Source organism: Heloderma suspectum, chromosome 5 (genome assembly GCF_057233095.1).
Source record: "Heloderma suspectum isolate Gila_16-S chromosome 5, 16-S_ref, whole genome shotgun sequence".
In the NCBI taxonomy this organism is placed as follows: domain Eukaryota; kingdom Metazoa; phylum Chordata; class Lepidosauria; order Squamata; family Helodermatidae; genus Heloderma; species Heloderma suspectum.
The window spans coordinates 171,671,231-171,815,409 of record NC_139462.1 but is presented as its reverse complement, the minus strand read 5'-3'; the positions used below and the strand labels follow the sequence as shown (position 1 = coordinate 171,815,409).

General features: G+C 43.3%; 3 protein-coding genes across 8 annotated transcripts; 2 read left to right on the top strand and 1 right to left on the bottom strand.

Moving 5' to 3' along the window:
* The first annotated feature begins 40,673 nt into the window (after positions 1 to 40,673).
* UBE2E1 (ubiquitin conjugating enzyme E2 E1) lies at positions 40,674 to 109,383 on the top strand. The gene is made up of 6 exons (XM_084858334.1): positions 40,674 to 40,746; positions 42,134 to 42,312; positions 43,710 to 43,760; positions 92,059 to 92,191; positions 105,348 to 105,495; positions 107,659 to 109,383. The coding sequence occupies exons 2-6, from the start codon at positions 42,161 to 42,163 to the stop codon at positions 107,754 to 107,756; spliced, it is 582 nt and encodes a 193-aa protein (XP_084714460.1). The 5' UTR covers positions 40,674 to 40,746; positions 42,134 to 42,160; the 3' UTR covers positions 107,757 to 109,383.
* A 3,036-nt stretch (positions 109,384 to 112,419) lies between these two features.
* On the bottom strand, positions 112,420 to 128,124 carry NKIRAS1 (NFKB inhibitor interacting Ras like 1). 3 transcript variants are annotated; one of them, XM_084858337.1, is made up of 4 exons: positions 127,631 to 128,124; positions 126,317 to 126,445; positions 123,034 to 123,275; positions 112,420 to 112,880 (listed from the first exon to the last, which is right to left on the bottom strand). In XM_084858337.1, exons 2-4 carry the CDS (start codon positions 126,408 to 126,410, stop codon positions 112,641 to 112,643), a joined length of 576 nt encoding a protein of 191 aa, XP_084714463.1. In that variant the 5' UTR covers positions 126,411 to 126,445; positions 127,631 to 128,124; the 3' UTR covers positions 112,420 to 112,640. The 3 variants fall into 3 exon arrangements, with proteins under 3 accessions (XP_084714463.1, XP_084714461.1, XP_084714462.1); XM_084858335.1 differs by having other exon boundaries at positions 112,421 to 112,880; positions 127,543 to 128,124; XM_084858336.1 differs by having other exon boundaries at positions 112,423 to 112,880; positions 127,972 to 128,124.
* On the top strand, positions 128,115 to 132,311 carry RPL15 (ribosomal protein L15). Of its 4 annotated transcripts, none has more exons than XM_084858330.1 (4): positions 128,115 to 128,175; positions 129,743 to 129,924; positions 130,598 to 130,734; positions 131,954 to 132,311. In XM_084858330.1, exons 2-4 carry the CDS (start codon positions 129,753 to 129,755, stop codon positions 132,257 to 132,259), a joined length of 615 nt encoding a protein of 204 aa, XP_084714456.1. In that variant the 5' UTR covers positions 128,115 to 128,175; positions 129,743 to 129,752; the 3' UTR covers positions 132,260 to 132,311. The 4 variants fall into 4 exon arrangements, with proteins under 4 accessions (XP_084714456.1, XP_084714458.1, XP_084714457.1 ...); XM_084858332.1 differs by having other exon boundaries at positions 129,740 to 129,924; XM_084858331.1 differs by having other exon boundaries at positions 128,115 to 128,319.
* The last annotated feature ends 11,868 nt before the right edge of the window (positions 132,312 to 144,179 follow it).

The window sequence follows — 144,179 nt, the reverse complement described above, 5'->3', positions numbered from 1 at the left end:
CGCTCTTCCCCCTTATTCTGGCTTCCCAACGACCCTGTAAGGAGGGCTAGGGGAAGAGATAGTGGCTGGCTGGCTTCCCAGTTGTACGGATGTTTTCACAGGCATGAGTGCAAGTCCATTCAATGGCTGTATGCACATACATGCCAACCCTGTGCAGATGTCTGCCCCACCTTATTCCATGCCATCCTTGATAGTTGCCACTCAGAAGACATGGTGTGAATCAAAGGAGTGCCTCCCTCCCTCCCTCCCTTCCTGGCATGTGCTCAAAGGAGCAGGGGTGGGGGGAGTCTTATTTTCATCTCTTATCTTGTGCTGTATTGTTTCCTTGCAGTCCCCAGGAAAGCTATGTCTTACTTCTGAGTAGACATAAGATCGGGCTGTAAGTCTGCACCCCTTGGCACATTTACTTGGAAGTAAGCCCCACTGAACTTAATGGGGTGCTCTGAATCAACAGAGGATGCTGATTCTGAGCTTGGTGGGGTGGGGGATCAGATCTGTCTCCCTTTGTTGCAGGGAGGCATTTTACACTCTTCTCCCTCCAATGGAGAAATGTGCTCAGGCATTTAAATGGCAGACACGTGGTTTGAATCGAGGAAAATCCTTTCTTTGCAAGACTTGAGTAGAGGCAGGAGTCACCGTCCAACCATGCACCCTCCCCTCCTTTCAAGGAAGGGAGAGAGCGCAGTTGGCGGGTGATTCCTGCCCTCACGCCTGTCAAATCTGCTCGGTCTCCTTCCATGCCAGGAACCTTCCCACCTGTTCTTCCTCCTTGCCAAGAGGATTCCCACTCAGGACCTCCTAAGCACAACATGCTGTGCAGCCCATCCTCAATCCCTTCGTCATCCTGACCATGCCCCCAACAACCGGAAAAAAAACACCCAGACACAGCGGTTTCTTCCGCTACTGGACAATTTCACATGGAGGTCATGGTGCTCCTGTTCCGTGTGCTGGAAAAAATTCCAAATTTTTGCATTTGGGGAAAATATGGGATAGGCCTTCATGGATCACTGCCTTGTTGTGGCGAAGGGGCTTGCGTAACTCAGTGAAGCCATAAGCTATGACATGCAGGGCCACCCAAGACGGACAGGTCATGGCAGAGTTCTGAGAAAATGTGGTCCACTGGAGAAGGAAATGGCAACCCACTCCAGTATTCCTGCCAAGAAAACCCCATGGAACGTATCACAAGGCCGGAAGATGAGCCCCTCAAGTCGGAAGGTGTCCAATATACTACTGGGGAAGAGCAGAGGGAATTTCCAAGTAGCGCCAGAAAGAGTGAAGCGGCTGGGCCAAAGCCGAAAGGACACTCAGCTGTGGATGTGTCTGGTGGTGAAAAGAAAATCCGATGCTGTAAAGAACAATATTGTTTAGGCACCTGGAATGTCAGATCAATGAATCAAGGTAAGCTGGAGGGAATCAGCGAATTAAAATGGACAAGCATGGGCGAATTTAATTCAGGTTACCATTATATCTACTACTGTGGGCAAGAATCCCTTAGAAGAAATGGAGTCACACTCATAGTCTATAAAAGGGTGGGAAAAGCAGTACTGGGGTACAATCTCAAAAATGATAGAATGATCTCAGTACGAATCCAAGGTAAACCATTCAACATCACAGTAATTCAAGTCTATGCCCCAACCACTGATGCTGAAGAAGCTGAGGTTGATCGGATCTATGAAGACCTACAACACCTTCTAGAACTAACACCAAAAAAGATGTCCTTTTCATCATAGGGGATTGGAATGCTAAAGTAGGAAGTCAAGAAATCACCGGGATAACAGGCAAGCAAGGCCTTGGTGTACAAATTGAAGCAGGACAAAGGCTAATAGAGTTTTGCCAAGAGAACACGGTGATCATAGCAAACACTCTTTTCCAACAGCACAAGAGGCGACTCTACACATGGACATCACCAGATGGTCAATATCGAAATCAGATTGATTATGTCCTTTGCAGCCAAAGATGGAGAAGCTCTATACAGTCAGTAAAAACCAGACCTGGAGCTGACTGTGGCTCAGATCATGAGCTTCTTGTTGCAAAATTTTGGCTTAAATTGAAGAATGTAGGGAAAACCACTAAACCATTCAGGTAAGACCTAAATCATAACCCTTATGAATATACAGTGGAGGTGAAGAATAGATTTAAGGGATTAGACCTGATAGACAGAGTGCCTGAGGAACTATGGATGGAGGTCCGTAACATTGTTCAGGAGGCAGCAACGAAATCCATCCCCAAGAAAAAGAAATGCAAGAAAGCAAGGGAAGATATATCCAACTGAATGCAGATTTCCAGAGAATAGCAAGGAGAGACAAGAAGGCCTTCTTAAATTAACAATGCAAAGAAATCAAGGAAAAGAATAGAATGGGAAATACTAGAGATCTTTTCAAGAAAATCGGAGATCTCAAGGGAACGTTTTGTGCAAAGACGGGCATGATAAAGGACCAAGAAGGCAGGGACCTAACAGAAGCAGATGAGATTAAGAAGAGGTGGAAAGAATACACAGAAGAACTATACAGGAAAGATCTGAATGTCCCTGATAGCCATAATAGTGCGGTCACTGAACTTGAGCCGGACATCCTAGAGAGTGAATCAAGTGGGCCTTAGGAAGCATTACTAACAACAAAGTAGCAGAGATGACAGTATTCCAGCTGAGCTATTTAAAATCCTAAAAGATGATGCTGTTAAAGTGCTGCATGCAATATGCCAACAAATTTGGAATACTCAACAGTGGCCACAAGACTGGAAAAGGTCAGTTTACATTCCAATTCCAAAGAAGGGCAATGCCAAAGAGTGTTCTAACTACTGTACAATTGCTCTCATTTCACATGTCAGCAAGGTTATGCTCAAAATCCTACAAGCTAGGCTTCAGCAGTATGTGAACCGAGAACTACCGGAAGTACAAGATGGGTTTCGAAGAGGCAGAGGAACTAGAGATCAAATCGCCAACATTCGCTGGATCATGGAGAAAGCAAGAGAATTCCAGAAAAACATCCATTTCTGCTTCATTGACTACGCTAAAGCCTTTGATTGTGTGGATCACAACAAACTGTGACAGATTCTGAAAGAGATGGGAGTACCAGACCATGTTACCTGTGTGCTGAGAAACCTGTACAAGGGTCAAGAAGCAACAGTAAGACCCGGACATGGAACAACCGATTGGTTCAAAATTGGGAAAGGAGTACGACAAGGCTGAATATTGTCACTCTGCTTATTTAACTTCTATGCAGAGTACATCATGAGAAACGCCGGGTAGGATGAATCACAGGTCAGAATTAAGATTGCCGGGAGAATTATCAACAGCCTCAGATATGCAGACGATACCACCCTAATGGCAGAAAGCGAAGAGGATGTAAAGAGCCTCTTGTTGAGGGTGAAAGTGGAGAGTGCAAAAGCTGGTTTGAAACTCAACATCAACAAAACTAAGATCATGGCATCTGGCCCCATCACTTCCTGGCATATAGAAGGAGAAGAAATGGAAGCAGTGACAGATTTTATTTTCTTGGGCTCCAAGATCACCGCAGACAGAGACCATAGCCATGAAATTAAAAGACGCTTGCTCCTTGGGAGGAAAGCTATGGCAAACCTAGACAGCATAGTAAGAAGCAGAGACATCACCTTGCCGACAAAGGTCCGCATAATCAAAGCTATGGTTTTCCCAGTAGTAATGTATGGCTGTGAGAGCTGGACTATAAGGAAGGCTGAGCGCCGAAGAATTGATGCTTTCGAACTGTGGTGCTAGAGAAGACTCTTAAGAGTCCCCTGGACTGCAAGGAGGTCAAATCAGTCAGTCCTAAAGGAAATCAACCCTGACTGCTCATTGGAAGGACAGATCCTGAAGCTGAAGCTCAAATATTTTGGCCATCTAATGCAAAGAGAAAACTCCCTGGAAAAGACCCTGATGCTGGGAAAGATTGAAGGCAAAAGGAGAAGGGGATGGCAGAGGATGAGATGGCTAGATAGCATCACCGATGCAATTAATATGAACTTGAGCACAATCCGGGAGGGAGCGGAGGACAGGAAGGCCTGGTGTGCTATGGTCCATGGGGTCACGAAGAGTCGGACATGACTTAATGACTGAACAAATGGGATAGGCTGGGGAAAATGGCAGGAGATGCCCGGGAGGTTCACGACGTCATCTAAAGAGACTACAAACTTCCATGAGTGAGCCATCTCAATAGCAGGATAAAAGCTCCGTGTGAAGGAGCCCTGTGTGTGAATGTCAAATGGCTCTCTAATAGGGAAAATGCTGCACACTATTAGGGCTACAGCTTGATGAGATTCCACAGCTACAGCAGGAAATCAGCAGTACTGGCTGAAGCCTTTCCCTTTCACCCTTTAACTCAATTAATAGGACACACAAGTGATCAAATACAAATGTGGCCACTGGATTGTGTCCAAAGCAGTTGGACCATGCTAATAATGACAAGACAGAAATAAAGACAGTCTGGAGTAATTAAACATGTGGGAAGCATTTTGTGTTGTTTAGAACTTGTTCTATTTTTTAAAAAATTACACTAGAATGATTTGGACAGCTCTCTCTTCTGTTCCAAAATTACTCTGCTGAGTATTGCTATAGCAGCTTGGCAATCTTTAGAGCATGGCATTCAGCGGAAAAAGAATAAAGAAAAGACTGAAACGAAACAAGAGGTCTCACTATAAGAGGTACTATGTCATTTTTATGCACCTTTTGTCTGTACTTCCCATGGTTTGCAATATTCCACAAAAGAGCTTGGAAATATATTGATTTTCCTTCCTCGCCAGCTTGTTGGGCTTCTACAATGTGCAAATGTGTTTTACTTTCCGTGGCAGAGGAAATGCTCTTAGCGCCTTCTTCATCGTGACGTTTGCAGTTTGTGCAGACTTGTGATGGTAATAGAGCAGGGGTGTGGAACCTCTATCAACCTGAGGGCCGAATTCTATTTTGGAAAAGCTCCTGGGGGGCGCATTCCAGTGGTGGGTGGGGCCAAAGTCAAAAGGGGCAGGGCCAAAAATACAAGCATATATTTGCTTGAAGCTCTTACTGCACGTAACTAAGCCCTGGGAGGGGCATTTCAACCTTTTAGGTTTGGGGGGAAACTGCATAAAAGCTGGAAAACCACCAAATAATCGGAGGTCAGGGGAAAAGGGGTGGGGCCAGGGGGCAGGGGACCTATTTCTGCAACAATGTATTTTCTGCCAACTTTGTGCTTTTGTAGGACTCATTCTCAAGTCTCCTTAAGGCCATGAAATGGACCTGGGTGGGCAGCCCTGCACAGTCTCTTCTCTTGTAGTCTGCTACTTTCCCATTGTCTCAAAAGGCTGCTAGGCATCCCATCTGCTTCTGTTGCTTCCCCCCCCCCTAATTCTAGGAGCTCATAGTGACCAAAAAAAAAGTTTAACAACCTTTTGTATAGGAGATCGCCACCTATTCTGAGAAAGCCAGCATGCTTTCCGATCACAAAAAAGCTCTCAGAAAAAGATCTGATTGCAGAAGTTCCCATACAAGGTCAACACAATGGCGGTTAAAAGAGAACTGAAGAAATAGGTGGGAACCTGCCAGGGACATGCACACTGGGATGGTGGGGGAAGTGTTCCCACTGAAATGCCTCAACTATAGAAGTTTCCCAAATGGAGGCTCCGTGCAGGCACAGAGACCATATGTGTGATGCATAAAGAGCACAAACAAGAATCAACTTTTTTAGGCCATGGGCCATGGGAAAAGTGGCAGAGGACAAATAACCTGCCCCGAAGGCTGAATACAAGGCAGAAGTGGGATCTTAGCCTCAACACACTAAACAACTCCTTTGAACCCACAGTTTTCAGCACCAACCTATTTCACAGCAATCTCAATTGCCAGTAAGAAAATGTGTTGTTGCTAGTTTTTTTTTTAAGTGGGAGGAGTAGAGCACCTTGGTGGGTGGCAAGAAAGGTGTCCAGGGGCACATTGGTGCCTGTGGACACCACATTGCCTACCCTTCAGAGTGTCACAGAGGTGCAGACTTGCTAATTATTATTTAGCCCCACCCCTCCTCACCCCAGCAACCCCAATCCCAATTGTTACTTTAATTAAGAGGGACAGGGGGAGTGCGACCCTGTTGATGCTCCTGGACCTCTCAGCGGCTTTCGATACCATCGACCATGGTATCCTTCTGGATAGGTTGTCTGGATTAGGAGTTGGAGGCACTGCACTACAGTGGTTCCGCTCCTACTTGGATGGCCAATTCCAGAAGGTGGTGCTGGGGGATTATTGCTCTGTGCCATGGCAATTGTGCCATGGGGTTCCACAGGGCTCTATTTTATCCCCCATGCTGTTTAACATCTACATGAAACCGCTGGGGGAGGTTATCCGGAGGTGTGGGCTGAGGTGCCATCAATATGCGGATGACACCCAGCTCTACCTCTGTTTCTCATCAAAACCAGGTGAGGCAGTGGCTGTTCTGAATCAGGGCCTGGGCACGGTAATGGACTGGATGAGGGCCAATAAACTGAAACTCAATCCAGACAAGACGGAGGTACTGTTAGTGGGTGGTTCGTCTGCCCGGCTAGGTGATATTCAACCTGTTCTGGAGGGGGTTGCACTCCCCCTAAAGGATCAGGTTCATAGTTTGGGGGTGCTCTTGGATCCAGAACTGTCACTTGAGGCACAGGTGAACTCAGTGGCACGGAGCACTTTTTATCAGCTTAGGCTGGTATACCAACTACGCCCTTATCTGGACAGAGATAGCCTAGCTACAGTTATCCATGCTCTGATAACTTCTCGTCTGGATTACTGCAATGCGTTATACGTGGGGCTGCCTTTGAAAATGGTCCGGAAACTTCAGCTGGTCCAAAATAGGGCAGCAAGATTGTTAATAGGGACTGGCCTGCGAGCTCATATTACGCCAGTACTTTTCCAGCTGCACTGGCTGCCAGTCCATTTCCGGGCCCGATTCAAAGTGCTGGTGTTAACATTCAAAGCCCTTAACAGCTTGGGGCCAGGTTACCTGAAGGATCGCCTCCTCCCATATGTGCCTGCCCGGACCTTAAGATCATCATCAGCGGCCCTTCTCCGTGAGCCCCTGCCAAAGGAAGTGAGGCGGGTGGCTACTAGGAGGAGGGCTTTTTCTGCTGTGGCACCCCGGCTCTGGAATGAGCTCCCTAGTGAGGTTCGCCTGGCGCCTACATTGTACTCCTTTCGGCGCCAGGTGAAGACCTTTTTATTTTCCCAGGCATTTTAGCTTTCTAAATTTTTATCTTTGCTGTTTTAAATCTGTATTTTAAACTCCTGCACTGCTGCTAGATTTTATTGTGGTGGTATTGTTATATTGTGGTTTTAATATTCTATATATTTTAAATTGTTTTATTGTGTGTTTGGTTTTAATTTTTGTGAACCGCCCAGAGAGCTTCGGCTATTGGGTGGTATAGAAAATAAATAAATAAATAAATAAATAAAATTAATTCTGCCGTTAGAATTCAGTCTGTGGCAAAAAGGCAGAAGTTTCAGCAACCCCCACAGAGGACTGAGGAGTCACACAACATTCTGTGGGAAAGCAACATGCAAGCCTGCAGGCCACAGTGTTGTCCACTCCTCCTTTAGATACTCTGGCCCCAAGCCATTAGGGCTTTAAGGGTCAATACCAGCACGCTGAATTGCTGTTCGTATTAAGATCACATTGAAATGAATGGGACTTGCTTGGGAGAGCTAGTGGGGGTCCTGTGTAATCTTCCATACAGCTAGAAACCTCAGCTGCTCCTTGGCCAATAGTTCACATGTCCAGGTGCCTTTTCCTAGGCCAAATGCCACAGGGAATTTTCAGCCAGTGGCAGAGATGGGACCTGTAAGTCTGCACTGTCGCAACGTCCAAGTGATCCCTAGATAGTTAGCATGAGGAATTGGGCTCCGAAATTTTCTTTGCGCTAAGACAGGGATACCCTCTGTTCATTCTAATTGCAAAATGGCATGGATAGATAGATAGATAGATAGACAGACAGACAGACAGACAGACAGACAGACAGACATAGGGCACACATTCATTATGCACTGAATAATGTGAACACATTACATTTTGGGAATTTTAATGGGTTGTAAACGGTGGAATGAATGAGATACAAAACACTTGGCTTCCATAGAGGTTGCTATACTAATCATACTTAGTGTTTTTCAGAGAGTTCAAAATATTTCACATTATTCCCATATTTCTGCTGGGGTGGCTGAGAGACAGCAGCATGCCCAAGGCCACGGGCTAGTTCCCAGTGGGGTGCATGGCTGCCATTCGTGGAATGGGTACGCAAGACAAACTTTATTGACTTGTCACAGTACCCTGCTTTGAGAAGCTGTCCTGTTTCTGAAAAATCAGGGATCATTTTCCATAATAGGTTAGCTTTTGTGCGGGCTGCTATTTATTAGTATTGGGGCCATTCATACAACATGCTAAACCACACTCTGTGGTTGACTGTGGATTGTTGTTGAATCGTGAGTTGTTTCTTGAACTGTGGTTTAGCATGTTGTCTGAACCCAGGCCATTTTCTGCAGGGTGGCTTGGTAACCATGCAGTGTGGCTTGTTCACCAACCTGAACAACCCAACAACAAACCATGGGTTTTCAAGATGGCTTCTTCAAGAAAAATAAGCCACATTACATGGATAACAAGCCACCCTGTGGAAAATGTCTTGGGTTCAGACAACATACTAATCCATGGTTCAACAAACACCCCACACTCAACCACTGAGTGTGGGTTTGTGTGTTGTGTGAACCCTGTCCATGCCTTGATTAACACATACCAGGAGCCCACAGTTTCTATTATAACCTCAAGGAAAACCAACTTCTAAAGGAAGCCTTGATGATTTGGGAGAATTTCCTAGGCTCTGCTGTCAAGTTGATCACTCCTTAAGCCTTAAGGAGTCCCATTCAAGCTTGTACTTGGATTTTTGGGCAAATTACTTTTCTTTTATTCTCACCAGCTTACCTTCTAAGAAATGCGTGTCTTGGGACCAGCCACACCCCACTGCCAACCATTTTGGGAATGGGCAGCCCCAAAATGGCAGCCATTTTGGGAGAACACTCATGACATTCTCTCAACTTTCTAAAATTGCCCACTGACCCAAGAAAGTCAGGAACCCCTGCCTTAAGGGCAGAAGGGTATTAAATTGGATACCACCTCAAAAAAAGTGCAATAAAAGTAACTCAGCTATTTGATTTATGTTAATTAATCAGTGAATTATCAGTTATTTATTTATTATGTGTTATTACATGTTTATTCCATCTTTTTTCCTCCAAAGAACCTAAGGCAGTTTACATGGGCCTCCACCTCTCCATTTTATCTTCACAGCTACCCTGTAAGGTAGTTTACGCTGAGAGCCAGTGATTGGCCCAAAATCACTCATTGAGCTTCATGACTTAGTGGGAATTAGAACCCAGATCTACTGAGTTCCAGTCTAACCACAAGAATGGTTCAGAGCTGGAGACTCCTCCACCAGCTCTGAAGATCAACTCCCTAAAGATCAACTCCCTGAAGGTTTCTCTTCCTTCAGCTGTCATCTCCAGCAGCCATTCCAGCAGTTTGTATTGTGGGAGATGAGAGGTGGAAGCTGGGCCATTCTACCAGCCCTGCTGAAAAACTTAATTTTTTCCCTCTTCCCTTCCCATTCCTTTTCCCTTGTGTGTTGTGTTTAGATTGTAAGCCTGCGGGCATGGACTGTCTTCTTTTACTGATTATTTGTACGTCACTCCAGGAGCCATTGGGGCTGAGGGATAAAAATACTCTAAATAAATAATAAACATCAGTTCTGGGATCTAAGCTTCAATGGGTGTATTCTAACTTTATTATCCAATAGTTTTTTTCTGGATTTACAGTGGTTCAAACTTTATTGACAACTGAATCCAAGTATTTCCTGGGTGAATGTAGCCAACTGCTACCATATGGCAGCCACTTGTAAGCTCACCACGAAGCACATGCAACCACATTGGAGAAAGTTGTCTGAAATGTCCACCTATGTGCTGAGATTATTTTTACAATGCCCTGCAGCCATCTAGAAAGCTGATAGGGTAAAATTCACCAGACCTTGTGACTGTGCCCTACAGAGGACTGCCAGAACTCCCAGCCCAGTGAATTTATAACTGGTCACCAGAGATTGGATCCAGATTTATGCTGGATCCATTGTGCTTGTGGAAGTGGACTTTCCTGCCCTCTCCTTCCCATGGCAGCCCATCCAGCCCTCTGAAAATGCTACACAGAGTCAGGAGACCAGGACAAATGGGGTGCGCTGGGATGTGGAGGGGAGAAAGAAATCAGGAACCCAACCCCCCATTTGCAGATGAGACAGCAGGAAATCATGGGCAGATGCAAAAACAAACTGGACAAGCTTCCTGCAAAATAGTTTCCAGAGCCAGTGGAGGCTGGTGGCTCTGATTTCGGTGGGGCTATGACTCCATTCTGGGCTTCAATCAGAACCAGTCAGAACTCTAAAGTGTTTAGCTATCCAAGGTGTTAAACCCCATCCCCAAAATGGGTTCAGCACCTTGGATAGCTCCTTTAGAGTTCTGGCTGGTTCTGACCAAAGCCCAGAATGGATTCACAGCCCCACTGAAATCAGAGCCGGCAGCCTCCTCTGTCCAGAGCCGTCTCCTGGCACTGTTCCTGCACTGTTATGCTCAACTATAATGGCTGTTTTTGCTTCTTTACTGCAATCATGGCAGTCACTACCCACAGCCCTGCCTTGCTGCTCAGGCAGTGTGGATATGCTCCCCTTTACGAAAGCACAGCACCCCTGTAACATCCTTATTTGTTCCCAAGCAGCCTTTGAGCTCTTGAGAACTGTGACTATCCCTGTGATTAGAAGGGCAATCCTAGAATAGCTTGGTGGGACAACACAGCTGCCAAGGGTTGACCATCTCCATTCAAGCTGATAGACCAGGGATGGGTGCTCATCGAGTGGTCATTGCAAGGATAACATTCCTGCTGAGCCCCCCACCCCCAGGCCACAACAAGTTCCATTAATTCCCTAACTTTTGCAACCTATGTTGTGATAGTAGAGGACATGTTCAGTAATCTGTCACTGAAAATGCCATCCCATAGGAAAGTAAAGCAGTTTTAGATAGTACACTAGAGCTGTCATGGTCTGAGATGATAATGCTGACTGGCACCACTTGATGATGGAATTGGCCAAGCCATAGCTGTCTTCTAAAGAACTGCATCCTGGAGAAGGAACTCATGCCAAAATGGCAAGAGCATAGCATAGTTTTCATATCGAGGCATCTTTCTTTGTAACTGTTTAGCACACCATTTCTTGCAGTGCACTTCAGAAGTATATCCCACTGAGTTTGACTAAGCTCACTTCTTGGTAAGGCTGCAAGCCAGACCACACTTCCGAGGGAAGCCTTCCCTAACCTGGACTACCACCCCCATCATTCCCAGCCAGCATGGCCCCACTGAACACAATGGGATGTCCTTCTGAAGAGACATGCATAAGATTGAGCCATACATGTGTGTAGGACTGAAGCCTTACAGGCACAAGCGGGAAACAGAATTTGGGTCAGACCACAAATCTGCTCCAGAGGTACCAAAGAACGACAAAGAAAAACAGCATTTGTAGTAGTGTTGAGAGGGGAGCAACTGCACTCCAATCAGAAGAATTTTCAAGGATCCCTTAAGTATTTCATTTTAAAATTTTATTTTTTTACTTGAAAGAGTAAACATTTACAGAAGAGTTATAAAGGAGATGATGATGATAAAGATACAGATACAGATAGTCATGCCCCTGCTGGAGGAATCCTCCTCTGAGGAGAAGCTAGAGCTCCCAGAGACAGACAATGCAAAGGAGCCACCCATGTTAAGAGCTCTGGGGGAGCCTGGGCTCTCAGGGGAGATCACCGCTAGTCCATCCCAGCAGGAGGAGGGAAGTTCCACCTCCGAGGCAGAGGCTGGACAACAACCTACCCAACTCAAGAGGCAGGCCATAAGTTAAAGCTGTAAGTTACTATACACAGTCCAGAAGCAGAGTCAAACAGGAGTCCAAGGGTCAGTAACACAAAAGGTCAATCATAACATAAGGTCCAAAAAGCACAGGAGCTGATGAACAATGTTGGTCCAACATTAGCTAGACTAACACTGAAGGCTTATATAGCCAGAGCTTTCTGAGACCCACCTAGGGCTCAGCTGCAGCGCATTATAGGGCCTCTGGAAAAAGTCCTACTCTGGAGGAGGGCCTTGCTCCTGAAGAGTCCTCCTATGTAATTGAGCACTTCCCATGGCAGTCCCTCCAGTCCCTGAAAATGCTACACAGAGTCAGGAAACCCTGCTGAATGGGGCCAGCTGTGATGTGTGTTGGGGGGAGGGGGCTCCCCCAAAACTGGGAAAAGGAACCTTCCATGAGCAGAGCCCTTCCTCTTGTGGAAGGCAGATCCTGGATCCAACTCCTGGTTATGAAGGAGTTTAAAGAAAGCTCTATAAAGGGGGCGTATCTTTCTCCATAAATGTAACCCATTAGCCTGGATTCTCACATGTCATGCTAAGAGATATTATTAATCATCTTAGTGGTGGCTCTACTTCTGAAATAAAGGGTATCTTGCAACTTGCCCTACTTTGCAGGGTTGGAGGTGCAGATTCCCATTTGTTACAGCACCTTTCAGTAAATTTGTTTGACTACAGGTCGCTTTTAATAAGCTATATCTAAAATGAAATAGTCCATATATCTTAAAATATCATTCAGAGAATGAGGGAGCCATAGACTTTTTTCTAGTTAACTGCTATACAAGCCTTCCATATTTCATATGACAAAAAACAAGTGAACCAAGGGAAAATGAACTTTTGACATGAAAGATAAAGATGTCATGTTAGAAAATATTTGCACTAGATGCATCTGCAATTCATATCGATAAAATGTATTATGCTAGTTTCTTACTAAAGAATACAGCTTTTTCAAAGTAAAATTAGAATTTCAGCATCCTAAGGACTTTTCAGCCAGTAAGTATTTTATATTGTCCCTCGAGATGATCATGGATGTCAGTAGCAGCAGCATATTCTAATCATATCTAATTGAGTCATTAAGAAATTTCACTAAACAGCCTATTATTTTCCCCCTTGGCATTAGTAGTATTAGTAGTATTAGTATTACAATACTAACAAGCCATAGATGAAATGTGACTTCTGAGGACGGAAGACAGACGCATCCGCTGTCATTTCTCATAACCAGTTTTGGGGCTGATTTTCCACATTGGGCGGACTTCTCCATTGCATGAATCTGACCACAACTGTTGCCATAAACAGAAGCTGTCTGTGTATGCAATCCTTAGATTGTGAGCCTTATGGGAAAAGGCTCCTTTGTTTTTATTCTGTTCAGCACCTGTCACACATTGTTATGCACGTCATACATGGAAAAACACCAGTGCCACGCATAACAAATGTACTCTTTCATCTCAGCTCATCCAGGTTGCACTGGCAGCTTCTGTTCATGGTGAACAGCTAAAGGCAAACTTACATGACCTCCAGAAAGCAGCCTGTGTCAGTCAGTTTGTAGCAAAATTAGCAAAGACTCTCGCAGCACCTTAAAGGCTAAAGGAGTTAGGCTGCCCTCCAACACAGCATGCACTGAACAGCAGGGACTATGAACTTAGCCCATTTTAAAAAGCCACATTTCAGCTGTTTGGCAGGGGAGCAGGCAGGACTGAATCCATCCCCCCACCCCTGGGCCCTGCCATTCCTTCTCCCAATCAACTGGTTGGTTGGATTTTAGCTTTTTAAAAAAAATAACGTCATAACTTCCTCTCTTGGAAGGATTTTGTCTCGCCCTCCTTCTTCATGGCATTCCATCACAGTGCAAAACGCCTTCTTTTTCTGGCAGGCGGGGTTCATCTTCCAGCTAGGAATACAAACACGGCACTCAGCCATTTTGACCCAAGTTACACTGGGGCATTATTTTGGCATGAGCTTTCATGGGCTTGGGCCTACAAAATAATTTGTTTTGCCTTTAAGGTGCAATATATCTTGTTTGTAGCAGCAGGTTCAAGTTGTGCCAACTTGCCCCAACTGAAAAGCATGCCTCAAAAGGCCATATTGAGTCCTGATGCCCCAGTCACATGCTCAGCCTTTTCCACTGTGAGGTTTATCTTAAAGTAGAGAAGTAGCAATTCCAAATATTTTAGTGCCTTGAGTAAGGGAAAGGTATTTCTTCCTTGTGCCTCATAGTTGCCTGTACTGTACTGTACTATTGATTAAAGGAGAGGGAATTGTTCTGCTTAAAAAGAAAAAAAAAACTGATTTTGCTTTAACAAAGCATTTGTTAAAGTGTATAGGCTTTTCGTTTTGTTTTTTACCTCTTCAAATCAGAATGTGGTAAGGAGAAATGTTAAAGAAATGTTAGATGTGAAATCATCGATTGCAAACCTACCAATCTATTCTGTATTCTTAATACAGGGGTGGGCAAATTGTGTGCCTTCAGATTTTTTTTGCCTATGATTCCCATCAGCCCTGGCCAGCCTAGCCAATGATGAGGAATTATGAGAGTTGTAGGCCAAAATGTCTAGAGGTCCTACCCCTGCATTAATATGAAACTAAAATATCCTGCATATTAATCAAAAGAAACATTCTTGACACCTTTTTAGTGAAAATAAATGCAAATGGGTAGGCTGCGGTGGCTTAGTGGTTAAGATGCTGAATTGCAGACCGGAAGGTCAGCAGGACAGCAGTTCAACACCCAAGTGCTGCGTGACGGAGTGAGCTCCCATCTTCAGTCCCAGCTTCTGCCAACCTAGCAGTTCGAAAGCAAGAAATTGCAAGTAGATAAATAGGTACCACCTTGGCGGGAAAGGTGACAGCGTTCCGTGCACCTCGGTGTTCAGTCATGCCGGCCACATGACCACGGAAGCGTCTTCGGACAACGCTGGCTCTTCGGCTTAGAAATGGAGATGAGCACCACACCCTAGAGTCGGACATGACTGGTTGGGGACACCGTTACCTTTTTAGACAAAGAAGTGACACTTTTTGTCTGGCAACAGCTATTGCCTAAGTTGTGCTTAATTCATTGGTTTGCTTTTACACTGAGAATTTGTACCTATTGGTGGGGGGGTGTCAGTATTTTGGCAGTGTTTTGAGAAACAGCCACAAGCTTAAGCCACGGAACATACTGTTAAATTTACAAAGAAGCTTTAAAGAGAGATCAGGAAAGTTTGCCAACCTCTCTTAACTATGAAGATATTGTGCTGGTTTTTATGTTGTCTCTGCTGTTTAATCTTCATTCCTTAAGATAAATATATGTCAAATACATAGAAAAGAGGGATAAAATTGCTAATGTATGAAATCTTAATATATTTTAATACATTGAAGTTGGTTAATAATTTACTAAGAATGTCTGTCCTTCATTTCAATTAGTTTTAGGAATGAAGGAAAAAAGGGTTATCAAATGAAAGAATGACCAAAAAACCCTCCAACCTTGATGCCATTCCAAAAATGACTTAGATGAGCAGGAATGTATCTTCACTTTATGTCGTTTTATTTACATTTTTGACATTAAGACCACTGTAAAGAACAATAGGCACAATCTTGCCAAAGTTAAGCCCTCACGGGGAAGGTTTAAGTGAGTGCATAACTCTGCTCTGAAAATCAGTGTGATTTGTTCCAGTGGGGCATGAGTGCTTATGTTTGGCTGTTTTGTGCCCAGTGCTAGCAGACTTTCAATATGATGGTCTTGGTATGCATTTCAAGGTTTTCACACATGTAACTTCCACTGTTACCAGTGCCGTGAACCTTATTATTTTAACTAACGGAGGGAGCGATCCTATAGCCACTCATCAGTGGCTAGACTGCCATAGAATATGTGGTTTTCCAGGAACTGACCTTTCCCTTCTTCTGTGCAACAGCCCCGACCTCTGCACTCGGAAGAGGAGTGCGGTGCGGCCAAAATGGGCATTCCGGGAGGTGTTCAAGGGCGAGGAAAGGGGAAATGCCAGTACGGCACATCCTATGTGTTGTCCGGCAGCCTCCTCCTACGCGCCGCCATCCCATAGCTAGACAGCCAAAATCGGCTATCTAGCCGCAAATGCAGGGCAGGAGAAGCATGGAGGGAAAGATCCCCTCCATGCTTCTCCTGCCCTGCATTGGATAGATGGTCACTTCCAAGTTTGGAGGTGGCCGCCTATCCCCATAGGATTGCGCCCTAACTACCAGTTTGCTGGGACTACAGACGCCTGCCTTATCCATCAACCAGGGGACCAAGGGCCACTGGGAGGCTGCACCCCCTGCCTCCCAGGAATAACATTATGGCAAGGGGGAGGCCAATCTAGTCTAATACATCAGCCAGAGAAAGAACAGCTTCAGGGAGCATGTACTGCCCTTCCCTGCCAGAAAGAACACCTATAAGAACTTTGAAACTAAGAACTGGTGGCTATGTTTTGCTTTTTTCCTCCTCCCTCCTAATCCCTTTTCCTTTTGTGTCATGTCCTTTAGATTTTAAACCTGAGGCCAGGGACTATCTTAATATTAATCTTTGTAATCTTGGTGCCTTTTTTTAGCTGAAGAGCAGAGTAAAAAATGCTGTAAATAAGTAAATGAGGACAGGCATATGAAATGGTAAGCAGTTTCACTTAAAGCCTTAACAAATGTGTGTCAGCAGACCCTATTCTTCCTGCTGGGAAAATTCTTAAACCCCTACCACGTGCTGCCACCGATTTCAGTAACATGCAACCTGGACAGGCATCAGCAGGTGGCACTGTCTTAGGGCTTTCCTGAATGTTGGAGAGAAAAGGGAACCCATTCCACTGTTTAGCGTTAATTCTGTACTCTTAAACAATAATATTTAGTATTTATGTACTAAATATGAAGATGCTTCAAGTCTTCAAAGAGTTTCCTATGCATTAACACAATACATTTTACCATAGCTTCATGAGGGATTGATTGAAAATATTTCTATACTGTCTTCAATTAAGAATTTCCGGGGTGGTTTACAACAGTTCATAAAACATGACAAAACAATAAGAAAACAGTTTACAATTGTAACAGTCAGCACTAAAAACAATTGCAGCAGAAAGAGGGAAAGCATCAGAAGTTAAAAGCCTGGGAAGATTAAAAAAAAGTATTGCCTGGCATCTAAGGGCCAAAGCAGACATTACTTTAAATGTGTGTCTAGCAGCAATGCCTTTTTATTTTAACTCTAGAATAGGTGAAGCCCCAATCCTGATCTTAAAAGCCCCCCCCCCTTTGCTGGGTTCTACTCGGGATCAATCCTGCATCTACTCTAGAGTAAAAAAAGTTTTTTTAAGACATAGCTTATAGATATGTATTTAGGGTGCATGTTTAGACAGAAAAGAGTCCCACAACTCTCAGCATTCCCCAGCCAGCATGGGAACTGTAGGACTTTTTTCTGTCTAAGCATGCATTGGATTGTGCCCTCGAAGTCCTGCCTGTCTTGGCTCCAACTGAGGCAGTAACTGAAACTCTCTGAGGAGAGGGTCAGAAGCAGGACAACATAACCATAAAAGCCCTGTCCCCCATTCCCCCTCCCCCACACACACTCATTTCAGATGAGCTCAGAGAAAGATCCTAGTATGTGGGTAGACTGATGTGGGAGAAAACGTTCACTCAGGTATCCAGCCCCGGGCCATTTAGGATTTAAAGGTAAGCCCCAGCGCTTTGAATTGTGCCAGAAATGGACTGGAAGCCAGTGGAGCGCTTTAAGCACTGGTATTCCCAATCCTAGATCCCAGTTAGTATCCCAGTTGCTGTGTTTTGCAGTTTCCTTCAAAGGCCACCCCGTATACAAAGCATTGCAATAGTCTTAACGGGGAGGCTACCAGAGTACAGACAGTTGTAGCGAGACTCTCTGTCTGTCCAGGAGGGGTCACAGCCTGTGGGATGCATGTGGCCTCACCCTGGCCGCCGGTGCACCACCACCACCCTGGTGTCCCCACACTGCGAAAATTCAGCAACGCAGGAAAAAGAAATCAGCAGCAAACCATGATAGAGCCTGGACTGAGCTTCAGTTTATTGGCCCCTGTCCAGTCTATCACTGCCTCCAAGCCTCCTTCCACCACTTCAAAATACAAAATACAAAAGAGAGTGAGTTTAGTGTCACCAGCCACCCTCCAAAACCTCCAGACTACCTCACTCAGCATTTTCATGTAGATGTTAAAAAGCATAGGGGACAAAATGGAACGTTATGGGGCCTCACTGTGTAGATCAGGGAGGCAGACAGCGGAGGCTGGTGGCTCCAGTTTCGGAGAGTCAGTGATTCCATTCTGGGTTTTAGGTAGAACTCTAAAGGTGCTATCCAAGGTGCTACACCCTATCCCTAACATGGGTTCAATGGCTTGGATAGCACCTTTCAAGTTCTGGCTGGTTCTAACTAAAACCCAAAATGGAACTATTGCCCCTCCAAAACTGGAGCCACCAGCCTCCACTGGGTACGGAACCTCTTTTAACCTGACAGCTGAGTTCCAGTTCAGAGAAGCTCTTGGAGCCACATTCCAGTCATGGGCAGGGCTGAAGGCAAAAAGGGCAGGGCCCAAAATACCAATAACAACAAACCACCAGCATATTCTAGCTTAATGCTCTTACTTCTTACAAAGCAGTTGGAGTGGTATTTCAACCCTTTAGGATGCAGAATAAACTGCACAAAAGTCAGGAAAGCACCAAGTGATTGGTGGTTAAGAGAAAGGGGATAGGGCTTTCTGGGGAACCCCGAGGGCCAGATTTGGTCCCCAAGCCTGGGATTCTGCACCCCTGGTGTAAGTGCTGGGTGATCTAGCAGAAGTCCCACAGCACCACCTTATGGAATCAGCCTTCCGGGGGTACTTCCAGACAAGGCTTTTATTGTGTAACCACCCTGCCTCATTCACCAGTTTTTATAGGGTTCCAGATATTGCTCTCGTCTATTTGTAACCCTCCTGTGGTTTTACACTGCTTCTTCCACCTTTTTCTTTCTTCAGGAACCTGGAAGAGAGAGCAGCCACACAAGGTCTTTTGATAGGTAGCGCGTCATGCCATCCGTCTGGAAGCACCCTAGGTAGGAGCAGAAGCACTGTGACCCTGATGCCCAGTTCAGAGAACCTATCCAGAAGGATGTCATTATTAACAATCCTGAATATTGCTGAGAGATCCAGAAGAAATACCAGGGTCACATTCTCCCTCTCCTCCCAATGCAAGTCATCTATCTGGGTGACCAATGCAGTTCATGCCTGATGCCAAATGAAATGGATCCAGATAACCAGTTTCATCCATGAGCATCTGGAGTGCTCACGGTTGCACCAGCAACTACCACTTGAGCACCTTGGGCATATTAGGGACCAGCCGATAGCTATTGTAGTTCTTCTGGTCCAGGAATGGAGGTAGGTCACTACTACAGAAGGAGCAGCTGAGGCTCTGAGATAGTAGCTTTCATGAGGCTACCTAGCCAGGTGACATCTGAATGAGGGACCTGGCTCACATAGCCAGCGTTGGCCCTGCCAGGCAGCAAGGTGAGGTGACCTGCTTCAAGTGACACCTTGAGGACGTGGGGGTGGGACAGATGAAGGTAGGAACTGGTGTCTGAATGGGACAGCCACTTACATGTCACCAAAAAAGAAAAGAGGATTTTCATCACCAGAAAGGAGGGGAAAAGAAGGCACAATTTTGCATAAGATATGCATATGCTAATTTATATGTATAGAAGCAAATACAGAAATACCTAGTATAATTTACATAGAAATGGAATACATCTTGCCTCAGTGGGGAGACTGTGGCACAGGTGACCTATGTGCTTGCTCAGACTGCTGCCCAGGTGCTAACTGTTGGTGGGCAACTTCAAGGCTCTTTCTGCTCTCCCTTCTTAATATGGCTCTTTATCTTTAAACTGGACTTTGTCTGGACAGGTCTTCAGATAGAGGGCACCTTCAAACAGAGGATAGCCATGTGACAGTCTTTTAAACAGAGGATCATCCTCTGCAAATTAGAACAGATGGCCACCCCATGTCTGAATGTTTCGGCAAGTTTCTTTTTAAGTACAGGCATAGTAGTCAGGTGACACCATTTGGGCTCTGCTTCAGGTAGCAAAATACCTTGGGTTGGCACTGCTCACAGTTCACACCCTTAGCCACTCTCTATACGTCATACCATTCATTTGAATAATCTGGGATGTCACTGATTCATGGTGAGACCTCCTCACTTAAAGTAGATGTATTTTCCAGGAGCGGTGAACCACAGGAAGTTAAAAACCACAGGAAGGGGAGAACCACAGGAAACAGTAAACCATAGGAAGTGATATATCACAGGTTTACTTGGAAGTAAGTCCCACTTTGTCCAGTGAGGCTTACTCCCACTTGAGTGTGGATCAGATAACAGGTTTATTTGGAAATAAGTCTCCGGATTAGGCTGCAGACTGGGGGTTCTTCACTCCTAATCTAGGATATGGCAGTTGCTTCAAAGAATGGGAGAGCATGGCCACCACATATTCACTTATTCCTTCACCCACCCTCTCTTTGAATAATTGTGCTGTGAGAATTTAGCAGGTACAACTGGATTCATTCCTGCAAGATGGCAACGCTTCTCACACATTCTGTCAACATGTCTGGAAACTGATTTTGAAAGGGGAGGGCAGACTGGGATTGCATCCACTATCTCCACTCCCACATGAAAAGTGGCATCTCTTGGAATTCCCCCATTTACACCGTCATTAAAAGTATAAGAGCCTTGTCTTTGGTTGAATCTAGTTACCCTGTCTCTCAATTGCTTGGTCCAGATGTAAAGCAACCATGCTTAACTCTTACACTTGAATGCCTAAACCATAAGGATGGCGACAAACCAGACTCTGAAATGGGTATTTGAAATGGGTATGCAAACCATGTCTGCAGCAGTAATTTATCAGAGGAAGTAAAGTGTACATTGCAGAAGACTTGGGGTAAATGAGTCAAGGTCAGGGCAATTAAGCCAGTACATTGATTCATACATACAAGGGTGCCTCATCTTATTCTAGAATTATGCATATTGAGGAATTTCACCTTCATGCTCAGCTTGGTTGCAGGATTGCTTCTCTAATGTACAACATGATATTTCATTTGAACATGGCTTTGGGGAAAATGAAAGATTATCCATGTTAGTAATCTTGCCTTGTAATACTCTTACCTTTTAAACTGACCTGTTGGCTCCAGCAATCTCCTCTTCCTTATCTTACAGGGTTTTTTAGATAAAACAAATAAAGCATGAGATGCTTGATTTCCACAGCTTGTTTTCCACCTCTCTGACAAGAGTTAAATAAAAAACGATTAAGCAGATACAAGGGAAAGTTGTTGGAATAAATCCTACTTTTCCTGATAAAATTTAAAGATGTTCTAAATCCTATTCTCCCCCCCACCCTCCTTTTCCCCCTCTCTCTATTCTCAGACCAACCTGGAAAGTTTTGCGATAGCACCACAGTTTAGCAGCCAAAATGATTGCTGAAATCGTTTATTCCTAAATTCAAGATTGATTTAGGAAACAGACCCATCCTCAGGCTAGTGAACTTTTGCCCCCTCCTGTCAATTCAGTAAGCCAAGCCTGTATAATCAGCTGGGGATGGGGATGGGTTGGACACTGCTAAGTTGTGTCCAGAGGTAAATGTACTAATGGTGCAAAAAGAAAGGCACAGGGATCAGCCACTTCTTGTCAATGATGCTGCCATTTGAGCCAGAAAGGGATTTTACTTCTCATTGCTGGAGCTGTGAAGAAGGACCATGCTCAGTGGCAGAGCACATGCTTGGCATGCAGAAGTTTCTAGGTTTAATCCCCAGCATCTCCAGGTAGGCCTGAAATATGGGAGAGCCACTCCCAGTCAGCGTCAATAATACTGGGCTAGAGGGGCCGCGGTGGCTTAGTGGTTAAGACGCTGAACTGCAGACCGGAAGGTCGGCAGGTCAGCAGTTCGAGACCCGAGTGCTGCGTGACGGAGTGAGCTCCCGTCTTCAGTCCCAGCTCCTGCCAACCTAGCAGTTCGAAAGCAAGAAATTGCAAGTAGATAAATAGGTACCGCCTCGGCGGGAAAGGTAACAGCGTTCCGTGCATCTCGGTGTTCAGTCATGCCGGCCACGTGACCACGGAAGCGTCTTCGGACAGCGCTGGCTCTTCGGCTTAGAAACGGGGATGAGCACCGCACCCTAGAGTTGGCCACGACTGGCTGGGGACACCTTTACCTTTACCTTTTTAGATGGACCAATGGTCTGACCCAGTATAAGGCAACTTCCTATGTGCCTATGGTTTTTGTTTTTTTTTCTGGTGCATCAGGGACTGCCACAGCTGGACACATGGTGCTGAGTGGCAGGGTTATGTGTCTTGAGAACAGTGCTGGTTCCTCATTTGAAGTATTCTCTGGTGAGGTACTGAGAAATTGACACCTAGATCCAGCCTCCTAGTGCTGCTAGATACTACAGGAAGAATAAGGAAAAGGGCAATCAATCCTAGGCTCCAGGAACTATTTGAGTAGCTGTCCAACAGGCTAAGATGGCATCTTCAACGAATAATGATGACACTGGATATTAAAGTGTTGAATCTACATCTCATATTTGTTGCCAGAACTCCATAACTTTGGGGCCTTGTGCAAGTTGAGCAGCAAATATGGAAACACCCAAGATTCTTGGCCTAAAGCAATAAAAATCAGATAGATTTCAAAATCTAATTCAGAAATATCTCTGTATCTGCAATATAGGCTTAGGGCACAATCCTATGGGGATGGCCATAAGCCTGCGAACCTGGAGAATTACTGCCATCCAATGCAGAGTGGGAGAAGCAGTAGAGGCAGTCTTCACCTCCCCATTCCCCCTGCTCGGAGTTTTAGCTAGATGGGTGTTTTCACCCATATTGGTGAGGCATCAGGGAGGGAACGAGGTTGGAGAAGGCTGGGGATAGCTCATATCCCTGCTTTGCCAGTCCCTTCCCTTCCCTGCCCACAGGAACACCGCCTTTCTCTCTCGGGATGGCTTCGGTGACCAGTCGGGGCTTGAAGCTTGGCAATTTCTCACTGGCTCGGCCCCCTGGATGCCAGTCCATGGATTCCTGTGCTTGCCCAACTCGGCACACACCAAGTTGGGCAAGTGAGCAGCCGCTGTTCCATCACCAAGCTGCCATTTTGTGTAAAAATGGCAGCTTGGCCGATAAATAACCATTTATGAAAATGGCAGCCATAAAGGGTAGAGCTGTGCACCGCTTCAGCCTGAAGCCCGAACTCCGAGTCGAAGTGGAGTGCCTCAGGCCACTTCGAGCCACCTCTGAGTTGAGGCAGAGGGGCATGAAATGGTCCAAAGCATATTAGGTCACTCCAAAGCGCTTTGGTGCACTTCGGAGTGATTCAGAGGCCCAGCCACCATGCTGCCGCCCAGCCCCCAGCTCCTTACCTGGTCGCATGGATGTGCGCCAGCAACCTTCTTGTTCCAGGGAATAGGGGGAGCCATTTTTAAAATGGCTCCCCCCATTCCCCGGAACAAGACAGCTGCCAGCGCGTGACCAGAGGGCCTAGGAGCTGGCAGCGGCTCCCCCAATGGCAGTGATGGCAGCGGCGGCAGCCCGCTCTCATTGCAAGCTGCCACAGCTGGCCTCACTCATGCCTTCATGGGCTCCTTGTACACAAGGCTTGAGCAGAAGCAGGAGTTGGCCTCCAACCAGGCACCCTCCGCTCCTTCCAAGGAAGGGAGAGAGCGCAGTTGGAGGGTGACTCCTGCCCTCATGCCTGTTGGCAGGCTGCGACAGGCAGCGGTTTCCCCAGTGGCACCAGCAGCCATGGCAGTGGCAGCTACCCTGGTGGCAGCGCCCCCCCCCCCCGTAATAAGGGCCCAGGTAAGGAGCTGGGGGCTGGGTGGCATGTTAGGGGGTCTGAAGTGGGATTTGGATGTCCAAATCCCGCTTCAGCTTCATAGGCTGACGTGGGTTGGGGGTCCCTCAAATCAACCCGAGCTGAATCAGGCCTGCCTCAGAAGCCCCGAAGCAGGTTCCGAGTCGGATCGGGGGGTCCATGAGCAGCCCTAATAAAGGGGCTATTTATACACCATTTAAGCCTGTAATGTTGTGTAAATGACCTCTTTACAGCCACCAGTTGCGTAAATGGTTATTTACAGTAAAGGCGGAGCTGCCAGTTTTATGCAAAATGGCAGCTGGGTGAGGGAACAGGCAGCTGCACGCCACTCACCATACATCCGCGCACCACCCAGCAGCTCACCACACGCAGTGAACCAGGTTGGGCGGACAGCGGGAGTCTGGCAAAAGCTGCACATGGCGCAGGATGGGGTGAGTTTGTCCATCCCTATTTCTGTCCTCTCTGAGGTTGCCTTTGCAACCTCAGAGAGGCAGCTGATGCAGTTCTTTCTGTGACAGAGAGGGGAGCTCAGATTCTAGGTCCCAGGTCAGAGCGCTGTCTCTGACCTCGGATCCAGGAATCCGAAGTATCCTATGCCCCCCCGACTCTGTCTAACGGCCATAGGATTGCTCTCTCCATCTCTTTCTTAGTTCATACAGCAACAAAGAACCACAAAACACTCCATAACTAATTTGGGTGGTCATTTCTTAGTTTAAAACCTACCATCTATCCTTCCACAAGTATAATACCATTTGTTTACTTTGCTGATAAGCAAAAATGAAAAGCTTCCAATAATATACAAACTAAAAACTGGGGGAAATTTCATGACAACAAACAATACGTCACGGAGCATCAAAGTTCAAGGTACTAAAACTAGAAGCTGCTTGCAATATGGATCTAAAATGCCTGAAAATAATGTGAATGCAACATCAGAGCCATAGATGAAAGCCAGAGCATAAACAATCCAATACCTGATATGCACTGATAATGCTAGGACAGCTGAAAATGGTGTAATGCCAATTACTCTACGGTTTGCTCCTGCTTAAGGAACCATGGCATTCAGTGTTGACTAAGCAACCTTACAAAGAATTAGTTACAGCAACATTAAGTTGCGAGCAAGGAGTGAAGCTGCGCTGAGTACCTTTACCCCTGATGGCGCCTGTGTCATGTAGGCCCTCCACCTGGCTTCTGGGAGTACAGCACAAACATCTTCAGGGAGGGGCCCTCTGCACATACAGCTCTACGTGCAAAGGCCCCCTTCCTGCACACATTCGCCTGGTATGCATGAACACTAGTGGGACCGGCCACTCGGCACACATGATGTCAAGAGCGGAGGTACTCTGTGCCCTGCTCATGTGTTGCTGTAGCCACTTTTTATTCTGCCTGAATATTGCTTGGTCAACAATGAATACCAAGGATCCTTAAGCACGGGAGAATTGGTGGGTCTTATGCCCTTTGGCCTGGAAACATGGACCCCTAGTTCTAGCTGTATAAGGAGTGGGCTGCCTGTGTTTACTTAACAATGAGGGACTGTCACTTTCTACATGCTCAGAAGCACTCTTTTCTTCCTTATTCATATGATTCAGGATGGAGTCCTGAAACAGGTTTCTCGGCTGAGTCCTCATGTAAACTTGGCTTCAGCAGTGTTGCATCCTGATCACTACCCTGAATGAAAACATGCAACAGAGAAAATAGTGCTAGAAGAAGATGGGCATAAGAAGTTGCCCATCCTATGGTTCACACAACATTCTGAGACACATATTTTTTATATCTTATGGGATATATTTTATGGGATATCCTCACACACACACACACACACACACACAGACACAAAATCAATAAAGGTGACTTGGCATGGAGTGTGCATAGGTATAATCGTTCCCTCTAAGAGTAAACACAAGTGGAGAAGTACCTATGAGTCTGGAAGTAAAACTGGGCCAATGAAAAATAAAGAAGTGCTTTCTACATCCTTGGGAGACTCCCTAGAAGTTTGTAAATTTAAAAGATTTATTTTTTTAATGAGCAGCCTGACAAGCACCGGTAAGTTTCCTGGACTTTCAGGATTTTGATAGCAATTTAGCCTCTAGAGAGAGACAAAGGCCTAGGAAACAGACGTCAGGCAGGCAGGCAGACTCTGCAAGTCTATCGGTCCATGGTTGAGAGCACTTGAGACATGAATGTTGGGGTTGAGAAGAAAAATGGACTGCAAATGGAGAGAGAAAAATAATACAAGGACTTAAAAAAGAGTTGTGCTGAATCAGACCAAAGGCCTACCTAATCCAACCAACATCCTGTTCCCACAGTGGCCAACCAGATGTCTATGGGAAGCCCAAGAAGAGGATACAAGCACAACAGCACCCTCACACTCACGTTCTCTAGCAGCTGATAATGAAAGGTCATTCCGCCTCTGATACTGGAGATAATGGCTTGGATCCACATTGAGTCATACTTAGAGTAGACCCATTGAAATCAATGTGACTTAAGTTGGCCATGACTAACTTAAGTCCCATTGATTTCAAAAGTGCATTCTAAGTATGACTGAATCTGGATTCAACCCAATACGTAGCCATTCACGATCAGAGGCAGAATGGCAGGCCCAAGTCCCTAACAGAGTGAGTACCCTGGAAGGGATGCATAGGGGTGGGGAGATGCCGTGAAATACCCTCCCCCCCGCCCGGTTGCCCACACCCATACACACACAGACTGGAGAGAGGTTCTACAATAAGGGTGAAGAGGGTCTAACTGGCAATCACTCCAGAGTCATATATGTATATTTATCTTTAAGATCTTCAGTGAGTAGCAATATTAACTAAACAATAACTATAAGCATACATAGCAAACAGGACTCCTGTTGGTACCATCTGCTGCTGAGTTTTGCCATTCCTCACTAGCTGAGGGTTGCTCTTTGTCTTTCCCTGATTTCCCTTATCTTTCTCCTCAGCTACTCTTCCATCCTTGGCTTTATCTGTTTCTTTTCCAACCGTCTTTGTCCTCTAGCTCCCCTACATACCCAGCTCCAACAGTCTATTTTTAAAATTCACATCCCACTCTCTTCCCCCTCAGTTCTCTGCCCCTCCCACTTTCCACAGCTTGCATTCCAAAGTAGGGAGGTGCAAATCCACAAAACTGGGAGCTTGCAGAGGATTTCTGATTTCCTCCTTGAAGCTCATTCTGACTGGACTCCTGCCCGAATCAGATTGCGTGCTTTGTTGTGGGGAGGGAGAGAGGGGTTCCGCACAACAATGTGTGCGTATTTGGGGGCACATTTCCCCAAATGTATGCATCAGCTGTGCGCATTTTAGAACTGTATGTATTTTTCTCCCATTGATTTGTGCACATTTTCCAAATGTGTGCATTTTTATTGTGCAAATTACATTGCAAGCTTGAAAATGTATGGACTTCAGACCTCAAATTGTGTTCAGGTGCACAAGGTGAGAATTGGGTACATTCCAGTAAAAAAACAAACTAATACAAAATTCTCACCCATCCCTAATTTCAAAGCCTTTACATACTCCATTTAAAGGCTGAGAATACACTACAACACTTTGTTGCAAGTCCCACTTGCATTCTTATAGAACTCTGGCTTTTCTTCTACATTCTACATTTAAAAAAAGAAGTCTTAATATTTATATAGATCATATATATTAGTTCCTTAAATAACATCTCAAATATATGCTTCTCAGACCAATTTTCTGCCTGAAAGATTATATGGTACATGCCAGGCACCCTGGAATGAAATAAATTCCAGAATCTATTCTGGAACACAAATCTTTGCTTAGAAAATGCTGTACAACTCCCTGTTGATAATTACATTACCAAAAATCTGGTTAACAGCAAGTTTAAAAGAAGCCAATTATGTCTGCTTGAAAATATCCTTGACGGGAAAGAAATATTACCCACATCGAAAAAAAATATTGCCGATAACTCTTCAAGAGCATACATCATTGTCACACCTAGAGCTATAAAGACAAAACTAGTTTTCTGTGTATACCAGATCACTCAGGCAAGTTAAGGCCTGCCTCGATCCATTTCCAGCAGAGAGTAAGTAGAAGTAAAGCAAGAAGGGCATAAATAGGATAAAACTGGAAAATAGTTCAACAGTGCAATGTTATACATGGTAGAGTGACCATGTGTCCCCTTTTACAAAGGACTGTCCTCTATTTTGAAGGTGTCTTCTGTTTGAAAGGCTGTCCAGTCCAAGTCTGGTTTAAAGATAAAGAACCATAAGAAGGGAGAGCAAGGGCCTTTGAAGTTGCCCATCAACAGCTCCTGGACAGCAGACTGAGAAAGGCACACAGGTCACCTGGTCACAGTCTTCCACACCATGCTGAGAGATACTATATTTCTATGAACTTGAGCACACTCCGGCAGACAGCGGAGGACAGGAAGGCCTGGCGTGCTATGGTCCATGGGGTCACGAAGAGTCGGACACGACTTAACGACTGAACAACAACTACTATATTTCTATTTAAATTATAGTAATTTGTATTTATCTGTATATATAAATTAGTATATGCAGTTTTTATGCAAATTGGTGTCCTCTTTTGTGGTGATGCATTTCCTCTTTTTTGTCAATTTCTAAGTGGTCACCTAATGCATGTCTACTCAGAAGTAAGTCCCATTGAGTTCAGGGTACTCCCAGGGTATAGGATTGTAGCCTAAATGGTAAGAAGTACATGGGAAGGATGAGGTAGGAGATGGGGAATAAGCAAGGTAAACCAGTCTCCATGTTTGCCTCAGGCTCTTGTTTCCCAGAATGTATTTAATGCTTCATTGGACAACTGATGGTCAAAGCACAATCCTGCATCTTTATTCTTCCCAGACATTAGGGCTGCTTATTTTCATTTTTCTGAGAGGGCTCCCATGCCATGAATAACTACATGAAAAAGGAGGATGACAGATGTGGTAAATCCATGCCAAGTAAGGCTCCATCAGCTGAATGTCTGTCATGTAGTTGCTAAAGACACAGAAGCCCTACCTGCCAAAATTGGCAACTGTAGCTTCCAAATTGCTCTTAGCTAGTCACCAGGAAGCAGAGGGTCAGCCTCCCTCCCCAGCAAATCCAACTGCTTGGCTCCGTAACCTCAGCCTGCCAAGAACTCATCATTGACCCTGATGCTACCCTATTGGTCCTTACTAGTCTTGCCAGCAGGAATGACCCAAGACATTTTTGCTGCCTGATATGAAAGACAAGCTAACACCCCCACTCCCATTCCATATACAGAGGCCAACCAGTCTGGCAATTGAATCTTTCTTCAATGCTGGTGATGGGACAGTGTCTTCCACCACACCTGAGGGCAGCAGGCCAGCTTAGGGGGTGCAGCACATGTCATGTGGCATCTACCAGCTCTGTCCTCCAACATTTTACTGCCACTCCTGCCCTTAGGCATCTTCTGCCTGAGGCAGCTGATCCATTCTGCCTAATGGTAGGGCCAGCCAAGTAAATGGTTTACTTGGTTGGCAGCTTTTTACCTGGAGAGATCACTAATGTCATAATAGCTCCAGGGCAGCAAAATCCCATAATCTATGAATGGCAACATGAATCCCTTTTTTATGGGTACACACACTTGGAAGGGAGTACCTGTGATGTTTGTATCCAAGACAAAAGAGAGACATTCACCATGTCATTCCTACACCTCAGTCTACCTGCTTAATCTCCATATTATGTGAAGCACCTTTCTGTCTCAATCTGTTCCCCACCTCCTAGCTGAGCAGAGTAGAGCAGAGGAAGCTGCTCCAGCTGGTCTAGGGGCTATACAAGCAAGCAAGCTCCCAGAGAGAGAGAGAGCAATCAGAGAGAGCAAACAGGGAGAGCAAACAGGAGTTGGCCAGGGGAGGTTAAGGGGAAGGCCCCTAACATTAAAAAGAAAACATTTTTTAAAAATTCTTTTTCTTGTAACACAAGAACATACCAGTGGGACTCTGTTGTTAACCTTCAGTGAATAGAGGACAAAGCACAGGCTATTCCAATACAATCAGAGAGCTAGAAACATAAAGGGAATAGAGACTATAGAAGGAAAAGACTCTTCAGTGGTGGTGACCTGCAAGGTCTGTGCGATGTTTTTCTTACCTGAGATTAACATGGCCTACACGTGCAAAAAGTGCAACTTGATCACGCTGTTGGGAGAAAAAGTAAGAGGACTGGAGCAGCGAATGTCGACTCTCTAGGCAATAAGAGAACACGAAGAGTTCTTGGACAGGATGGTGGAACTACAGGAGCAAAGTGAAGAACAGAAGCTAGAAGAGCAACAGCAAGCTGAGGCAGAAGAAGAAAAGGCTGAGGTGAGGAAAAATGAAGTAGAGGATACTCCTTGGGAAAGGGTAACAGTTAGGAGCAGAAGAACTAGAAGCCACTCTACACCAGTGGAAGCATTGGAACTATGGAACCATTTCCAGGTTCTTGAGGATGAGAATGGAGGACAGCCTGCAGAGGAAGAATTACAGGGGAACCTGCATGAAAGCGAGCAAGACTGAAGGTCAGTCAAGCAGAGGCAATGAAACCAAGGCCTACAACAAGAAGAGAATAGTAGTAGTAGTGGGAGACTCCTTGCTGTGTGGGATCAAAACCCAAGTATGTCGCAAAGACCCGTAGACTTGCCAGGTATGCTGTTTCCCGGGAGGATGGATTAGAGATGTGACTGAAGGGTTGCCTACACTCATAAAGCCCTCTGACAAGTATCCCTTTCTTCTCATCCATATGGGAACAAATGATACCGCCAAGTGGAACTACGAAGAAATAATGTCAGACTTTGAAGCTTCGGGAAGGAAACTCAAGGAGTTTGAGGCCCAGATAGTTTTCTCATCCATCCTTCCAGTAGTTAGAAGAGGGATAGAAAGGGAAAGAAAAATACTGCGGGTGAATGACTGGCTATGAAGGTGGTGCCGGCATGAGAGATTTGGATTCTGGGATTCTGGGCTATACTTCCTGGAGGATGGACTGTTGGCAAGGGATGATTTGCACCTCACAAAGGCTGGGAAGAATGTGTTTGGCCACAGCATGAAAAACTTCATCAAACAAAACATCAGGAGGGCTATAAACTGAATCCTACGGGGGAGGGAGACGTAAAGTTGGGGGTAATGATGGATGAAGGCTCATGCACCACAACAGAGAAAACAGCTCTAACAGTGCCCAATAATAGTCTTCAGAAACATGTAGGAAGAAAGCCAGACTATAAAGCACATGGTCTTCGATGTCTATATACTAATGACCAGAGTATGGGAAACAAACAGAATGAACTTGAACTCTTAATACAGGAAGGTAATTATGACTTGATAGGTGTAACTGAAACTTGGTGGGATGACTCCCATGACTGGAATACAGCAATTGAAGGATATAACTTCTTCAAATAGAACAGAAGGAACAGAAAGGGAGGTAGAGTTGCACTATATGTTAAAAATACATATCTCTGTACAGAAATGCAGGAGGATAAGCTTGGTAGCCCCATCGAGAGCATCTGGGTTAAAATAAATGGAGCAAAGAATAAAAGGAACATGGTAGTTGGAGTCTACTACCGGCCACCTAATCAAGGAGAAGACGAGGATGAAACTTTTGAAAAGCAAAGTGCCAGTGTTTCAAGGAAGCATGATGGGGGACTTCAATTTCCCTGCTATTTGTTGGGAGACAAATTCTGCAAAACATGGCCCCTCCAGGAAATTCCTGACTTGTGTTGCTGATAACTTCCTCCTACAGAAAGTAGAGGAAGGAACTAGAGAATCAGCTATCCTTGACTTGATCCTAACCACAGAGATGACTTAGTGGATAAAGTAGCAGTTACAAGAACTCTGGGGGAAAGTGACCATGTTACACTTGAGTTCTTGGTTCTAAAGGAAGCAAAAGCTGAGTGTAGCCAAATGCGTACCCTGGATTTTGTGAAAGCTGATTTTAATAAACTCAGAACAATGATAAGTAAGGTCCCATGGCAAGCGACTCTAATGAGAAAAGGTGCCCAAGATGGGTGGGAGTTTTTTAAAAAGGAAATTCTCAAGGCACAATTACAAATAATTCCAACAAGAAAAAAAGGAGGAAGACAACAGAAGAAGCCAATGTGGCTTCACAAAAAGCATAGGGATGACCTGAAAACAAAAAACAAAAACACATATAGGAAGTGGAAGGAAGGCCAAGCTACAAAGGAAGAGTACAGGCAGGTAGCATAGAATTGCAGGGACGGTGCCAGGAAGGCTAAAGCTGAGAATGAGCCGAGGTTACCGAGGGATGCTAAAAGCAACAAAAAGGCTTTCTTCAGATACGTGCAGAGTAAAAAACAGAGGAAAGAAATGGTGGTTCAACTATTAAATAAGGCTGGCAAAATGATAACAAATGACAAGGAAAAGGCAGAAGTGCTCAGTTCCTACTTTGGCTCAGTCTTCTCCCAAAAGAGGGTCTATGACCCTCCTGGCAAAGGCAAAGTACAGGCTGAAGGGGCAGGATTGCAGCTTGAGATCAATAGACATATGGTCAAGGATCACCTAATTACTTTGAATGAGTTCAAATCTCCAGGGCCAGATGAACTGCATCCTAGAGTAATAAAGGAACTGGCAGAAGAACTCTCAGAACCACTGTCTATTATCTTTGAGAAATCATGGAGGCCGGGTGAAATGCCAGATGATTGGAGGAGGGCTAATGTTGTCCCTATCTTCAAAAAGGGCAAAGAGGAGGAACCTGGGAACTACAGACCAGTCAGTCTGACATCAATCCCAGGGAAAATTCTGGAGCAGATGATAAAGCAATCCATTTGTAAGCACCTTGAAAACAATGCCGTGATTACTCAAAGCCAACATGGATTTGTCAAGAACAAATCCTGCCAGACGAATCTGATCTCATTTTTTTATCAGGTCACCTCCCTTGTGGACTATGGGAATGCTGTGGACATCATATACCTCGACTTCAGCAAAGCTTTCGACAAAGTGCCCCATGATATCCTGATGAGCAAATTAGCTAAGAGTGGGCTAGATGAAACAATGATCCAGTCGATCCACACTTGGCTGCAGAATCGGACTCAAAGGGTGCTTATCAATGGGATCTTCTCAAAACTGGGGAGAGTTAAGGAGCAGAGTACCACAGGGCTCAGTGCTCTACAACATTTTTATTAATGACTTGGATGTAGGGATGGCGGAGAATTCCGCCACGGATCTCAGTGAGGCCGAATGCCAGTGCATTCGGCCCCCTGAGATCCGTGGTGGAATGAAGCCCACCCACCTTACCACCCCGTGAAAGGTGCGCAAAATGGAGCATCTACCTGGTGCCGTTTGCGCTGCTTTGCGAATGGGAGCCGCGTCTGCGGCCGCCATTCGCTTCACGATTTTTCCTGCGATAGGCTACATAAATTAGCGTAGCCATTTTCCTGCGATAGGCTACGTAAATTAGCGTAGCTATGTAAATTAGCCATTTGCGTCCCTGCAGAGGCTGTGATAGGCTATGTAATATTTATGTAGCCTATCACAGCAAAAAAAGGGAACGCAAATGGCAGCTATGGCGGCCGCCATTTGTGTTCCCGAGCAGCTCAGCAGCGGCCGGATGTCACTGCTGGCGGCTCTGCGGAGTCGCCGCGGAGTGGAGCTGGCCAGCGAGGATTTCGGGGGGAGGGATGGAGCACCTCCCCCCCCCACGGATGTCACGAAACAAATCAGGTAAGTGGTTTCGTACATCCCTACTTGGATGAGGAGGTGCAGGGAACGCAGATCAAATTTGCAGATGACACAAAATTGGGCGGGATAGCTAATACTTTGGAAGACAGACACAAAATTCAAAGTGATCTTGATAGACTGGAGCACTGGGCAGCAAACAACAGAATGAATTTAATAGGGAAAAATGCCAAGTTCTGCACCTAGGAAAAAGAAACCAAATGAACAGTTACAAGATGGGGGATATGTGGCTCAACCACACTACAAGCGAGAAAGATCTTGGAACTGTTGTAGATCACAAGCTGAATATTAGCCAGCAATGTGATGTGGCTGCAAAAAAGGCAAATGATATCTTGGGCTGCATTAATAGAAGCATAGCTTCCAAATCCCAGGAAGTACTAGTCCCCCTCTACTCAGCACTGGTTAGGCCTCATCTTGAATACTGTGTCCAATTCTGGGCACCACACTTTAAGAAGGATGCAGACAAACTGGAGGGGGTTCAGAGGAGGGCAATGAAGATGATCAGGGGACTGGAAACAAAGCCCTATGAAAAGAAACTGAAAGAACTGAGCATGTTTAGCCTTGAGAAGAGAAGACTGAGGGGAGCTATGATAGCGCTCTTCAACTACTTGAAAGGTTGTCACAGAGAGGAAGGCCAGGATCTCTTCTTGATCATCCCAGAGTGCAGGACACGGAATAATGGGCTCAAGTTATAGGAAGCCAGATTCCAGCTGAACATCAGGAAAAACTTCCTAACTGTTAGAGCAATACAACAATGGAACCAATTACCTAGGGAGATGGTGGGTTCTCCCACACTGGAGGCGTTCAAAATGAATCTGGACAGCCGTCTGTCAGGGATGCTTTGACTTGGATTCCTGCATTGAGCAGGGGGTTGGACTCGATGGTATTATAGGCCCCTTCCAACCCTACTATTCTATGATTCTATGTTACCAGTTCCCTCAATTCATTTACCCATTATTTTAGATATAGAAATAATAGTAATGTTGCTATAAAGATATTGTGTTCTTGTCAAACTGTGCATTTAGAGATAAGGGGTAATCAGAGCAGCATATAAATTCATTACTGTAGACATACAATGGACTTTTATGCTGTCATTATTATGTTTTCCATCTTATTCATTATCTATCTATGATTAGTTCCTACCATTTGTACTCCAGTTTTTATTATTGTAGTGTACCTAGTTGTTGTTTGCCAGCAATTACTCAAGCATCCTAGTGGAAAGAGCTAATTTGGAACCCAATACTGTGATTGTATACTTCAGAGTGCAGTCCTATACAATCCTATACTTGGAAGAAAGTTCTGCTTTGTTCAGTGAAACTTATTCCTAGTTAAGTGTGAATAGGATTGCACTCTTAAGATTATTTGAAGTGGCTTATTTTATATTAAATAATCATTCTAATGACAAAAGAGTTAAGCTTGATAAAGTTTAATTCAGTGGGATAGTGGTCCCACAATCTTCAGGGGCCATCGTCCAGCTACTCTACCTTCTGAAGTAGGGTGGCAAGATGTTCTACACTCCTCTATTTTGGAGAACTGGGAGAGGACAGTCCTCTATTTGAAGGTGCCCTGTATTTGAAAAGGTGTCCATTCCAAGTCTGGTTTAAAGTAAAGATCAAGGAATAGGGACTCAACCTATGCTGGATTGGGTTACACTCCCCCTTAAGACTCAGGATCACAGTTTGGGTGTATTCCTGGACTCTACCTTGAATCTGGATGCCCAGGTTTTGGCAGCTAAGACTAGTGTGCTAACTGCAGCCATTCCTAGAGATGTCTGATCTGGCCATGGTCACACATGCCTTAGTGACATCCTGTTTGGACTACTGTAACATGCTTTACATGGGGCTGCCTTTGAAAACTGTTTGCAAAGTTCAGCCGATCCAGAATGTTGCAGCCAGACTGCTGACTGGGGCCAGTTACAGGGAGCATGTGATTCCCTTCACTAGCTGCTAGTCTGTTTCTAGGCAGAACTCAGAGTGCTCGTTATGACTTGGGACTAGGCTACCTGAAATCACCTTCTCCCATACCACCCTGCCCAGGTTTTGAGATCTTCAGGAGAGGTCCTTCTTTTGGTACTGCCACCTTCAAAGGCACATGTGGTGGCAACATGAGAGAGGGCCTTCTCGGTGGCTGCTTCTAGGGTGTGGAACTCCCTGCCAAGGCAGGCTAGATTACCTGCCAAGGGGAGGACAGCAGAGAGGGAGTCATTGGTGTCATGTGTACCAATAGTTATGATAACGGTATGATAATGGTATAACTGCTATGTGTAGATTCAGCTGTTATTTTGTTTTCAATTGTTTTTAGTGTATTTGTGTTATTATTGTTTTAACCAAATTGCTTATGTATTTTTAAAAGTTCCTATGAGTGTAAGCTGCCCCGAGTGCCATTTTCTTGATAGAAAGATAGGGTATGAATCCAATATTTAAATAAATAAACCATAAAAAGAGAGAAAGCAGGAGCCTTGAAGTTGCCCATCAACAGTTAGCAACACCTGGACAGCAGAGCAGGTACACAAGTCATGTACTCCAAGAGTTGTTGTTGTTGTTCAGACGTTAAGTTGTGTCCGACTCTTCGTGACCCCATCGACTGTAGCACGCCAGGCCTTCCTGTTCTGTGCTCTCTCCCGGAGCGTGCTCAAGTTAGGGATGTACGAAAGTCACTTACCTTTTGCGGATTATGTTGATGGGGGGGAGGTGTTCCGTCCCTCCCCCCAGAATCCTGGACGGAGGGGGGAGGTGCTCCGTTCCTCCCCCCCGGAATCCTCCACGGCCGGCTGTGCTCCGCGGCAGCTCCGCGGAGCAGCCGGTCAGGCCCAGCCAGGCCAGAGCCGTCCGCAGCTGGATTTCCAGCCGCAGAGGGCTCTGGGGGGGGGGACCGCGTACGCAAATGGTAGACTAAGACGGCGAAAATAAGGGGAACACAAATAGCGTAGTGGACGCTATTTGCGTTCCCCTTATTTTCGCCGTCTTAGTCTACGTAATTATTTACGTAGACTAAGACGGCCCAAAATAAGGAATGCAAATGGTGGCGGCCATAGCCGCCGTCATTTGCATATGCCTTTTTTTTTTAACCCAGACGTTTTAGGCTACGTAAAAACTTGCGTAGCCTATCACGTCTCTGTAAAAAAACAAAAAAACAACTGCAAATGGCAGCGGCGGCAGCCTGTCGGAAGACCAGCTGCGCAGCTGCCGCCGCCGAAGCCTCCACCGCCCGGAAGATCCGCCCCAGGTAAGTCTCGTCCCGGGGGGGATCCGTGGGGGGGCGAGGGGGCAGGCCGTTCCGCCACAGATTTCGGGGGGCCGAATACACTGGCATTCAGCCTCACCGAGATCTGTGGCGGAATTCTCTGCCATCCCTAGCTCAAGTCCATATTCATTGCATCGGTGATGCTATCCAGCCATCTCATCCTCTGCCGTCCCCTTTTCCTTTTGCCTTCAATCTTTCCCAGCATCAGGGTCTTTTCCAGAGAGTTTTCTCTTCGCATTAGGTGGCCAAAATATTTGAGCTTCAGCTTCAGTATCTGTCCTTCCAATGAGCACTCAGGGTTGATTTCCTTTAGGATGGACTGATTTGACCTCCTTGCAGTCCAGGGGACTCGTAAGAGTCTTCTCCAGCACCACAACCTTTTTAGGCCCGCAGACACTTTGACAATTGGAAAAAGTGTCCCAGTCACCACCACAAATTGCCCTGAGGAGGTTTAAAATGTTGGGAATGCCCTCCTCTGGGTTCTCACTTTTCTTGTCCCCTTCTGGATTCTTTTCTCACCTTTTTTCTCCCCTCACAGCTGTTTTATTTTATTCTCCCTCCCCCATTAAAGTCAATGGAGGAATGCAGCAATACAGCAATGGAGCAATTTAACAGAGGTGGGGGAAAGGGTGCCCTGTCAAAAAATGGCTGGAGATGGGGAAGCTCACCAGCCACCAAGGACCAAGACAGTGGGCAGCAGGTTTCCCCCCTCAAGCCATTTTTGACAGAATTCCTCCCCCCCTCACACACACACACACACACATCTATTAAAGCAATATCACTCCATTGATTTTAATAGCCCAAGGGGTCTGGCGTGCACACTCAGGTTTTGAGGGGTGCCAGTGCACTCATGAGCGCTACTAGGGCCCCTGTCCTAGTCCGTATTGTCTATTATGGTGAGATATATAGTATTTCTATTTAAATTATAGTTATTATTTCTAAATATGCACCTATACGTATAAATTTGCATAAGCAAATGTTATGGGAATTGGCATCTTCTTTTTCTTTCTTTTTTTGGAGGATGATGCATTTCCTCTTTTTTGGCAATATATAAATGGCCACCCTACTCTAAATTAGGTGGTGTGGCAACCAGAGTGAGGGCCTTCTCAACTGTGGCGGGCAGGCCACCTTTCAAATGCTCTCTCCAGGAAGACCCACTTGGCACTTCTTAAGTTTTATCAGCACCAAGCAAAGACCTTTTCATTTTTTTTTTTTTACCAGGCCTTTAAAATATTGATAATACTAGTTTTGACTCAATTTCTGTTTTATTGTTCAGCTACTTTAGCTTGTTGGCTTTTATTATTTATTTTATTTCTAAATATTATTTGTGAGCTGCCCTAGGAATAGTAACAACGAAGGGTGTGGTGTACATTTCTAAATAAATAAATATTGTCACTACCCAAAATGGATCCATGGCAGGCCCACTTGTCGGTCTCCATTTTCTGTTTGTGTCTGGTTTGTGTCACCCCTTGGAGGTGAGCCAATTGCAAAGGGATAGACCCAACTGCACTGGGGAGGAAACCTTCTCTCCTCCTTGACGAAATTGGTTTTGGTTCCTGCCTCCTTTTTAACTGGCTTGCATCCTTAGTGGTAAGTTGCTGACAAAGGATCAGGACAGGACAGACCACAGGAAGGGGAGTACCATCTTGCCTCTCTCCCACTAGCACAGCTTAACCTCTATAGCTGCTTCCACTGGAGATTTTTATCGTCCAATCTCCCTGCCTCATGCACAAAATTTCATGGGCGTCCAGGTGACATCACCTTCCACTTGTAACCTTGCCATGTTTTCTTACCACTTCTTCTGTCTTTTTTCTTTTTACAAAAATATCCATTAGAGAGGAAAAGACAGAATATGTAGCTGCACAATGGGTGCCTCTAGAGAAGGCTTTTATAACACCATTGCTCTGCCTCTTTCACAGAATGTTATGGGGGATCCGGATGATGTTGTCTTCCACGTGTAACGTGTAACATTACACGTGTAACGTTCCTGTATTTTCCCACAGCTTCTTCTGGTTTTTTCCTTAGACAATCCATAAAAAAAAGAAGAAGAGTGGTAGTGCCAGGAGCTATCTGTCTGGAAGCACCCTGTCTCTCCTCTTCTTGCTGGCTTGCCTTCACAATAACCTTCCACATATTAGACCATGTTAATAGTGCAATTGCATACATGTCTACTCAGAAGTAAGCCCATTTGAGTTCAGTGGGACTCAAATCCCACTGGAGAATCCCACTCCAAGGAAAGAGAGTGCTTCTTTCTCTTCCCCATGATGAAGCCAAACCTCCTTTGTGCCTGGCTTTCCTCCATGTAAGGCAAGCTGGCCATGCAGGGGGACTTCCAGAGCAACCTAGCTTTTCTGCTTCTTGGCAAGGTGTGCATTTGGGGGCTTGCCTCATCCCAAGAAGTAAGAGGAGACGGCACAGTTAAGACTCCAAAGCACACCCCTATCCAAATGATGGGAACCTCTTCTAGTTGTAATCACAAGTCACTTGCCTTTGCTGTTGTACAGCAGCAGATCAGTTGCAACAGTTTAGAGAAGGGAAGAAAAACAGAGAAGAAACTTTCTGACTCACTGATTGGCTCGTGAGTTACTAATACAATGGGGCGGCAGGGGAATTCCTTCACTCTGCTGCTGAGCTCAGGAATCTTCATGCTAGATCCTAGAATGGGATTGGTGACATCACAGACTTCCCTATTGTAAATTAATGATGTCACCCAGATGGAACAATGGAATCCTGCACTATGGGATGGAAGAGCCCAGAAGCTAAGGACAATAATAATGCAATACTAAAACATGAAAGAGATGGTGCTGAACGTAATAAACATTTTTCTGTCACATGCTTTAACGTTTTTAAAACACCCTCCCTCAATTAAGCTCCTCTGTATCTCCTTATGAAGCAGTGGCTCCAGAACTCAGCTTGCCAACAACCATCTTTCAAGGGTCACTGGCTTCCACCTACTGGATTGTACCCCTCAACTACTGAATGGTGGCTCTGGAGGGTTAGAGGTGGAGAAGAGGAAAAATGGTTACTGATTGCTTTAGGATAAGCAAAACCAGATGGGCGTAGTTTACTGGAGTACTTGCAGAAGTTTACAGGTGTAAACTAAGCAGGCTGAAGAGATTAGTTGATGCTTTTAGGGGTACAGAAGTAGAGAAGCAGCTGCTTGTGCTGCTGTACAGTTTGGACAAGTCAAATCCTTTTGTCCTAAGAGAAGAGAAACAGGTCCTCCTAACAGGGCAGGCCTGTTGCCTTGGCGTTTGGCAGGAGTTAAAGGGCTGCCGAGGCTGTAGCCTCCAGAGCTGGGATAGGCGGCGACTGCAGCTGGAGAAAGCGAGCAAAAGAAAAAAGAGGTGGACACTTTAACCCCCCGAGGCAGTTATCAGTCCTCTCTCTCCTCCCCCTCCCCCTTTTGTGCTTTTAAGACTTGGGCAGGTGAGGAAGAAAAGGACCGCCGCTAGACCGTCTCTTGATGTGAGGGGGACGAAGGGAAAAGCAACCTATCCGACTGTGTCGCCTTCCAAAGAAGTCTCCCTTCAGCCCCACACCAGTAAAAGAATATGCCTCTCATTTATAAAGGTTCATCATCACAACAACTGTGTTGTTGATTTTAATATCCTGCTCTGAACATTGCACTGCCAAGGTGTGGAGAATGTGCAAAGCTTGCTTCAGGAAAACCGACAAACAGCCCCCCCCCCCCCCGTTACCCATCTAAAAATCCTAAGGGCGCAGTTTGCGCGCGCGCGGGGGGGGTATCTTGAGATATGGCTCAGGGAAGCTCCCTTTTGATGGGGCGGTATGTGCCTTCTTAGGTACCGACCCCCACCCCCCTTGAGAAAAAGAATGTATATGTATGTATACGTGTGTGTGCATGTATATATACACACACGCATGTATGTATGTATGTATGTATGCAAATACTATAAATATACATAGCAATGTGTGTGACACCGGCTGGCTGGTTGCCCTCCCCTGCTTGGGGGGGGGGGCAGAGGCAGGCAGGCAGGCAGGCAGGGAAGCCATTGCCTGTTTAATAGTTGCTGTTGCAGCACTTCCGCTTCTCTCCCAGCGAGAGAGACACGAGTGGCCAGGCCCAGCCGCACCGAGGAGGAGCAGCCAGACACAAAGGGAGAGGTATGGGGAGAGGGGCACCCCATCTCCACGGCGAGGCGCAGCTCCCTCTCCCCCCGGCACGGCTTTGGCCCGGGAGGGTGCTGAGGGGAATCGGGAAAGGGCGGCAGGAGGAGGAGAGGAGCGGGGGGGGGGGCTTTGTTGGCTGCCCTGGGAAAGCGAGAGATGGGAGAGCGACCTGGATTGGCAAAGGAGACGGGGGAGGGGGGGCCGGAATCGGGGCGATCCTGTCTGGGGCTGTCAGGTATCGCACCCCCACCGCACATTGCCGCTCCCGCTGGCTGAGCTGGGGAGGCCAGCAGTGGCAGGAGGGTGCCTGGATGTGTAACTCTTCCCCCCTCCCCCCGGGTCCTGCCTGAGAGAGAGGACACGAGAGATGGGGTGGAGGGGGTAGGAATTGCGAGGGGGTGTAGTAAAAGAAGAAGGGGGTCCCTGAGGGTGGAGAAGTAGTGAAGGGGGAAACGAGGAGTGCGGGAGGGTGTCCATTTCTCAAATTGGAGGGAGTCTTTCCCTGTCGCCCCCCCCCCCTTTTAATTTTAGTTGGGAAATTATCGCTATCCCCTACACACAAATGGTTGCCGACAGCTACTGGTTTCTCTCCCCAATACAGATCCCCCCCCCCCCTGCACTCTACTCCTTGCGTTTTCGGGGCAACCTTTCCCCCTCCCCCGAATTAGTAAGTCACTGATTATGCACCTTCTGAAAAGTATTCTCTCTCTCTCTCTCACACACACACACACACACACACACATACTTGCTGTGGTCTCTAATCTCTTTAGGCATCCCCCCCTCCACGACCCCCGTTTCTAGTTAGCCCTTCCTGGTACTGCCTGCTTCTCTCGAGCTACTGCATCTTTTCTTTCCCCATAACCTTGTTGGCACTGATTCTGCTCCTCTTCCACCAATTTTTCCTGCTGTCTAGGCGCTGATCTTCTCTGTGTGTCCTGTGTGTCCTTTTTCTCCATGTAGATGCTCTTGGGACTAGATATTTGGGGGAGAGCGGTTGATTGGTCTCTTGTGTGAAGGATTGGAGGAAGAGATTTTTTAAGGAAATTACTTAGTTTCCCTAATCCTGTTTCCTTTTTATTAATTGTTGTGGCCTGTGTGTGTCCCCCTCCTTCTCCTCTCTCCACATTTCCAGAGATGGAGCTGGCACTAAATGTTACTGAACCAGGGAGCGGGAGAAGCTCCTTCTTTCTCCTCTTTGAATCCATTCTCTGTTTCTCCCTTCAGAGCTTTTGGAGGGAGAGGGAAATGTTTCTGAAGAGGTAGACCCTAGACACACACACACACACACACACACACACACACCCTCCCACGAGAATTAGGTTCTTTGCCCGAGTGTTAACTCTCTGTTTCCCTCCCTGCTCTTGTGGTGTCTCTTCTCCAGGTTTGGGGTACGTAGCGGGGGGTAGCTATGTCGGATGACGATTCGAGGGCTAGCACCAGCTCTTCCTCATCTTCATCCTCCAACCAACAGACCGAGAAAGAGACAAACACACCTAAGAAAAAGGAGAGTAAAGTCAGCATGAGTAAAAACTCCAAGCTCCTCTCTACCAGTGCCAAGAGGTGAGATTATCCTTAAACATGAGGATCTGCCTATACAATTAAGAGGTTGTGATGGCTTTTCTTCACTGATATCTTTGTGCCATTGTTCTTTCTGCAGAATTCACAACTTCTGCACAGAATTCATCCCACATCAGCATTGTCACCCACTCCCCAGATGCATTATTTTTTTTCTTTCAAGAATCGCTTTGTCATAGCTATAGTTCTAACCTTCCCCTTGAATTTACACCAAGAAAGGTTCAGAGCATGTGACTTGGAACCAAGAATATCTCTGCTTAATTCCTGCCTTGCTACTGAATTTACTGTATCATGTACTGCTCAAGTGCGTGGCCTTGAGTAAAGCACTTAATTTCTTCATCTATCAGTAGATGTGGAAGATGACACTTGTCTGTGTACAGGAGTACTGTAAAGATTAATTAAGGTTTGGTAGCTGCTTTAAGTCCACCTGATTAGATGTGAAATATTAATCTTCCATATGGCAAAATGCTACTTTCTATTGTTGCTTGCATTTAGAGTATTTTCCATTTCTTAAATTCACCAGAAGGCAACACTTACTTTCAGATTTTCATGCAAAATCTATCTGTTGCTTCAATAAGAAGAATCATCAGTGTCAATTAAGAGTGAAAATATTTCCATTCTACTAACTTCACATGTATGATACTTCTTGTATATCTGTTGTATGACTGGAATGCAAATCAGTATTTTCAGCAAGTTGTCTGATGCCTCCCATCTTATTCCTATTGATGTTACTGTGACACAGAGGTAGTAAAAGAGGAGGAGCCTTTCATTAGAAATTTATACAGGGGAAGGCAGATCCTGGTATTGGCTGTTAATAACTCTGTGCCCTCTCTTGGGGAAAGAGAAGCAAAGAGAAGGAATACTTTGTACATCTCTGACCATAGCTTCCTTTTACCCCTTAAGTGATAAAAATCAATGGGAATTTTGTTACTGATTTAATTGATGCTTGGATTTCCTCCATTGTGGTTAGTGTGGGGAAATCTGTCCATACTATTTTGCGTTCATTCCTGTGATGGCATTAAGATGATCAGTTAGAATGCATTTTGGTTTAGCAGCCTCTCTGGGAAACTAGTACATCCCATTGGAAGGTATTGATAGAAGTGGCCTCAAAGTTTTGTTCTTTGCTGCTTTTGAGCCAAAAGGTGTCTCTTAGCCTGTGTGTCCTGACAGTGAAGTGAGCATAACTATAGTGTCAGTTACATGATTGTTATGAAGATCACTGAAGTTAAGAAATGTTGACCGGGCTATGTCTTCATTGATTCATGCAACAAACTTATCACTCTCAATAGGTTTTTGTGGCTGTTATGTGTGGAAGTAATACTGCATTCCTACACTGGGACTTTATGACATTACTTACCTTCTCTCTTGATTTCTTGCCATAGGATTCAGAAGGAGTTGGCTGACATCACCTTAGATCCACCTCCCAACTGCAGGTAGGTGTTGATGCATCCACTTTAAGGTTAAAACTGCATGTTGCAATAAACATGTGGCCACCATCACCTTATATCTCCTCCCATGTCCTGCTGGCAATGTTTAGGTAAGAAGATGTGTAACATGATGTCATTGCACTCTGTGTTTCCCTGCTGCATGCAGTCGGGTGCTGCTGGCAGGAGGCAGAGAAATGCAAAGTATAATGATACCACCTCGTGCATCGTCCTTAATTAAATAGCGATATGTGGGAGAAGTTGTAGGATTGCAGTACCCATACAAGTATTGGTACTTATAGATTGGCCTTAGGGGAGATTGGAGACGTTGCTTAGTTGTTGTTTGTTTTCAAATATCATTTTTGGTTCTGAATCATGACACCGAGTATCTTTTGTGAATGGCTTGAATGGCATGAAATAATTCCCTGTGGTCTTTGAAGCTCAGAGGAGACATATTCTGGATGTGAATTGTACCTCAAAAATATTTGCATTAGGGTTTTATTGCATTACAACTGCCTCTGTGTATGTTTCTTTCTGTCACTGGTCAGTTATGAAGGCATATGAAAATGCATCTCCCCGTCACCCCTTGACTTTCTTTGGCTTTTATAAGTCTTGTTCCTGATTGCATCAGTCTTATTATTATCCAGATTTAGGAGAAAAAAAGGAAAGACCTGTTCGTGCCTTTCCAGTTGAAATGTCTCTATGCAGAGCAGTAAGGCATGTTGTAGGAGTGGGATTTGAGCTCATAGCTTAACATATGCACCTTAAGAGCATGCATGTAATCTGGTGAAAACGCACCTCAGGGGATGTCATTGCCTTTTATAAAATGAGTGTTTGAACTGTGTGTTAAAAGATTTAAACACTTTCTGAAAGTCCTGCTAAGCTACTTCTTAGGTTATCACTTAGCTTTTGTAGCCCCTGTGTGTTTAGATATGGGATAGTACAGCATTTTGGCTCTTGGTTTTCCCTGTTAATGAAACAAGAAGGTTAATTTCAGCATAGTCTGTCACCATTTAGGTTGCTTTTTTAAGAGAGCACTTTATATCTCTCTTATTTGTCTCTTCTGCTAATATCAATTTTGAAAACAGTTACTGCTGGTGGTGACGGTTTAAAGGAAATGCTGGTGAAAATATTAATCTTTTAAAACATAAGGTGGACTATGTCTCTTCCACCCACCACGTGTATTCGTTCCTTTTTAACTGCTCCAGCAAGGAAATGGTGTCACTACTAAAGTTTCATTTAAAAATCATTTTATGTGGAGAAACTGGGATGAGAATATATGAGGACAAGGGAGGTCTAGGCTTAATGAAGGGCCACTCTGATTATTTAATAGAATCAGCTAAAGACCTTTTCCCTTCTATTGGCTAATGCTCCCATTGCAAAGGATCAGAAACATGACGAGTGACTGATACCTGGATGAAAGAGGGGAAATGACTGACATGAATGCATTAAGGCTTTAAAGGTTTTCAGCTGATAGTACTTGAGAAAAGAAACGTAAAAATATGCCTGACAAATGGCTTTGTCATGTTACTGAGACTTTATACAGTTTTAATTCATACTGGTTGTGAACATGCTGAATGGGATCTGTACCCAGTGTTGCACTGTTCTTAATTGTTTTTCCTCCTCCGCTGGATCGAAGTCTATGTTCAAATCGTCCTAGTAATCTCGCAACAGTTATCTCTCTCTAAACAGCTCATTTATGAACTTGGTGTCTTTCAGAGCTATGCTAGCAAATTACCTTGTCAGAATATAATGACTGTAGATGTGGTTTCTTATTTCACTAGTGCAATCCACTGGGAGTCATAAACTTCAAGACACATACGAAGATGTTTGCTTTGCTTAAGCCTTTTGAGGGGTAAAATCGCTGTACGCCACAAGCACTTTTAAACTATCCAGTGATCAGAGGAATCTTGTACTTCAGATTGTATAAGTGAACAGAAGTTTAGAAGTTTTTTAGTTTTCTTCGCTCTATGAATACTGTTGAACTTGAAAGCAATACGCTTGTCTTGATTTGTGCTCATAATTGTGGGAAGAAAGGGGATGAATATAAATGGTTTGCTGTTTCTGATAGGAATAGTTTTAGAGTAATTGCGATGTCAGCACTTTTATATTTATTGGTTCTGGAATGCAGAAGGGCATAAAACGTTCTTCTCATTGCAAAGTAGTACAGAGTATGTTTCTCACACTAAGAGCATTTAAAGTCTTTTTTGTGCAATTTTCTACATGTGTGGATGTGTTGATGTGGAAAAGAGCCGTTTTTCAGTAAAATTTATATTCTAGGCAGCGCATATGTTGTACTAAAATTACAGACACAGCAAATGACATAACTGATCACATCATTTGTGAAAGTAGCCTATGTACTGCCATTTCGTAAGATATTCAGGGGGGGATCAAGCTGTTCAGCTGATGCCATGGGAAGGGCCACAACATTAAAACAGCAGTGGATTACTTATGTCCCATAGGTTGCACCTGGCCTACCAGGGCTATTCCTCTCCCCCACTGCCCACCTGCAGAGCTTTGTGCTGCTCTCCTTCAGAGTTAGGAAAGGCTTTAGCAGCTACATGTAGGCATGAGGCATACACTTCCTTTGGATTTTGTAAATTTTCCACGGTCTTCATTGTAGTGGGTGGCAAAGATTCTAGTGCTTTGTCCAGTGGTTCTCAGAGTGTGGGACCAGCATTACTAGGGAAGCACAAGAGCGAACAGAAGCTATTCCAGAATGTCTTTTTAAAGACAGAATGAAGTGCTGTTTCACACTATCCCAGTTGGTATAGGAGAAGGGTTTGTGTGCCCTGAATATTATTGGTAATGGATGCCAGTGGATTTATTTTTTGCATGCTTTTTGCTTCTGTAAGGGCTCTCCCAACAGACACCTTTAAAGCATTCTGTTGGCCCATATGGTCCCACTCCTACTCTTTCGGTTTGATCTGTTTGCCTCCAGGCCAAGGGTGAGCACTGCCAGTGAACCGTCTGCCTGTGTTTTGTATTAGTTGTGCTTGGGAAACCTTGGATTGTTGCTTTTATTACTCCAGGAGACATGGAGAATGCCTTTTTGTCACTCACACATGTGAATATGATTAATGTGGGAAACAGTCATTTTTAATTTGAATTATAATCTTTAGAAATTCTACTAATATTCTAGATGAAATGCATCACCATATTCCTGCATACAAACATAGTCCTAAAAACCACCATATAAGTTGCTGTCTACCAGAGCAATAGCGTATCCAGAATATCCTTCTGAGAAGCAAGTGCAGCCTCTCACCACAGTGGATAACAGTTGGCATAATATTTGCAAGAGAGCAAAGATAATAATAGGTAATATGAGAACATGGGTAATGCAGGGTGGTGTGGTGATGAAACTATACAGACATGGGAAATGTATAAAAATGATTTAAGTCATTCTTGTGAAATTGGGCATTGGCTCTAATCTGTTTTGGGTACTGCCTCAGTCCTTGTTCTGCAAGATTTTATGTATATGCTTGATGCTAGAGAAGTAAATGGTAACTGCACTTAAAATTTGGTGGTAAATTGGCTGCTTCTGGCTGCTGTTTCATAGCAGACTGCTCTTCCATCTCCTTCATAACATGTGATCACCTTCCTTGTCCCCAAGACCTTCCCCTTTGCTCTATACCTGATAAGGATCTTGACGGTTGTTGAAGCATCCTCCTGTATTCACATGGCAGTATTTTTCAGGGGATCAGGTTTCGCCTCTCCCATTTTATGGTCTTGGATTGAATCTTGGCTTGAAATGCTCCAGATGTTGACAGAAAGTGCTTTTCTTTGTTGACCTGACACACTTTGGGAATGTGGACTGAAGACTAGAAATTGCCCTGACTGCACCGACTTATGTACACAATGATTACAATGCAGCAGACTGAAGAGCAGCAACAAATGTGTATGAAAAGGAGAAGTAGACTTCTGAGCTGCAAGCCCTTCGAAATGGCTTTACACCAAATGGCTATACACCAAGATTTCATGAAGCCACAGACAGAGGGGAGAGAGATAGGGGGAAATAGAAAGTTGTATCTCAGAAAGAGGCTTTGAATAAAATCTTTAGCCTACCAGTGTCAGCAGAAACTTTGCCATTTTTTAATTTGAGATTTATGTGTTCTTTTAAATGTCGTATTTCTAGTTATATTGAGGACTTTTCTGTTTGTCTTGTGATTTTGTTTTGCCAACCCAATACTTATGGGAAAGTCTTCATGAAATATAGGCTGCTCACCCTTACCTTTGTCGATTTATGAAGTTGCTTGAGTTTTTGCAGTTTTAATGAGACAGTTGAATGCATGTTTTCACTTTTGTTTAAATAGAAGATATGGCTTTAATATTCAAAGGATCAATGTGGCAATGAAGAAATAGCATTGTGTACTGAAATTCCAATAAATCGCTCTCTGCAAAATGTTCAGTCGTAATGTAGAATTTACTTGAGTTGTGTGAACGTATTTGTCCTAGTGAATTGGGGGGGGGGGGCGGACAGCTGAAGTGAGCCTGTTTTCAGATTTGTGTGAGCAATATTAAAAACTGATTTAGAATTGTTCAGGGAAAACTAATAGTAAACCTATTGTTTCAAATGCTTAAGAGTATGTATGTAAGTTGCAATCCTATTCCCACTTACCTAGGAGTAAGCCCCCCTTGAACTCAATGGGACTCACTTCTAAGTAACATGTATTGGATTAAGGATTAAGGCTGCAATCAATTCAGTTACCTAGGAATAAGTCCTATTGAATTAATAGGGCTTACTTCTGTGTAAACATGCATAACATTCCTGTATCTGACCCTTCACTTATTGTTTATATTTGTTTTTATTATTTCCAGAAGTTCCTATAAACTTCTAACTTAATAATAATAATGAACAAGAACTTAAGGAAATTTTAGTGTCATGTTAGGAAGTAATAATAATATAACATAGATAGTGAATAGAATCTTATCACCTGTAAATTGTAGAGATGGAAATGAGGACTTCGATGCAGTTTTAAAAGTTGTGCAGCAAGAAATTCTGGGTGTATATCCTCCTTCTAAACCTTAGCCTTCTGCCTTCCCCATTCCCAGACTGAATAAAATCTGACAATAACGCTGAACTCTACTTTTACTTTTTAATTAATCCATGCCCTGAGGCCCTGATTCTTTAAACACTTATGTACATACATTTCCTTTGATATCAGTGGAACTATGTGCAAATTCATGTTTTAAGAACAGAGGATTAAAATATCTGTTTTTACTTTGCTAGAAATCATATACAAATGTAAATGCTATAAGTGGACTGCTTTCTAACTCTGCGTAAAGCAAGAATACTCTGCAGCTGTTAAACCAAGATGAGGGTTTTGGTTTTTCTTCCCTTTGTTTGATGGCTTGAAAGACATTTGTGAATGCCAAGTTCATTTTGCATATGTATGCTCTCTGTTTTTTGTCAGAGATGATGTGAAATCAACAGCACTTTATTAATTTGCATTAATTTAAAATTGCTTACATAACTGGATGAACAAATACTTAAGAAACAATGCACAGTAAGATTCATATGGAGGTACTGGAGTGGTTCCTACAACAGGACTGGCTCACCATGGGTTATTTAACCCATGATGAGCTGTGGTATGTGCTGAGCAACATTTTGAATATGCAGTTCCAAGCAGAGGTTGCTGTGTTTTTCAAAGCCAGTGACTAGGGGTTATTTGAGGGTTAAACAACTCTTGCATAACCCTACAACAAACTGAGGGTTGTTTAATCCTCAAATAACTCTTGGTGGCCAGGTTTGCACAACATGATAACCCCCAAGTAGGGATTGTATATCCAAAATGTCACACTCATGCACCTAGCATGCACCACGGATAAACAACCCCAGATCAGCCTGCCATGTCATGCGAACCAGGTCATTGTTAGTTAAACTGATTTGACAGACCTAAACTAGATTGTTTTTACCAGTTAATCAATTTTTTCTTATTTTTTAATATCAGTGATTAGAGACTCTTTGGTTAATGCATGTTTCTCTCAAGCAGATTCATTTTTTTTTTTTGGAAAACAGTTTTCAGACATATATTTCCTATATTACAGCGCCATCAGCACTGAACTCCATTCAGGGGAGAGCTCTGATTAAAATTATCACTTTTAATCTGCTGATAATGTACTAATCCTGTGCTTTAAGATTTAATTATGGTGTCCAGTTCAATTGTGTCCAGCACAAGAATTTAATCATATCAGTTCTTAGAAGTCACCAGCAAACCTTCCTAGGCATATTGGTTCATGCCAGATTGTTACATCATATACATCTCCTAGTTGAGGGGAACCTCTTTCAGCTGGAGGGCTGAATTTCAGAAAAGAGAATTTCAGAGAAACTCTTGGGGGCCACATTCCAGTGGTAGCTGGCACCAAATGCAGAGGGAGTGGGGCCCAAAATTCAAAAACTACAAAGTCCCCCAGCATATAAGCTGGGAAAAAGCTTACTGGTCATTGGGAGAAAGGGGCCATAACTGGGAAGGAGGCAGGGCCACCTGGGGAATCCCAGAGGGCTGGATTTGGCCCCCAGGCCTGAGGTCCACCACTGCTGTCCTAGTAGTTTCCCTCTTTGCCTGACATGTTCCAAAGAGAGGAAAAAATATGTCTCCTCTTAAGCCAGGGGTTCACAACCTTTTTGGCCACAAGGGTCACACGTGATGCTGGCTCGAAGCCTGCACACATACACACAGCTGCCTGCGCAAATTCCAGCAATCCTGACACAGATTTATCTTTCCTTGCTGCTAGCAGCAGCAGGAAAAGAGTGATCTGTATGAGGAAATTGGCCAGGGGGAGAATATAGCAACAGAAGGGGTGCAGTGAAGGCTGGGGGGGGCATGCGCCCCGCAGGCTACGGGTTTTGCGCCCCGCAGGCTACGGGTTTTGCGCCCCGCAGGCTACGGGTTTTGCGCCCCGCAGGCTACGGGTTTTGCGCCCCGCAGGCTACGGGTTTTGCGCCCCGCAGGCTACGGGTTTTGCGCCCCGCAGGCTACGGGTTTTGCGCCCCGCAGGCTACGGGTTTTGCGCCCCTGCCTTAGACAGTGAGTTATTCTGTGAACCTCAGTAGTTGTGGATTGTGAGTCTTGGAAACCGTATAATACCATTTATGCACTTGATAATTTCCTGTATGTAGCACAGTCTTCCAGCTGATACTGCAAGGCAACATTTTCAGTACTGACTATGCTTGAAAACATTCTAGAGGGCTATAAGTAATTGACACATCTGTGCTGCATGGGATTAACGGGATCATGAATTTGAATTGTTGGCCTTGTTATACATCTTCTAGAATAGTTTAATTCCAAAATTAGAACAAATGCAGGGGTAGTTTGCTCAACCTTTTTCCCTGTAGGTTTTCATCAGTTCTTCTTGTGCCAGAAAGGTGTGTAGAAAACCAAGTTGATATTGCTGCCTAGTGGTTGCAAGTAGGGGCAGAGGGAGAGTAGGTTAGCCCCTGCATGCTAGATGCAACTAGGTGCAGGGTGTCTATTCTCTTCTCTGATTCTTAAATATTTGAGTAAGCATGTCAAATAGTCATGGTATATAAACTTGGAAATTACATGATTTGAAAAATGAAAAGAATGAAGCTTGTCTTTTTTTTTTTTTCCCCACCTCTTTGTTTCTGATCTTGACCACTGTTGCCAACACATTATCCAAGTTATCTCTGTAGCCATGCAGCTAGAAAACTGAAATTCTATCAAGTAAACCAGACTTCCATGATCAGTACCAAAATGCCTCAGATGCTGCATTTCTCCTTCTGGGCAGGGTCTATATCTCACATGCTTTGCATGCAGAAGGTCTTGGGTTCTATACCTGCTGGCATGTCCACTTAAAAAAATCATAGGTAGCAGGGCTGGAAAATAGCTCTGCCAGAGATCCTGGAGAGTTGTAGACAGAGTAGATAGTACTGGGCTAGAAGAATCAATGGCCTGATTTAGTATAAGCCAACTTCATATGTTCATATATATTGAGGTGAACAGCTGCACAGCAGTACTTCATAAAGGCTGGCTAATATTTCTAGGAGTCCACAGTTGTTTAGAGCGGCAAACTGTTCAGTTGATTCCCTTCTAAAAAATCAGAGGCGTGCTAATGGCAGGCTTCTCTTAGAACATGTGGCAATCACTAGCTTGATTTTTGTAGTGATTTTCTGTTTGGTGTACCCTTTCTCAGTAATTCCCTAGTGAACTGAGTGCTTTGCCTGCCAAAAATGGAAATGACATCTTGGGAGCTGTTTGGGGAAAGAACTGAGGTTTGAAATTTCCACATCCCCCTTAATTTTATTATTCAACCATCTTTGTGACCCATTAGTAACATATTTTGCAGTACTGCATATGTACCTTACCTGACGTCATGTGTATAGAGTGGTTGTCTGGGTTGGGAGTTGGAGGCACTGCACTACAGTGGTTCTGCTCCTACTTGGATGGCCGATTCCAGAAGGTGGTGCTGGGGGATTATTGCTCTGTGCCATGGCAATTGTACCATGGGGTTCCACAGGGCTCTATTTTATCCCCCATGCTGTTTAACATCTACATGAAACCTCTAGGGGAGGCTATCCGGAGGTGTGGGCTGAGGTGCCATCAATATGCGGATGACACCCAGCTCTACCTCTCTTTCTCATCAAACCCAGGTGAGGCAGTGGCTGTTCTGAATCAGGGCCTGGGCATGGTAATGGACTGGATGAGGGCCAATAAACTGAAACTCAATCCAGACAAGACAGAGGTACTGTTAGTGGGTGGTTCGTCTGCCCGGCTAGGTGATGTTCAACCTGTTCTGGAGGGGGTTGCACTCCCCCTAAAGGATCAGGTTCGTAGTTTGGGGGTGCTCTTGGATCCAGAACTGTCACTTGAGGCACAGGTGAACTCAGTGGCACGGAGCACTTTTTATCAGCTTAGGCTGATATACCAACTACGCCCTTATCTGGACAGAGATAGCCTAGCTACAGTTATCCACGCTCTGATAACTTCTCGTCTGGATTACTGGAATGCGTTATACGTGGGGCTGCCTTTGAAAATGGTTCGGAAACTTCAGCTGGTCCAAAACAGGGCAGCAAGATTGTTAACAGGGACTGGCCTGCGAGCTCATATTACGCCAGTACTCTTCCAGCTGCACTGACTGCCAGTCCATTTCTGGGCACAATTCAAAGTGCTGGTATTAACATTTAAAGCCCTTAACGGCTTGGGGCCAGGTTATCTGAAGGATCGCCTCCTCCCATATGTGCCTGCCCGGACCTTAAGATCATCGTCAGCAGCCCTCCTCCGTGAGCCCCTGCCAAAGGAAGTGAGGCGGGTGGCTACTAGGAGGAGGGCTTTTTCTGCTGTGGCACCCCGGCTCTGGAATGAGCTCCCTAGTGAGGTTTGCCTGGCACCTACATTGTATTCCTTTCGGCACCAGGTGAAGACCTTTTTATTTTCCCAGGCATTTTAGCATTTTAGGGTTCTAAACTTTTAGCTTTGCTGTTTTAAATCTGTATTTTAAACTCCTGCGCTGCTGCTAGGTTTATTGTGGTTGTATTGTTATATTGTGGTTTTAATGTTCTATATATTTTAAATTGTTTTATTGTGTGCTGTTTGGTTTTAATTTTTGTGAACCGCCCAGAGAGCTTCGGCTATTGGGCGGTATAGAAATGAAATAAATAAATAAATAATATTTGATACAGCGGAAACCATTATCTGTGTAGCCTTATGCCAGTGTAATCATTATGTATACGGTGCTTTTGTTTATCTAGCTTGGCTTATCTAAAAGTTTGGGATGTTTCTGGGCTGTTTTGATAAATAGAATTGTATTGTAGAACATGTCTAAAGTATTGTACAGAACTAGCAGAAATGTTGGAAATGCTGCCGCCTCACCCCCCCCCACACACACGCATGTTGTGAGTGGAAATAGGTATGGTGGAACAGGTCTTTTATGTGTACAAAGTGTTGTTGTTCAGTCGTTCAGTCGTGTCCGACTCTTCATGACCCCATGGACCATAGCACACCAGGCCTTCCTGTCCTGCACTCTCTTCCGGAGTATGCTCAAGTCCATATTCATTGCATCGGTGATGCTATCTAGCCATCTCATCCTCTGCCGTACAAACTAGCTTGTAACAATTACCAGATTAAATACTACATAGACATTTGTGTTGATTCAGAAACAGATTATGCATGGGGTCTTTCTCACTGGAATTTATCTCCTTACCACTACTGTAAAATTCTCCATTTTCATACCTTGCAGAGAAGAGTAACTGCCTAGAGAATTCTGGTTATTAGGTGGTCTAAAAGTGTAAGAAATAAAGAAGATACAATTCTTGCAACTGTTCTATAAAAAGGAACATTACATTGCCTAAGTTTGTAAACCTTCGTACAAGGCCCAAACTACACCTTGTACAGGAGATCTGTGATGGTTCTCCCAACTTCTTCTCTTTTTAAAGAACTGAAATGTTGCTGGGGTGTGGGGACTGCCTATTTGATTTTAGCAGCAATGGGGGAAGGGTGTTTAATCTTTACCCTGCTCCATTTTTCCAAATGAAATTAGGTCCCTACCCCCTTGAAGCTGCTTTTTGCCCTTTGAAGAAGAAAAAACGCACGTTGACATGTTTGAAAGAAGAGAAACAGTTTTGTCGTGACCATGTGTAACAATCAGAGCAAAGTTAGTACTTTGACTGAAAGCTACACAGTTCCACCATTTAAGCTGTTCGTGATATATGCACAATATTAAACACGGTTCCCAGCTTGCCCTACAAACTATTGTCATGCTCCTAGTCTTTTCCTTTGCTGGAAAGAGAAGTACTGGACAGTTCCAATTTCTTAAATTAGGGGATGGTAACTAGATACTCTTCGTAGTGGGTAAAAAAGTGATGCTGCTCTTCTCCAGATTACGAAAAGCATAGTAGAGCAATCATAGCTTCTTCTCTGAAGTTGGGAGAAAGCCAGGATGGTCGCCACATTGCTTTTCACCCAAGTTACAAAGAGTGCTGCAAAACTGAAACTCTTGGTCTTAAAGGATAGGGATGCAGCTGTTCTAAATCTGTACTGCTCTTTCTGACTGTATGAGAGTACACCACAGTGATGAAGGTGGGAAAGCATGCTTTGCCACTTAATTGCTCGAGGGGGGGAGTTGCGACTGATCCGAGTAAGCAAGTAAGTGGCAAATGGCACCTCTATTTCATCCTGTTCTCAGCAAAGGTGTTGTAGACTATTGGTACAGTTAGAGTCATAACTCTGTATAGATCTGGATTGGGTGGCATATAGATGGTAGATTATTTAAGTTCCAATTTCCATTGTAAAAGAGAGGACTCCTAAATGCGAGTGCTATTGTATAGAAAATCCATCATGTTTGACGTGGTTCTGGAAAAATGCTTTATAATATGGGGGTGGGATGGGGAAATGGCAATATGTTTTAATTATAATAGAGCTTAGCTGTAGAAGATCAGTTCGAAAGGATGCTAAAATGGATGCGGCAATAAAAGTAATTATATCACTTTTACAGTGTACTACAAGGGGTCATTTAATCTGAGGTTTCTGATCCATCTAATGAACTGTGTGTGCTTGCACACGTGCATGAACATCAATTGTTTTTTCTGTGAATTCGATGTAAATCTGTGGAGTGTATTGCATCTGTAATCACACACTTCTGCCATTTCTTTCCAGCTGGCATGACATGTGAGAGCTATTGGTAACTGCTTGAAATTGGCTCAGTTGTGTTTTTTTTTAACCTCACCTTTTCGCTGACCTGAGAACTCCTGCAACTTTGTTTCTGGGTTGCAAATGCCTTGATCCTGTTATAGTATAGGAATATTTCTTTTACTTCATTCAGTTCAAATCAGTTTAAGATCTTATAGGGTAAACATTGATCTTCACAAGCCAACAGTTCTGTTGCTTCAGACTCCTATGAAAGACTGTGCATGCTTGTTTCCCTTTAGATATTTGTGTCTTTCTATTGCACTTTCAGTTTGTAGTTCCTGACTGTTATTATTATTATTACTACTACTACTATTTAATAGTAAATAATTTTACTATTATTAGGCTGCCGGTGAAATGGCTCTATTCAGAGTTGGACTTGTACAGATCCTTTATCTCTGATTCCTAGGAAATTGCACATTTTTGATCCAGCTGCTTCATTGCTTTGCATTACTTGTTCACAGCTTTAATTTGTTTAAAACCACATCTACTCAGAAAGAGCTTGCTGTAGCTACAGAGGAAAGTAAAGGAACAGAGTGGAATCGGGACTTTCTTGGGCCAGCTAGAGACCACTTGCCAAACGAATACGGAAGATCTGATAGCTGAAGCAAGCAGAATTTTTGGACTGCTGCTCCTGCAAATACTTGAATTTAAAAGTGAAACTCTGTATTATTCCCTGCCTTCATTGTCCCATTTCTATTAAACTGAGAAACAGGTCTCCCTGGTGAGGCACACGCAGTTGCTAGAAAAGGCTTGTATTCCTCTCAGACAGTTTCTAGCCCATTCTCCCACCCTACCTGGAATATCATATTGGATAAAATGGTGGCCACTCTGGAGCACCGTGAGCTCTCTTGGAGGGCTAAATCCCAGTACCACTTTCTAAGCCACAAGAGATTTTGCAGCTTGCATCTCCAAATTTGCAGTTGGAAGCTGATGATGTGCTATTTCACAAGAGCTGATCTCTTCTCTGCCCCCTTTGATTTAGGAAAGTGTATGATAACTTTTTCTAAGAGTTCTTGCCATAATGATTAAGACACATCAATCATGTTATTAGTGAGACATTGTAGTACTGTGAAAGCAGTTCCTGCTGAACCTAATGGAGTGAAGATCTGTCACTTAAAAGGACCATGTACCCTGAGCACATTTGCACAGTGCTTATTTCAGGACCTGGTTCTGCCTGCATGCAGTATGTCTGATTTCTGCAGTTCATGTGTTCTGGGGATCCAGCTAATGCCCCTTCCCTATTACTGACCTGGACAACTGTAGGATTTGTGAGGGGTATGCAGCCTGCATGTGTGACTTTCTTCCCTTACCACAGGGCATAGTATGAACAACATACCTTCATCTTCCAGGGACATATGCCACTTTTCTAGTCTCTGTAGTGTGCGTGACTGGAGTTCGCAGCTGTTCATTGTGCATGTTCTTACTGGGCATTCTCAGCTTGCCTCACACTAGCTTCTCAGGCTTTCAGGATGCAAGAAGTGTTTTTGCTGTAGAATTTCTAGGAAAACGTTCCACCTATTCAAAGTGTTCATGGAATAATAAGGAAAGTTTAGTCCTTGAACTGGTAGGCGTCTTTCATCTAGCCTTGCTTACTCTTTTGACACCTGCTATACCTATTCAGGATGCAATCCTATACATGTTTAGACAGAAAAAAAGGCCTACAACTCCCAACATGCCCCAGCCAGCATGGAGTTCATATGCATAACTTCTGATGATTGTTTTTGAATTGACCTGGGTATGAATTGTATTCAGCGTAAGATGAATCACTTCTAGCAGGTATTTTATCATTATTATTCAGAGTAGGGGTCAGAACCTTAAGCTCCCTGCCAATTTTCATTTGGTCCTATTCCCGTTTGAATTCCCAAGGGAGAGGCTTATCTCCTGTTTTATGCACTTTTGTTAGTAGCTCCTGAACACATGTAGAAGTTGGGTAGTAAATACTTCTTTAACTGTTGTGTGTGAATGTCTGAAGATAGGGGTGTGTGTGTGTGTGTGTGTGTGTGTGTGTGAATGAGAGAAAGAGAGAGAGAGAGAGAGAGAGAGAGAGAGAACGAACATAGTCGTTTATTAGGTTTTGTTTTGGTTTTGCCAGTTTGAAACCAGAATGTGTCAGTTGGGCCAGCTGTTTTAATGACCCTGGGGGTATAGCCCATTCCATACTATGCTTTGCCTATTTTTTGTTTTCTCCAACGGTTGTCCTCACTTGCACTGCTTAAGGCACTTTCTCCTGTTTTGGCACACAGCCACCATTTTTCCTGTCACAGAGCTGAAGTTACAACAGGAAGAAGGAAAGCTTCTTGCTACAAGGTTTTGGGCTGTGTTTATGTATGAACTGGTAAAGTGTTGTTTGTATATTGTACTTTCTCATAGAAATCCTTGCAATTTATCTCCAGAAATACATTATGGCTTCTCTGTTTAACCTCTGAAAGAATATCTCACACACATGCCTGAACAAGTCCTGTAAAAATAAATGTTACAAGTACTGCATTGTGCTTTTCAGTAAACACGTATGCTTTGAACTATTATGGGCTAATATAAATATTGCCTAATTAGACTTGCTGTTAATGCCAGATATGCACTGTATTTTAGTCCCCTTGTTTGTAGGCATAAATATACATTTTAAAATGGCAGTTAATACATGTAATGAGGGCATTCCCAGAGTCGAAATTGTAGCTTGACTTAAGGGTTTGAATCCTTGTGAAAAAGCTGATAGACCTCACCCTATAATTATCTACTTTTTAACATATCAGTGTGGAGCACAAGCTCGAGTTTCATCCTTGAAAGCTTCCTAGTTACCTAAGCATGTTTAAAGGATACTCCTTTTTGAAGTTTTCAAATGAAGTTTGCTGTTTCTCTCCCCTCCACTCCCCTAACTTAATGAACTGAATATTTGCACACTTGTGCCTTATAACCTACAGATATTTTTCTTCATTAATTTACAAACAACAACAAAACCTCATGAAGTTGCAATTCTGATTTAAAGAATCTAAAACAATGCTTTAGACTGACCCTAAATAACAAAACATGTCAAGGTGATGTCCACACCACTTAAAGCTGGAATGTCTTACAAAGGTTTTGAGCTCTGTTGTATTCCATTGTTCTAAAGTGATAGAAGGAGTTGCCTTATACTGAGTCAGACAAAGGATAGTCTAGTCCACTACTTTCCTGTTGACCTTCATTTATTTAGTTGCATTGATCCCTCAGGTACATTTTTCCCTCCAACCCTGTTAAGTGAGGTACTTGAGCTTGAAGTTAGGGAAAGAACCTGATATGTTATGCATCTCAAGCATATGCTCTACCAATAAGTTTTAAATTTCACAGAATTGCTGCAGGAGCTTTCAGAAACAGAACAATATGCAAAATCTTCCTTTCTGTACTTGGATCTGGGCATCTCCCCCCACCCCCACCTGGAAGTTATTTACTGTGTATGAATACTACTTAAACAAAAGGACCCTTCCACCTGTCAGGGTTGTTTCTCTTCTCAAGCTTTTAACTGAACGGTTGGTGTTTTCTGTATTTTGAGCAGCATTGCTCGGACTTTGTGATATGTGTCATTTCTAAGCTTATTAGATATTCCAGACCTCTCCACAACTTAGAAACCTCAGTGCACATACCTGCCTTGCTTTCCCCCCTTACCAACTTGGTGTTATATAGTGATGCTAGTGAAGTTCATATGAGCTTCAGGGTTCTTCAAAGGAGATGTGAAGAACACAGAAGTAGAGCTCCAGGGAATTAGTCAGGATCAGTACCAAAGGCAAGCCCAAACACAAGGAGCTCCAGAGAAAAGCTAGGTTTTCAAGGAAATACAAGGCAGGCATCTTGGCGCTGGTCACAGACATTGTTCCATTACTCTGTATCTACAGCTGAAGGCTTCTAAGCCTCAGTCTTCAGAACCCCATCCAGAGCACAGCTGTAGGCCATCAGTGCCATCTGAGGAATGGTCTATTCATGAGCAGAGCCTTGCTCATGAGTATACCTTTATGCACGAGGAGTCCTTAAGCAGGTGCTTTCATGTCTGGCAGCCCGCCAACCCCAAAGATTTTGCGCCAGCACCCACTTGGGCTAGGTGACCACTCAGCATCTGCCTCTGCGCCCAAGACTACATCTTGAGGGGAAGAGGCAACTGTTGTCTCCTTCAAGGGCCTGGGATGCCCTTGATCTGTCTTTATTTATTTATTTATTTATTTCTATACCGCCCAGTAGCTGAAGCTCTCTGGGTGGTTCACAAAAATTAAAACCAAAGACCACACAATAAAACAATATAAAATACATAAAACATTAATACCACAGTATAACAATACAACCAGGAAAAAAAAAAAAACCAGAATAAAATGTAGCAGCAATGCAGGGATTTAAAATACAGATTTAAAACAGCAAAGCTAAAAGTCTAGAAAGCTAAAATGCCTGGGAAAACAAAAAGGTCTTCACCTGGCGCCAGAAAGAATAGAGTGTAGGTGGCAGGCGAACCTCACTAGGGAGCTCATTCCACAGCCAGGGTGCCACAGCAGAAAGGGCCCTCCTTCCAGTAGCCATCTGCCTCACTTCCTTTGGGAGGGGCTCACGGAGAAGGGCCGCTGACGATGATCTTAAGGTCCGGGCAGGCACGTATGGGAGGAGGCGATCCTTCAGATAACCTGGCCCCAAGCCGTTAAGAGCTTTGAATGTTAATACCAGCACTTTGAATCAGGCCCGGAAATGGACTGGTAGCCAGTGCAACTGGAAAAGTATTGGCATAATATGAGCTCGTTGGCCAGTCCCTGTTAACAATCTTGCTGCCCTGTTTTGGACCAGCTGAAGTTTCTGGACCGCTTTCAAAGGCAGCCCCACATATAACGCATTGCAGTAATCCAGGCGAGACATTATCAGAGCATGGATAACTGTAGCTAGGCTATCTCTGTCCAGATAAGGGTGTAGTTGGTATACCAGTCTAAGCTGATAAAAAGTGCTCCGTGCCACTGAGTTCACCTGTGCCTCAAGTGACAGTTCTGGATCCAAGAGCACCCCCAAACTACGAACCTGATCCTTTAGGGGGAGTGCAACCCCCTCCAGAACAGGTTGAACATCACCTAGCCGGGCAGACGAACCACCCACTAACAGTACCTCTGTCTTGTCTGGATTGAGTTTCAGTTTATTGGCCCTCATCCAGTCCATTACCATGCCCAGGCCCTGATTCAGAACAGCCACTGCCTCACCTGGGTTTGATGAGAAAGAGAGGTAGAGCTGGGTGTCATCTGCCTATTGATGGTACCGCAGCCCACACCTCCGGATAGCCTCTCCTAGAGGTTTCATGTAGATGTTAAACAGCATAGGGGATAAAACAGAGCCCTGTGGAACCCCATGGCATAATTGCCATGGCACAGAACAATAATCCCCCAGCACCACCTTCTGGAGTTGGCCATCCAAGTAGGAGCGGAACCACTGTAGTGCAGTGCCTCGAACTCCCAACCCAGACAACCTATCCAGAAGGATACTATGGTTGATGGTATCGAAAGCCGCTGAGAGGTCCAGGAGAATCAACAGGGTCGTACTCCCCCTGTCCCTCTCCCAGCAGGGGTCATCCCACAGGGTGGCCAAGGTAGTTTCCATTCCAAAACCAGGCCTGAAGCCCGATTGAAATGGATCTAGATAATCCGTTTCATTCAAGAGTGCCTGGAGCTGTCCTGCAACCACCCGCTCAAGCACCTTGCCCATGAAGGGGATGTTGGCCACTGTTAACGTCCTCCAGGTCCAGGTTAGGCTTTTTCAGGAGGGGCCTAATTACCACCTCTTTTAAAGCGGCCGGCACCACTCCGTCTCTCAAGGAGGAATGTACAACCTCCTGGACCCAGCTGGTCATCCCATCCTTGTTTGATTTAATAAGTCATGAATGGCAAGGGTCAAGCACACAAGTGGTCTATCGGACTTGGCCAAGCACCTTGTTCGCATCCTTAGGCCTCAATAACTGAAACTTATCAAATAAAACTGGACCAGACGGTGCTCTGAACGCCTCTACCAATGGAACTGCATTAATTGTGATGTCCAATTCATGACAAATCTGAGCGACTTTGTCTTCAAAGTGCCATGCAAACTTGTCACAGTGTGCAACCGAAGGTTCCACAGCCTCTCTTCCTGGCCCAGAATGTAACAGACGGTGAACCACTCGGAAAAGCTCCGCTGGATGACACTGAGAAGATGCAATGCTTGTGGAAAATAACTTGTCTCTTTGCCACCCTCACTGCCACAGAGTAGGCTCGATAATGAGCTCTTACCTGTGTTTGGTCAGACTCAGCATGCGTTTTCCTCCACCTGCGTTCTAGCCATCTCCTCTCTTGCTTCATTGCCCTCAGCTCAGGTGTATACCAAGGAGCTGGCCGGGCTCTGCTCAGAGGGAGAGGTTGCTTGGGCACGATCATGTCAACTGCCCGAGTCATCTCTGCATTCCACAGAGCGACCTGGGCTTCGACAGGAGCACCAGCCATACCAGCAGGAAAATCCCCCAGAGCCCTCTGGAATCCATTAGCCTCTGGGGGTGGACCATTTTAATAGGTCCCCCATCCTTGCAGAGGGGGAAGGCTGCCAAGAGTCTAAACCTCCACAGGAAGTGATCTGACCATGACAGAGGGACAGATGTTGATTCCCTCACTTTCAGATCACCATCCTCCTGCCCAGTCGAGAAAACCAGATCAAGCGTGTGTCCTTTTATATGTGTTGGGCCGATGACATGTTGGGATAGCCCCATGGTTGGCATGGCGGCCATGAAGTCCTGAGCCACCCCGGATACAGCGGCCTCGCCATGGAAGTTGAGATCCCCCAGGACCATCATCCTGGGGGTCCTCAACACCAAGTCCTCAAGGTACCCCAAGTCAGGCAGAGCCTCCACAATGCATGACTCTGGGGAGGGGAGCTCCAGGTTATCCTCCGAAGAAGAGTCTTCCATAGGAAGCATGACACTTCCTCAGTCCTACAAGTCCCAATGGCCGCTGCTCTTTCTGTCATTACATTTTCCTCAGGGAGTTAGATTAATGGAGAAAGAGGGGGAAGGGGATGGGGAGTCCTTTCATTGCCTCTGTTACCACTGCTATCTGACTTGCTGGATAAGTAAAGGGAGGGATGCTTTCGAGAGTTGGGATCTGGTGGAGAGGGGGTGTTTTTTCATTTCCTGAGCCCCTTGGATTGGCTCAGCAAATTAAGTGATTTGTTTCCAATTTGAGGAGGAACAAATCAGTTCATCTCCAGCTCAGTCTAAGGAGAGCGGGAGGATGTTTGTCCATCTCTCATGTTATATCCCTCTCCCCATGCCATCCATTTCATCTCACTGGTGCCTACAAGCACTCCCCGATGTTACTTCATCTTATGTGCTGTTTTAACTCGCCTTGTTTCAACCTTGTCTGTTACCTACTGGTTTGTTAAGTTTGTGTGTTTTATTTTATTTGCAGCCTTGTATGTTTTTGGAGAGGTGAGATATACATTGATTTGATTTGATTCAATTTCCAGGATGAGGTAATGGGATCTGCAGCAGTCAGGGATTTACTCACATCCCCTTCCCTTTCCACAGTCCCTTTGCTGCAGCTGTAGTCCCTGTAGTCTGTGAAACCCTGAGCTTTGATTATTTATAGGCATATTACCAATAAGACATGGAAAACTATTTGTGCTTCTGCTCTTCCAGTTTGATTAAATAGGAGACTAAAGAGTATGGTTTAAAACCATCAGCAATAGTAAGGTGACAAATGTGTAATTGTTTTGTAATTTGAAGTAACATTTCTCAGTCTTTATACTTCCGGAGGCACAGTAAATATGGGATTCAAGAGGGGCTGTAATATGTAGGTTGGTAGTATTGTGCTTTGATATTCTTTTTTGTATCAATTGGAGAACATGTCTCACTCTGCTAAAAAGTCAAGGTAAACTAATTTTGATGGTTTCTGAGACAATGGTTATCATGTCAAGGAGCTTAAAATCTTTGGTTGAGGCTGTGTTAAGGCTCCTTTTATGGACGCTAGCCTTTTTACGATTCTTGCCTTCACAGGAGCTTAATGAAACTCAGCCCCATTGACTGTGTGTAGTAAATGGTGATATGCTCAGATTCGCTTCATTTCCTTACTGATGAGATTTATTCTCCTTATTTCAAATTGCGAGAAATACTGAGCATGCTGTGCTGGCTCATAGTTCTGATTTTTTTTGGTAATTATGTTAGTCATGTCAATAAAAAGCCGTTTGGCTTTGGAGATTTTTACAGTTAACTCTGGGCTTTAAGATGAATCGGTGAAAGGTGTGATCTCAAGCAACCTGGAACATGAGAGATTTTAGTGGGTGAGATGGTCATCCCTTGTGCTAAATGAATCTCTCACTTCTCTTTAGCCTTACCCAGGCTTCTGGTCCTGTACTGTGTTCTTAACTGATCCAGAAGGCAGCTCACTTGCCCCCATCCCTATCTGAATCCTGTTCACACCTTCCCAGCTAGGCATGGAAGCAGTCCCTCAATTCACTAAGCAAGTCTGTGGACCTGGAAGCTAAGAAGTTACCTCAGAGCTGTTGTACCAGCACTGAATAGCCAGGGAATGATAGGCCTTAGAGAGCCTCTTGCTGAAAGAGCTCAGGGCCAGGATCCAGAGTATCTGTGAGACTTGTCTTTGCCTTCAGAATAGACTGGATGGATGGCAGGCATTGGAGTGATAACTGAGCACTGTGTCAATGGACCTGACCTTCAACCCAGTTGCAGGGGTTATGAAGGGGCATCCAGAGCTGGTATGTGATCCTGACAAGGGACAGTAGGGTCCCTGCTATTCACTCTGCCTTGGGTATGGTGCCATATGAGGAAGTGGCCTTTGGCTGAGCCTCAAGGGGTAAGGAGTCTTCAGGGCCCCAATCTATGCTAGGGGCTGCAAGAAGATCATGCGTCCTCCCCTCTTTGGATGAGGTCTTGCTGGTCGTGACACATTGGCATTCTCTGTAAAGAGACTGTGTGGCCTTCTCTTTAAAGGCCTTTCTCCTCTGCTTCCTTAGGATGCCTTCTTTATGAACTTTTAGCAGCTCTGTCTAAGGATTTGTCACATATGCAGGAGCTCTGATGTACATGCAACACTTTCTCCTTTACTTCAGTTTTGGGGGTAGCTCTGCATGCACAGAGCTTCCTGTGTCACTGAAATCAATTGCGGGGAGAGGTGGAGAGCAGAGTTTACTTGTCTGGAAACTACATGTGTGTAACAGAGTGTGCATAGAGCTTTGGATTTGCCTCTTAAGCATGTAAAAGAGTCAGCCTTTATCTTCTAGTGCTATCTCTTTCTGTTGATCTGCTTGCCCTTATGCTTCGGATAAAAGGGAGTGTTGCCAGCAGAGTCATTTCATAACTATGCTTGGCAAGTTAGAAAAACTTTCCTTGATTGGGGAGGCTCACTATGACAGAAATTCACCCTTTCTTTTTTAATTTTTGCTTGCATGTTTTTGTTTTGGCAGGGCAGGGGTAGGGTTGCTAACTGTCCAGGTTTTGGCAAGCTTTGGGGGCTCCTGGGCAGTTGCCAAAATTAATCGGACTGTGCTTGCTTGTTTTGTTTTGTTTCTACTTCTAGACCATTTTTTTCTCTCTTGGTATACAATCAAAATGATTACAAAAACATCTGTGTAACATGGGTGAGGGGGGAAGGGGTTTGATTATTGTGGAGGTGCAAGTCTACACAGTTTAAAATGATCACTAGCCTTCTCCTTCCTTGATTGGGTTCCTGCTGCTCCAAGCTGTCTTTTCCTGGCCCAGCTGTTCAGCCCATCTTGGCTACTGTTGAAGCTGGCTTCTTAGCTTCTTTCCAGCTTGGCTTGGCTAAGCTATCTTGCTTGTGATCAGAGCACTACCAGTGCTTTCAGCAGCAGGAAATTTGCAGTGGTGGTGGCAGGGGATAAGCGAAAGTAACTCTGTCATCTTCGCTTTATTGGCTTTGCCACCCTGCTGGAATTATATGGAGGTGATTGTGGGCCTAGCAGCATCAAGAGCACACAGCGGCAATCGGTAATACTCATCTCCCATCCAGCAGTGATGAGTTATTTCCTTGAGCTTGTGAGAGAGAGTTGTCTTGTGCCTTACTGTTGTATACTTTCTCTGCTATGCCTCAGTCTTGTGGCCTGTGTGCCTCATCCAGCTTTTTGGTTGGTTGTGCTTAAGAGTGTTTTGCCATGGCCTCCTTGGACAAGTCTTTTCTCAGTCTCAGTATTCCCCATTAGGAAAACGTGTTTTCTAGAGTATCTTCGAAATGCTTAATTCCTCAACAATATACTACATATATGTGAGATGATGTATAGTTTTCAGGTACACTCACCAGCTTGTGTTATCTTCTCTGCATACTCTCGTAGTTGTTGTTTGTGCTTCTTCCAGCCCACCTCCTTCTACTTTTTGCAGATGGTCTCCATGTGTATGTAGGATTACACTGAGTTCTTGGACTTTGGAAGTGGTTAATGCTTCCTTGAGGGATGAGGTGGTCTCTGCTGTCTTGGAGGAAACAGTAGTAAGGCCAGTCTTGAAGAAACCAAGCTTAGACACTATGTTTTCTAACAATTACTACCCAGTGTGAGATTTGCCATTCTTGGGCAAGTTATTTTAGAGTGTGATGGCTTCTCAATTCCAGACAGTATTGAATGAGATGGATTGTTTAGAATTATTTAGATCCATTTCATTCCATTTTCAAGCCTGGTTTGGGAACAGAAACAGCCTTGGTTGCCCTGGTAAACAACTTACACCAAGTAATAGATGCGGGGGAGTACATCCGTGTTGATTCTTTTGGACCTCTCAGCATCTTTGGGCTTAGAAGGGCATGGAGTTAGTGTAGACCTCATCCTTCCAGAAGAAGCAGTCTCAGAAAATGGTCCTGGAGGACTTACATTCCAACCCATAGCTTTTGACATACAGGAAGCCACAAGGCTTTGTTTTGTCCTTCCCTGCTTCTTAACATGTACATGAAACCACTGGGGTGAATCATCCAGATGTTTGGGCTGAAATGTCATCAGTATGTGGATGATACTTGGCTCTACCTCTTGTTTCCATCTACTTCTCCTAGGGAGGCTATGGAACTCTTGAACCAGTGTCTGGAGGCGGTTTTGGGGTGAATGGAAGTGAACAAGCTGTGACTTAATACAGATAGGGCAGCATTTTTGTAGGTAGGGAAATGGTCCATTCTGGATAAAGGTTTACTACTGGTTTTAGATAAAGATGAGAAGGCCGGGGGCGGGGGGAGGAAAAAATGAGGGGACAAGGGGAAACAAAAATGGTGGGGAAAATAGAGAAAAACTATTAAAAATCCTTTCCCCATATTTTCCTCAGGGATGTTGGGAAAATTTGAAAAAAAAACACCTACTTTCTTAACTGAATTATACTTCCTCCCTTCCATTTCTTGCTCAAGCCTTCACAGTTCTGGTCATACATGTATTCTCCCTGAGGGACCAAGTGCACAGTTTGGGACACTGTGCTAACTGGGCATGCTCAGATGGTGTGGTGGTTACTAGGAGTGTTTTTTTACCATGTTAGGCTGGCCTCCATGTGTGATCTTATCTGGAGAGGAACATAGGAAGCTGCCTTATACTGACTCAGACCACTGGTTCATCTAGCCCAGTATTGTCAGCACTGACTGGCAGCAGATTTCAGGGTTTCAGGCAGGAGTTTTTCCAGCCCTACCTAGAGATCCCAAGGATAGAACCAGGACCTTTGGGATGGAAAGCATGTGCTCTGCTACTGAGCTATGGCCTCACACAAGGTAAGGCCTTTCCTCCATTGTTCATGCACTAGTGACATCTGGGCTGGGCTGGTGTAACACATTTTGCATGGGACTGCCTTCAAAATGGTTCCAAAACTTTAGCTGGTGTAGAATGCGACTGCTCAAATACTAGTGGGGGCCAGAGGGTCAGATCATCTGACACCTATATTTCACCAGCTGCATTGTTGCCAGCTCGTTTCTGAGCCTGATTTAAAGTCCTGGTTTTGACCTTTAAGGCTTTCGTTTGGGATCAAGTTACCTTAAGGACCACTTTCACACATACAAGCTTGCCCACACCTTAAGATCAGTAACCAAGGCCATTTTCACGTGTCTGCCAGTAAGAACATCTAGGTTAGCAGTCACAAGGGAGAGGGCTTTCTTGACAGTGGCCCCATGTTTGTGTAATGCAGGAGTGGGGAGCATGTGGTCCTCCAGATGTTGTTGGACTGCACCTCCCATCATCCCACACCATTGGCTATGCTAGCAAGAGCTAATGGGAGTTGCAGTCAACATTTAAAGGGCCAGACATTCCACACATCTAATGTAATGGACTACCAAGTGGGGTCTATCAGACCCATCATTAAAAGCTTTTAGAAAAGCTTGTACTCTGTAGCTTTATATAGAAAAGCTTTTATTTGGCTACAGTTGGTTTTAGCTGTATTTACTGGCTTAGGGCCAGACAGAAGCTTCTGAACCTGGAGGGTTCCAAAAAGCCTATACCCTGTGGTGGGGCTGCTGCCAGCAGGATGGGAGAAGCAACAGTGGCGATTCCACACACACCCCTTCTCCCTCCAAATAAAAAAAAACCCAGCTAGACAGTGTGCTGGGATGGGCAACAGAAAGGCCATAAGATTCTGCAAATCGTGGCCTCTCCTCTCTTCTCCTCTCCTCTCCCCCTCCCCACCCCCTTTTTGACATCTACAGTTCTTTTCACAGTGGCTGCGAGGGGACAGGAAGAATCTGATGTCGGATTCCCATTCCCAGCAGACCAGATATTCAAATAAGTATCCATTTGAAGGTAGCCACCCATTCAAATGTTGAAAGCTTTATATGTTCCTCAATCCATTGCATTATAAGGTGGTGATTATTTATCCTTCCAGTGTTGTAATATCAGTCTTTTAGCTGTCAAGAGGGCACGGAGAATCCATTTCTGCTGACCATTCGTTAATTTCCATGAAGCAGGTAAATAATTTAGAAGAGCGTGTACATCAGCAAAAATTAAGGACTGTTCCAGCACAAAATTTATCTGTATAATAACATCCAAAAAGAAGCAATTACTGGACATTGCCAAAACATATGTTTAAAAGAAGCATTAGCTGCATTGCAGTTCCAGCAATTAGTCGAATTAGAGAATCCCTTATTAAAGAGACGTTTTGGTGTCCAATAGTTATGAAACAAGTGTTTTTGTTGCACAAGATGCAGTCTAAGATTAATAGACACAATAGGTATAGTTGCCAAAGCAGCAATCCACTGATTAGGCAGAATGGGACAATCCAATTCCCTATTCCTTTCCGGCTTAAAACCCTGTATATCATATTTATTGACCAATAACAAGTATTTATAGACATGGATCATGGGTTGCTTTGCCCGACCAGCATCAATAAGTGCTTCCAACAATGACAGGGACTCTGATGCTGTAAAAGCAGCCAGACCAAACCTAGATACTAATAAATGCTGCAATTGCAAGTATTGCCATTCAGCCATAGCTGGCAAGTCATATTTGGCACACAGGATAGAAAATGACAAAAAAGTAATTGGTACCCACCAGTTGAACCAAAGTAAAAATTGCCTTATCTGTCCATGTCCGCCACAAAAACATTTTCTTACCCTTTTTTACATCTGGATTGCTCCATAAAGTCAATTTAGCATGAGAAATAGGTCGAAGTGTAATTGATGTGACGTTATATGCCACACATCTCTAACTGTAGAAACTGTGGGAAGAACCCTATGTGTTCCTGTATGTCTAGAACCTAATACCATCCATTTAGAGAAAGAATGGCTTATTGTGACATGCAAATCAAGTCATAGTATTTTGCTAGGCTGATGTTTTGGAGGTTGTTGTTATCACTGGTTTTCATTAACATCTTAAGTTTATTGTTGTTTTATTTTACTTTGGAAGTCACGTTGAAAGGGGTTTGCCCTTAAAGGTGAAATATAAGATTTAAAAATAAATAAAAACAAATATTGTGAACAACAGGATTTAAAAAAACTGATGCTGGTCTTTGAGGTTATTATCATCATCTGATTTATTCTGCTTTCACCATTAGCTAGCACTACATTACAGCATTTTAAAAATGGTCAGTTATACTAAACTGTCATATGTTTGGTGCCAAGCAAAGACATACTTATTTTCCCAGGCATTTGGACATTAGTTATGGCCCAATTGTTGTGGGCTGCTTTTGTGATGTTCATTCTAGACTGTGAATTGGAGGGGGCGGGGGAGATTATGTGTATTTATGGATGAACACTTTTTATATTGTTTTTAGATTATGTTTTATGGTATTTATTTTTATTTGTATTATTGTGCTGATTATGGTTTATATTTATTCCCACCTCCCTATTACATTAATCATAGATTTCTGTATTTTGTGTATAAGTTGTTTTGAGACTGCTTTTTTTTGCAGTGGGAAGCGACATATAAATTTAATTTGGATGAAAATTTGGATTTAAATTTAATTTGGGTGAAAATTTGGATTTAAATTTAATTTGGGTGAAAATTTGGATTTAAATTTAATTTGGGTGAAAATTTGGATTTAAATTTAATTTGGATGAAAATACACTCAAAGCAACTAAGAACAGCCATAGTTGCAGTTTATATTGCCAATGAAGTACAACAAGTTTAAGGGTGCAGTACTATCGAGATAGACGTCGGCCTCCAAACTTGGAGGCTGATGCCTATCCAATGCAGGTCAGACAGAGCACAGAGGGGATCCTCTCCTCTGTGCTCCAGCTGCCCAGCATTTGTGGCTAGATGCACATTTTTGTGTGTCTAGCTGTGGCTTCGGGGAGGGGGAGGGAACAGGCCCAGAAACCCAATAGGAAGCTGTCTAAAACAGCTTCCGCAGTCTCCTTCCCACCCCCAGGACTGCCCCCTTTTTACCCTCTCCACGCTCCATTTACGAGCACAGTGGCGGTGTGGAGAGAACCGCGCTGGCTACAAGGGGGCAGGGAGTGCAGTTTCTGGAAACCAACATTGGACAACCTTGGTTTCCAAAAACTGAAAAATCTTATGGCCATCTAGACAGCGTCTAGTGGCCATAGGATTGCTTACTAAGTAATTTTATCAATCAGTACAAGATCTGTGTATGTGTCCTTCTCTGGGTTTTTTTTTTCTTTCCGCATATAGATCCCACATGGACTAGCATATAATTTATCATTGAAACTTTTACTTTCCTGAATTGTCATCGCCTGTCAACAATTGCAGAGGCTGGTGGTTTTCTGGTTCTGTTATCTTAATAGTAAAAGAAACATTAGATCTGAAAACTGCTAAGCTTGCAGTCAGGAGTCCAGGTTATGAATTGAGGAGCAGCATTATAATCTAGACTGTTTGCTCAAAAAATTTTCATGATTGCAGAGGGTATCTATACTGTTTAAAGGAGTAACACATTTGTCCAAAAGGCTGTTTAATCAGCATCATCTTGGGGACAAACTAAATGTTATGTTAATTATGTAGTGGTCAGCTGACCCCACTCTCTGTTTCTCATTCTAGAGTAAGTGCATGCAGTCCCAATCCACTTGGGACTGGCACATGCTGGGAGGGAAGCTTTAATCCTTGCCCCTTCAGTCCCATGGTTCCTAACCGTGTCCCCCATATGTGCATGGGCACCAAAAAAGAAGAAGAAGAAGCCTCCACTGGCATCAGTTGACATGATTCTGTTAAGCACATAACTAATGATAACCTTCCAAACTGTTTTACTCTAGAATCTTCCAGTAATATCATAGACTATTTAAAGTGGATAAATAGCTTCAGTTTATTAAATGTTAAAAGGGTAAAGGATAAGGGACTTCTCAGAGCCTCCATGCCTAATTGCTAATTCATACTCAAATACTTTTCTCTGTCTTTGTCTCGCAGTGCAACCCTATGCATATTGGCTCAGAAGTAAAGCCAGCTGTGTTCAGTAGGAAATGAGTTCCTAAACACACTTACTAGGGAGTAAGACCCATTGAATACCATGGGATTTTCTTCTGAGTAAATATACATAGGAATATGCTGCTGTTCCTCCTTAATTTCTATAAATTAGTGTGGAGAGCTGACCCTCTGTATTTACATAACAATTATCATGTTTTCACACATCAAGAAATTAACTCTTACAAAATACTAAATGGATTTCTTCCTAATTTTGTTATACATTTAAAGCACTGGACACGATGATAAAGATCAAGTGGCTAATTTCTTTTCCTAGCTATTTTTCTAGTGAAATTTACCATCTGCTCAGTACCTCATCATTTTTTACTTTGTTCACAGAATTCATCATAAAAATCAGTTTGCAGCACCCTGGTGTTGGGCTGATATCTGTGACGCTGTAATGTATGAACATTTATTACCTTTTCTTAAGATATATATATATATATATATACACACACACACACACACACACACACGCAGCAGGATGGTTACCTAAAGCGTAATTATTGCTTCTGTTAGTTGTAATTGCAAAATGTCTGTGAATCTCCAGGGCAACAGTGGTGAAAGAATTATTAATCTTTGGGCATGGGCCTATTTCATGTTTTCCGTCCTTATATTGTAGTTTAACATCAAGAAGTGCTTTAGGTGGCTTTGTTGAGTGACTACAGAAATCTTTTAGCAGAGTTTTTGGTGCATAGATTTGTGATGCAGTCAGCAATTTCCACTCATAGTGTTGGCAGGACACACTGGTGTAATCATTACACTGTGATGTTCAGGATATTTGTCTTAGTGGTCTGCATGTATTGTGAGGGTACTGATATGGACATTGGTTCTGCAACAGATAGTTATCCAGGAAGACAAGACACTCCACATTAAGGGCACAAGTTTCCTCTTTTGTCAACAGATGGATATTGAGGAGGATATCTCCTACATAAGCTATTTGAGTCTCCAGATAAGTTTATCTTCAGAAGAAGCAGTTGGAAGTAACTTTGCTTCTCTCTGTAGTAAATTAGCTACCTTTCCACTCTGCTAATGAAGAAATTTGTGTAGCTCAGCAGCTTGCTGACTCTTCAAACTATTTAAAGATATAAGTTTGCTTATTTTATATCTGCTTTGCAGGATACTCTGCAATAAAAAGAAACAGTTATGCTCTGAAATATAGTGCTAAATTATTCCCTACTTTCTGTTTTGAAGAGATGGTGTGAGATGAGAGACAAGGTTACCTCCAGAGACATCTGAACGTGCCATGAATCTGCCTATCTGTGCTGTTTGTGGACTACATCCTAATGACTCCCCTGCTTTCCCATTAACTTGAGCTGGAGGTTATTGTAAATGCACAGAGGTTGTCCACGCTGGTCTTGGCATAGATTGCTCCAGAGTCACCAAGGAGGTGATAGCACCCAGGTTTGTGTAAGTCAAGGTGCCAGCAATTGCCCGCAGTGGCAACTGGGCCATGGTCTTACTGTCAGTTTGTACAGTTCGATATGCAAGAGAGACGATGCTGTTTTTTAAATGGCAAAGAGTAAAACCACTTGGGGAGGAATAGCAGTTTAATTTATGTGACAAGTGTAAACAATTCTAGTTCCCTTTCCCTTTCCCTCCACCAGCTGCAGCCCCTCATGTTCTCAGACACCCCCCCCCATGCGCAATGCACTGTAGGGGGTGGTGCCTGGGAGGGGAAATCAGCAACCTCTGGCTGTGTGTGCACAGTTGAGAGAACTGAGTAGCCTATTTGGTTTAAAAGAACACGATATGATGCTAATGTGATGTGTTGTAAAATTCAAGACATAACTCGAGGTTGCTCACTTGTAAATTAGTGAGCCTTCTTTTTCCCTGCGGTTGAGGATGCAACTATATAAAGGTGTATTGCTAAATGGGTAATTAATGCTAATCTTGAGACTTAAAAACATTATTTTTCCCTATTTTTTTCTGCACATTGCTCTTCTTTTAATGTGTTCTATTGGCTCTTTCCTGCCTTAGTGTTCCTTTCAGAGCAGAATCATTCAGTGTAAGCAATGTCTGTGCAAGCTGCTTGTAAAAGCCTTAGAGAGGTGGCTTGTAAAGTGAATAGAATCCTAAAACCTGTTAAGAATTAATAAGTGGGAGGCGGGGGAAGAAGCAGGGGGCATGACAGTTAAACTTAAGTACACTCTTTTCAGAGAAATAGCTGCTCTTCTGAAATAACGTGATGAGGAAAGCAGGCACTTTATAGTGTGGGTAACGGCCGCATCTTGCCATTTTATTTGATGGCACTTAAAATTATGAAATTAATTGCCTGGAGCACACAAATATAAAGGGGTGAAGTAGTAAATGTGTTTTAAAAGGTTTGACTATTGCAGTTGACATTTATGTCAAAGTTTCTCAAAGGAGTATTAAAATGTACAAATCCTGCTCCTAGAGAGGATATCTCTGTATCTCTTTTTCATTTGTGGAAAGTTTTAAGAGTAGCTTAGAGAAATTTAATATGAGCAATGATTAGCTGTCTTTTGAGGCTTAGATAAGATACCCATTGTGTGAACATTCTCTTATTGTAAATTTATGAAAACTCCCTGGATATATTGTAACTTGAAAGGAAGGAGTAAGCAGCCTGTGTGTTGCCTTTTTAGTTCTGTTTAGTTCTTTATTGCATCAGGGTCACACTTCTGTCATGTTACCTCCAGTGGAGGCGCTAAACAGAGATTGAAGACAAAAGCATCTTATTTCTATAAGAAGACAAGAGTTGGCAATAATGTTCTGTAATGTGAACAAAACTTTTGCGCTTTTTTTTTTTTAAGAGAGATTGAGGGTGAAAATGGCTTCATTATTAGCAGTAGGCTTGACTGAGGTTTGGGAATGAGGGAGGAAGTGTTTTTCGTTGATTAACTGTAAGACTGGATCTAAACCACAAGAAAATGGGAGAATCCAGTTTATAATATCAGCTCGGCATTCATGGGGTGCCAAAATGCATATAAACATAAACACCTATTCTTCCAGGTTGGTTTTGTTTACAAAGGCTATTCTCTGGGAACACAACTAGCAAATGTATCTGCTGTAGTGATGTTTAATAAAGCAAGGATTGATAATTGTTGGCCTCGATCGTATTTGTCTGCAGGGCTAACATTTTGGCCCTTGATTTGATTTATTTTAGAAAATATATCCTGCTGCACAGGGGTTCCTTGCTCTTTTTTCCCCTCCCCACCCTCTGCGCAGGAATTTCTGCATCTTGCAATCTAAACCTCTGCATATACTCAGAAGCTCTTAATGAATTCAGTTGGACACTGTCCTTTGTTACAGCCTTCATACTAGTCTCCTAACACTAAACTATTGGATTCAGACTAAAGAGTATCAATTCAGCAAAATTGTGCCAAACAAGCCAGTTTGAATGAATTCTACTGATATGCATTATTTTGTGATAGTGTAGAATGTGGTTTATTGTAGCATCAACTCTGAACAGCCTGTAAAGTACTGATCCTTTTTTTCTTCACTTTAGTGATATCCCTCTATTTTGTTGGTCTAGTCGTGAAATAAAATAATAAGGCAATTACCAACAAAATATTTCAGTGATATTGCAGTGTCTTGAGCAACACCATTATTTTTAGCCTATCGGGGATGGCCAAACACATTTGTCATCATTTAGGTATTTCAAAAAGAGACAGTGAGTTGTATCCACAATAAGTTAGCTGAACTTCAGTACCGTTGAACTCAATGAGACAAGTTAGTAATGACTTAAGTGCCATTGATTTCAGTGGGAACTAAGTTAAATTAAAGTAAGACCTAACCCATGAGATGCTTTCAGTTCCAATGGCTCATTGGAATTGCAGTGCATAAATTAACATCTTACACAGTTTTTACATATTTGTCCTGGCCTGTACAAGAAATCTGCACATACAGAATTCTCAAGTTATTACTGTGTTTTAATCCTTTTTTTTTGGTAGGGTTTGTGTGTGTGTGTGTGTGTGTGTGTAAGAGAGAGAGTCCAAGTTTATGATTTTCTTAGTATTTTATATAAACTGTGTAAATCACACTTTACGTACTGCAGAAAAGAGATGACTCTTAGTTTTATTTGGGGTGAGTGTAATCTTTATTGGTGTCACCACTTGGCTGATTAACGTGAAGTTACACAACTTGTTAGGCAAGTTTGTCACAGCACTTCTCATTCTCGTGACTAATAGAAGCTTGGCAAAGCAGGAGGCCTTTTCAAAAGGGAACTTGCTGCTGCTAGAAACTTAAGTGGCTGTAATATGCTTATCTTATTAAGTAAATGAAAAGAGATTGTGATTTTTAGAAGGCTAACTGGAGAGCTAGTGAAGGCCAGAGAGATTATTTCTTCCATTTGTTTCTTGTTTTTGGACACTGTCATATATTGGAATCCTCCATCAATCTTATACAAGCGCTCCTTAGTCTAATTTTATGGCATCTGCCCTCAGTAAAATATGGATTTGATGTGCAACTGCTTAGGTTAATGGCAATTCAAGAGCATTTGGTCTTGGGCCATATCATATTTATTGAATCCATGTTTGATTAAATCAGTCCCAGTAGCCTCTTTAATGGAACAATCCTGTTCAGGCCTCAGGTCACTGATTTTAGACCTCAACAGCTGGGCCTTGGCATATTCCAAGCTGCTTTTCCCTGGCTTCCTGATTCTGATCTTTAAGACCAGCAAAGAATTCCCTCTTGGTCATTCTGTTAATATGCCACTTTCATACTGAACCCCCCCCCCCCCCGAGACGTGCTCTTAATGATTTTGGATGATGTGCAAAAGCCCTAAGAATCCTACACATTGTAAACCTTATTCATTCCAGATGACTTTGGATAATCAGGACTAAGGGTCAAATTAGACATGATGTGGCAGATCTGTGAACAGATAGTCTTATGCTGCCTTCTTTGGTTAAATGTGGCTGGGGCTGTTTTGTCATGACTTGGATTGGCACAGGGGACAGGTTTATCTCTTTCATCCTATGTTATATTACCAACCTAAATCCTATTCAAGTTGTTATTAGCTGTGGAGCGGAAAAAGACAGGTACCTGAATCATACCTGTCTTCCACATCTTCATGGTTAATAGCAGTTGTGGAGCAGGGCAGGGAGATTTTAAGTTGGAGAAAAGCTAAGGAGAGAGTGGCTATTAAAAAACCATCTCCCAGTGCCATGGTCATGATCTAAATTCCCCCCCCCCCCCCGGTTCTTCTAACAAAAGCAAAAGATGTAGGGAGATCAAATTGTAGATGGGTGGCCATGTGAAAGAACAGTCCTCTATTTGAAGGGTGTTCAGTCCAAGACCAGTTTAAAGATAAAGAAGCATAAGAGGCTGGAAGAGCAGGGGCCTTGAAGTTGTCCATCAACAGCACCTGGACAGCAGGCTGAGTGGGAACACCAATTGTCTGGTCACAATTATCCACATTATGGTGAACTAAATTCTATTTTTATTTAAATTATAGTAATTATTTCTAAATTTGCATCTATACATATTAAATTAGAATATGCAGATTTTATGCAAATGGTGTCCTCTTTTTGGGTGATATGAAAATGGCCACTGTAATCACAGACTTTCCTTGTTGCGTCTAGTTTGGCCCTGAGTAGCAATGGAGATGAGATCTCAATACACTTTATATAAAAATATAAAAATAAGAATGTGTGTGAGGATAGAGATATGAATAATTTGTTTTGATTTAGTTGCCCTTCCCAAGAAGTCAAAAGGAAACTTAAATAGAAAATGCAGTGTATTTAAGAAGACGTTTATGGGTTCTCTTATATTGCAGTAAGAACATAAGGAGAGCCATGCTGGATCAGACCAAGATTCCATCTAGTCCAGCATTCTGTTCACACAGTGGCCAACCAGCTGTTGACTGGGAACCCACAAGCAGGACATGAGTGCAATAGCAACCTCCTGCCCAAATTCCCCAGCAAGTTGTCTGCATAGGCATGCTTTCTCAAGGTATTTAGATGGTGGGAGCCTATGTGCAGATAGCAGCTTCAGATAAGTGATTTTCAGTGGGAATACAGCACAACGGTAAAGGATCCAGTATCAGAGGCATTAAGCCAGTGTATACCAGTTGCTGGGGAACACGGGCAGGAGGGTGCTGTTGCACTTGTGTCCTGCTTTGGGTTCCCGGTCAACAGCTGGTTGGCCACTGTGTGAACAGAATGCTGGACTAGATGGATCCTTGGTCTGATCCAGCATGGCTCTTCTTATGTTTTTATTATTATTCCACCCCCCCTTCCCCATCTGGATCCCGCCATGGTTGCTGTGTGCAAAAGCATAAAACAGATGGAGATGTATTTTCACATCTTTGTTGTAAACTGTAGTTCTGCCCACAGAATATTTGAGTCATTTTGGATCTTGGCTTCTCTTTGGACCAACTGTGTAGTTAAAGGAGCAGCACTTCCTGACTCCGGAAGGATTCTATACGGCTTTAGAGTACAGTCCTACCAGCATGACTGGTACAATAAAAGACATTAGGATTCTTTCACTCTCTGACTTTGACGATACAAAGGCAACCTCTATCATTAATGCATAGAGACAGCACATACCTGAAGCATTACTTCTAGTCTAAGCACATTGGATAATCTGAATTGTTAAAGTCCAAAATTACAGATCATCATTAAGAGGTCACAGTGTGGGTGTGGTGTTTCTAGGTCGTGCAAGGGTAGAGGTAGTAGCTGATGAGAGGAGCTCCCCATTGATCTTTGTTCTCTGACATTGTCTTCCACCCTCATCAGCCTTAATGCTGGTTTCCTTCAGGAAAGGCTTGCTGTTGCACTGTATTGTGTGTGACTCACTGCCAACCTATTTATTTGAAAATAAGTATTTTGAAAATAAGTATTTTATATTTATATGTGTGTGGGTTACTTCTCCCCATCCCATGGGAAAATTAAGAAACACAATGCACTCAGAATGTATATTGTTGGTATCCAGAAGACTTTTTTGTTAATCTCTTAGTTGGGGTGTACCACATGCCATGTTTTCTGCCATTTAAAGTGTCACTGATAGATGTCTGAAGTAACACCTCATCTGTATGAACTGAGTACTTCCCTGGTTTCTGCAGAATGTTACATCTACACTGTAAGCATAACAGTTTGGTTTTGCCATATGTCATTAGGACTTCTCCCTAGCAAATCATCTTTTATGCTGGAAAAAATCATATAAAAACAAAGTATATGTGTGATATAACTGACTTAGTTTAAAATTGTTTACATTTATGATGGTTTAATAATTTGTTGATATTGAACTTTACTGTTTTACATTGTAAGCTACGTTAGGAAGACTACAGTCTTTAAGGTGCCTAAGAAATATATTTTTTAAAACTTTTAAATGCTGAGAGTAGGATGCTTAACAGGTAAATACAGTGGGGCTTTTTGTATGACACAACAGCCCGCCATGGGTCAAAATGGCAGCCACACACACCCTGCATGCGCCACAGCCTTACTGCTGTGTTTATTTATTATTTAATAATAATAATAAATTATTTATTATTTAATAATAATAATAAATTATTATTTAATTTAACCCACAGTGAGGCTGTAGTGTGTGTGAGAGGTGGATGTGGCCACCATTTTGAATATGCAACCCCCACTCAAGCATGATTTATAATTTAGCCTCAATTTTTTCCTTCAAAGCAATGAGCGCAGCCTGGGCTGTGGCCTCCTACGTCTCCAGGCCCCAGTAAAATGTACCTTCTTTCCCCATGTTTGGGCCCTGAATATGCAGTTTCATTTAAATTGTATATTGCTCATTAGACGTCTAAAGTAAATGCCCTGAACTACCACTCTGAAATCTCTTCTGCAAAAGTAGTTCCATTAACAAATGGGGAGCTTCTCAGAGCATCATGGAAGAAGTGCAAGACTTGGAGACCATGTGAGTGTTGATTAGTTCTCCCCATAAAATAAATTTCCTTGTGGAACAGAGTGCCAGATATTAAACTGAATAAATTTTGAGGACTTCAACAATTATTTGAGTGGTATGTAATACACAATTACCTCTCTGTGTTTTCCTATGTGATTTGTTAACAGTGAGATTAGATAGCATTAGCCTATACTGCCTGTGGGCTTCTTATGGTGAAATTTAAAACCCAGATTAGTGCATGCTCTTCTTTTCACAAGTTAAGAAAGATGTTTCCTGATTATCTTAACTGGTATTTGGAAATGAGGCAAACTGAGACAGTCACAACGGATGTGCTATTGAGTGTTACATACCCATGGCACATTTTGTGCTTATATCTCATATTATTTGTGTTTTTCTGTTGTGTCTATTGCACAAGCTTTTATTTGACATGAGTCACAACATCACAACTATCCTCTGCAAATGCATTTCATCACTCTAGTACATGTACTTGGTAGCACCTGAACAGTCTTTGGCAAACTTTGTGGTTGTTCATGTCTCTTATTTTCATATCTTCCATATCATTACGGTATAGCTAGCTTTAGGGGCTCAGAAATCCAGGTGTCCAGTAATGCCTGGCTTTTAAAAACTGTACCTGATACCTAGCACCTGGGTTGCTGAAGTCTATGGCTTCCAAGTAAGCTTTGAGTTCCAGCACCTCTCTATTAAGTGCTGCATGAAAGGATGGCAATGTGGAGTTGTGGGCAAACAAGCCAGAAGCAATGACAAGAACAACCTCTCTTAACTCACTCACCTGCACATGACCCTGTTTCTTTTCCTCTAATCTGATTCTCAAAAATTTTTTCTGGCTCCTAAGTTTTGCAAAAACCTTTAAACCCTGAGCTGTTCTTATTGTCGCTGGCTTACAGCCAGATCCCCTGCATGGTTACTCAAAGTAAGTTTTACAAAGTCTGAAAGGGTCTGCTCCCAAGTATGTCTGCATAGGATTGCAGCTGTGTTTACTCTGAAGCCTGCAGTCTGATGCACACCTGCAAAGAAATCCCATTGAACCCAGTGGGACTTACATCTGAGTAATCATACATACATAGGAATCAGGCCGTGTGTCATCTTAGTGTAATGTGCGCAACTAACAAAATGTAACAAAAAGAATCTGTTGTCTCTCTGGAGTTCTGCCACCTTTTTGGAATAGCTTTTATCTTGTGATATTTTGTATACCAGGTGGCCCAAAAGTAGGTATACAGTTGTTTAGAATGTTGATGGGAGGGGGAGAGAATGTGTGAGTAGAAGATGTGTGGGTGGAGTCAGAATGACAGTTGGGAAGAGTGAGTGACAGGGAGTGACAGTTAAATCAGTTAAATGTAGAGAGTGAGGGGAGTGAGGCTCTTAAGTAGGTATACAGTTGTTTAGTTGTTTAGTTATTTTTTTTACTGATATTGTGAATGATGGCAGCGAACTTGAGTCAAGAACAAAGAAAGTGGATTCTAAAGCAGTACTGGAAGACTGAAAATGCCGAGTGGGTGCACACAGCGTGGCAATAAGCATCTGACACTCCTCCACCAACATGTTGACAATTTATCATCTTAGAGATAAATTTGAAGCAACAGGTGCAGTGGCTAATGCACCAAAATCTGGACGTCCTAGGACGTCTATGACAGAGGAAAATGAGATGAGAGTCACTCTGACATTTTTGAACAGTCTGAAAAAGTCCACACGACGTGCGTCTAAGCAGCTATCCATACCTAGAACGTCCTTGCAATGCTTAATGTGTAAATTGAAATTGAAGCCGTACCGTCCAAGACTGTTACATGGTCTTCTGGAGGACGACCCAGACCGTCAGTTGCAATTGTGTGAGATGATGCGTAACCAAATCTCTAACGAACCAGACCTTCTTGATAAGATAATCTGGTCAGATGAGGCTTCTTTCAAGTTGTCAGGCCACATGAACAGGCATAACTATGTGTATTGGGCAGATGAAAATCCTCATTTGACTATCACATCTCAACTGAACCAGCCAGGCGTCACAGTGTGGGGTGCACTGTCCAGCGAAGGTGTTGTAGGACCGGTTTTCTTCAATACAACTGTGGATAGTAACAATTACCTAAACATGTTAATGCGACGTGGTAGTGCCACAACTCAGAACCAGGGCTAACTTCGCCAAACTGCTCTTCCAACAAGATGGGGCACCTCCTCATTATGCTTTTGCAGTAAGGGACTATCTTGACAACACCTTTCCACAGCATTGGATTGGATGACGTGGCAGCATTGAATGGCCGCCACGTTCACCCGACTTAACACCAATGGACTTCTTTTTGGGAGTCGTAGTAAAGAATAAGGTTTTTGAGAGGAATCCCCGGACAGTGGATGAATTAAAAGAGTTCATCTCGGAAGTATTTATGGACATCGATGTGGACCAGAATTTGTGTCGTACTGTGTGTCACAGTGTTCTGAACAGGTTCGAGGAATGTTGCAATGTTGATGGAATACATTTTGAGCACTTATGAGATTAAACAGTGTTAAACAAATGTAAATGTAATAAACAATGTAATAAAATGCGAATAAACTACACTGTATACCTACTGTTGGGCCACTCTATAGATATTAATGATTGTGTTTTTCATACTACAGTATACATACTACCTTTTGCAATACAAGTAATCATATAATAATAGCCCTTATATTGCTCCTTGGATGAATTTCTATTCATGATTTAATTTTAACACAAAATTTTAGATGTTTGCTGTAATGGCCTATTATTGCATAAGGGCACAATCTTATGAGATTGCACCCCATTAGACAGAAGCCTCCAAGCTCAGAAGCTTCAAAGAATCCAGTGTGCTGCTAGGCTGTTGACAGCAGGGTGGGAGGAGGATGGAGATGTTTCTACCTCCCATTTCTCCTCAAAAAAGAAAAAAACAGTTAGATGGGCCTCTGAGCCAGTCTAGTTCACTTACTGGTAGTGAGTGGGGACATGTGACAGAAGGGCCTCAGGATAATTCGGTTTCTGGTGTCTCCTTTCCCTGCCCACTGTCCCAGCCCCTTTTTGCCCTCCCTGAACTCATCTGAGGTTGTTCTTTCCATAGCAGCTACAAAAGGGCAGAGGAGGAATCCCATCTCAAAGTCCCTCTCCTGAGGTCATAGGAGTGTCTGCAGCCTTGGGAGAGGGAATCAAAAATATCCTATGGTCCCTGGGATGCTCTCCCAAAACCATAGGATTATCAATTTGTTAAAACAGGTAACGTCAAACTTATTTATTTAATTTAAAATCATGTTTAGGCTGCTTTTCAGAGTAAAATAATAAAAAATAATATGTAGAATAAAACATAATATTGACTTCCAGGGAAAGTGAAATAATTCTAAATTGTGGGAAATTATTCCATTGATGTTTCAGTGGTAGACTTTGCAGGTTTATGCCAACTTGATAGATTGGGGGTTGGCATTGTAACTGTGGCCTTTTTAAAATAAAATAAAAATATGTTTCTAATGCAAATAGAAGGTGAAGCACTGTTGTTATATATGAAAAGACAAGCATCTAGAATTGAATGCGATAAGCTATTGCTGGGGAATTAGGGAACCCCTTGGGGAATAGAACTGCTTGATTTTATTTTCTGTTTCAAAGCCAATACTAAATGGATTAATTTCTCCTGAACCATTTTACTAGGACTTGCTTCTAAATTGAAGTGATTATTACTGGACTAAGTAGAGCTTCAGTACACTCTTGAGAATAACTTAGCCATCCCCCTGACCTCCCCAGGAAAAGGGCTTGCATTTGTAAGCCTTTAAGTATGATTTAGAAATGGAACTTTTGCAACTACTGTGCTGCTGAATTGGCCTTTTCACAAAAGTCTTCGCTTTTAATCTGTTTGAACCTCAAAAGTCATATTGCTTGGAACTAAAGCAAAAGGATTCTGGATTACAGTCAATTTTTGTGAATTCTGCTGTATATAATATAATCATACCAGCAATTATAGTCATAGAATCATAGGGTTGAAAGGGGCCTACAAGACCATCAAGTCCAACCCCCTGCTCAATGCAAGAAGCCTGATTCCCAGGCGGTCACCCATCCAAGTACTAACCAGGGCTGACCCTGCTTAGCTTCCAAGATCAGATGAGATCAGGCACACCCAGCCCTTTGCTCATGTTATGTAGCACTCTAACAAAATTCTTAAAGTGCTTTCACATAGATTAACCTTTTAATCCTTACAACAGCCTACAACAGCCTTAAAAGGTAGGCTGGTGTCATTGTTGCCATATCACAAAATTTAAACCATGGTTTCAAATTCAGGATTAGGGGATCACCCAGCTTTGTGTTAACAATGGTTGATGTCGGTGGGTTTGTAACACCTAGCCATGGTCTGTTTTAGGGTTATGCAAAGGTTGTTTAACCCTTGCATAACCCTTGCTTGCTGGTTTCGCATGACACAACAATCTCTGAGTAGGGATTGCATATGCAACCTGGCGCCTCTGGGCGCCATGTCTTGTTGTGGATTAAATAAGTCATGATGAGCCATGGTGTGTCATCCGAACTTGGTCGGGGGGGGTGGGGAAGAATTTGTGTGACAGAAGAAACAGTAAAGGAAACATCACCCTGAAGTTTGTTTCCTATCCTTTAGCTTAATATCTTCTCTAGCTCATTGTGGCTTGCCTAAGACTATCTGTTACATTCATTGCTGAGATGACATTTGAATTGGCTGCTTTAGCTCCTAACTCATACCCTAAACAGCAAAACTAATTTGTTCTCTAGTCTTCTTCTGCTGCTATGTGAATATCATGCTACTTTGAAGTAATTGCTCAACAGTATTTTTAACGTGTTTGGTTTTTTTTTTAATTCCCCGCCACATAACTTGGGTGGTCATCTCAGGGCAGTAAAAACTCATATATGGCTAGCTGCAAAACCCGGTTTATAATAGATTCGCACGTGTGCTTGATCTACTCATAAGTGCTTTCTCTGTTAAGGAGTAACCAGCTGGTATGAAGACAAATAAATCCTTGACGGACTGTGAGGTGTCCAGTTTCATCCGCCACTCTACCTATATTTTTTTTTTTGTGGTGATTTGGTAGACACTCTATAAAGAAATAACAGGCGGCTTCTTGTATGGTTGTAGTGGCACTTCCTCTGATGTGGAGTAGAAAACTGATCATCCTATAGTGATAACATACAGGAGGGCTTGCTATATTATGATAATATATGATAAATGGTGAAACTATTTGGTATAGTGGGCCAAATGTGGTAATATATGGATGTGAGATTAGTAGTCTAGCATGCACACTAACCACTTACAATAGTTTAGATCTTACTTCAGTCCCTGTTTGTTATGCAGTTGATTCAATCCCACGCATTTTATTGACTTTTAATTTACTTTTATTCTCTTTGCCACATTTATTGGCCATATAATTAGATTTCTTTAAATGCTAACAACAGAATCTTTTTTCCTTGCGCTGTATTGACAGGAAGATTTGGAAATATTTAGTCTTACTATGATTTTCATTTATTGGTATTTTTTAAAGCAGCTGTACTCTAAATACTGCTTCAAAAAGTACTTATAGGGTGCCTTGTCCCATTTTATAGATGCGATAATGATAATAGTAGATTCAATTTGTCCTGTCTCCTTTTGCACTTGCAACAAGACTAGTATGTGCACATATGACCTAGCTGCCACTGTGCCATACACTTCAATATACCTACCTAGCTGTTTCTTCTGCCTCCTACTTACACACGTTTAGAATGCACCATCTAAATTAGCTACTGCTTCACATCAGAAACAGTCCTCCATTCTGTTTTGCGAGAGGGAGAGAGTTTGCCCTGTAGTTAACATAGAGGTGCCAGTTCATTGGTCTTGTGCATGAAAAGTCCAGGTGTAGTAACTCTACATGCATCAAGGCACAATTTCTTTCTGACATCATAAAATGAGCCTGGAGAAATTTAAATTCCATGTTGAGTGAGTGGATTGCTGTCTCAGACTGACTTTATGATATCTATTTTTATTCCTGTTTTGAAGCATAAACACAAACAACCGTGTCCCTCCTTCTTTGTCACCTCCCCCATGCTGCTTCAAGGCATTTCACCCCAGGCCAATTCGTCAATTTAGTTTAATCTTGACACTGAAGAACGCCATGGAGTTGTACATAATGAAAGTGGGCAAAACATTGCTCCGTTCCATGTTCTACTTGTCACTTGATTGTTTGGTATGTTTCTCTTGGGCTGACAGAGCACAGCAACCTTAGAGATGTTTGGTTGTTGTTGGTGTTTTCCCTGGCTTTTCGGGAGAGGAAGTGTGTGTGCTGCTTTGCTTTTCATTGCTTAGCCAAAAATAAGAATGAAGAAAAAGAACAAAATCCTATTGGTGTTTAATTACTATTTTCAAGCATTATGTTTTAAAGGCCTGAGGCATCGTGTTGACCAGTCTTGGCTGGCCTTATGCTTAATTCCTGAGGTTTTATCTGTACAATGTTCCATAAAATAAATAACACTGAACTCTTTTAAGATACACTACTGTTGTTCATAGCTTGCCAGCATGAAACCTGTTGCGGAGGAAGAGTCAGAAGAAGAATTGGAGAGGTGGCTCCAGGGCTGGCTCTAGGATAAATAACACCCTGGGTGAGGAGTACCTTTGGTGCCCCCACCACCAGTCAGTTTTTCAGGGCCACCCGGAGGATTTATGGGGCCTGGTGCCAGTGTGATATCCATCGAGAACGACGTTGCTCAAAATCTTGATCTCTCAGCCAAAGTTCATGCAAAGATTTGCACGAGCCAAAGTTCAAAAAGCCACATTCTGAGCAGTGGCAGTGCACTGTGCAGTACAGCAGAACTATCACAGGTTTTATTTATATTATTTTTTGTTTTGTAGCAGTTCCTATCTTCTGGGAAGCATTCTTTGTTTTAGAATATCCATTATTTTTATGTTTAAAAATAATGAAGAAAAGTTATAAATAAAAAAGTATCCAGCTGACCTCTTACAACTTACAGCTTTATTTTATTACTTATATAGTCCTTATAGAGTTTACAGTATTTGAAGTGCCAAGTGCTCGGTAACGTTGCCTTAAGATAAAGCTCTGTTCCACTCATTTTACCTAGGGCAAATAATATCAAAGTGGAAATTGAAAAAGAAACATACTTTTCAAGCTAATTGAAGGAAGATCATTTTTGTAGTTAGTATCCAAACAACCTTTAGAACCTTGAAAGAAAGGTTAGAGACCCTTGATTTTTTGCCACTCTAGCAGACAGTAAATTCAAAAACAGCCACTTTGGTGCGCCCTTCAGCTCAGTTTGGTGCCCCCCTCAGCTTGGTGCCCTGGGCAACCACCCCTAAGACCAGCCCTGGGTGTCACCCTGTGGACTTTCCTCACATCTTCAGAAGAATAGGTTTTATACCAGCTAAAATTTCTGGTTTAAACGATTGTGAAGTCAAAGTCAGGGTGAGCAGTCAGGGCTTGCAGGTATCTCTACATTGTGTGTAGGTTCAGTCTGCCCCCCAAACAAGTACCCCTCGTTGTTGAGTTCTTCACAGGGAGGGAAGAAGCATCTAGGTAGCCCTCCATCATGCCTAGACCCGAGCCTGCTGAGAACCTCTCCCTGAGCAGCATTTTGTTTTTAATTTTAATTGCTGGTTTTGTGTTTTATTTTTCACCAGTGCTAGGCACTTTGGGAGCCAGTTTTTGGCTAAAAAGCAGGATACAAATGTGATAAATGAAATACAACATAGAGAAATGCTTGTAGTTGGGGCCAAAGTTTCTGTTAGGGTTGCCTTGTCTCTAAGGACGCTCATGTCCCCCGATCAAGGAAAGTACATTGCAGTGATGTGGGGCAGGAAAATTTCCATTTCATGTGTTTGTTGGTAACAATGAATTGATGCCAATTGCAAATACAGTATTAGGCAAGCTTGGCAGTTTCAAAGTTGTAGATGAGTGGTTGTCAGCATGTTGTGCACAGTTATTTGGGACACCAAAATTTATTAGCATGTCAACACTTTTCAGTACCTCCCCCCCTCCCTGGCAAATTTAGCCAATTTAAGGGAAGTATTAATTGCTATTGTCTTTAAATTTTACAAGTATTCCAATACAATTTTCTACACACTATAACAAGGGTGAGCAACTTTGGGAAGTCCAGGGGCCATTTTCTGCACACACCCCACTCCATGCCAAAAATAATATTTTATACATTAAAAATTGGATCCAGAATGGCTAGAGTGCGAAAAGCTTCAAAATTGCCACCCTGCATGTCATATTGGTTTTGGTTTTTAACTTGTTTAAGTTTTGGGTGGCAGTGGGGGCTGCATGTTGCCTCCCCCAGTAGTATAACTGATTAATGTGATTATTTTTCCCCCTCAGATATTTCAGTCAGATACTTGTAGTGTATTGGGACAAAAAATTAAGATGGGTTGTTTTTTTAGCTTCGTTGCTTACTAAATACAGATAGTAAAATAAACATGCTGAATTAGATCACTGTCTAGGACAGGGCTGGGGAACATGTGGCCCTCCAGAAGTTTTGGCTTACAACTCCCATTATTCTTGACTGTTGGCTATGCTGACTAGGGCTGATGGGAAATGTAGGCCAAAACACCTGGAGGTCTACAAGGTGCCGACCCCTGTCTAGTGAATCAGATTTTTTTCTGAAGGAAACTGGAAATTTTTCCAGTGCAAATTATCCTATGCAGAACCTATGCTAACTTGGTACTAAACACAGGATTACAGTCTTGGCAACGTTGATATATTTGTATGGTGCCTTGAGTATGATTTGTCATACCAAGTCAGTGCATAAGTGCTGAAATAAATGGGAAAGATTCACCCTAAAAGTCAGAAGCTATACAGAGAGCATTTGACAGATCCCATAAAGTACAATTAGTTTTAACCTCTTTTAAATAGTTTTTTTTTCTCTTTATGCTTTAGTATTTTTACAGCTTTCTTTAAGTTGGTCATGTGTTTGACAGCTTAATAGAAATATGAAAGTATGGTACGTTCAACTTAACTTGAGTGTAATGACTAAATTTCCTAAAGGTATCATTTTGTATTCATGCAGCATGTCTACATGATCTCATATAAAATGGATTATTGCAAAGAAATTTAATCAGAATATCTGTAATACCTCACCTATGATGTCTGCTAAAGTTAGCCCTGTGCTGATGACACTGCTAAAGTACTATTTCTTTTTCAATAAGCACTTGAGTACTTAATTTCTTGATAGCTTTTAATTTATATCTAGTGGTGTTACATAGAATACAGTTATTAACATGTCATCTTCTATTATTGTTTTTTTTTAATGTTGTTGCCAATTTCATGTGAACAATTAATAGGAAAGGCCACGAAAATAGACCATTGTATGGTGCTTTTTGATAAATTTTTGGGAAAGAAATAGGTTTCCCTAGCACTTTTAACTTGCAGAGCACTTTTAATATCCTTTTTACATAGATGGCCAATAATCCCATTTACTCATGAGGAGCTCAGACATTACCAAAGACACTCACTAAATTTTATGTATTTCACTTCCAATTTGCCAATCTCTTTTTGTTGTTTGCCTTGTTTTTAATGTGTTGTAGATATAGTAGACAAGTTTTTAATAGCCTCAATGGATTCCCTGATTTTTGGAAATGTTACAAGTATGCATTCACAATTCTGATCTGTATATAAAAGATTACTGAACATATTTCTTTTAGTGGCATTATTTAATTGGCAATATTCTGCTTTTTTTTGTTAAAAATTTGTTGTTGTTCAGTCGTTCAGTCGTGTCCGACTCTTCATGACCCCATGGACCATAGCACGCCAGGCCTTCCTGTCCTGCGCTCTCTCCCGGAGTGTGCTCAAGTTCATATTCATTGCATCGGTGATGCTATCTAGCCATCTCATCCTCTGCCGTCCCCTTCTCCTTTTGCCTTCAGTCTTTCCCAGCATCAGGGTCTTTTCCAGAGAGTTTTCTCTTCGCATTAGGTGGCCAAAATATTTGAGCTTCTGCTTCAGTATCTGTCCTTCCAATGAGCACTCAGGGTTGATTTCCTTTAGGACTGACTGATTTGACCTCCTTGCAGTCCAGGGGACTCGTAAGAGTCTTCTCCAGCACCACAGTTCAAAAGCATCAATTCTTCGGCGCTCATCCTTCCTTATAGTCCAGCTCTCACAACCATACATTACTACTGGGAAAACCATAGCTTTGATTAGACAGACCTTTGTCGGCAAGGTGATGTCTCTGCTTCTTACTATGCTGTCTAGGTTTGCCATAGCTTTCCTCCCAAGGAGCAAGCGTCTTTTAATTTCATAGCTACAGTCACTGTCTGCGGTGATCTTGGAACCCAAGAAAATAACATCTGTCACTGCTTCCATTTCTTCCCCTTCTATATGCCAGGAAGTGATGGGGCCAGATGCCATGATCTTCGTTTTTTTAATGTTGAGTTTCAAACCAGCTTTTGCACTCTCCTCTTTCACCCTCAACAAGAGGCTCTTTAGATCCTCTTCGCTTTCTGCCATTAGGGTGGTATCGTCTGCATATCGGAGGTTGTTGATAATTCTCCCAGCAGTCTTAATTCCGACCTGTTAAAGATTAAAGGCCAGCTAAAACTGGTGCAGACAAAATTGACTGTATTTGCGGATAATCAAGTTCCTTTTTTGTACGTTAAGAGTCCCAGTTGTTAATTCTAGATTGCATGTTGCAGCACTAAATTGGTATTAACAAATTGCAAGTACTTGTTCCACGCTGTAGTTCTATTGTAAGAGAGTTACCTAACGCAACTTGAGGTAATGATAGTATTTTAGCAGCATGGTAATCCCATTTAGACAATTCCTTGGACTGGTAGCTAAGGTTACTCAAGAGAGCTCTTTCTCAATAAGTTTGCACAGTTAGTTCTGGTGTCTGTCAGGGTTGATCGTGCAAATCAAATAACATTACAGCCCATTTCATCTCCAGTAGCTTCAGAGTGTTAGATATTCAAATATATGGATCCGTTATGGGAAACAGAGAAATAATTAATAGAGAGATAGAAAGTATCATGAGTCTTTGGGGTATATGGAAAAGGATAGTCTTTAGAGTGTAGATGTTCCAAGCTTAATTTAACTGTGTGAAGTTTTGACAGAAGGAAGTTTCTTAGTAAAGTTCTTAATAATGCATAAAGTATTTTAATTATTGTGCTAGTTTTTAAAAAATGTACATACGGCCTGTTACTCTCCTCATACTTTGCAGCTCTCTTCATACTTCCTCTGTCAAGGAATCTTGGTCCAGAATATAGTCTGAAGGCACATAATACAATAACCTTTTGAAATTCAACAGGTCTGGGTCTGGTTGGTATCTGGATGGGAAACTCCATCTATGCCACCTTGAGTCCATTATGGTAGAAAGGCAAAATGGAAGTGTAATCTGCTGCTACTGTTTGGCTTCTGTCTTCCTGTAACAATTCTTGGGATGGCATGACTCTTGTGCCTTTAACAGTAGTATGATGGGAGAAAATCTGGACAGTGAAGTGTCTCCCATCACTATTTCTCAATGCTGGGGAAAGCTTCACCTGCTGATTTTCTACTCCAGAAGCCTGAAAGTAGACCTATTGCATCTTAATTCAATAAACTAGCAAGCATGGGTACCTTGTATGATATGTACACAATTCAAGTAAAACTGCAAAGACCCCGATTTTCTGTTTAGATAAATGACCTCTTTGGTTATTAAAAAAACAATTAAGAGTCATATGTCACCTTAAAGTCTAGCAAATGTTTTATAGCATAATCTTTTATGGACTACAGTCTACTTCATCAGATGCATGAAGTGTTTCCTGAGTTATCAGTATATATACACATGGTGTGCTTGTGTGATTGTAAATAGCAAGGCCAGAGGGAATTGAAATGCAGGAAGTACAGACAGCGATATTTGCCTCAACAGTGGCCATTCACAGAACAGTTGTTCGTTGATAACACAGACATCCTTGCAAGGGCAAGCTGATTAATACATTTGGGAATGTGGTAGTACACTACTTTTTAAAGAGGTTTAGGATCTGATCGTTAATGTTTCTTTTGGCATTTGGCATTAAATTGTTGTTTCTTTGGGGGTTTATGTTTTTCTTCTCTTGATCAAAAATAGGTACATGTTTTCTTTATATTGTCATTTCACAGATAAATGTAATAGTTTCTCATCCCACAACTTGAGGCTTTTGAAAATGTAATATTTTACAGTTGTACACTGATAAGGTTTAGAACGAAACTGTATGTAGCAAATGTATTGGCTCTCCATCTTTACAGAAATGGTCGGCAACAAAATTGTCAGCAAGCCAGTTCAGTGCTGAATGCTGAATTGAGGGGCTACTTGTTGCTTTTCTCGCCCCACCCCACCCACAATGTGTCTTTCCTGCAGACATGTAGGGACCAGACAGATCTGTATAGGGAGTATGTTCAGGAAACAGGTCATCCGCCACAGTAAAGTCCCCAGTTGCCATTCACCTGAACTCTGAAGTCAGGGGCACCCAGAGCAGGGCTTGTGATGAAGTTCTAAGTGAGCGTCAGATTCATACTGGAGAAAGCAGTCCTTCACAAACCCTGGATCCAGGTTGTTTAGGGCTTTATAAGTCAGAATTAGCACTTTGAATTGTGCCTGGAAACATACTGGGGAGCCAATATAAAGAGATACAGAAGTAGCAGGAACTACATGTGTGTGGGATTGACCATCCCACACACTTCTCTCTTTGTTACTGTTTATTCAGAAGCAGTAGGGGACAGCTGCAGGATTCCTCAGCAACCTACACATACGGTTTCTTCCAATTTCCACCTCCACCCCTCCAGAGCCTGCCAGCAAGAATGCAGCTGAAAACTGAAGCAGTTGTCACCATGCCTTACTTTAAAGTGGAATGGGAAGAGCAATATTCCCCAGCTCCTGCCCTGAACATCAGCCTGGATGACAGCCTTTTGCGAGTCACTTCCTACTGTGGGCTGCTAGTTGTCAGTCCAAAGCCTTAATTTTATAACGAGCATGCTTTGCGGGAATTTAACTGCTTTTTATAAATACTGAGGCAAATCACTGTCAATGTCTTCTTTCCCCTTCTAATTCACAGTGCTGGCCCCAAAGGTGATAACATCTATGAATGGAGATCAACTATTTTAGGACCTCCAGGTTCAGTATATGAAGGTGGAGTTTTCTTCCTTGATATCACATTTACACCAGAATATCCCTTCAAGCCTCCAAAGGTAAGAAATATATCACACAACTCATGTTTGCTGCTAGTGTGTGGCTACATACAATTAGTTAATATTTTAAAAAGCAGTCAGTGCACACGAATTCCTCTGGTGTCTACTGCTTTCTCTTTCTGTGAACCATCATGCACTGATTCAGTACCAAAAGCACAGCTGGAACTTTCCCATTTTTGACCTGATAGATTCTGATTCAGTGATCCATATATGCTAATAGGTATCCTTGTGGACTGTGCAAGGCAGGAATCTCTGCAAGCCCCTAACAGCTTGTGCTTGCAGAGATCCCTGCCTTGCACAGTCCACAAGAATACCTATTAGCATATATGGATCACTGAATCAGAATCTATATATTTTTGGCTCTTAGTATATGAACACAACTGGAATGATGGAAGCTGTAGTTCCACAGGACGAATAACAGGAAACACCAAGTGCATGCAATGGATTGGGTGGTTGTTTGTTAGAATACAAGTATTTGCATTTATGTTGACTGGGATGTTTTGCTATGGCATTGCTATGGTTTAGATGTTAAATTTGTAAAGTTGTTTACCATAGATAATTTTTTCCAGTATAAAAGTTATCGTTGTGTTTTTCACGTATGTGGATTTTTAACAATTGAGTGAGATGTACATTTGTCCGGTTGCTTTTCTGATAGTCTGCTGCTCTTCTTTTTCTTTGTTTAAAATAGCTACCCTGGCTTTCTACCCATTAGAATCCACAATGTGGCTTAAAACAATACAAGATAGTACAAATAAAAACATAATAAAATAGCTTTATTATAAAAACAACAGCAGGAAAAAGCACACCAAAAGCTGGACAGGGTACAGAGACAATTGATTGTCTATAGCCCCTAAGTGCTGCCTGAAATACTAGAGTCTTAACCTGCTGTCTGAATCCCATTCATGAAGAGGTAGGTGAGTCTCCCTAGGAAGGAGTTACACACTTTAGGGGTCACCACTGAGCAGGTCCTGTTGCAGGTGGTATAGCAGAAGGCAGTCCTTTATTTTAATGACATAACTATCGTCAATGTAGCATGCTACTACAGAGAGCAGATTATCATGTATTGAAACTGGCTATCTCTTTGCCATTGATTATATTGATTAGATTAATGTTTATATAATTTACCGATTATATCAGACAAAGTGTGTTTCCACAATAGCATTCATGTTTTTGAGATAACTGATTGCCTGTTGAGTGGCTTGAGTTTGTGTGTTCTTATTCTGTGGTTGGTCAAGAAAGACAGATGTAGCCTGTACAAATCACCTGGCTTTCCTTACATGTCAGTCTTATGCAAACAATGTTTTATTTAGCCCACTGTGGCCTAATATTGATTATTTGCAGTCTTATTTGCCAATATATTCCACATAAGACTGCTTTGCTATAATTCCAGCAGTTCTGCTGGGCAAAGGTCCAGTTTCATAGTTTGAAACAAGGCTTCTTCAATTGATCAATGTCCCCATGCGCTCTGGCCCTGCAGTTCCCCAGCCTTGTCATGTTTAGCAGTAAGGTCCACCGGGGGGGGGGGGGGGCTACTCATGTGCAGACCTTGTTGCTCAACACAGCAAGGTTGTAGATCTAAGGGGACCGGGCCAGCATGCATGTGGACAAAGGGGGGCAGGGCCATCATGTGCAGTCTTGTCTCCATCCCCACTTTTAGCCCTCACACATTCCAGAGAACATGTGAATAGGGCTACAAGACCTGTATGATACATTATTTACAGCCAGTAGTAATAACTTATTGTTGTTGTGCATCTTTGTATGCCTTTGAAATATGTGCATTGATATTTCACCACATTTATTTTTACTGGGTTTAAAACCCTTTTGAATAAATGTTTTGGTTTTTCTTTTTCTTTTACTTTTATTCTGTTGTTTACAGTATTGTTGTAAAGAGCATTTAAATAGTGCCCTTCAATTATTAGAATCCGAGGGGATTTACAAGCTGTTTTACAAACTGTGAAATAAGTGCCCTTGAAAACTATGTATCCTATTAATTGACATTGAAAATGCAGTTACCTGATCAATGCACTCAGCAAAGAGTTTATTCAGTTGAGAAAGGTCTTCTAAAAACTTAGCTAACCTCAACTTGTGAATGTTTAGTTTTGGTATACCAAGAGGACCAAATGACATAGTATTCATTGGATTATCAGCTTTGCTATATATCTTGAATCTTTCTGTTGGGTTGGTTCCAAACTTGCCCCTCCAGAAATTGAAAGTTCCTTCTATTTGTAGAGGGAACCAGGATCCAGCTTCTTGCTGGAGGAAGAGGGTGGGTCGGTAATTTTCTCCATTTCCCCCTTCCCCCTGTAGCCCCCAGTGCCACCTCCTTTGCTGGTCAAGAGGTCTTTCAATTTGAAGTATTCCATGTTTTCTATTGAATTTATTATTTGTATAGAATTTACTTTAACCTTCTGCAGTGTTCCAGGAAGGTTACAACACTTTAAAAAGTAAATTCTGAAAGAGTGGTTTAACCACCTTACCTATGACTATGAAAAGATGGTTGAAATCTGGTAAGGAGGATCTGGGTTAAGTGATTTTGAAGTGCACCCGGAGTCCCATTGACTATGTACACGTTTTCCTAAAACAGAGTTTAGAAGCCAGGCTCGTTCTTCACATTGCTGTAATGTGTTTCTTAGGAAAAAGCCATACAGGATGCTTTCATAGAAGCTTCTTTGTTCTAATTTCCATACTTCCTAAGGAAAGCCTTTTTGTTGTTTGAAAAGTAATGCTATTAGTGTTTAAACAGTTTGACCAAAAAAGGAACTAATAGAAAGCTCCTGGAGCTGAGGACAGCATACACAAATCTATTCTGAACTGGTATACCATAGCACAGTAAAGGTAATAGCAATCTACTAATTGTGGGGAGTCCTTGGAAACGCAAAACGGAAGGCATTGCAATTGCAGAGCTACAGGCACCACACCCCTGTCCTGAACTCTGAAGAGAATGACAGATTTGTGCTAACAGAATGGCTAAGAGGGAGGATGGGCAAGTCTAAGGAGTTGGCTGATAACTCATCTGTGTTCAGAAAGCAAAATACTCTGAGCACTCTTACCTCATACACTGCTTAATGTAGTTCATAGATACTTTTTCTAGTGATCACAGCTAAGAAGCCACAGACAGAAGCATCCTGTGGATTCTGAGAAAGAAGAGGACATTATCCTAGAGTGGGGGTAGGCAGTTTGGTGCCCATGGGCACCAGTCCATCCCAGACACCTTTCTTGGTACTCGCCAAGGCACCCTACCCCTCCCACTTAAAAAAATGTTCTTACTGGTACCCGAGGTCACTTCAAAGCAAAGTGAGGCCTCCAGCTGCTTCCATCTTCATTTTCCATGAACGCCTCTGGGACACACGTAGGCTCAGACATTCTTAAGAAATTGTAAGATGGCAGGCAGCTGCAGACCAATGTTTTCCTCTGCAGCGTTCCCAGCCACCAAGAAAAAGAAGGGGGGACTTCTGTCTGGTAAATGGGGAAGGGGCTAAGGAGAGCAGGGGGGCTAAGAAGGGCAGCAGTAAACCAGCTGGAAGGGTCAGGGAAGCCAGTGGAGACTGGAGAAGTCAGCTGGGAGCAACTGCGGGGGAGGGTTGTGTGCTGTCATGTTTGAATGGATGGTGTGAGAGTATGGGTGGTGATCTGGAGTGAGAGAAAAAAAGAGACAGAGGGAATGCATTGGCTGGCGGGAGGGGGAGTGGTTGCAGAGAGAAAAAGAGCTTGTCTTTTGTGACATAGGTTTTTATTGGCACTGAAAACTCTGGGTTCAAAGGAGTTGTTTGGTGTGTTGGAGTCAGAATCCACCTCTACCTTGTGCTCAAGTCTTTGGGCAGATTACTTGTCTGTTATGACTAGCCATGCCTTCTATGGCACCTGTTTTGTGGTGGTTCCAACGACATTTCCTCAAATTGCCAAATGTGCCTATAGGCCTTGCCAAATGTGCCTATAGGCCTAAAAAAAAAGTTGCCTATCCTCGTCCTAGAATGTTTCCAACCTTTTGTGCAGCTCTCTCTTTCATCCTCCCAAATCTACATTTTCCTTTAAAGCCCTTCTTGGCTAGTCTTCAGACCTGCCCATTCAGAGTGATTTGCTAGCATTCCAGTTATGTAAACCACCTTGAGAACAATTTGTTATAGGATGGCTTAAAAATTGAATGGATGAATGAATAAAAATTACCCTATCCCTGCATCTCGATCAAGCCCTCCTTTCTTTCCAGTCACATTTTCCTCTGTAATTCTTGTAGAGCAGGTGTGGGCAACCTCAAGGGTGTTGAGGCCCATAAAGAAGCATTATTATACTGAGGGCTACTGCTTAGGAGAACCAATGTCACCAAGACTGTATCCCACCTTCTGTTGTTGCTCAGTCATTCAGTCGTGTCCGACTCTTCGTGACCCCATGGACCATAGCACGCCAGGCCTTCCTGTCCTGCGTTCTCTCCCGGAGTATGCTCAAGTTCATATTCATTGCATCGGTGATACTATCTAGCCATCTCATCCTCTGCCGTCCCCTTCTCCTTTTGCCTTCAATCTTTCCCAGCATCAGGGTCTTTTCCAGAGAGTTTTCTCTTCGCATTAGGTGGCCAAAATATTGGAGCTTCAGCTTCAGTATCTGTCCTTCCAATGAGCACTCAGGGTTGATTTCCTTTAGGATGGACTGATTTGACCTCCTTGCAGTCCAGGGGACTCGTAACAGTCTTCTCCAGCACCACAGTTTGAAAGCATCAATTCTTCGGCGCTCAGCCTTCTGTATGGAGCAGCAATTTGGGGTAGTCATTGCAGAGATGAACATGATGTCATTCAAAATACAGCATACCCGGTGCAGTATTAAGGAGTGAATTAGGTCTTCCTTCTTTAAAAGCATGCATACACAAACCCATTATATTGTACTGAAAAAAGCTATTATTGATGCTGGATCTTTATTTAGCAAAACTGTGCTTTTTCGAACTACAGAATAGAGAAGGTTGAGTACAATCATGCAGATGTTTGATGCGGAGCTATTTGAATCTCCCCAGTAATGATAATGCAGGATGCATTTGTTTGTAAGATCTGGCTGGGACATAATCTTCACTGAAGATGCTAACAGAGATTCTGAATATATAAAGAACTGTAAGCCTGCTATTTGTTATGCTAAAATTAAGCCAGACCATGAAAGGGACACCTACCTGCCGGAATTAACCTTCTTCCCTGAAAGGCGTGCTTTTACTCAGCTCAGATTTCAACTGATGCCCCCTGAATATTTGGTTGGCAGATTCTCTAAAAAGCCAGCAAAAGATCATTACTGTGTATGTGGATTAGGACAAATTGAAGATGTGGTGCACTATATTTTATAGTGCCCTCTATATAATTCAGTTAGGGTTATGTTTATTCTCCCTTTTCAGACCTCTTTACAAGGCCTATCAGATTACCTTTAGATGGCTTCTGGTGGATACAGATGCATTCCTCAGTTACAGAGTAGCTCTGTTCTCACTAGCTGCAGCAAAGTTCAGAGTGGCCTTTCTGAATTATACCAGTTTTTGCTTTTCTAATTTAAACATATGCTCAGAATATTTTATTTGTATTCCCAAGGCCCTACTTGTCTTCTACCAGATTGATTGTTCAATGTTTTACAAATATGTTTGCTTTTGTTTATATTGTAATAGCCACTGGCTATAAACAATAAAATCTGAACAAATTTCAGGGGGTCTGGGGCCACTCCCCCACACACTCCTGCTGCCACACTGCTGAATTTGGCAGCAGCTGCAAAAAAAACTGTCAGTTCGCCAATTGGGAAACTGCTGGGGGGGGGGGTGCCACTGCCACATGTATGTTGCCCACCACTGTTGTACAGGTTTGTCTGTAATGCTATCATTGCATTGGATTTCCTTCAGTAGAGTCAACCTAGTGAGACTGAGATGTTGATTCCAAGGTATAACAAAGCCGGAATATCCATCATGCAGCCCTGGTCAATAATCTGGTTAAGCATGTTCGCTAACAGCAGACATAGGGGTGGGGAACCTTCTTTACTCCAAGAGAAAGGTCTAGAGGGCTGCATTCCATTTGCAGGTGGGGGGCCAAGATGCGATTCTTACTGATCGTAAGCCTGCTGAGAAGTAAGCAGCACTCAGCAGCACTTTCAGTCATCCCAAATACTAAGCCTCTGCATGTCTACTCAGAAGTACGCAGGCTGAATTGCTCAGCAGCACTTTCAAATAGTGTCCCAAATACCAAGTCTCTGTATGTCTCTTCAGAAGTGTTCATGTCTACTCACAAGTAAGCAGGGGCCATAGCTCAGTGTGACAGAGCACATGCTTGGCATGCAGAAGGTCCCAGGTTCGATCCCTGGCTTCTCCAGGTAGGGCAAGGAAAGAATCCTGCCTGAAACCCTGGAGAGCCGCTGCCAGTCAGTGTCGACAATACTGGGCTAGATGGGCCAATGGCCTGACTCAGTACAAAGCAGCTTCCTATGTTTCCTAGATAGGGCAAGCCTTGTCACGTCTACTTGGAAGTAAGGGGGACAGGACTCTGCAGGACAAGCCTCAGAAGTAGCCAAAACTGAATCATTCAGCAGCTTCCTCCCCAGGGCCTGCACCCTCTCCTGAGAGAAAAGCTTTTCTCTCCAGTCGGCAGCTGATCAGAGATAAGAGCTTTCCCCAGCTGCACAGTGGCCCTCCTTCTAGTGGAACAATTACTGTAAGTGTGCAGTTGTTTGTAATGATTGTGAATATTTTTTGCTTTTGTTAACTGCTTTAAATTTTTCTCTGGAAAATTAAAATTAAATGAAGTTGTGTTTTTTTTTTAAAAAATAAACAAACGTGAATAAATAAAACGAGCCAGTTAGAAGTAGACCATAAAGCATCCAGCAGCTCTGAAATATATGCTACTTATATAGAATTCTGGGATTTGTGAGCAACTAGGACAGGAAGAATAGTATAACAGTATAGTATGACTACAAGTACAACCAGCCACTAGCATCCCCACTGAGATTATGCTGATAAGATTGCCCTACCTAAGCATTCTAGACATTGGGCTGGATCCAGACTAAGCCTGCACCTATATACACTTACCTAGGAGTGGTTCTGGGAGTGTGTAGAACCCTTTGAACTCGATGGTGCTTGCTCCTGAGTTGACATATATAGGATTGTACTGCAAATTAATTGAATTTAGGTCTTATTGAAATCCGTGGGACAAGTTAGTCATGACTAACTCAGTCTGGATCTAGTCTGTAGTATTTAAAAGAACCCTCCCCTATCAGAGCTGGAAAACAGAGAGGGAAAGATTCCTTTAACCTCTCTGCTCTCCCTGATTAATAGATGGTTTGTCTGTCTCATCCCTCTAGACTAATAACTATGTTCTTGATAGAAAAAAGAGAACCTGGAAGGAAGGCTTGGGTTCCAGAAATTGTAACTACACTCGGTAGTGTACCAGGTTACACTATTTGACTCTTCAAACATTATAAATCCTGGATCAAAGTTACCCTGGAGACTGGACAAGATAGAAACATCCTGGACATCTGGTAACCCCATGTAGCTTACAAAAATTAGCTGATACAGTTAAAGTTCAGACCCAGCCATATTTGGGAGACATTTTCCAGACAAAGCAACCCAAGTTAGTTTCATGTTACATACAGTGTAAATAATCAAAGTGTTATCTTTGTATAAAGGTTTCAGGGAAGTGAGAGTTAAGATGACTTCATTTATACTAGAAGGCTTTAACAGTTTCCTTTTGTAGTGCATTGGTGAGTACATACTTTGCCTTGAATGAAATAAATGGTTATACAGTAGTATTACAGTTACTTCAGACTTTGCATTACACTGCTTTTCACAGTTGCAAGAGTATTTCTGGCATCTGTATAGACAAGCACTTAAGGATTTAAGGGGCAAACTACATGTTAGATGCCAACACATGTAACAGTACCCCACTTGCTCTTTCTGTACAGAAAAAGCTGTTTTGGGAGCAGAGAGCTAAGGGGAACGTGAATGCCTTAATTCCACTCCAAATCATCAGGCTTTTTCCACTGTGGAGTTCCAAACATGTATTTGCACAGATAAATTGTTTGCAGGATTTCGTTCCTTCCACTCCACTCCCTGTGAACAGGCACATATGCGGAGTTGGTGTAGGAGAGAGGAAGATCAACCCTCTTTTCCCTTCCTTCCCACTCACTGCTGCTCCTCTTACTACTTTTCTTCTTCCCTTCACCTCTTTAGCAGCTGGCGTGACTGGCAAGGATCCCAAATTGAGCAGAATAGACAACGGTCACCTCAAGGCAGGAATCTGCTGAGTGCGCCAAGGTCAATGCAGCCTCTCGCATATCAGCACTCAGATGTGATTCCCATGTGTCCAGTAGATTTGGGGAATTTCAGTTTGGGAGAAGATTGGTTTGGAGAAGATTGGTTTGACCCCACACAAACTATTTCTGCAAGGGCAGAATATCCCTATCATGGGTAGACGCTTTCCTGCCTGTCCTTTGAACTTATGTCTCTTCTCATCCACATGTAGACTAAAGGCACAACCCTATGCACCTTTAGGCAGAAATAAGTCCTACAACAACATGACTGGCTGGGCAATGCTGGGAGTTATAGGACTTATTTCTATCTAAACATGCATAGGATTGTGCCCTGGTTCAGAAGTAGAACCAGTAGATTACTGGTTCTACTGGGGTACAGTAGATTAATTCTGTCTCTCCTGCTTGCTGGAAGAAGAATGGGATAAAATGTGACAAATATAATGGAAAGTGTACCTGAAAAGTAATGAGAAGCGCCTCTTGGTCATTGACTTTTGTGGCAAAAGGTTACTAATTCCTGTTCCTGAATAAGGTACTTGTCTTAAAAAAAAAAAAGCATATGCTGCATAAGTGCATTGTAAATTATACAGTTATTCTTTTGTGGCCTTAAAGACTAATGGTAGACTACTGCTGCGGTAATCTTGCACCTTTTAAACCTATGTAAATCTCATGTAATATAAACAATTGACACGAGAGGGCAGCAGCTCACCATAAATGAAGACAGTCTTATTCTTGTAATTATTCTAACTAGTTTTAAAGGAAGAATAATGGTTCTCACACTGGTAATAAAATTATTAGAATAGTAATAGCTCCATAAATTATTCCAAGTGTGAAATTAAAACATGAAATTTAATTTCACCATTTCGTATAGAGTTTAGTAACCACGTTAGCAGAGATCCAAGTGTGCAGGGGACATATTTCAGTAAAGGACGGGACAAAACTCAGCCAGAGCCCAAAGATCTTTCCACTTTTGAATATATTGAAGGTTCGGTGGTAAAACTGTGAATTTTAGGAGTATTTATTGCAACGGTTTACTTTTACACCTTGTAATAACTGTAGACAGTGTTATCAGGTTACTACCACCCCCTTTAATTTTTTTAAAATGGGGTTTGTTCTTTAGTATATATCCACTTAGTACATATGCCCGTTTTTAAGTGTTTATAATATTATCCCCCTGGCAATTCAGTGTTTAGAACCAATACATTTGCCTAAATTACAGGTACCTCTGAGACATAATCAGAAGTGGTCTGAAACCCCAGTATAGACTGCCTCCCCAACACATCCTCCCTAAATGGTGCTGTTACATGTAGAATCCATTCTTCTTAATGAGCTTATTTCATATCAGCTTTGTCATGGCTTGCCTGAAAAGCAGTATTTCTGTTAGCCTAGTCGTGCTAACAGTGGCAGACCACATGAGGAACCTGTTCAGTTAAACTGGAGATGTGTCAACCCAAGGTGACTTCCCACTGGACTTCCATTTTATCACAGAGTTGGCATGTACCAAAGACCATCTTCTTGTATTATGTGTTCTGAAGCACGACTAATTTATAACTGAGATAGATGCTTCTTAAAAACCACAAAGGAAGATGGCTGTAAAAGTATATATAGAAACAAGAGGGTACAGGGTTTATTTTTGCTACAAAGTGAGCTCTGCTTCCCTATGCCCGCATTGGCTCCTTAGCCAACACACATACCTGGCTCTGGTTAAAAGTCTAATTGCCACCCTTTTCCCTGTGTTTCAGATAGCCATATACTTTGTCTGGGGCGCACGCACGTGCATGCTCACACACACACACACACACACACACACACACCACTCCTTTTCCTAGCACCTGCCTGGTTGTCTAGTCAATTTATTGCACTTTGAAACTACCCAATAACCCATGTTCTCTGGATGGTGGTGTACAGTACATTGAAAACATAAAAAAAGACAATTTCATAATTTCATTTTATTTATTACATTTCTATACCTCCAATAGCTAAACCTCTTACAATAAAACAATTAATAAAAATGGTCAAAACATCATTTGGCACTTGTTAAAAAAAGAGGATTTTTTTTCAATTTTGAAATCTGCTCAGAGAAGGGAAGGGAGATGGCTTTGCAGCTGATGCAAGGGCCAGCCAGTTGTTGCTGTGGAAATCCAGCTTCAGCTCAAACAGAAAAGCAAGTTCCCCCTCAGCCTGGTGCAAGCAAGAAGCCTGCTAATTGTATCAGAAATGTGGTGAGGTGTGTGATTTCACAGCTGGCTTAGCTCTGCAATTGTGTGCATCTGTAATGTGCCCCCTAAGGCCTTCCCCAACCTGGTGCCTTCCATATGTTTTAGAGTACAGTTCCCAGAATTCCTGACCATTGGCCATGCTGGCTGGGGCTGATAGGAGTTGAAGTCCAGAACAACTGGAGGGCATCAGGATTCTGTTCTCTTGACCAGTGACCTGCAGTCTAGCTCAGAGTTATGTGATATGAACATTTGTTTGAGCTAGGCAGTACACAGAGACAGGCAGCAATCACTCCTGCAGTTACAGCTGCATTTTTTCCAGACTCAACAAATGTTTTTGATTTCTACAGCTGTCTGTGGGCACCACCTACCTCTCACAAGACTTTCTATGTGATCGGATACCTATGTGCAAAGTTAGAGAGCATATGTGTGAGCCACCCTTTAATCTAAATCTCTATTCCTTCCATGGAAAACCATTGCTTGTGGTCCAAAGCAGTAGAAAGTAATTGTTCATCAACTTTGAAACAAGATTTTTAATGCAAAAAATTCTGAAGCGATGCAGATTTCAAGCATCTCTACATATGCCACTCACCCCACAGTGAGCAAAAGGGAGCTGGTGAAAGAAATGCCCACGTTGGAGGAAGAACGAGTGTCATGTACCATACAGGATCTTGTGTTTTCTTTCTCTCTCATATCCATTTGTTCTACTCAAGTGGTATGTCTTGGAGCAAAATGTAAGCTAAAAGCGATGGCAGACCTCCATACTTCTCATGCATCTTAAAGTCTGAGTTAAGATTGCTAAAATGGATCCTTTTAATATATTGTCAATCCTAAACTTTCCCAGTGCCTTAATGCTGGTTTTGTGCATTATCAATCCTTTTATCTTTCTTAGCTGGTCTGTTTGTTCTTATTAAACCATGACAACCTTAGCTGGACTTACTATTTTTCAAGGTTGTCACCTATCCAGTCCCTAATGAGTGATTAAGTGATCCTTTTTTTGATGTCTTGGACTGTGTACAGATGATAGTTTTTCAAAGACTACATTTTCCCTAATAGTAGCTTATTAAGGTTTTTCATTTTCTATAACAAAAAAAATTACATTAAAAGAATTACAACAAAAAAAAGTTTTGAAAAACAGATATATTGTCCTTTGAGTGGTACAAAATTATCTGGAAGGAAAGATTTTTTAAAAAGGGGATTTTTTAAAAAGTCTTTGGCCTCTAAAGAATTATGGAAAATCCAGTTTCCTGTTTTCAGTCAGATAAGAAGGAAGACAAGGAACAAGACAGATAAAAGGGAAACATGAAATTGGAAGGAGAGGATAATGGGGTGCCTGGCGTGGTACATTTTCTGTGTCAGCTGGTCAAGAAGTCAGAGTACCATATCACATGAGTTGCTGTTTCCGAGCAATAGGCTAGTCAAAATACCCCAGAAAGGCAATTAAATGTGGGTAAGGGTTTCCTTTGTATCTGCTGCTTGCTCTGGAGTTGCTAATTGTAGAAATTCAGGGCTAAACTGCATGATATGTTAAATATGTCATATGATGCTTAGCCTCTCTTTCTTTTTATTTATAAGTGTGGGGCCATGATCTGGATTTGGACCACCATGTGTGGGTAGGGGAAATTTATATGTTCTCCTCCAGCTGCTTGTTCTCCTAAATTCGCATCTAAGTGCCTGGGACGGGGGCGTGGGGGAGAAGAGAATGATAAGTAGCCAGGTAATGAAGTATAGGCAGCTATATAGGCAGTTTCATTTTAGAAATTCTAAAATGAAATTCTGAAGACTTTTATTAGGCCACAAAAAGGAACATAGTATCAAGTTAATTTGGTGGAAATGATTAGTTGAGATAACACATGGCAGCCCCTGTAAAATGTAAATCAAATGTAGTAAAACATTTATTTTAACGCTGTTCACTCATCCACGTAACTTAACATCTGAGGGCTGGTTATGCTTCAAGAATGTTTTTATTTTAGTTAAAATAAAGCCTGAACCTATCTTAATCAACACCCAGATATTTAATTTTATCTCTAGACCATCAGAAAGGACTAATTAGTATAATTACTTCATTGAGCATCTTGTATCCAGATCTAATAATTCTGATTTGCTCCAGTAGATAGAAAGCGCTTCAAATTCTGTAGTTGAGCAAATGAGGTATAGATAAATTAGGCTTTTTTGCATGAGCAGAATGCAATTATAGTTTCAGCATAAAATGGAATTTTATATTTTTATTTAATTTTTATTCTAATTATTTTTATTTTTTATTTAATTCCTTATATCCCATTATGATACCTAATTACACATACCAGCTCAAATGCCAAATCAAATAATAAAGGAAAACTTTCAAAAAGTTGGTTGTAGTAACAAGGATCCATCATTGCCTCTCACTGTGGTACATGGATGTGGTTATTTTAAGCACCAAAGGGGAAAAAAAACTAGTTGACCGAAGGTTGTAGCAGCACAGACAAAATGAATGTTGTCCCATGGCTGACAACAGCTTATCAGAAACGAGAAGGCAGCATGACAGTTATAATCTGTAGACAGGCTTGGACAAACTTGGTGCTTTATTTCTAATGTGAGAAGTGCCAGAGGGCCTGTCTGGAAAATCCCAGACAGAAGCTACTTATGACTGGGTCATTTTTGAGTCGAGGAGGCTATAACCATTTCCTTATGTGTGTTTTCTTTTTCTCTTGTAGGTTACCTTTCGAACAAGAATCTATCACTGTAACATTAACAGCCAAGGAGTGATCTGCCTGGACATCTTAAAGGACAACTGGAGCCCAGCATTAACCATTTCTAAAGTTCTTCTCTCCATCTGCTCACTTCTCACAGACTGCAACCCTGGTAAGGCTTCTGAAACAGAGGAAAAACACAGCATCAGTAGCAGAGGGGTTTGGTTGTGAAGCTTCAATCTGCACTAGTCCCTTGCTAATCCTTATGTCCAGCAGGGTTAATTGTATGGAAGCATTGTGGTCATTTCACCCTGGTTTGATGCAGCATGGCTTGCTTCTGGTGGAAAATAATGAGTGTCTCATGGAAGGAGAGTAGCTGCCTCTTCCCAGTATGCTTTTCCAGTATCAGCTTGGGAGCTTGGCTGCTGTTTAGATGTATGTCCTAAGAGCAAGAGGCATGGGCTTCTGTGCCTCCAGGCAAGGTCCCTTTTCCTTAGTTTCTGAAAGAATAACTTTTTTTTTAAGATGCTAGTGTTCCTACACTCAAAACCACATACAAACCTTTCTCTGTGTGGCCAAGAGCTACAACCTCTGCTGCAGCTGCTTTTCAGCCATTCACTTCCCCATGAGTCTTGCCACATCACCAGCCACTGCTATTCCCTCATAGGCCTCTGGATTTTCCCCTCCCACCACCTCAAGAGCCACTGGCCAACCTACTTCTCCTTCTCCTGCCTAGCTTTTTGGTCCTGGGGACATTGTAGGACCCCATAGGTTGCACTGTCAATGTGGCCATTGCCCCTTGCCAAGGCTGTATTTCCTGAACATGCTACAGGGAAAGCATGGGCAAATGTGTGTCAAAGCTGTGTACTACACGGAAAGCAACAAAACAAACACAAAACTGACATTCCAGTAAGGCAGAATTTACACTTGTTAGAATGACACACTTAATGTATTCACATCAGTTGCAAAAATGAAGGGAATCTTGGTGAATAGGTAACATTTTTTATTTCTTTTTTATCTTGTTAAATAAATAGGTAAGTGAAAGAGCACAAAACCTCCATGGTCGCAAAGTTCACGAGATGGAAACGCGCCCACTGATGGCGTTTGGTGACCGAGGGTTGCAGCCTTAGTTTGCTTCTGTGAAAGCCAGCGTTGTCTTTTCCATTATAACATCTGCCTTTTGTGGAAGCATTTTTCAGTACTCTCTGTGTACACACCTGGAAATTCTGTCTGAATTGGTTGGCCACATAACTTTGTTCAGGCAGATCTGCAATGCTTGACAAGCCCTGTATGTGGTTATATCTTCAGAACGGTTACATAGATACTGCTTTTGATTTTTTTTCAAAATAAAAGTGGCAGAGAGATTATAACAATTTGTGATGGAGTATTTCTGATGGAATGTATTCGTAAGTTTACTTTAGAGTGATTCCACAAATGCCAGACATAACAACCTTTTACCAGTGATTTCCTCATTCATCCGTTACTATGTTAGTAACCATTTTCTTTTTAAAAAAATCATGACAAGTACTCCAGTACAGTAACAACAATTGTATATGTTTGATATGCAGTACATAACATGGTTTACAGCAGGAGCATTGAATCTCTTTCAGTCTGAAGACTGAATTCCATTTTGGAGAATGTCTTAGGGACTACATTCCAGTGGTGGGCGGGGCCAAAGGCAAAAGGGCAGGGGCAAAATGCTAGCATATTTTAGCTTGAAGCTCCTACTGCCAATAATCAAGCCTTAGGAGAGGCATTTCAACCTTTTACAATAGGGGAAACTGCACAAAATATGAGAAAATACTGAATGACTGGTGCTCGGGAGGAAAGGAGATGGGCTGGGGAAGGGGGCATGGCCATCTCCAGAACCCTGGCCAGATTTGGCCCAGAGGCCTGAAGTTCTGCACCCCTGGTTTACAGCCTAACAAGCTGCAAATGAACCCCCAAAACAGTCTTGTGAGATAAATGCATAATATAACCAGAAGAGTATTGGTTTCTGTTTGAGGGCAGAGCTGGGTTTTTAAAAAATAATTGACAAAAGTGTGCTATATCTGGAGAAATACTAATAGTCCAGTCTTAGATGTGTTTACTCAGAAGCAAGTCCTGTATTTCAGTAAGTTTTATACCTAAGTAAATGTGTATGGGAGTAAAGAGAAAAGTGTCCTAAGAGAAAAAAATCTAAAATTGAGACTAAAATTTCAGATAGTTCAGTCACTGAACTGCTGCTTTAGGAGTCCCCCATCAAATGTCACCTCTTCTCTTGTGTTTCCTTTTTCCCACCCCAAAGATATATATGATTTACTGGAATTTGTTTATTTTATTTTATTGTTCGCAGCTGACCCCCTTGTTGGAAGCATTGCTACTCAATACATGACTAACAGAGCAGAGCATGACAGAATGGCCAGACAGTGGACCAAGAGATATGCTACATAAACCGGATTTTTGTCAAAACCTTGCGTTGAATCATCTGTGATGGAAAGAGCTGCTTATGATTTTGAAGGGGTGGGACAGAGAAGGGGAGAAACTGATAAAGAGTAGGGTATTTCTATAACAGATTTTATTCAGTCTTTTATTTCCTAAGATTTTGTTGTTGTAACTTAAGGTATCTTGCTACAGTAGACAGCTAGAATGGGGAATAGCATATTTTAAGACTGTCATTAGTTCAGCAATAGTAGCTCTGATAATAGCACCAAGAAGAATGTAAACTACTTTGACAATTGGAGGGGGGGCGGGAAAGGGTGTTTGGTTACTTGTGATAGGTAAAAGATTAAAACAGCTTAATTTTGTACAGGTACATATATTTGGCATTTATGTAAAAGTTCTTTCAAGAAGACTCGCTATGTGTGTGGTTTTTTTTAGTTTGATTTTATTTTGTAAAAAGATGTCGGGAATATTTTCCCCCCATGGGAGGTGGGAGAGTTTGGTATTTAACAGATCCTTCTAAAAGACTGCCATCTCATCAATATGAAATATGGTGGTGTGGCTATATGTTGCCTCACCTACAATAGGGGGAGTAGTTCATGTATTCATTTTTCTATGCCAAGTTACCTTTGAGAAAAAATAAAGGTTTTAATTGGGACTTAGGGCAACCTGTAGTGAAATACCTTAAGCTGTTTAACTGTAAGGCGTGGAATAGGAGTCACTCAGTGGATTGGTTGTATGTTGTGGGCTACCTAAGCCTGCATTTGTTACTGTGCTAATAAAAAGTATGTACAAAAAAATCCACCTCTCTTCTGTCTTGCTGAAATAGCTGTAAATATATTCTGACAAAAGGACAACACAGTACAGTCTTGAGGTGCGTGAATGAAACACAACACAAAAGCCGTAAGGCCATCTTCTCTACAGAAGGAGCCTGGGCGCAAGTTAGCATCTTGCCTGGACTACTGCAATCTGCTGGATGTGGAGCTGCCTTTGAAGACTTCCTGGAAACTTCAGTTAGTACAAAATACAATGACTAGGTTACTGACTGGGATGTACTATAGAAATCATTTTTATCTGGTACTTCAGCAGCTGCATTGGCTGCTGGTCTGTTTATTACTGGTGCAATTCAAAGCGCTGGGGGTTACCTATAAAACCCTAAATGACTTGGGACCTGGCTAGTTGAGAGACCATCTTCTTCCCTATGAGCCTGTGCAAATCCTTCATTCTCCACTGGAGGCGCCATCAGAAGTTAGGCAGGTGTTGATTGAGGAAAGGACTTTCTTGATCGAAGTGCCTCGTATATGGAAGGCTCTCCCCAGAGAAACTTGTGTGGCGCCACCTTTGATGACATTTTAGCCCCAGGCAAAGACTTCCAATCCAGCATGTTTTATAACTAGCTTCAGTCCTTTTCATGGCTCTGCTGGGTTGTATGGCTGTTGCTTTAGTGCTTTCAATATTTCAGTGTTTTATATGGAATTGTATTGTGCTTATTAGTATTTTAAATGATTTGCAATCATGGGAGTCTTGTACTGAAGGGCGGCTTATAAATGGACCGTTTCATAATTTATTTTTAATGTTGCTCTTTTTCTGTCTTGTGCTCCCCAAAAGGAGAGAATCCACTTACTAAAATATCCAATCCAAACTACAGTGGGGTCAATCTCCCAGTGGCTTTGGGTCATTCTTGTGAAAATCTGTTCCCTTTATTCAACACGTTGTGCATTATAGAATGAACAAGTGGGTCCTCCAACAAAATGCTGCTGTGTGGAGTGTCCTGTTTAGGATTCATGCCCTTTTTGAGGATACTCCATTTCCCCTCCCCCTGGTTTTCCACTTTTTCCTGCCAACCATCATTCAGCACTCCATGCCTACTGACCATGTTCAGTCCTCATTAAGTTGGTTTAAGCTCCTTATGCTTCTTTTCCTAAAACAACAATTTCTGCAAAGCTTGGGGTTCCTCCAAGCCTGCTGATACCTCCCTCCTGTTCGTGGATCATTCTGGTTTTGCTACATAAGAAAGTGTTCACTGTTAGCATATAGGAGTGGGGAGGGGGGTGTTCTGCACTGTGATGTAGAGACAAAGTGTATCCTATGTAAACGATTTGGAAAGTCATGTTGTATTTACAGACAACGCTATGTAGCCTTACCCAAAGATTCTGAGGGGCTCTGTTGAGGTCTGAAAAGGAGATGGCTATGTTCAAAATGTAGCAAACACTGCTATTTCCTTAAACGCCTTCTCCCCAGCTCAGAAAGTGGGGACTTCCTTCAGCTAGTGGTGCAGTGAAGGCAGGGCTTGCAGGGACACAGCACCAGCACTTTTTGATGAGCAGAGACACTGATGTCATCCACCACACCTTTCAGAACTCCCTGTTCCCTCTGAGCTTAGCTGCAATCCTTACAGTAGCTGGGAAGGAAATTAATTTTTTCAGCAACAATCCATTGTTCCTCATTGTAAATTATTTTGGGGTGGCTTGGTCTTGAATGGGCAATTAAGACCCATTAGCTTTACACAAGACCTGCTCCTAGAATATGCAAATTCCTAGAAGTGGTTTGGTGATTTGGATCAACCCAGCTGCCTGCAATTTTAGACTCTCCTTGGGGGCATGGTATGGAGACTGTCATGATGAGCATCCGCACTTCAGAATTTACCACTACACCACTGCCTTCAACCTCACTACAGTTCAGTTTCTAAGATTTCCCCTGGTGTCAGCCACACTTTCTAGCCTACCTTTACATTCACGAAGCTTGCTTTTTTAAAACAAAAGCTGCTGAATTGGAAATTTAATACCAGAGTATGCAAGTACAGCAGAAGTGGTAAGGGAGGACTTCTGCTATATTATGGTTGCAGATTCAAGCAGCAACAAGAGCACTAGACCTCCATCTTTCTGAGGTGCGACAGGTGGCTGCAGGGGACAGGGCCTGCTTCATGGTGGCCCTCTTGACTATGGAAACCTCTGTCCAAGGAGGCTCACCCGACCTGTACCTTGATGTTATTCCAGTGCCAAGTGTGTGTTTTTTAATTATTCCTCTGCACATTTGGTGTTCATTTTTAATTCTGCAGATTGCTTTTATGCTGCTCTTTTAAATGATTGGGCTGGTGGAAGTGGACATTCCCAACCATTCATCCTCATAGCAGCCCCTCCAGCCGCCTGAAAATGCTGCACAAAGGGGTCAAAATGCTATACAAAGAACGCTACTGAATGGGGTGAGCTTGGGGAGGGATCTCTGAAAATCAAGCTCATTCCAAAAAAGGAGGTGAAGGTCAGGTACTTACACCGTCAGAGCCTTCGATGACATTTATCTATGACATGTTGTTGGTCCTTCTCCTTTTTAGAAAGCATATGTCCATAAAAGTCAATGTTTAGACATTTCTTTAATGTAAGCGATTTGTAAATATCGTCAAATATTCTTTCAATTAATGAAAGGGCTCTGCTCCCAGAAGCTGCTTCTGCCTCATTTGGAGGGATCATCTCCCCCCGTCCCCAGCATCACAACTCACCCCATTCAGTAGGGTCCCCCAGCCCTCTATAGCATTTTAGGAGACTAGAAAGCTGCCACTGGGGTGGGGAGAGTCTACTTCCACAAGCCCAGTTGCAGCCATCTAAATCTGGATCAAACCCTGTGTGCAAAATACTCCCCAAATAGATGCTTTTCTAAACCTCCTTGCATTGGTTGCCTGAGAAGCTACTGCCCTTTGCAATAAATGGAATGGCTTAAAGAGCAGTGTGCCAACTAGATTTTAGGGGTGCTTCCAGGAGGGCTCCTAGCGCTACTCATCAAAAGGCATTGTGCAGCTATTCCATCTTATCCTCCTTCATGGGTTTGTTTGTGGGTTGTTATTGTTCTTTTGGTAGAAAGAAAAAAGATGGAAGCAGCTGTGGGAAAACACAGACAGCTACAAGTGGCAGACATGACATCTGGACTCCTCCAACCTCCCCCAGTAAAATTCCATGAATGAGTCAGGGTAATTGCATAATATACAGTGACCCAGTTCAGACGACACACCAGGCTCATTTGGGCTTGTTTAATGAGCATGTTGAATATGCAAACCCAAACAGGGGTTGCCATGTCTGCAAACCTCGGCACCAAGGGTTATTTGAGGGTTAAGCAAGTCTTGCATAACCCTCAGTCTGTTGTAAGGTTATGTGAGGGTTGTTTAACCCTCAAATAACCCTCTGTGGCCAGGTTCACATGACATGGCAACCCCCACTCGGAGTTACATACTCAAAATCTTGCCTGGCCCACACCACAGCTCATCATGGGTTAAACAACCCATGGTGAGCCCACCATGTCGTGTGAACTAGCCCAGTATGGAACCACCCTAGGGGCTAAAACAGACAATACTTTAAATCTGTGTCTAGAAGCTACATTCCACCTCCATTTTTACTCTAGAGTAGATGCAGAGGCCTCAGTCCAGAACTTAAAGCCCCCCCCCCCGTACCTCCCACCACACACACTAGGGTTCCAATGGAGATTGTGCCCATGCACCTACTCTAGAGTAAACATGAAGAAAAAAGTTGTAGCTCCTAGACACAGATTTAGATTTGTAGATTTAAAATCATGTATGTTTAAGCCCTAGGTGTCCCCATTTTGAAATACTCAGCCTTTCCCATCTGTGCACTGTAGCACCTACCCCCTTATACCTAAAGAACTAATTTCTCAATTAAGCGCAGGCCACTGTGATCATTTCAGTGCTTTATACAGACTTTCAAAGCCATTCTCACCTCGGATCCCCCAGGCTGTTCAATGGCTTAAGAAACAACCAAAGGAAGCTGCAGGCAAGAGTTTACCAACAGCACCCATCAAACCCGGTTAATGCTTCCTGAAGTGCAAAAGGAACAGCCGAATGAGGAGGCAACTCAAAGCACTAACTCAAAGCAGAATAGGGTGGGAATTTTTTTAGCTATCATCATTATTGCCTTTGGTCCTCCGTCCAGGCAAAGGAAATGCCGATTTGTTCTGGGACTGAGACAGTTTGCTTGCTAATACTGTGAAGGGCTCCAGCAGTGTCTTTGGGTCTGTTGTCGTCACCTCCCACAACTTCACCTTCTCAAGCTTGGCCCATTGTTGAGCTACTTCAGCTTCCACTTGCCTCTCCTCCAAAAGGTCCGTTTTATTGCCTAGGACAACAATTGATCCCTGAAAAGAAACGATCCATCAGAAAGGCGGGGAGAGGCTTATGAGTAAAGCATGTGCTTTGCACCCAGGTTTTAAACCTAGGATCTCCAGTAAAGTATTTCAGGGAACAGGGATCGGAAAGGCGCCCCACCCTGGAGACTTGGAGAGCTCCAAGTCTGTTGTGTCAAGCGCAACAGACCAATGGACTGATGGCATGCCTCTTTGGTCTTGTTTCTTTGACATCATTTTAAATGCCACATTTTGACCGATTGTAGCAGTTGAATCCAGACTTACATACTTAAGCGCAGAATCCACTGTAATAAGTGGGACTTAAGTTAGTGGGACTAACTTAAGTCCCAATTATTTTGATGGGGATGGCTCTAAATATGACTCAGTCTGGATCTAACCCAATGTCTGAAGGAGCCTTTCTTTCTAAGCCCTAGACTAACGCTGTCTGTGCTAAAGTATTCTTTGTATCATACAGGCCATCATTTGAAAAATACCACAAGCAACTGCAAGCCCATAAGTAAACAGCAATTAGTAACCTCCAGATAAGTATGTTTGTCTCCCTCTACAGCAAAGACATTTGTTTACTTTTCTTTCTCATCTTGGTTACTATAATTTTCTTCTCGCTGCTTTACTTGTTTCTCAGTTTCACCTTCTGTTCTGCTTGTTTTTCATATCTTGCTTTGCCCACATCTCTCTCCCACTAGTACTCTTCGGCTCTTTCTTACCTGTTTTTCCCCTCCTCTCTCTATCTGCTTTACTGTCTGCACTCTGCAGAAACTCCTCTTTTGTCTAAAGACTGCAAGGCAACCTTCCCCAACAACAGCGCTCTCCAGATGTGTTTGACTACAACTCCCATCATCTCCAGCCTGCATGCTGGCTGGGGATGATAAGGGTTGTAACGCAATACCTCTCCAGGCCACCAAGTTTGGGAAGGCTGTCATAAGGGCTGGCTCTTTTTATCTTAAATGTACAGCATCTGCAGCGGAGGCTGGTGGCTCTCATGTCAGTGGGGCGGTGAATCTGCTCCAGGTTTCAGTCAGAACCAGTCAAACCTGGAGCAGATTCAGTGTCCCACTGACATTGGAGCCATCAGCCTCTACTGAGCATTTGGTGTCTGGAGTGCTGTGCAAATATTATATTACAGCCCCGCATTGTTCCCACCTGCAAAACACACACACACACACACACTCAGGGTGCTCGTTGGCACCAATAAGAAATGCATCAACTGAGACAGAAGGTAAGGGCGTAAATCACAAAGGATGGCTTTACAAAGGAAGGGGGGAGGTAGTACTTCCCAGTGGTCACAGCAATTAGGGAGAGAAGTTAGGGGGACAATGAAGCCTAACCACTTCTGCATACAAACTTCACAGCAGAGAAGATCCTGCACTAGTCAGCACTGTGTGTGTGTGAGAACAGTTCTTCTGTAAAGCCCAAACAAAGACTGGACAATATGGGAGCAGTATGAACTCAAACATCTCGACGCATCTGGTTTCCTTTCTCGGCCATAACTGCTAGTTGCGGTTTCTCTCACACGCATCCCATCCCCGAGTAGGCTACATTTGGAATTATAGAAATCAGTTCTGGTGGTTGTTTTTCTCCAGAGCGGTGTGTCTCAGAAGCTGGTGGCTCCAATTTCGGTGGGGCTGTGAATCCCCTCGGAATTTTAGTCAGAACCAGCCAGAATGCTAAAGGAGCTATCCGAGGTTCTGAACCTTAATTGTTTTTAATTTAAAAAGTTTCAGCACCTTGGATAGCACCTTTAGTGTTCTGGCTGGCTCTGACTGAAAACCAAAATGCATTCACAGCCCCACCGAAATTGGAGCCACCAGCCTACACTGCCCAGAGCTACTCATCAGAATCAATCTCCCCCCGGCATAAATCTTGAAGGACTGAGAAACATCTGCAAGCACCAAATGGACTGCCTCACTGAGATGGTGACCCCTTCCTTTGGTTAATGGCCCTTCACCCTTTTCAGGAAGCAGCCCACGTTCCTTTCCTTAGGAAGACATAAACTTCCAAGTCCACCCAAGCTAGTATCAGTACATACGGTTGTATTTATTTATTTACAGTATTTGTATACCGCTCCATATCTAGAACAGTTTTCAGAGTGATGAACTTAACAGATAAAACAGTAAAAGGATAAAAAGACTAAAACACCAGATTAAAATTATGCTATTTTAAAAAACAGACTACAAATAGAAATGGTGGCTGATCAGTTAAGGAATGCTTCCTGGAAAAGAGCTGTTTTCAGGAGGCGCTGGCACAGTGTTGGCACCTGCCTGGGGCATGGAGTAACAAAGAAAGGGAGCCACCACACTGAAGGCTCTTCTCCTGGTGGACTCCAATTGGGCCAACGGACCATGTGGAACCACCAGGAACATGCCCTTCGATTACTTTAGTAACCCAGCAGGTTGGTACGGGAGAAGGCGCTGTAAGCAGGACTATCATTGTAGCCAACTATTGTCCTACTTAGTGTAAAACCACTGACGTGAATGGGACTTAAGTTACATGAACATTGGCTACAACCCATAGTTAACTACTAGATGGTTTGCAAAAACCCCACTGATACCAAGCTAGATCAGAAGTGCAGAATCTCAGGCACCAGAGGCTAAGGAAAGCGGCTGGGGAAAGGTCCCACCACCGTTCCCCAACTACAGATCATGTGGTGGTTTCCCAGCTTCTGTGCCATTATTCCTGCATTCTGAAAGGTTGAAATGCCCTTCCTAAGGCTCAGTTGCTGGCAGTAGGAGCGTTAAGCTACAACGTGCTGGTATTTCTGGTCCCATTCCATTTGGCTTTGGTCACACCCAGCACTGGAATGTGGCCTCTGCGAGTTTCTCTGAAATTCAATCCTGAAAGAAATTCTGCGCTCCTGGCCTAGGCACTGCAGCAGTGGGAGGCTGGTGGCTCTGCTGTCAGTGGGGCTGTGAATCCACTCTGGGTTTCAGCCAGAACCAGTCAGAAGTCTAAAGGAGGTATCCAAGGTGCAAATTCCAATCCCCAAAGTAGGTTCAGCACCTTGGATAGTTAAGCTTAGTTGTTTATCCACCTATACCAAGCTCAATAATCTGTGAGGGTATGGATGGGGCAGTCATTTTGTTCCAACTGGTCTGCTTCCTCCCTGTCTCCCCCTGCCCCCCCCCCCAACCCTGGTGCCTGCAACTTCCTATGCTCCAGAACACAAGGCAGGAAAGTCAACATTTCAGCACTTTTTAAAATCCCCCTTTTTACAAAAATGGAACAAAGGGCGAAACTCAGCCATGTTAGAGGGCGGTTGCAGCATTCTTAGTCATTCTTGCATGACGAAGAAAGATGGACAAATGATGCCCTTTGATGCCCTGTGCCAAAGAGATGATACACCTCAGCACCGAGATTTAAATGTCTTTAAAATATGGCCTCTGCCCAATTCTTTTAAAAATTAGTCAGAAGGCGTGACTATGGATTTGTTCCACCTCCCTCTTCACTGCCAGAAAAATGCCAGTTAGAATACAGTCTCTCTGAAAGTTTATTTTGCTTCCTCTTCCGAATCTTATTTTTCAGCCTGGAAAACTGAGGCGCATTTGGGACACCTCCCACACTCTCTGAAAGATGCCTCCCACAAGCAAAGATTCCTAAGCGGTACAGCGGGGCAACCTTTCTGTTGCTTAGGGTGCAATCCTATGCATGTTTAGACAGGAAAAAGCCCTACAACTCCCAACATCCTCCAGCCAGCATGGATTGTTCCCTTAAAGGCTTAAGAATCCCCATTTAACCATGTGCATGCCAAAGCAAAGTGGCTTCATGGCAGGTCGCTTGATGGTCATCAGGGCTTTGGCCGCCTCCTTACACAGTTCACCACTGGCTCAGAGTGGATTCCCCCACAGTACAGGGTAGGGGTGCAGAACCTCAGGCCCAGGACCCAAACCTGGTCCTCTGGGGTTCCCCAACTGGCCACACACCCTTAACCTGGCCATGCCCCTTTTCCCCAGACCATCTCATGTTGGTAATTTCTTGGCTTTGGGCAGTTTTCCCTTACTGTAAAAAGTTGAAATGCCTCCTCTCTTATGGCTTAGTTAATGAGAATTGTAAGCTAAAATGTGCTGGTGTTTGGCTCTGTCCCCTTTTGCCTGTAGCCCCACCCACCTCCAGAATGCAGCCCCTGAGAGCCTCTCTGAAACGGCATTTGGCCCTCAGACTGACAGAGGTTCCCCATCCCTGAGAGAGGTTCCCTGGCTTGGGACCATCACCTGGAGATCAGTACTGGCTGATGAGCCCAGGGGACTGGCTACAGCCAGCTTTCCTATTGGATGCAAAAATGGAAAGGCTAAAATGACTGACCACATGGCATTCCCATATCAGGGAATTTAAACAGGACATGGCCCAGAAAGCAAACATGCAGCACCCATGGACTGGACAGCCACAGCGGGGGGTGGGGGGAGATTATCAATAAATATTCCCCTAGTGCAGGGATGGACAACTTGTGGCCCTCCAGATGTTTTGGCCTACAACTCCCATCATCCCTCACCATTAGCTATGCTGGCTAGGGCTAATGGGAGTTGCAGGCCAAAACATCTAGTCATGTGGGACTTAAGTTGGTCACAAGTAAGTTGATCCAGCCCTTCATCTTGCTCACACTATCCGAAAATTATCTACAGTGACAGAGGTTATGTGGGTGTGAAGCACTGCTACCATCTCGAATTCCATTAGCACTTGTGTGTGAAATTAGCATTTCATTTTTTTATTGCTCAAGTGGACCCAACTGGTTGAGATGGAGAAGGAAATACCTGTGTGTATGGCTGTGATCATGCTGTAAAACATCCATTCCACAGAATAAAAACTGATTAAAAAGGAATACTTTTCTAGTCCCCATGGCTGCAGTGGTATGCATTAAAAAAGGCAATGTTCTCAGAAGGTCCTGAGCTGATAAAGGATTTGGGAAGGGCTTCAGAATGACCAGGGTAAAAGACTTGTTCACTTTTCACATCCCTTGTAGATTGTTGTGAGAAGTCCCCTGCTCTTTCCTGCTGCTTATCATATCATCCTTCCTTTACTTGCATTTCCAATTAGTATGACTAAGTCTGGACCTAATGCATAGTATTTAAAGGGTTGGATCTACAGTTGTGCATCCATGAATGGAAGGGCTCCTTCAGTCCACAGAAGGCTTCTGATCCAGCAGAACATTTCTACTGACAGAATGGGGCAGGAGGCAATCTTCATCGATTCCATCTCACCCGAAGTCTTCCCTCCCCCCAAATCTCCTCTAGAGGGTCAGGGGACCCTCCAGAACAGTGGGGGGAGTTTGCACTACAGGCTGCAAAGGGAGGGGCAATCGGCAAAGTTCGCCTCCCCTTTTCCACCCATGGGAGCATTCTGGGTGGCACTCCCCTCAGGCAAAGCTCCCGTGGGTGGAAAAGAACCAGGATCCAAGCCAGAATGCATGGCACTATTTGGGATGTGCAACGGAGATTGTGGCTATCAAAGCACAGCTGATTTAACAATATTTGCATAGTTCCACGGCACAACGTGAACTTACAGAATTAGACTTTGAGGTGTGCCTTTTTTATTCTGAACAGTAGTAAATTAAGGTTGCCGCTTAAAGGGGCTTTATGATTATTTTCCCTCTTTATTATACCGCCTTAGAAACCTGACATGAATTCAGATACTTTCAAAAGGCTTTCATAAAAAATAAATAAATGAGAAAGCTATTTCCCTTCTGCCTCGATGGAACAAGGAAGAGACAATTCACCCGGTACTTTTCTGTACAGCAAGATGAATCCATTAAGGATTTGCCCACAGGATAGGTGTTCTGTGGTTCAGGTTCCTCGATGCAGTGTGCATTCATAAATTAGGAAGCTGAATCATAAACAGTCAGTATTGCTATGACAACCGATTATATAATCAGATTAGGAAATAAATTTAATAGTAAACAAATAACAACCTGTTGCCACCTTCTGTCCTTTTTACATTCTATTATAAAGGCACTTGCCCTGATCCAGCTACACATCCGTGCAGCACCTAGGGCAGGGGGGAGAGGTGTAACATGGGTGGGTTCTGGGGGTCATTTTCATCTCCCCCCAACAAGCTCCACTCCTGCTGCCCTTGCCCCACAGAGCAGTAATTTCAGCAGTGCAGCAGCGGGGGCCTCACCAAGGGTCAGCATGGCTCATGTGTGGCCTGCAGAGCACACGCTGCCCATCCTAAGCTACGGGCTGCCCATGCGTAGCCATGGTCAGGTAGGCCACAATACTACCAGTCCACAGAGAGGGAATTGCAGGAACAGGGACTTGCTCAGTTCAGGCCCCTTCTTTGCCTCCCAAACAGCTGGTCTGTGCCATCAATGATTTCCTGACCAGGGCCATGTGAAGACAGACCTGATCATGGTAGGAACCCCACCAATAGCTAGCACCCTTTTGCAAGTATGGTTCCTCACCCTGTTTCTTCATGTGTCTGCCCCCAGCTAAATTCTGGAGGCTATGTCGATCAGGAGAGGGGCACCCCCTCCAGGAGTTGGATCCAGATTTAGTCATACTTAAAGTAGACCCACTGACATCAATGGACTTATGTTAGCCATGACTGATGTCCCACTGATTTCAGTGGGTCAGCTCTCACTATGACTAAATTTGGATCCCACTCAAGATGTTTTGGGATTTTAATTCCACTCAGCCCCAGCCAGCATTGCCAGTGGCTAGGGGCGATGGGAGTTGTAGCTGAACATCTGGAGGGCACCAGGTTTCCCACTCCTGCTGTAGATTTCTTTCCTTTTTTTAACCTTGCCATCCCACACATAGCTTTCCTTCCATCTACAAACCATCCTGCCCTCTATTCCTATGTATTATCTGTTAGATTTATATCATTCCTTTTCCCCAAGGCTGGGTCAACACACATAATGGAATGATGTGGGAATAAAGTAGTATAATGCTGAGGAATGGACTGTGCTAATTGAGATTACTGGTGGCAGATCCAACTTTTGAATACTATCCCATGTTTTCAAAAACGGCCTGCAAATAGAAACCAGCACATCGAGGAGAAATGTTCCAATCCCACACGTTGCAGAGTTTTTAACACAGGGGAGTGTGGGGCCATCCCAAGGCATTTTGCTGCCTGAGGCACCGTACAAAATGGTGCTCTCACCACCACCACCACCACCACCACAAGTCAAGGTGCAGAGTTCCCAAAATCAGCCAAGTTATTTTGGCATCTGAGAAAGTCTCAAACACACCTCTTCCCATCCCTGGCAAAAAAGAGAGTAATAACATTTGCTGCCTCTCATAACTCCCAGGAACTGCTGCCTGAGGCAGCGGCTTCATTCTGCCTAATGGTAGGGCCAGCCCTGCGGATGTGTTCAAAAATGTGATCCCCCACACCACCAGCACCACTTTGCAGTCTGATGCGGTGTACTCCATTCTACCGCCTCTTTCTGCTAGGACTGCAAAGACTGAGGAGAAAGGGGGGGAAAGTGGATGGAGGGGAAACTGGATGGGGGATAGAGATGTGAAGGCCCGGAAAAAAACAAAAATCCAGGAAAACCCTTTTTTTCTGTTTTGTTTTGAGGACCATTTTTTTTTCTGAAAAATTATAAAAATTGAACAGCTTTGGATTATGAAGTATTTTCTTTTAGAATTTAAGGCAAAATATTTATAAATTGTTACCCAGCCTTTACCCAAAATATTATCCAGCCATTACCCAAAATGATTTCTAAAAACTATGGAATAAGAATATATTTATAGAAACACTAGAGATGCAAAATGTCTGGAAATAATGAAGCTATGGGGATAAATGTTTTTTAATTCTCTTCGTAAGATTCCCAGCATAGTTATTTCTTTCATTGCTTATTAAAATTATTGATCTAAAGTATATTTTACTGATAGACATTTATGCTCGTTTTTCCAATATGTGAGTAGAGTCACCATTGTGCATTCTTCACAGGAAATGTGAATTCTTGACAGTTTTGGTATGGTTCTATAGAAACCTATGTTTCTGATGCTTTAGCGGTCATTTAATGTAGTTCTAATCTGTTCAGACAATAATTACAAATTTACTAACTGAGTTTACTATTAAAAGTTTTAAAATATATAATGATAATTTTATAAGCAAAGTAAGTCATACATAAAATAACTTTAGGAACAGAAAGGCTGCTTATGGTCCTAAAGCAGCCATCCCCAGCCTGGTGCCCTCCAGCAATTTTCGATTAGAGTGCCCAGCATTCCTAACCATTGGCCACCCTGCCTGAGGCTGATGGGAGCTGGAGGGCATCAGGTTGGAGACTGCTGTCTTAAAGCAACACAGTGACTTTAGATCTGTAAGCATCGCTTATTTTTCAATTCTTCTCAAAAAAAATTTCTGGAAAAAAACAGGGGAAAATGTTTCTTTTTCCATGGCCTCAAAATTTCTGGAAATTTTACATTTCTAATGGGGGATTAGACTGAATAGCCTGCAACTCTACGACATGGTTTGCACATAACAACAACCTAGCGTACGGGCTGAGTATGGGTTGTCTTTGAATTGTGGGTTGACGTTTTGTGCGAACCTTGCATTATGGTTTAACTATGGGATGTTAACCACGAACAACCCAGAGTTCACAACCCAACAACAAACCATGCGTTCTCTGCAAAGACAACCCATACTCCACCCATACTCTGGGTTGTCGTTACATGCAAACCAGGTCTATAACTCTAGGAATCTTGCCGGCTGTTTGTCAAGGCAACTATGCTATGGAATAAATTATCCCACCACCCCATTGCTAGCAGGTTGAATTTACAGAATGTTAGGAATCCATATCCTCCTTATATAAGCTCACAAGACACAATGAAAGCCAAGCCCCAGTGGATCCTTACATAAGAATGTATTACTGTTACGTTGCAGTCAGGGAAAGACAGCGAAGGCTCTCTTCTTCCATGGCATTAATCAATGTGGCCAGCAAGCCCCGTGTGTTACGAAAGAACTTGCTCAGGCAACATTATATAAGTGCAGCCGCATGTACACTTACTTTAAATGGCCCCAGATAAGTGCTTTCTTTTTTGTTAGAGGCACTTAGTTAAGAGACCCATTAGGGGCTCAATATATATATAATTTATTGCAGGAAAATCCACAGCGCCCTGTAGTAGGTGATACCATCCAGCTTGCTGAGCTACAGCATTCTGTTAGCAAACACTGAAGCCATTTCCCCTGTGAAGCATCTGATTTAGAAGCCACAGTGAAACACATTAGCAGTGCAATCCTATACATATCTGATCAGAAGAAAGCCCCACAGAGTTCAATGGGACTTACTCCCAGGTAAGCGTGCATAGGATTCCAGCCTAGATTATGTTCCCAAATTTCCCCCTAAACCCATCATTCATTACTGCATTTAGTATTACTATTATTATAATTTCTATTCCGCCCCTTTCTTTCTGAAGGAAGCTAAACAAAATCCATGAAGTAATAATCAGGCAACTGAGCATAAATGCCAGAATGAAATATGCTACCATTGATTCAGTGGATTCTAAGACTCTTTTACAACAGCTATTTTCAAACAGTGCAATTCACATTAGACCCTGTTAACATGAGATTTTCACTCTCACCTCTGCAGTTACCGTTTGGGAAGGAGATAGAGGGACACCTTCTGTGAAAAGGATAAGAAACATAGAAAGACTAAAAAAATGGTAAGGGAAGGGCAGAAAAAATGCCACTGGTGGAACAGATGTGTCGGCCCCCTGCATTCCCTGTGCACCCATATCCAGAGCAGACTGGGTGGACAGGGGGTGTAGGGGAGAAGAAAGGAAGGGAAAGTCTCACTGTGCAAGCAGAAGTCCACTCATGCAACGCTGGATATAACCCAGAGCAAGCAACCTCTTTGCTGCTTTTTACAGGGGGATTATCCATAGTGGAAGCACTTCCCTTTCTCTCATCTCCGGACCTCTGCATTCTCTGGCACATGAAAAACTGTATGATCTAGAGCAGGGGTGGACAACCTATGGCCCTCCATATGTTTGGGGCTACAAGTCACATCAGCCCTAGCCAGCATAGCTAATGGTGAAGGATCATGGGAGCTGTAGGCCAAAATATCTGAAGAACCACAAGTCGCCCTCCCTGATCTACAAGTTGCTAAGCAGCTACTTTAGATGACAAGCTCATCTTCCTTTATGGGTCATGTAATCATTATAATCTGTCAGACAGGGTGGAAGAATTAAAGGGATCGGTCTTTTACCTCTTTTTTGTCTCTAAACTTGTCGATCTCCTTTTTGAGCCAGTCAACTCTCTTGAAGGATTCCAGGCTATTCACAGCATATACCAGAACAAAGCCATCTGCAACAGAGAAGTAATGCTTGGGGAAGTCCTCTCCTTCTTGCACCCCCATGGTATCGTACAGACGTAACTGTTCCTTTACTCCTCGATCCGTTTCAGCCACAGCCACGTAAATATCTTCTATTGTCGAGTTGCACTCTGCACCTATTTATTTTTAAAAGGAGAAAAGCACTCCCTAAAATTAATAAGCTCTCAAAAATGCATATTGTATGTCAAATAGTCCCCCCAATCCAGCACCCACTGCACATGTGATGGGTTAATGATCAACAACTATGAATTGGACACGTTTTCTGCTTATCAAATCATGGTTTTTGTAATGACCTATGACCTGAGCATAACTAGGCCTGATTGGGGGGGGGGGTGTTTTTGTACTGATTCATCACCACCACCACCACATCATCATCATCCCTTAGGATCTGAACTCTGATCCTCTTGTAACATTACGTAAAGACAATAAGAACGTAACATAAGAAGAGCTGTGCTGGATCAGACCAAAGCCTGCTCCAGCATTCTGTTTATACAGTGACCAACCAGACGCCCATGGTAAGCCCACAACGGGACAGGAATGCAAGCGCACCCTCCTGCTCATGTTCCCCAGCAAATGGCATATAGCCTTGGATACTGGGGGTAATATATACGTAGCTATCATGACTAATAGCCATGAATAGTCTTATTCTCCATGATACAATCCTCCATGAACAAGACGCATCGTGCTATGCGCCTTGTGGGCCCAGTGAGAGGACTCTCTGCCCCACCCTACTATGCGGTCCTGTTGGAAAGCCTTCATCCAACGTCTATGCAGTCCCATACACGGCTACTCAGTCAGTGGTTCAACTCTTGTCCCCACTCCAACTGTATCCTCAAATATAGTCCTCAGCTTTTTCCACTAAGAGTGAAACCAAGCTATTCACTTACATGAGAAAAAGAAGGCATGCTCTAAGGCAGCGATCCCCAACCTTTTTGGGCCCAGGGACCGGTCCCGTGGAAAATAATTTTTCCACAGACCGGGGGGGGGGGGGGGATGGGACCAGGCCGCAGCAGGGGTGTGGGAACCCCCCTTACCTTGGGTCCATGGGGGGGAGGCGATCCCCCCCCCGGAATCCTGGCCAGGTCCGACCGTGGACCTGCCGGCCGGCTCTGGCCGCTGGAGGACTTCCGGCCACTGGGACGGATATGGCGTCTGCGCAGACACCATTTGCGTCCCTGTTCTTCAAGTACGTAGCCGATTACTTGAACAGGGATGCAAATGGCGTCCGCACGCACGCCATTTCCATCCCAGCAGCCGGAAGCCCGCTAGCGGCTGGAGCCAGCTGGCAGCTCCGCGGACTCGGAGCAGAGCCGGTCAGGGCCGGCAAGGATTCCGGGGGGGATCGCCTCCCCCCCACCACAGACCCAAGGTAAGGGGGCTTCCCACATCCCTGCTGCGGCCCGGTCCCTAACAGCCTACGGCCCAGTACCAGTCTGGGGCCCCGGGGGTTGGGAACCCCTGCTCTAAGGTACAACTCAAGCATTTACAGAAAAGGAGAAAATCTACCATGGCAGATCCAAAGGGAGAGCGCTCCATTCTTCCCCAATCTAGCATTCAAGTTTCCCACAAGCTGGCTTGTCCCTAAAGGCAGGAAATACAAATCCTCAAGAGTCACAGACCCCATCTACATGGGGCTTTTACTCCGGTTCTACTCCACCCCCAAATCAATACTGTCAGATGATGCAAGCTGCCCTCTGTAGCTAGCCTGGCATTTCTTGCCCTAAATCCAGGTTTTTTTCAAACTCATTTTGTGTCAGATTTCCTGTCACAGCAGCTTCAGTGCTGTTCGGGAGTCCATGTAACCTCAGCTGGCTTTGGCATGGGCTGGTGGAAGCAGCACTGATTGGCAGAAGGGAAAGTAGCGTGGGGCGCGGGCATGGGGAGAGCAGAGGGGTAAACATGTCTACCCGGAAGTAACTCACTGCCTTCTACTTCGTTCTACTTTGAAGTTCTACTTCACCAGCTCTGCTGTTTTGAAGCTGTGCAGCTATGAAGGAGCACAGCTGAGAAATGGTGGATGCCTGTTGATTCGAAGCTGCACAGCTAAGAAAGGTGATTGCCAGGGCAGATGATTTTCATGAACATGTACTCAGAAGCACTTCATCGAGCCCGTGTTGGGGGGACGGGGGGAGCCTGTTGATTGGGCAGTTAATATACATCAAAGATAACATGCTCTCCCTCCTCGCTGGCTCCGTACTCTCCACTCAGCGCCTCTTGCACTCCTGCTCAGTCTCCCTTGAACATGCGAGGGAGGCGGAGCAAGCCTCCCCTCACTGGCTGCTCCGCAATTGCTGATGTTCATTTCTACTTGTGGAGGGATTTGCCCACCCCACCATGCAGCTTCAGTTCCCATATACACCGCAAAAGCTGAGGAATACAGCCCTGCGTGTACCATGGAAAAAGCTAATTCGATTCTGTGAAAATGTGGATTTTGCCCAAATTGCTTAACAAAGCGTTTCTGTTTAGATTGGCCCACAGTTGAGAGGCCAAGCTATGCCTGAAGGTGCAATGCTATGTATGTTTAGACAGAAAAAATCCAAAATTCCCAGCATTCCCCAGCCAGCAATGCTGGCTGGGAAATACTGGGAGTTGTAGGACTTTTGCTGTCTAAACATACATAGGATTGCACCCTAAGGTTCTCTCAGCTCCCTTCTTATCTATTCTACAGAGACATTCTGAGAGATGTCTGATCCAAGGCAAAGAGGAGGAACCATCCTTGTCTACCCTGTTTCTACCCTGCCTGGCATAACCAAACTCTCTTCCAGGACTGAAACTTCTAAACAAGCCTTGACAAGCAAAAACCAACTTGGTTCGTTACTCAATGTAAATGAACAATGAAAGAACTATAAACAAAGCAAAGACCACTTTATTTAAGAAGGCCTTTAACCTGTAAGTGGCTCTGATGGGCTGGGCACTGTATTTTATATTTTTTGTAATTGTTATGTTTTTATTGTACTTTAATATATTTGTTGTTTTAATCCATTTTAATTGGTTCTGTAAGCCTCCTTGAGTGCCAAGATATAAAATAAATAAATAAACCATTTTATAGGTACTACCACAATCATGTTACGTCTATTTTAATAGATTTGTTATTAAATAAAACAGACAGGTGTTTTATAATAACCCTTTTTGGAAGACAGAAAAGAAGAACTCTTACCAACACTGTGATTGCCATAGAGAATTTGTTCCAAAATGGCTGTCTTCCCCACGGAAGCCATTCCACAAACCACCACTTTGTAGCCTTTCCCCATCTCCTTTCACGTTGTTACACTGGGCTAAATAGATCCTGACAAAATACCACAGATGATGATGACATTTAGATATCATTACTGAGAGGTCAAAACTGAAAAGATATGACAAAGTAAAGCCTTTTAACATATTCACTATGCTGTCTGGGGCTGATGGGAATTTAAGGCCAAAACATCTGGAAGGTATCAGGTTGGGGAAGGCTGGTCTATATTGATTGGCAGCAGCTCTCTGGAGTTGCAGACAGGAGCCCTTCCCTGTCCTATATGGTGATGCCAATTATTGTACCTGGAAACTTCTGGAGGCAAAGTATGTGCTCTAGCATGAGCTACATCCCTTCCCCAAAAGGATAGGGATCCTTTTTATTTCTAAAGTATTAGAAACGTGTGTGTGTGTGTGTGTGTGTGTGCACGCGCGCGCGCACACACGCACGTGTGGATGTGCATCAGTAGCTTCATGGAGGTGTCAGCCACAGAGGAGACTGTGTTTCAAGAACCTAGAATTGAGCACCACAACAACCTTTTGATTCATAAGGACTAGAAACACTGCAGTTGCAAAACTCCTTGGACCTTATGATTTACTTTTATGGGGTGACAGGCAGAAACTTCTCTAAGACTATTCCAATGCCACTTACAAAGGATCATATTATTTTCCTTTTACACCAGATTAATCAAACTGGAGGAGCTAACATCCCTTGCTCCTATAATCACCTGAAAGCTAATTAGAATTTCCTCTTCATCCATAAACAATGCATAAAAGGTGTAGAAATCCAATATTTTATCAACTCCATCAAGACAGTATAGATTTTTCTGTTTGGACCAGGGAAACTGGAAGTATTTCCAGAGGACATGGAGTGCTACCAGTGAGAAGGCATTGCATAGCTATTTCACCTTTTAATTATTAACAGATTTTCTGGAGGAAGAGATAAGATCGAAGAAGCGGTGGGAAAATTACCATTACGATTCAAAGACAATGATGTCTGGACCTTAAGTAAAATTCCATGGATGAGGCAGAGTAATGGCTCCATGAAAGCCCCCTCTGAAAGCACCAGGGTCTTAATACCCACTGTCCATAAAGCTTACCATGAGTAAGCTTTACCATTACCAAATTACCATGAGTCAGTTGCACTCTGCCTACCTCACAGGGCTGTTGTAAGAATAAAATGGAGTAAACCTTCCTTGGATGAAGGTCAGAATATAAGAGTAGAAGATAATCGCTCAACCACCTTGGTTTTAGTAGGAACAGAGAAGAGGCTGCTGCTTATCCCTTTTTCCTCTTCCTTCTAACCCCCAAGAAACATCCGATTCTGGGCTGGAGTTCGAGCTTAATTTGAACTAAGCGCTTCGATACGACACCTGTTTGCAGTGCCGAATCCCAAGTCCGAAACACGCGAAATAGTAAAAAGGGGAGTGCTTCTGGGCGTGTGCAGAGAGCACTCTTAAAACACATACAAAGTTAGTCCACCTCTGCAATTAAGGAGAAGCGTTTCCAGGACAAATAACATGACTTTTAGGGAAATCTGAGGCCGGCACTTCTCTTTTGAGAAATTAAGCGCACGCCGCCCACCTTCTGGGGAAGGAGGCGGCGTTCTTTCGGCGTTCTCTCCACCACGGTCGATCCTGGAGCCTCCCGAGACACTACTGAACTACATTTCCCAGCAGACATCTGGGCACAACCTCCTCTCACTCTTCCTCTCCGGACGTCAGGGCGCCCTGACGCAAAGCATTTTGGGGGGCAGGCCTCTTCCTTTCCGGCTCCGGGCGCCGCCAGGTAGGATTTGTGGGTTAGCCGCTCTTGGCGGTTTAATCCGTCGCCATCCTAAATTAGGGAGGCCTCCCGGGGTCTGGTTGGGGCGCTGCCTCACGGGGGGAAGTCGAGGAGAGAGGGCGGTTGGGCTTTCTCGGCTGTGCTGGGGTGGGAAGCCTTAATTCTGTGGAGGCCGGTTGGGAGGGTGGCGGGTCTTGGGCCTTCAAGTTACCAAGCGAGAAGGGTTTGGAGGAGCCAGGCGGAAGGCGAAGGAAAAGGAAAAGACGCAGAGGGGGGTTCGATTACTTGCTTTACTGGGGCGCTTTTCATTTGGCGTGGGGCCCTTGCTCCCTGCGCAGGGTTTTGGCGAGAGGGCGAAGGGATGCAACCCCCACGTTGCTTGCTCTAGAGTAGACTATGACTTCGTGGTCCAGCACACGCTTTGCACGCGGAAGGTTCAGCCCCTGGCAACTCCAGGTGAAAGGATCAGGCAGCCCAGGGGTAGGCAAGCTGGTGCTCTACAGATGTTTTGGGCTGTAACACCCATAATCCCTCACCATGGGCCATGCTGGTTGAGGTTGATGGTGGCTGTAGTCTAAAACATCTGAAGGGTACCAGGTTGCCTATCCCTGAGGTAGCAGGTGATGGGAGAAGGCATTACCTGTCACTTTGCAGGGCTCCTGCCAGTCAGAGTAAATACTAGTCTAGACAGACAAATAATCTGATATGGTATAAAGTCGTTTCCTATGACCTGTAAAAACAGATTGGAGCTCATGATAATAGCTAATGTGTGCATTTGCCTTCAAAATGGGTAAACTCTAAAAGGGTAGTTGTGACAAGGGTATATTTCTTAAAATAGTTGGGGGTCTTTTGTCACTTTAGTACTTGAGGACATGAGGAACAGCATTTGATTGCTGCAAGGGCTTTTACTTGTTCAACAGTTATTGGAAGGGGTTCCACTAGTTTGGGAAACAAGAGTCCTACAATTTGTGTAGTGGAGTTGCAATAAGAACATGACAATATGTTCTTTTCAATACTAATTTATCATATGCCACAATGGAAATACATAAAGGGAGGGAAAATACAATGTTGGAAGAAAATGTGTGGTGTTTGTGTCTTGACTATTTTGTGGATAGTATTTCAATATACAGTACTCCACACTGGGTTTCAAGGCCAGTGGAACAATGCAAATCCTCAGTTTTGATGGACTTTTTCACATTCCCATTCACTTTGACTTCAAAATGGCAGTTGCATTTTTCTATGGGAGTAAATTTAACATGGGCTATATGAGTTTATGCTCCTCTAACCGAGCATTAGTAGGAAAAATAGATTTCCAAAGAATAATAGCAGTCTTGCTATAGGTTTATGATTTTGGTAAAATCAAACACAGTGTTTATCAATAGCACAGTGGAGATAAAGATGTTGTTCTTGAAGTTTATGAATCAAATGTGTCATGTTAAGAACTGCACTTTGTAATTCTAGAGACTGGAAAACATTGTTGCTTGTTTTTTTTGTGGGAGTTCATGTTCATATATATATATATATATATGGAGAAATGCAACGTGATGTAAACATGCATCTCTTTTAGCAGATAAGGCAGAATGGGTGCCTACAAGTATATTCAAGAACTATGGAGGAAGAAACAGTCAGATGTAATGCGTTTCCTCTTGCGTGTCCGTTGCTGGCAGTATCGCCAGTTATCTGCTCTCCATCGAGCTCCCCGTCCCACCAGACCAGACAAAGCTCGCAGACTGGGATATAAAGCGAAGCAAGGTAACTACAACTTACGGAATGTAGCAAAAGTGAACTTGGTCTACCCATTTGGTTATGTGCTTGGTGCAGGTTTTTGGACTACAATTTCCATTGTACCTGATGATTGGCCATGGTAGTTGAGGCTTATAGGAGTTGTAGTCAAAACATCTGGAGGGCACCAGGTTGTCTACCATTGGCTTAAGGGGCATGTCCCCAGTGCAAATATAGCTGAGTGTGCAAGAATCCTTGCTACTTTGCTGTGCTTGTAAAATTTGTTAGTCTAAAAGCAATGTAGCTTAATTTCCAAGCCATCCTGCAGGCAAGGATATTAAACTGCAAGAACACCTCCATGTCAAGGTGTTTGAATAGAGACTTCGTCTAAGCATGTCCTGTGGCAGCAAGTCTTCCCATTTTTGTTTGCATTCAGACAGCCTAAACAATTCCTGCCATTTTTCATGCTTCTGAGAATCTCAGATGAGCTAAATAGACTGTATAAAAACATGAGGTCATCCAACATGAGGTCATCCAATAAAAACAAGATGAAGGCTTGTTTTTGCTAAGTAGATTATTTATGGTGTTATGAACAATGCAGTATCAGGAAGAGTATCTACTAGAATATGAAAAATGAATGCTAAATTTCTGCTGGAAAATCCTAAATTTTGTCACCATCTTAACATACTCATCTGTGTTGTAGGTTACGTCATCTACCGCATTCGTGTGCGCCGTGGTGGTCGTAAACGTCCAGTCCCTAAGGGTGCTACTTATGGTAAACCTGTGCATCATGGTGTCAACCAGCTGAAATTTGCTCGGAGCCTGCAGTCTGTAGCAGAGGTGGGTATCCCTTGTCACCTTTATCAGGTTTTTATAATGCCCACTGTTCCCGCATAGTTTGAAAATAGCCTTCTTGTTCATATTGTAAGAATTTCAGGACTAATCTACACTGAAACTTGCCATAGGTCAAATCTGGTTTTTGTTGGTTTATGGTGTGTCTTTGTATCTCCTTTAATTCATGCCAAATTAGAAGGGTATCCAACTTCCAAAAGTTGAAAAACTGTGACAGGGTAGCATTTTAAACAGCATACATTGTGAAAATAAGGTAATATGGCTAACAAACAACATGTTCCCCACTGAGTGGTACTCTTGCTGTAATGCTTGCATTTTGGTATTCTAATTATTGGTTGGAACTTGTGAATATTATGCTTTGAAGGATGCTGTAATGCGCAGTGACTTTAACCTTCCGCTCTAGAGAGGCAAAGAACTGTCTCTGCTCTAAATAAAATTGGGCATGCATTGAAAGACAGAAACAAATAGCGAAAGGAGAAGTTACATAGAACAAAGATGATAAGTCGTTTTATATTTGCCGTCAAAACTGGATGGATCAGTATTAATATGGGAACTCTCCTTGGCAGACAGGTGTTCAGTTACTGTTAACTAGATGTGTGTGCTACTTGTGTTCCTTGTTCTTCAGGCATGCATACTTCGAATTACAGTATTTCTGGAATCCCAGCCCTGGGAAGTATTGCAAGAACAAGGACAGCCTTCCCCAACCTGGTGTCTTCCAGATGTTTTGGACTACAGCTCCCAGATTCCTGATCATTGGCCATGCTGGCTGGGGCTGATGGGAGTTCAAAACACCTGGAGGGCACTAGGTTGGGGAACTAGGATAATGTGATGGCTAGCAATTAGGTGAGGAGTTTAGTTATGTCATACTCACTGCTGTCCCCATTTCTTTGCTATATAGCAACTCTCATGTTCTAATAATGCCTTTTGTAATGGTCTGTTCAACTATGGTAGTGCTAACTGATCATGCTTTATGGGAAGTTTAAAATGAAATACTTGTTGAGTCCCATCCCTGTAAAGAAAGAGCTCCTCTCTACAGAAAAGTCTTTGGCATTCTTTGTTGTAGTTTTTAAATGTCATGACTGAATATTCCATTTCCTTTGACTGAAACTTTCCAGCTTGTTTACTGGATATCTGCCACACTTCCAAATTCGAGTTCTTCACTTGTATGATGTTTATGTGCTTACATGAGCACTTTCTTTTCATCAAGGAGCGTGCTGGTCGCCACTGTGGAGCCCTGAGAGTACTGAACTCTTACTGGGTGGGTGAAGATTCCACGTACAAGTTCTTTGAGGTCATCCTGGTTGACCCTTTCCACAAGGCTATCAGGCGCAACCCAGACACGCAATGGATCACCAAGCCAGTTCACAAACACAGAGAGATGCGTGGGCTAACCTCTGCTGGCAGGAAGAGCCGTGGTCTTGGCAAGGGCCACAAGTTCCATCATACAATTGGTGGTTCGCGCCGTGCTGCCTGGAGACGACGCAACACCTTGCAGCTTCATCGTTACCGCTAATTCTTTTGGTTATAAATTTCTCATTATAATAAAGTCAGGCAGAGGCTTTACATTTCCGCTGTCTTCTGTTTTCATTGGCTAAGGTTGGCAACCCTTTAAATAAAAACATCAAAGTTCCCTTCATGTAACTAGTTGCTCTTTTCTTATGAGTTGTCACTGGAGCTTTTTTAGAAACAAATACTGGTCATATATCAATATATTTTAATTATAGTTATCACTTGAATATTATACTATTAATATGTACAACTAGTTGCAACTGGGATGTTCTTTTGGCTATTTTTATGTACAGAATAATGATGCCAGTCATGACTCTCATCTTAATTGTTTGGGAAGAAGTTCAAAACATTAAAAAGTGGCAACTAAATTGTAAATATGTTTTGGGAGCTGTAGGCAAATTTTGGAATTAGAAAAAATTGAAGGGATTATTCAAAAGGTGGTGAAAGGAAGTCTGTAATTAAAATTTGATGCGAAGAATCATCCAACACGCTTGTATTAGACCTTGACCATTTCAATACTTTCTTACAATTCTATAGGACAGTCCTTTTATTCCCCTGGCTTTATGGTATGGCCATGTTTCTCTATCCTGCACTGATGCATGTTTTTGGAAGATGATTGGATTCATAGAAAAGGTATGGTCATTTGACCACTGTGCAGTTATGAGCCCTTGATCACAATATAAAATGTGCTACTGTATTCTGTCAAGTATGGGGAGGGAGATGAGGAAAGTATAGGAACTTTTGACAATGAAACCCATATTAATCAAATGGAACACTGCTTCTTGCTTCTAAACCAGGACTAGGGGTTACTTAAGCTATTCACCTGTTTCACATGTCTGTGCAATAAAGGAGTAGGTAGAATGTAGCCAGCTTTTGTGGACATTTACATGCATGGATACCAATTAACATTAAAGGTTATAGGCAGAGTGGAAGTTCAAGACTTTAATATCCTGCTGTATATACAGTCAGGGCCAGAAATATTGGAACAAGGATAACTGTTTTGGCAGTTGGCCTCTGTACACCACCACACTGAAGTTGAAAGGAAACACACCCAGATGGGAGTGAAGTCAGGACTTTCAGCTGTAATTTAAGGGGTGTGACAAAAGTGGGGCACTAACCATTCAGGAAGGACAGCCAGTGGCATACACACACCCCCATCGTTGGTGGCTCATAAGTAATGGAACAAACCAACATCATTTCAAACCTAAGGATCGCCTTTAATACCTGGATGAAAATCCTTTGCAGTCAATGACTGCCTGAAGTCTGCAACCCATGGACATGACCAAATGCTGAGTTTCCTCCCTCGAGATGCTTTGCCAGGCCTTCACTGCAGCTGCCTTCAGCTGCTGCTTGTTTGTGGGTCTTTCTGCCTTCAGTCTTGTCTTCAGGAAGTGAAAAGCATGCTCTATTGGGTTGAGATCAGGTGACTGACTTGGCCATTGAAGAACATCCCGCTTCTTTACCTTGAGAAACTCTTGGCTAGCTTTTGCTGTATGTTTTGGGTCATTATCCATCTGCAATATGAAGCGGCATCCTATCAGTTCGGCAGCATTCGGCTGAATCTGAGCAGAAAGTATAGCCCTATACACTTCAGAATTCATCCTCCTGCTTTTATCAGCAGTCAGGTCATCAATAAACACCAGTGACCCGGTTCCATTAGCAGCCATACATGCCCATGCCATAACACTGCCTCCACCATGTTTGACAGATGATGTGGTATGCTTTGGATCATGAGCTGTTCCTTTCCCTCTCCATACTTTTCTCTTCCCATCATTCTGGTACAAGTTAATCTTGGTTTTATCAGTCCAAAGAATCTTATTCCAGAACTGGGCAGGCTTTTTTAAATGTTTGCTGGCAAAGGCTAATCTGGCCTTTCGGTTCTTGAGTGTTACCAGTGGTTTGCACCTTGTTGTGAAGCCTCTCTATTTACATTCATAAAGCTATTTCTTGACAGTAGATGTTGACAATGAGATGCCTACCTCCTCAAGAGCGTCCTTGACCTGGCTAGATGTTGTGAAAGGGTTCCTCTTCACCATGAGCAGAATTCTGCGGTCATCCACTTTAGTTGTCTTCCGTGGTCTTCCAGGCCTTTTGCTATTGCTGAGCTTGCCAGTTCATTCCTTCTTTTTCAGGATGTTCCAAACTGTTGTGTTGGCCACTCCCAATGTTTTTGCTGTCTCTCTGATAGGTTTATTTTGTTTCCTCAGCCTAATGATGGCCTCCTTCACTCATATGGACACCTCTTTGGACCTCATGTTGCAGTGAACAGCTACCAAATGCAAATGTAACACTGAGAACCACCTCCAGGTCTTTTCTCTGCTTGATTGGGCATGGGGTACCCAGGAAACAGGCCACACATGGCCATGCATCTGCTTGTCAGCCATTCGTTCCATTACTTATGAGCCACCAAAGATGGGTGTGTGTGTATGCCACTGGCTGTCTTTCCCGAATGGTTAGTGCCCCACTTCTGTCAAACCCCTTGAATTACAGCTGAAAGTCCTGACTTCGCTCCCATCTGGGTGTGTTTCAACTTCAATGTGGTGGTGTACAGAGGCCAACTGCCAAAACAGTTATCCTTGTTCCAATATTTCTGGCCCTGACTGTATAGCTTTCATGCCTGGGCTCTGTGTGAAATGGCCCTTGTATTTATATTGTGTGGAGGGAGCAATCCTCTCAGGATAGATGGCTGCCTCTGAACTTGGAGGTGACCACCTATCCAATGCATGACAGGAGGAGGGTATAGGGGATCCTCTCCTACACATTCTAGCCGCCCTGCATTTGCGATTAGACAGCAGATTTCTGTCTAGACAGCATGGGGTGGGGAGGCTGGACAATGCATAGGAAGCATCATACTGGCACTTCCGCACTCCCTGCCCCTGGGAATGCCACCTTTTGCCGCATACGATGCTGCTCTTACAAGCATAGAGCCTGGGGATGATCTGCATCACCTACGAGGTGGCAGGGGAGGCGGTTCTCCAGGAACTGACTTCGGAGCATAGGCTCCAAGGTCAGTTCGTGGAAACCAACCAATCCTATGGCCATCTAGCCACTGTCTAGCAGCCATAGGATTGCACCCTAAATGCATCTTATTTCCAGATAAAAGCATTCACTTAACCTTAAGCTGCAGATAGCTATGGTGGGCCATTAGAAAAAATCCCAAAGCTGCAGTTATTCCATTTATTGGGACTAACCAAAAGTTACGAGCAAGTTTTTGAGTTCGCTAGGATTCTTAATCACTCTGGATTTTGGAGTGAAACAAGAATGGGCAGAAAAAGCTGTGGATGATCTTGCTCAAGAAGAGTTGTGAAGAACTTCAGAACTTGATCTCTGTTTTGATATTTTGTGGGGCCCTAATGAACATATTACCAAACTGTGACTTGATGTTAACTACTTGTTCTTAAGCCTACCCTTCAGTTACGTTAAGAGAAAGATATCTAGGATGCCTGGGAAATCAGTTTTGGAATTGGGATGAGATGGGATATGGACAGGTACTTTTTTCCTCTGGGTTTTTGGGGACTGAAAATTCTGGATGGAGAATTCAAGTTCCCAGGGCAAGTGCAGCCATGGCCTGAGAAACGGATAGGCAAGTGGTCTTACAGTAACAGCAGCTCCCACAACCCATACGTCATGGGGTGGGGAGCAAGGTGCAATGGCCTCAAAGCTCCTCACCAGGACCTTCTGTATTCCTTCCAACTGGTTCTGATTGATGGCCATATAGTACCCTGGGTTTGGGGGTATTGGGTTTACTGAGAGGAAGTTGTGGGACAATTGTATCAGTACAGAAGTTAGTAATGATGTCTGAAATTCGGGGAGGATGCTAATCATGGTATTTGAATTGGGTGGGGAGCAGGTAACCCAGTAATATTTTTATTTTAATGTATAATTGTTGAAAAGTGTATGATGCACAATTTGTCCTACGAGTGGAACAGATCGTAGAACTAAAATGCGAATGTCACTCAGTGAGTTAACTGTATCTTACAAGTCAATTCATTCCGACTTGTACAGTTTATTTAATCCTTAACAGCAGAAGCTTTTTGCAATTGATTGATCAACCTTATTCTGAGTTAATGAAATCCAGGCTGAATAATCTTAAGTAGTTCAGTCGTTGCTGGGTATTGTTTTCCTGTTAAGACTTCATGAAAAGTAGTAAATTTATACATTGCCAATCTAATAAATTTTAAATGTATTGCATTCTAGGGAAATGAAATTGAGAGTAAATACTTCATCACTTTAAACCTTTTACTTACAAATCAGCTAAATTCAGTCCAGTAGAATTAACGTATTTTCAAATTGATAATAGATTACAGTTTTGCACTGTCATCCTATATTTGTCAGCTAAACCCTATAAAACTAGTACTCGTGCTTAGCTGAGCTTATCCAAAACTGTTGATGCTATCTGGCCCAGTGAAATACACGAGTCTGAATTGAATATATACATTGATAAATATTAAATCATTAGAATAATATTAATATTAAGCAACTATGCACTCATAGAATTGTCAGGTAGCATTCAGCTCTTAATTGTAGACCTCTTGTGCATATGCATTAGAGTTGCTGGTGTTTGTATAATACACAAAATATAAAAATACAGTTTTTATTCATTTAACTTTCTTGCTCCCAAATCCCAGGTTCTAGTGCAATATCTTAATGGTCAAGAAAACTTATCTTGGTTTACAGTGCAGTCTGCAATCCCTTTTTGCCCTCAGTTAATTTTTTATTTCCAGAATAATTTGCATGTGTTACATATGCACACAATTGACCCAGCCTATGAAGTGTCATTTCCTATTTTACAAATGAATCTAATTGAATTGAAACCATGCATTCTCCTGAAATTTGAACCTGTGGCTTGTAGATCTAAATCTAATCTGCCTGAAGATCCTCATTAGCTTTCACTTAAGCAGATGCTGGACAATTACCCGCTATTATAGTTGAGTGCTTAGGTCTTACATTGTGTGTATTACATTCTGCACAATGTACATTTAAGATTGCAATCCTATACTTGCCTAGTAGTAAGTCCCATTGAACCCAATGTGGCTGTTTGAGTAGACACATAGGATTGCACTGTCAGTTCTCTCATGAGAGCGTAACAATTCAACTGCAGCAATTAAGTCTAGATTGCTAGTACAAACTATTCAGCTGTTTGGCAAAGACAGTTCTGTATTAGAGAAATGTCTTAAAATCCAAGATCAGGGATTGGGTAGGGTGTTATTCCATTAAGAGCTGCCTGGAAAGGCGGGGGGGGGGGGGAGTCTTCTCCCAAAATGCTTATAACCTGAGAGCAAGCTGAACAATAAAGCATTCATAACATGCTTTAGAGCACAAGCTCTTACAGTATTGAACATTTTCATGATTAATCATAGTTGTTTCTTTTCATGCAGAAGACAGCACAGACCAACCCTGCTGTGTTAACCTGTGTATTTTCACAAAACTTGTAATTAACTGATTCTTCCGAGATAATGAATTGCATAATCTTCATTTTGTTCATTAAGGGTGACCTCAGAGGCGACCGCCTATCCAAAGCAACACAGGGGGATCCCTCCGTGCCTCTCCTGCCTCGATATTTTTCGGTAGGGGGCCCAGCCGGGAAAGGAAGCTGCCATACAATATATTGGATGTGTTGTACCTGCAGCTCCGCTCTCCTCACCCCGGAACGCCCCCAGCCCCACCCCCTTTCAGTCGCTCCGGGCTCCTCTTGTGAGTGCAGAGGATGGGGCCTCTCTGCGCTGCCTTCGAGGCAGCACGACGAGAGGGGCAGTCTGTTTTCCAGGAACCAACCTCAGGCTCCAAGGTCGATTCCCGAAAATGAGCATATCCTATGGCCCACTAGACAGTGCCTAGCGGCCATAGGATTGCTCTCTCCATGTATGGCTAGAATTCATACTTAACATTAATAAACCCAGAGGTTATTTTTTAAGATCACAGCAGATTTCTTTGTTCACAACTACGGTAAAGAACTGAGTGGCAAGAGGTACATTAGTAATTGATAGTGTGGTGACCACAGAGATTCTCATGCCTGGTAACTTTTACAGATGGAGAAATCAACATGAAGTCATAGAATTAGGAGTGAGTGATAGCTTTTAGTTTCTTAGAAGAATTGTACTGCATTTTAGGGATCCGTTTCATTCCATATACAATGTTTAATGAAGTTCTAAATTATTTAAAAATAGCTATGTTAAGGTAAAGCATTTACAGCTTATCAGCTGTACCTTCATGTTTCTGCAAGTTCTGTTATTTAATTTCAGCCATGATTGTTTACAAATACATCTTAGAACAATTATAATCAAAGATACAGCATAAGATATTAGGCATACATTGGCAGATGAGTGTTTTGTGTGGCAGTTTCTCCTGGCCCTTGCTAGTTGATGACCATGTTCCAGGTTCTTCTGTCCATTGGAAGGAGATAGGAGCTGTACAGATGGACTCTGGGTCTGCCTGGTCAAGAAGCCAACCCTGAGAAATGGCCCTTCTGTCTGCATGCTCTCGTGGTTCCTGGTAATTGATGAGAAAGTCCCACTTCCAAGCTCTACCCTCCTGACAAATGACGGAAAAGAAACTGCAGGTGCACTCAAGCCTGTAAAGATGCTGATCCACAGAAGCATCTTGAAGTTTGACTCCTTGCGTTTACCAGTTTAACAGTCAGTGTTTAGATAAGTGATGCTCTGCTATTCTGCATCTTGCGGTCAGTACCAAAAGTGGTTGATGCCATAAAACAGCCTTCGCCAACCTAGTGACTTGCAGCTGTGTTGGACTGCAACTCCCATCATTCCTAGTCAGCATGGCCATTGCTAGCTGGGAATGCTGGGAGTTGCAGTCCAACACATGGAGAGCACCAGGTTGCGGAAAGCTGTTACAAGATAACAAAATACTGAGGGTTCAACCTAGATTTGGGAGGACTTGGTTCAAATCCATCCTCAAGCCTTGACCAAACAGAATAACTGCAAAATTTAGGCTCCCAGCTGTCCATGGAGGCTCAGGTGTCAGCTGTGAGCCAGACAGTGCTGTACCAACTCCATCTGATACAGCGGCTGCACCCCTACCTTCCCAACCATCTGCTCCCATCAGTAGTACATGCCCTTGTCTCCTCTCCTTTAGACTACTGTAATGTGCTCTACGTGGGGTTACCCTTGAAGACGGTTTGGAAACTGCAGCTGGTTGCAGCTGATTAAAGGCAGCTGCCGGTGAGATTACATCACTCCAGTGCTGAAGGAGTTGCACTGGTTACCAGTTGTTTTCCAGCCCAAATTCAAGGTGTTGGTTTTGACCTTTAAAACCCTATATAGTTCCGGCCCAGCCTATCTCAAGGAGCGCCTCCAGCAACACCAGACAGGCCGCTTAACAAGATCAGCCTCGGATGGCCTTCTCTCTGTCCCATCAGCCAGGACAGCTAGACTGGTGAAGACGAGAGAGAGGGCCTTCTCTGTGGTGGCCCCCACTCTGTGGAACTCCCTCCCTAGGGAACTCTGCCATGTTGTTGTTGTTCAGTCGTTCAGTCGTGTCCGACTCTTCGTGACCCCATGGACCATAGCACGCCAGGCCTTCCTGTCCTGCGCTCTCTCCCGGAGCGTGCTCAAGTTCATATTCATTGCATCCGTGATGCTATCTAGCCATCTCATCCTCTGCCGTCCCCTTCTCCTTTTGCCTTCAGTCTTTCCCAGCATCAGGGTCTTTTCCAGGGAGTTTTCTCTTCGCATTACGTGGCCAAAATATTGGAGCTTCAGCTTCAGTATCTGTCCTTCCAATGAGCAGTCAGGGTTGATTTCCTTTAGGATGGACTGATTTGACCTCCTTGCAGTCCAGGGGACTCGTAAGAGTCTTCTCCAGCACCACAGTTCGAAAGCATCAATTCTTCAGCGCTCAGCCTTCCTTATAGTCCAGCTCTCACAGCCATACATTACTACTGGGAAAACCATAGCTTTGATTAGACGGACCTTTGTCGGCAAGGTGATGTCTCTGCTTCTTACTATGCTGTCTAGGTTGGCCATAGCTTTCCTCCCAAGGAGCAAGCGTCTTTTAATTTCATGGCTACAGTCACCGTCTGCGGTGATCTTGGAGCCCAAGAAAGTAAAATCTGTCACTGCTTCCATTTCTTCCCCTTCTATATGCCAGGAAGTGATGGGGCCAGATGCCATGATCTGAGTTTTTTTAATGTTGAGTTTCAAACCAGCTTTTGCACTCTCCTCTTTCACCCTCAACAAGAGGCTCTTGAGATCCTCTTCGCTTTCTGCCATTAGGGTGGTATCGTCTGCATATCGGAGGTTGTTGATAATTCTCCCAGCAATCTTAATTCCGACCTCTGATTCATCCAACCCAGCATTTCTCATGATGTACTCTGCATATAAGTTAAATAAGCAGGGTGACAATATGCAGCCTTGTCGTACTCCTTTCCCAATTTTGAACCAATCGGTTGTTCCATCTCTGGTTCTTACTGTTGCTTCTTGACCCTCGTACAGGTTTCTCAGGAGATAGGTAAGGTGGTCTGGTACTCCCATCACTTTAAGAATTTGCCACAGTTTGTTGTGATCCACACAATCAAAGGCTTTAGCGTAGTCAATGAAGCAGAAATAGACGTTTTTCTGGAATTCTCTTGCTTTCTCCATGATGCAGCGAATGTTGGCAACTTGATCTCTAGTTCCTCTGCCTCTTCGAAACCCAGCTTGTACTTCCGGTAGTTCTCGGTTCACATACTGCTAAAGCCTAGCTTGTAGGATTTTGAGCATCACCTTGCTGGCATGTGAAATGAGCGCAATTGTGCGGTAGTTTGAACACTCTTTGGCGTTGCCCTCTGCCATGCCCCCTCTTTAATGAACTTCCGCCACGCATTAAAAACGTGGCTGTTCAGGCAGGCATTTGGGGTGGGTTAGGGTAAGTTTAGAAATATGTTTTTAATGTAGAATTTTGTTTTAAACTGTTTCTATTGTTGTACATCACCCAGAGTGGCTGGGTGACCAGCCAGATGGGCAATTAATAAATTTAATAAATAGATTAAAATAATGTGTCCACTAAGCATATTGCACTAAACATGTGGCCCTCCAGATGTTGGACTACAACTCCCATCAGCCCTAGCCAACATAGCAGTCCAACGACATCTGGAGGGCTATACATTCCCTACCACTGCTCCATAACATCCTCTAAAGTATGAGATGTTAATATGGACAATAATGATTTAAATGTCACCCCCTTCCCCTCAGGGAATACCAATATGTCCTATTGCACTCCGAACAGCATCACTGGGAGCATGATGGGACTCAAGTCCAAATGGGGCCTGAATTTAAGATGAGCTCATTCAACTGTCTAGCAGCTAGAGTCTAGCTGATCTGAAACTAGGGAAGAACATGTTAGGTCAGAAATGTCCCCGATGCATTTTCTGATTCTGATAGAAAAAAGTTCAATTACTGTGCAATCCTATGCATGTCTTCTCAGAAGTAAATCCCACTCAGTTCAGTGGGGCTTACTCCCAGGTGTGTGAGTACAGGACTGCAGCTTCAAAAACAAAACAAAACTGGTCATCCTTGTCAGACCCTGTGTTTTGGCCCATTCCTGACCCTTGCATTGCAGGTGGCATCTTAAAACAGGATCATCACTGTGCTTTTCTTCCCACCTCAAACCAGCAACACTGGCTTCTCAGCAACTCCAAGGTGTTTAGCCTTGTCCATGTTGGTTGGTTGGTTGGAGAAATGAAAGGGGTGGATTTATTGGGCTGCATTCTGACCCAGAAAGCACTTTCTTTGTTCTGTAAAAGAATGCCAGAAGCATTATAAAGTGATGTGGTTGATAACATTCAGACCCCATGACCAGCTAAAGGTGCTGTTTGATCAGAAGTAAGCCCACCTAGGTTCAATGGAGCTTACATACCAGGTAAGTGTTCCTAGGATTGCGGCAAAAACAGACACTCGTGGCACCATAAAAACTACTAAAAATGTATTATGTCTTAGGGGTAGGCAGTGTGGGGTAGGCAGTGTGGGGTAGGCAGTGTGGGGTCCCCACCAAGGTGCCCAACCCCTTCCAGATGTTAAAAACCAGACACACACATTTTCTTACCGGCAGCAGAGATTGCTGTGAAATAGATTTCTATTGGTGCTGAAAACTGAATTCAAAAGAATTGTCTGAACCCCATACACTAAATCTCTGCCTTCTACTCAGTCTTTTAGGCATGTTGCTTGTCCTCTGCCAGGCCTCAGATATTTTGTGATGGCGCCTAGATCAGTTTCTCAAATTGCCAAATGTGTGCCCATGGCCCAAAAAGATTGCCTACCCCTGACTTAAAGCCTTCATGGACTCCATCCCAGATTGGAACCATTTTGTTTTTGGCAGAGAGAATCATAATTATTTCCAGAAAAGCTTCCCGCTCAGACATTACATTTGTAATAAACATTGTGTTTGAAGCCTCCAAAGCCTTTTTGTTCACAGCTATAAGAGGAAATGTTCTTGTTTATAAACATTCCTGGTTGAATACCACCAACAAAAGTACACCTATTCCTAAATAAATCACTGTTGATATGAGTAAGTGCAGAAGAGAAGTTCAGAGTGAATATATAACCAAAGCAAATACTGAACATGAGTTCTGCCATCCCTGTCTTTAGTTTTCTCCGTGCTTTATAGATTAACATAGAATGTAGTAATATAGGAATCTTCTCTCTCTCTCTCTCTCTCTCTCTCTCTCTCTCACACACACACACACACACACGCACGCTTTGAAATTACACTGGGACAATTAGCAAAGCAAACATCAGTACTCTATTGCAGAAACACCTCATAGTATTTGATTCAAGTGTGAGTTTTAAGGATTAGTTATATCCTGAGTTGATCCATATCTATGGCCTATTCCCAATATGGTAGCAACTTTAAAGTCAGTGGTGTAGTGGAGCCAGAGCTCTTGGGGTCAAAGTGCTGGGACTTTTTGATTAATATGGTCAATGATACCATCTCCCTCTCCCCTCAGGCTTCCTTTTTCCTTCTGAGCTTAGCTGTAATCTTCACAGTAAAGGATTCTCGCCCGCCCCCCAATAATACACTGTTGTGAGCTACCCCTGTTGTAATGTAAAGTATTTGGGGAAGGCTGGGTCTTGAATGGGTAATTAAGACCCATTAGCTTTACAAACTTCAGCAAAGGAGATCATTACCTTGTCGTGGTCCTGGAGCTTGAGCACCTCAATGACGTCATGAGCTAAACCGTGAAGGGACACCCAAGATGGGAAGGTCATGGCGGAGAGGTCAGACTAAATACGATCCCTGGGGAAGGAAACGGCAACCCACCCCAGTATTCTTGCCATGAAAACTAAATGGATCAGTACAACCAGAGATATGTCAGTATACCATCGGAAGATGGGACTCCCAGGTTGGAAGATGGTCAAAATGCTACTGGGGAGGAACAGAGGATAAGTTCAACTAGCCCCAGATGTGATGACGCAGCTAGCTCAAAGCCGAAAGGACAGCTAGCAGCTGATGGTGCTAGTGGTGAATGACGAATCCGATGTTCTAAAGATCAACACACCATAGGAACCTGGAATGTAAGATCTATGAGCCAGGGCAAATTGGATGTGGTTATTGGGGAGATGTCAAGATTAAATATAGACATTTTGGGTGTCAGTGAACTGAAATGGACTGGAATGGGCCACTTCACATCAAATGACCACCAGATCTACTACTGTGGACAAGAGGACCACAGAAGAAATGGAGTAGCCTTCATAATTAATAATAAAGTGGCTAAAGCAGCGCTTGGATACAGTCCAAAAAATGACAGAATGATCTCAATTCGAATTCAGGGTAAGCCATTTAACATCACAGTGATCCAAATATATGCCCCAACCACAGATGCTGAAGAAGCAGAAGTAGATCAGTTCTATGAGGATCTGCAGCACCTACTGGATAGTACGCCAAAAAAAGATGTTATTTTGATTACAGGAGACTGGAATGCTAAGGTGGGT

Excerpts from the sequence above, each read along its gene's own strand:
- UBE2E1 (XM_084858334.1), top strand. The coding sequence starts at position 42,161 with ATGTCGGATGACGATTCGAGGGCTAGCACCAGCTCTTCCTCATCTTCA. Across the intron at positions 43,761-92,058 it reads GATCCACCTCCCAACTGCAG|TGCTGGCCCCAAAGGTGATA; the intron begins GTAGGTGTTGAT and ends TCTAATTCACAG. Across the intron at positions 92,192-105,347 it reads ATCCCTTCAAGCCTCCAAAG|GTTACCTTTCGAACAAGAAT; the intron begins GTAAGAAATATA and ends TTTCTCTTGTAG.
- NKIRAS1 (XM_084858337.1), bottom strand. The coding sequence starts at position 126,410 with ATGGGGAAAGGCTACAAAGTGGTGGTTTGTGGAATGGCTTCCGTGGGG. Across the intron at positions 123,276-126,316 it reads CTATGGCAATCACAGTGTTG|GTGCAGAGTGCAACTCGACA; the intron begins GTAAGAGTTCTT and ends AAAAATAAATAG. Across the intron at positions 112,881-123,033 it reads AGTTTAGAGACAAAAAAGAG|GGATCAATTGTTGTCCTAGG; the intron begins GTAAAAGACCGA and ends GTTTCTTTTCAG.
- RPL15 (XM_084858330.1), top strand. The coding sequence starts at position 129,753 with ATGGGTGCCTACAAGTATATTCAAGAACTATGGAGGAAGAAACAGTCA. Across the intron at positions 129,925-130,597 it reads GGGATATAAAGCGAAGCAAG|GTTACGTCATCTACCGCATT; the intron begins GTAACTACAACT and ends TCTGTGTTGTAG. Across the intron at positions 130,735-131,953 it reads GCCTGCAGTCTGTAGCAGAG|GAGCGTGCTGGTCGCCACTG; the intron begins GTGGGTATCCCT and ends CTTTTCATCAAG.